The sequence below is a fragment of the Ammodytes marinus genome (genome assembly GCF_949987685.1).
Source record: "Ammodytes marinus genome assembly, chromosome: 8".
NCBI lineage: Eukaryota > Metazoa > Chordata > Actinopteri > Uranoscopiformes > Ammodytidae > Ammodytes > Ammodytes marinus.
Window position 1 is genome coordinate 25,751,037 of NC_137212.1, and position 136,481 is coordinate 25,887,517.

General features: G+C 41.2%; 7 protein-coding genes across 7 annotated transcripts in view; 2 read left to right on the forward strand and 5 right to left on the reverse strand.

Annotated features, from left to right (window-relative positions):
• The window catches only part of gfi1ab (growth factor independent 1A transcription repressor b), a gene marked incomplete at its 5' end in the record, with an annotated part of 4,699 nt that extends 2,714 nt beyond the window's left edge, over positions 1-1,985 (forward strand). Inside the window, 3 exons of the mRNA XM_080033048.1 lie at positions 199-336; positions 494-659; positions 1,103-1,985. Coding sequence (XP_079889174.1) covers positions 199-336; positions 494-659; positions 1,103-1,281 — 483 coding nt within the window. The 3' untranslated portion in view covers positions 1,282-1,985. The remainder of the gene's footprint in view (positions 1-198; positions 337-493; positions 660-1,102) is intronic.
• Positions 1,986-22,182: 20,197 nt separating this feature from the next.
• LOC307254471 (glomulin-like) lies at positions 22,183-31,233 on the forward strand (the record flags this gene model as incomplete). The annotated part of the gene is made up of 19 exons (XM_080032865.1): positions 22,183-22,221; positions 22,927-23,052; positions 23,200-23,325; positions 24,747-24,857; positions 24,930-25,038; positions 25,856-26,105; positions 26,447-26,537; positions 27,186-27,352; positions 27,436-27,489; positions 27,578-27,608; positions 27,714-27,803; positions 28,509-28,550; positions 28,657-28,730; positions 29,401-29,485; positions 29,612-29,721; positions 30,392-30,455; positions 30,547-30,682; positions 30,795-30,889; positions 31,138-31,233. The coding sequence occupies 19 exons, from the start codon at positions 22,183-22,185 to the stop codon at positions 31,231-31,233; spliced, it is 1,896 nt and encodes a 631-aa protein (XP_079888991.1).
• Positions 31,234-31,285: 52 nt separating this feature from the next.
• cUnh1orf146 (chromosome Un C1orf146 homolog) lies at positions 31,286-32,959 on the reverse strand. The gene is made up of 5 exons (XM_080032459.1): positions 32,768-32,959; positions 32,430-32,523; positions 31,968-32,139; positions 31,742-31,820; positions 31,286-31,629 (listed from the first exon to the last, which is right to left on the reverse strand). The coding sequence occupies exons 1-5, from the start codon at positions 32,831-32,833 to the stop codon at positions 31,522-31,524; spliced, it is 519 nt and encodes a 172-aa protein (XP_079888585.1). The 5' UTR covers positions 32,834-32,959; the 3' UTR covers positions 31,286-31,521.
• Positions 32,960-34,364: 1,405 nt separating this feature from the next.
• btbd8 (BTB domain containing 8) lies at positions 34,365-60,435 on the reverse strand. Its single transcript, XM_080032975.1, has 19 exons — positions 60,313-60,435; positions 59,592-59,711; positions 57,849-58,028; positions 56,391-56,521; positions 54,856-54,970; positions 53,316-53,405; positions 50,397-50,477; positions 50,189-50,285; positions 49,232-49,320; positions 47,908-48,010; positions 47,164-47,346; positions 46,677-46,835; positions 44,627-44,756; positions 43,619-43,680; positions 41,409-41,967; positions 40,746-40,833; positions 39,381-39,499; positions 37,405-39,300; positions 34,365-35,300 (listed from the first exon to the last, which is right to left on the reverse strand). The coding sequence occupies exons 2-19, from the start codon at positions 59,693-59,695 to the stop codon at positions 34,789-34,791; spliced, it is 4,698 nt and encodes a 1,565-aa protein (XP_079889101.1). The 5' UTR covers positions 59,696-59,711; positions 60,313-60,435; the 3' UTR covers positions 34,365-34,788.
• A 2,442-nt stretch (positions 60,436-62,877) lies between these two features.
• Positions 62,878-74,719, reverse strand: ephx4 (epoxide hydrolase 4; the record flags this gene model as incomplete). Its single annotated transcript, XM_080032436.1, has 7 exons — positions 62,878-63,118; positions 64,764-64,912; positions 65,684-65,787; positions 66,171-66,299; positions 69,389-69,546; positions 72,416-72,501; positions 74,477-74,719. The coding sequence occupies 7 exons, from the start codon at positions 74,717-74,719 to the stop codon at positions 62,878-62,880; spliced, it is 1,110 nt and encodes a 369-aa protein (XP_079888562.1).
• A 2,017-nt stretch (positions 74,720-76,736) lies between these two features.
• brdt (bromodomain, testis-specific) lies at positions 76,737-92,786 on the reverse strand (the record flags this gene model as incomplete). Its single annotated transcript, XM_080032866.1, has 18 exons — positions 76,737-76,802; positions 76,906-77,322; positions 82,968-83,074; positions 83,159-83,222; positions 83,713-83,783; positions 84,783-84,963; positions 85,066-85,115; positions 87,169-87,291; positions 87,378-87,488; positions 87,606-87,883; positions 87,993-88,174; positions 88,276-88,473; positions 90,571-90,699; positions 90,985-91,329; positions 91,599-91,720; positions 91,873-92,011; positions 92,295-92,432; positions 92,595-92,786. 18 exons carry the CDS (start codon positions 92,784-92,786, stop codon positions 76,737-76,739), a joined length of 2,913 nt encoding a protein of 970 aa, XP_079888992.1.
• Positions 92,787-99,558: 6,772 nt separating this feature from the next.
• LOC307254244 (heparan sulfate 2-O-sulfotransferase 1-like) lies at positions 99,559-114,749 on the reverse strand. The gene is made up of 7 exons (XM_080032540.1): positions 114,157-114,749; positions 104,568-104,824; positions 103,738-103,823; positions 103,161-103,299; positions 102,645-102,742; positions 101,721-101,878; positions 99,559-100,763 (listed from the first exon to the last, which is right to left on the reverse strand). Exons 1-7 carry the CDS (start codon positions 114,278-114,280, stop codon positions 100,537-100,539), a joined length of 1,089 nt encoding a protein of 362 aa, XP_079888666.1. The 5' UTR covers positions 114,281-114,749; the 3' UTR covers positions 99,559-100,536.
• Positions 114,750-136,481: the final 21,732 nt, after the last annotated feature.

Sequence of the window (136,481 nt, forward strand, 5' to 3'; positions counted from 1 at the left end):
AAAGAAACAATAAGATGAAAAAGCTTACAGGTTAGAGGGCAAACAGGAAAGCAGTAGGGCTGTACATTTCTCTGTGGCTGAGGCAAACCACTGTTTGTATATGCCAACACAACTTTATGGTAACGCCTATTAGCCTACCTGAAAATTTAGGCCTAAATATTTTCTAATTCCTTTTTTTTCTTCTCTTTTCTTGCGCAGGTGTTCTCTACTCCGCACGGTTTGGAGGTGCACGTCCGCAGATCGCACAGTGGCACCCGGCCATACGCGTGCGACATGTGCGGCAAAACGTTTGGCCACGCAGTCAGCCTGGAGCAACACAAAGCCGTACACTCTCAGGTGACTTCACACGTCTTTTTTGTGTTAAAACACCGCATCCTGCAATAGTTCACACCTGCATGCTTGTGCATCGTCTGCTCTTGTCGGTGCCATTCTCGGTCAAAGTTGGAGCGCGCTGACTAAACCCCGCTCCTCGTGTGCCGCCCTTTGTTTGCAGGAAAGAAGCTTCGACTGCAAAATCTGCGGTAAAAGTTTCAAGAGGTCGTCCACCCTGTCCACGCACCTGCTCATCCACTCGGACACGCGGCCTTACCCGTGCCAGTACTGCGGGAAGAGGTTCCACCAGAAGTCCGACATGAAGAAACACACGTTCATCCACACAGGTGAGCGAGCGGTGAAAGAAAATAAGGCGCATAGCCAAATTCAAAATGTCAACATATCCCTGTACATTTGAAGAAGACAACAGTGCCCAACGAGGTGTTAAAATATCCACAAAACACCTTGTGAGCAACCACATTCAATTGGCACATGAAGCTGCTGATGCTCTCCCGGCTGGACCAACATTAGGCCTACAGGCTACTTTAACAAACACATCTCTGTGATTTAAATGAAAGTCAATGGTGATACTGATGGAGATACTTTAATGACTTTAATTCATTATTTTTAACATCCACCATTTGAATAGCGTTCCTTAGGAGGTAAAGAAATTGCGCGCGACTATAGTTCCCCAATCTTGATGCGCACATGGATCTGGCTCATGTTAAATAATAAAAGGCGCTCGCAGACTAAAATGTTTTCTGTGTTGCTGATGCTGTTTTTTTTCCAGGTGAGAAGCCGCACAAGTGCCAGGTGTGCGGTAAAGCGTTCAGCCAGAGCTCCAACCTCATCACACACAGCCGGAAACACACCGGATACAAACCGTTCGGATGCGACCTGTGCGGCAAAGGCTTCCAGAGGAAGGTGGACCTGAGGCGGCACAAGGAGACGCAGCACGGACTCAAATGAAACAGAACAAATCAACGGCGATTATCAAGGCATCACGTCATTTGACGCTCTGTGACTCTGAATGAAATGCCCTTGGAAAAGAACAAGGACATGATGTGACAAAGACTTTATAGACTTTATAAATGGAGGACATTTCTTGAATGGAGATGAAATAGCCTATGTTTATATCTTTGTAAAAAAAAGGAATTTACGTGAAAGTGCATTGGAAATATATATATAATTATTTATTTTATAAAAATGGAAAAAGTTCAAACAACCACTTATTCTGACGGACAACACTAGTGATTTGACCATGCACTCTGTAGGCCTATAAACTGCAGGTTGTCCACAAACCAGAGATAAGCTGTAAACTGTTAAGAGAGGCGAAAGATGTGCTATAAGATGAGGCCTCCATCATGTGTTATACGTGGACTGATAGCAATCAGCTTCAGTGGGCGTGAAACCCAAAATATTTGCACTCACACACTTCAATAACCGGATCGACAGTAACTAACAGAGATGGAAATCTGCGCCTCTCCAAAGAACACAGGCATTTGTGTTTTCACTGTGGAGAAGACGTGCTGGCAAAACAGCGTCAGACTGTGTGATTTAATAAACACGAGGGTCACGCCTTTCTCACGAAGCTGGTAGCCTATCTTCCACATTCCCGTTTTGCACATTTTATTCTCTGAAATAGGCTAATTTTTTTATTTTATATAATTCCCCTCCCCCTCTGGCTTCATTTTTTTTCTAGATGGTTTTATTGAAATTAGCCTACTTAAATGCAATAAAATCTAAAAGTGGAATGATCTAAGATGAAGATGGTATTTTTTTCTTCTCACAATTTTAGGATATGGGACCAATCTCCTTGAATAAAATGTTCGGCAGCTTTATGTGACAATCTATTGTTCGTTAAATTCAGGTTTCATGACTGAAATGAGCGCAAAAGTCCGCAGAATGTCAGTCTATAGGCCACATACAGTGTCATTTATTATGCGCTATTTTATATGACAAGCCAAGTTGTTATTTTAGTAGGCCTAAACTTGTTTTACCCAACGGAAGAACAATACCATTAATGAGCTCTGTGTTTCTCCGAGTATATTGTAGGCCTATACAGACAGACAAAGGGCCAGGCGATCTCACCATCTTGCTGCCGTGATTGTGATTATTGCCCAGAGGCGCTCCTCCTATTTGTTTTGACCACTGTAGCCATGTGTTTACCTTAAACAGTCGGAGCAGATTTAACCGTTAACCAACTGTTTTTAACCCTCATGGCTGTTATTTTTAAAAAACGAGTTTTTGTCAGGAAGTTGGCAGACACAAGCAGCAGCTGTGATCCTCGGAGGGACTGGAGCTGGGACGGAGTTTTACAGAGTTTACCAGAATTCAGTCAGAAGTGATTTATTGACTTAAAGGTGCAGTCAGCGATTTTGGAGAATGTTTTTTTTTTGTCAGAACCACTTTTTGTCAAAATCAGTGAATATCTCGTCACGATCCACTACCTGTCCATACTGAAAATGTAGTGTTTATACTGCACAGCCTGTAGGCTCTGTACACTAGTATTAAACAAAGGGTATGAAAAGAAGGGGGTCCACCTGTTTACAGAGCCTAGGCTGTATTAACACAGGATTATTTTTCACAGTTAGAACGGGTAGCATATTGTGAGGAGATATTCACTGATGTTGGCGGAAAGTGATTTTGTCAACAAGCATTTTCCAGAATCGCTGACTCTACCTTTAATCTAAAGCAGCAGGATATCAGGGTGTAGGCCTGTGTTTGGAACCAGGCAATAACAACTCATATTTAGCCATTGATAAATTTAAAAAAGTAAGGAAGCGTTGTTGTAAATAAAGCAGGTGGGATAAGAATGAAGGAATCTCAAATCAAATGAATCAATATCAGAAAAGCATTTCAACACCAGATGCCATTATTTTCAGATAAAACCTCCACCATTTATACTGAATGCTTTTAGACTCAAGCCATACTCCATACTGAGTTCATAAGCAGCATCTCTGACCTGAACAGCTGTCAGGAGATCCTCCTACTGTCTCATCTTTTCTTTTACTTTAACAAGGCAAAAAAAGAGGAACAATCAGTAAGTCGTCTTCTCTCAACATTGATTGAAATCACTGACTCACAAGGATTTTCTATGCCTCACTTCCCTTAAAATGGTACAACATCCAGGCCTGCGAAAAACACTGAATATTTTAAAGCCCAAGATGAACAGAGTGAGGGAGAGAAGGAAAGAGGCCGGCTCATTTAAAGACAGACTTAATGCTGTGTGCACACTGGTGCATTTATTCTCTTCAAATGAAAATAAACTTCATGTTAAACCTCAAATTAGCATTATTAAAATGAGTTCAAGGCGAGACACTGCAGGTGAATAGGGGAACATTTTTGAACTTATAGATGTCATCACAGAACTTTGCCAGTTGATGAATTCAATTACATAAATTATTTTTTTAGAAATGTTTAAATAAATATGAAAATGTTGCAAGATCAAACTAAGTATGTGTACTTTTGTATCTATTTGAACACTAACAATCTAGATGTTGGATAAAGCCAGAGGTCAAATCTTTATTTCCTTTTTACAAGATGTACGAGTCCAAGGTTTTTCCAGGACAGATTTTTGGATACATTCCTTTTTTCTTTAAATCAAAAAATATTATGTACAGGTTTTAATTTTTTTTTTTTTGCATGTTTTTAAAAACAAATGGTCTCATAAATCATACAATTAACAACAGATGAACAAATCCTTCAGTAATCATCTTCTGAATAGTGCTAAGAATGATTATGGAAAGTTTAGTTGATGTCAGCGATTTAGGAGTTGAGATTTTTGGTTCAGAGTATTGAAAAAAATAAAACGAGTGTTGAGATAATGTCTGGTAAATATGGTTGTATAGGAGAAATATACAGACGCAAACAGACAAGGTTTAGTCAAATAAACACCTTTAATTTAAATGTTGCACCTTTTTATTTGTACTATGAATGAAGACATGTTATGGAAGCAAAATTGACCGCTGCTTGAAGAAATGATGTGTTTGCCTGCCGTGTGTATCGCCTTACAAAAATGACATTGCCATTTAAAAGAAACTCTGTCCAAATATGCAGGAAATGTGCAGTTTATGAGGGAAATGTAAAACGCTGCTCTCTGAAAAGGACACACACACACATACAACACACTGGGAGACTGAACCTCGTCTCAGGGGGATTTCCTCCTGTTGGAATGAGTTTAGCATTAAAGTGCCTTTAACACTCAGAGGGAGCCTCCAGCACACACTCAAGTGACTGGCAAAGGGGCTCAACCCAGGTGTGACAGCACTGCTTTGCCAAACAGGTAGACTTTGAACGCAACCTTTTGACACCAAACTTCTTTTCTCCGAAGCAACTGAACAGCGACCTGTTCTTATTTTTAAGAAACCTAATCACATGTGACTAGATATTTCTTCTCATATGTTACTGCATGCCTCCCTCTGAGAGACACTTCTCCAGCTCAATCTCAGAGAGAAGCTTTTCAAGCAAAAACCTTCAAAGGAGCCATTAGGCTGACCAGATTTACTCCAAGGGGCACGGCTGGATTCTTAAAGCATTGCCCCACTGCCCCGAGGCATATCAAATATGAATAGAAGACGGCTCAATCGATTGGACTGGAGCCCAGTAATCAGAGCATTGCAGTCCAAGGCTCAAATCTAGGTCCATAAGTAATCACAAAACCACACATGTATGCAGCCAGAGGTATGACTGGATTCATTTTTCCTGACAGACATAGTTGTGCCATTAGAAAGTTCAGAGTGTGGGTGTTGTGGTTTGGGATGATTTATTATTAATCTAAAATTAAACATGAATAATAAAAGAGTTTTTAGAGGCACTCTGTGGTGTTTGATTTTGATTTTTTTTTCATCAGACTTCTTCTGTTTAAATTCCCAATCTAGATTTAAAGGTGGAGTCAGTCATTCTGGAGAAGGCTTGTTGTCAAAATAAGGGAAAATCTCCTCATGCTCTGCTACATGTCCATACTGTATGCACGCTGGAAAAAAATCCACTGTTAATACACAGCCTAGGGTCTGTAAAAGGGCATGATGGGCCCCCTTTGTTTACAGAGCCTAGGCTGTGTATATTAACATATTAATTTGAGCTAACACGCAGTATGAACAGGTAGTGGGTCATGAGGAGATTTTCACTGATTTTGACATAAAGTGATTTTGACAACAAACATTCTTCAGAATCACTGACTTCCTTGGAACTTTACGGTTTGTGTTAATTCTTGCACAAAAGCAGTATTTTTTTAAACTACATCAGCTGTTGTTCCTGGGTGAGTGTACCCATGTAAAAGGCATAAAGAAAAACTATATAAAAATAGCATTCTATGCACGGATGGTCTCGTTTGCTGTACATGTCATTTATGATCATCAGAGGAAAAATTAGACTGTTTCAGAAATATTTTAAAGTTCCTCGTAGCACCTTTAATTATCAGATAGGCTGTGCAGAAGAGTTTGGATACAGAGTGGCAATGGGCAGATCCAATAGTTTTAAGTAAGTGAAATTACATTGCAATAATCAAAATGATAAAATCCCATATTATTGGGCTGGAACCGTTCCCAGCACTAGGGAATGTCTACACTATTAGTCAACCGCGATAATTTTTGCAATTTAAACTAGAAATAAATTGCTTCATGACGTAAATAATCCTGATTTCTAGATTTTAATTCTTGTCCACTGCTTGTTATACATCTCAATTTAAATAAAAACATCAAGGTCACACCTTTGCAGTGGACAATCATTTAAATCTAGAATCAGCAACATCTGGTGAATGGTCCGATTAGCATGTTGTACTTTTACTGAGAGAGAAGAAAGGGACTGCACCATGAAGAGAGAGAGAGAGAGCATACAGTATGTGATTATTTCCCTGAGGGTGAGCAAACCTGTTGTGTATATATTGTGATAATAATAAAGCGCTATTTGCTCTCATGCTCTGCTCAGCAGATTTCACACAGGTTTGACCAGTTACAGAGAGAGAGAGAGAAATAACACAGAGAGACACAGGATTCCTAACGGCAAGTTTGGTTAGAAAACGCACTGATTAATATGCTGGGGTAAAAGGAAAAAAAAATTATAGGAAGCGAAATAAAACTTGTCTTCATACATGACTTTATTGAGGAAACATTGTGCATGTGAGAGACATGTCCTGCTCACCTGTCCCCTCCTCCTCCTCAGTGGTAGACACGCTAACTAAAGCTGGGACAGATGAAGAGAGGCACGGCTCGCATAGGACACGGCTCTTTTGTTGCAGAGGCTTATTCATTATTCACCTGATGTGAAAAACAGACTGCAAAGCAACTGCACAGCTGTCATCGAGCAACAAGGCGTAGACACAAATTATTCATGACTGGGCAAAGAAAAGGCAGCAGAATGAGAGGAAAATAATAACAAGAGACATCAGCCAGGCACCTGACAGGCTGAACACGTGTGGGGAGAGCCGGCCTGCTTACAAGCTGCACCACACTTCACCCACAGCGCTTTAAAGCACTAGGAACACGACGCATGTTTGCAAATAACTTTTAGATGGCTGTTCTTTTTTACTTTCACATATTTGTTTTTATGTCATTAAGCAATTTATTTCATGTTTAAAGTTGCCAAAAATGATTGATACTATCTTGTATAGTTCAGTGCAGAGATGTTGGGGAAGGTTCCAGTCCCCATGAATCTAACAGGAAAAGCAACGCAACATGGAATCTGTAATATACATAACATTGAAATAAACAGACAGTCTTGGTTTTTTCATCTTAGCAGTATATAGCAAAGATCCAAAGGTTCTCGTTTAGATAATAACAATGAAATTTCCCTTGATTTAAAGGTCACATATTAGGTCACTTTTTCAGGTTCAAAATCGTAACTTGGGTTTCTACTAGAAACTGTTTTCATGTGCGCGGCCAAAAATAACTTTATATTTCTCACAGTGCCAGTTCTGAGTCTCCTCTCTTCAGCCGCTGTACGAAACGCTCCATTTTAGAGCTTGTTTCTTCAAGCCCCGCCTTCCAAAAAGCTCATTCTGCTCTGATTAGTGCTAATTTAAATTGGTAATGAGGCTTCTCACCTTCTGACGACATAAGGGGAGATACATCTGATTTGGGTTTTCAGAAAGGTGGAGGCGTCTCATACTTTGGGAGTCTCTAGACACACCGGGGATCCATATTAATGTTGAAAAACATGAAAAAGTGCATTTTGCATTATAGGTGACTTTTAATCAAAAGGCCTTAGACAGGCTACAGACTGAAGATATGGGATTATACTGGTTTCAGCTTCTCTGGCTGACACTGTGAGTTCATTTCAGAAATGATCTATAAATGTGATCGCTATAACTTTTAAAACACTCTTTGATCGTATAGGGTTTTCTTTACATGTGGCTTCCTCTGATCTTTGACATTTTTGTCCCCCAGGTTTTCAGCTTGTATTTTCTTGTGTAAAACCCTTTGTAATTTTTGTTTCGGAAAGTGCTATATAGATTAAGTTTATAATGATTACTAGTGGTATTAATAATAATGGTGTAATAACCTCTTTATACATTTACACAGGAATATTTTAAGCACAACATATTTCATTATTTCACATTCATGCAGGCTAATGCAGGTGTGTGTGTGCGTGCATGTGTGCCTATATTTGTTATTGTCTACTACAGGCTTGTTTATGATGGTATTTCTCAAGTTGTTTGTGCATGTGTGATTCCAAATCTGTGACCACACACACACACACAGCTTTCTACACTACCAATAGACCAATGGATATCCCTTACATGGGCCGATATGATGACGGGTCGGAGTACAATTCTTCATAAAACTTCCTGAAACAGTCATTTATTCTAACAGGGTCACAAAAACAGTATAAACACACACACACACACAAACATCAGAAAAAAGGTTGTGGCCAAAAGAGCGGTCAGTTTTCTTCCAGGCCGCCTTGAAAGCTTTCCATTAGCCAGGCTCTGTTCTGAGGGTCTGAGGCCCTGAACAGCATGAGTCCATGGAGGGGTGGGGGTCTAGGACGGGGACCACCGTTTTGATGAAAGGGGGGGGGGGCTGCTGTAGGGCTGCCCCCTCATTTAAAGACATGTTTATCCAGGTCATTTAGCATTACATATCAGTAGACAATTTGAATGTGAGCTGTCACTCAGGACAAACATGGCTGCTGTGGCCTGTGGCTTGTGACTGTCACAGTTCCCTGCTCTCTGCGTAGTTTTAACCATATCAGTTGATATTCTGTAAAATCTACAAAAACTTGTGTTAATTCCTTTGACTGCTTCTGCTCCTACCACGCTCCTGCCTCGGTGGCCTGATTTGGTCTCTTATCTGAAGTCATGTCTAATAACATATGAATGCTGAAGGTGACATTAAAAGGTTCCACTCTGGCTAAAAGCCTTGGTAACAATAGATCCTCTTCTCTTTGGGGGAAAGAAAACACACAGGAAACAAAAGAACACTTGACAGATAGCTTTGTAGCCTTTTAGTGTGTTGATGATATTCTTGTTCATTCGTAAAAGGTTTTGTCATCGCTGAAATTTTGATCGGTGGAGTTTAGAGCTGTGAGAATCATGAACAAATCCTGGCTTTCTAAACAGCTAATGGGAGAATAAGGCAGTGCAGTTTAAAGCTGAGGATTGACCCTCAATACTAAATGATGTCAGAGTAAAAAAAAAAGTCAGGTATCAGGGTTGGCACTAAATTTCTGCTCATATTTTCCATTTTTGCTTGCCTTATTATTTTACCAGAGAGGTTTTGATTCAAATCAAAACTTGAAAAATGTAATTGATTGTCATATACATACACTTGTATCTGGAAAGTCTAACATTTTGCAGAGTCAGTTATATTGTGGCTAACCCTCCAGCATGAGGACAAAGGAATTCTCCAGTGAAAAGAAGGCCGTCCCCAGAAATGACACAGAATTGACTTAAATACAAAAATATTGGTAACACTTTACAGTAAAGTTACATTAATTAACCTAATGATTGGTTAATGCTTAATAAGCATCAACTAAGCAATAAATAACCGTTAATAGCTGCTAAGTTAATGTTAAATACACATTGACTAAGGGGCACTTTACACGGCCACGCAAAACGGTGCATACGCAGAAAAATTTCTGCGGTTGCACTATATCATTTACAGGAAAACAGCAAACGCAAACGCAAACGCAGGCATGAACCGCAGATTTTTGAGATCACCTCCGAGGGAGGATTTTTTGGAAAACTTAACGGTTTTGGTTTCCTGTGAACACCGAAACCATTTCCCCTGATAACGCTGACGTCACGGCTCCACCCTCACACATGCGCATTGCGTTTGGATATAAATAGGCATGCGCCGTCTTTGTAGGTCCACGTGCGCCAGTTGGAAAACAACAACAACAATGGCGGATCACCGAGCTGTATTCGTTGTGCTCATGGACGTTGTGCTGTTGCTGATGCATTTGTTATCGTACCACCAATCGCTCCTACAAGCAAATAGGGAAAGAGTTGTGCTCTGCCTGTTTTTCTAGCTAAATAAACGTGTGTCACTTCTATATGCCAGGGACACGGCTCTACATTAAAAAAACACTATCAGCGTGCAGCGGTTAAGTTAGGCTACTGTTCAACAAAAGGAGCATTAAGGCTACGGCTTCACAGTAAAAGCATTTCACTGGCTAAACATTCATAGCATTTCGCTGGACACACGTGAGTTGACTTTTATTTTGAAGTACGCCTAACAGGAAAATATCCGCTCACGAAGCCCCTTCACTATCAGCAAGTCTGCTGTTTTTCCGAGTTCAATGCGGTGAAATAAGAGGACAGTCTTTTACAATATTTGTAACCCCAAGCTTACACCAACCGCTTTATGAACGTTAGTGGCATTAATTTTCGGTTACAGTAAGGTTGTATGCCTCAAATTGTACCGGAAGAGCTATCTACTAGGCTGTGTCACCGCTGACTATTGGCTTGGCATGGCTGCTACTTCAGCGATTTCGGCCCGTTTCCTCTGAAAACTTTGTGTACGGGTGAAGATGTCAGATAAATTGTGTCTGAACGGGTTTTTTTTTTTAAACCAAAAACGGGAAAACTCACGTTTTCACCGTGTAAAGTGCCCCTAAGCATTAACTAACCGTTATGCTAATTTGATGCTTAACTAAGCACCTAGTCACCATGGGGTCCAGGGCATTCAGCCGATCTGCCCCCCACCTCTGGAACACCCTCCCATCTGACATCCGTAACTCTGACACTCTCTCCACTTTTAAGTACCGTCTAAAAACACATCTTTTTAAACTGACATATTCAATCTAGTTTATTGTCTCCCACCCATTTCTCCCCACTTGTGTAAATAGTTTCAATGTATCTTGTTCTTGTGTTTTTTATGATTGTTGATTTTGTTTTTTAAACACTGCCCTGTAAGGTGACCTTGAGTGCTATGAAAGGCGTCCTCAAATAAAATGAATTATTATTATTATTATTAAGCTAAGCGGAGTTAATGCTTAACAAAGCATTGATTAACCATTAATAACTAAGCATTCACAGTTTAATAAGCTTTCCTTAACCTTTAATATCATTAAATAGCAATAACTAACAGTGAATTAATGTACCCTTATTTTAAAGTGTTACAAAAATACTATTGTCCTGGAATATCTATTCAATCAATAATTTCTGGCTGGTCGTAAGTGAGTTAACTCACCATGCCACATGCACTTTGACAGAGCTTAAGGCAAAATCATTCTTTTTTCAAGCACTGGTCAATTTGGGCAGTGGTCTGTTTTGCATGTGTTCTTTCATACTAGTATAAATAAAAGGTCCAAAATGTACATTTGTGTACTAAACCTTGTCTGTTTGCGTTTGTATATTTCTTACCTGCAGCGTCTAGCCTTGACAAACATGTATTTTGTATTTTTAATGAATATCAATCACTTTGTAGAGATCTGTTTTTACCTTGACTCAAATGATTTTATAGATGATGTACAGTCAAACCCACTGTTGTGTACCTTAAATGTTAATTAAGTAGTAGGATGTGTTATAACAGAGGAATGTTTAGTACCTCTGTCAAGCAAACACACAAAAGCTCTTTCAGCATATGTTATCTCTGCATAGAGCATATGATATGTGAGTGAGCATGGCAGCACTTTGTGATACAGTCCTCCCCTTTAACCAGGCCGCTGATTGCAGCTATGAATCTTTCTAAAATATTCATAAGATCCATTTCACAAAATGACCAAGCCATGCATGCGCCTGTATCCAAATAGCAAGGAGTGAGCGAGGCAAATGAAGATCCATAAGAGGAGCCCGCAGCCTCGGGAAAGGAGCACAAAATGACAAAGATTTATTCTCAGCCATGATCAAATATTTATGCTGAGGCATTCAAGTAAAGTTACTTTTTGTGTTCTGATTTAATGAATGATTTGAGCGGTGGCAGTGCTCGGAGGCACAGATGTTGGGTTTGTTGAAGCCTGCACTAATGCCCATTCAGGGGGCTGTGTGGTCATGTGTCAAACCCAGCAGGATCAAAGCAGAGTAATGCCATTGTGGGGATCACGGCGTACAGAGGAGAAGGATGCTAAGTACTTTCTCGGCCCCAGAGGTCTACACTGGGCCAGGGCTGAGGAAGATGAAGCCATAAAGGGGGTCAGCAGATAAATACTATATTAATATGCTGAAAAATCCTGCAGGGGAAAAAGTTGATTTTGAACATACATTTTAAATGATTCAGTGCTATTTCTTACCTCCATGAACAAACGGTTAAATTATGAAAATGAAAGGTGAGACTGAGTCATTAGCTCGCCTATCTTTAAAGCATATAATAACCCAAAGTCTCTTTTTATCACGTGCCAGGTATGTTGCCAATCACTCCATTAGAGACAATGACAAAGGCCCAGTCAAAGGAAATGGATCCCGGCAGTGCAGAGACTCTCCCATTCGCCCTCTGGCATCCTCTGAAACATTAATGAGCCCAAGCTGAATCTGATCTGCCCTTCTTCACTCACCCACTTACTAACCTTTTACTCACAACTCAAAAACACATTCAAAGGGTAAAAAAAAAAGGTAATAAGAGGAACAATAGGGCCTTTGAAACTGGTGCTCGGGCAATAATGAACAAATTACCAAACTAACAAATATTACATTTTGTAAAAAAATATATACCTTTGCCTTAAAGCCACTACAAGTAACTTTGTCCGTTGGCGGCCCCTTTGGACAAAAGTGGTAGTATTTTTACGACTCCAGCTGTCGTAAAGCTGTTTTCTAGCATGTGCCGGGCATGCGAGTGTCAAATGGTTAGGGCGCAATATAATGCATGTCCGTGTGTTGAAAGTGTGAGGGCACGGACTCTTTTCGGCTCCGTGAGAGTGGTTAGTGACACTGCATCAATTAATGCCAGTCAGTGCCAGACACACCTGATTGCAATGAGTTGACCCTCACGGAGCTGAAAGATTCTGTGTCCTCACAGAAAGCAAATGAACGAGAAACGGCAGTTAGTATGGATCACGATGAGGTAATGTGTTTATGTTGTTGTAAATAATGACTATTTCAGATTAATAATGGTTATCTGATGATGGTGAAGCAAAGTAAACTTTGTGTTAGTACCCCTCATTCATTTAGGAGTAAACACTGCAGTCTAGTTCGCTCCCGTGAAATTGTGTACACGTTGCTTGGCAACGTCCTCCTCCTGTCCGTATATCACTCTCCCTTCATTGCAATCTCTTTTTTTTCTTTGATGGTTCAGCCCCATTATCAGTCATTATGAAGACAAATAACTGTCTCAAACAAGGCTCCCGCTCGCCTTCCCTCACCTGGAGGGATAAGCTTCTCAAACTGAAAATGAAATCTGCGACCAATACGAATATGTGACCATAGAGCCTGCATGCGCAAATCAAAAATTGGACTGGGTGTGCGGCCAGACCAAATGCAGTAATAAAAACTATATAAAAACTTAATTCTTTGCACTGATTGTCTCGTTTGCTGTTAAAGGTCATTTATGATTATCAGAGGAAACATGAGGCTGTTTAAAATATATTTAAATGTTACTCGTAGTGGCTTTAATAACTAGTGGTGAAAGATAAGATTCCATATAGAGTTGATACATTGTGGTTCAAATGACCTGAAAGGAAGCAGTGAGTGTACAAGAAGTGCCAGGAGACATGTGTGGCAGGTGAAATAGAAATTTGAACACTCGAGTGAACACTTAAACGGATAAAGGAAAAAAAAGGCTAAAAGCCTCCATCACTTCCAACAAGACATTGGTACCCCAAACACAGTGTGTCAGCATCTTTAAACAGCGGAGAGAAGGGGAGATGACAGAATCGTTTTGACAGCCAGTTCACATGTAACATCTCCGATTCGTCCACCTTGGGGAGTTGCTGGGCAGCTTTACCTCTCTGCCGGGGGAAAGCCTGCCCCGTGTACTCCTAGCAGAGTGGGCCGGGCTGAGCGTGTGCATGGCCGCGCCACACGCCACTTATTGATCAGAGTCAGACAGGGTGTCAGTCTCTTCAGCTCACACATACAGCAGCAGTTATCTGTGTCTGTCAAGGCATCCGCTCTGTGCGTATTGATTGGGAACAACTCGACACAGGGAATTGTCATCAAAATGCCGTTTTACAAAAGGTTGAGCAGGCGGTAGTGAAGTCTAGTCGATGCAGTTCCCCCAGCGGTGCTTCCAAAAGCCAGACAGATGCTCAGGAAAGACTGAGGCGTCCAGGCCTTTGTCTCACCTGGGGAGCTTTCACCTCACAGCACACTGGCACATAAAGCAGCTTTAGGCCATGTTGAAAGATGTGAAAAAAGGCCGGACTACAAATGTTCACTAAACACGCTCACCCACGAAGCCCCTCCCTGCAATTGTTTGCTACAGGGGCAAAGCTTTTACAAAAAGGGGACCTAGGTCAAGAGATGTTCCCCTGTGAGGCCAGCTCTCCATTAGCTCTCAGTACACTGGGGGTATGACTCCCCCCCTCAATATATTCCACTACTAGCACCAGTTGGGAGATAGGAAAAGAAAGAAGACGAATGCCTACCATAGATCCACATGATTAGTAAACAGACTTTCTTCTAAAAACAAAAAAAATAGGAAAATGTAGCATGGGTTAAGATTTTTTTGTCATACTAAATATGACATTTGAAAAACTCAACAGTAATTCAGAGACCTATAGCTGATCTGTACCCCTGTAATTTGGAAATATTGTTTTAACAGCTAAAATTAAAAGTTACTTTGCAAATAAAAAATGATGACCAAAACACAAGTCAATTTTCCAACAATATAAAAAGTAATTTAATCAGACAACACAAGAATACGTATACTTTCTAACCATTCAAGTACGTTTTTCAGATTTTGAATGCAGTTTGAGTTTGTCTTGTAATGGGAGTATTTTTGTAGAGTGGTATTGCTACTACTTTTACTTTTTTATTTATTTTAATGTTCAGTTCTTCGTCTGCTATAGATACATACCACTAGGGGTGAATGAGGAAATAAGTTATTTGTGTGAAAATGAATCACGTTTAAAAAATATTTGAGATCTTTAAGATATAATAGTAAAGCAGCAATCACAAACGCAAATCTGGACCGTATAAAATAAATATCTTCAAATCAAATCTATCTGCTAATCTGAGATCAGTGCGGTCTGAGAGGCGCTCAGATAGAGCAGTGTTTAGAGCTGAGAGAAGACAACCCGAGGGAGAGGCCTTAAACATGGCAGTTTTCCTTGACAAGCACACAGCGGGGTCTGGGGAGGTTTGGGGCATCAGACAGGAGAGCATGCTGCAGTCTGCTGGAGGTCTCCCGGGGGGGGGAAGTCGACTGGATAAATAGTTCACTTAGAACCTCTTGCTCTCTAAGAGGCCACCAAGGAAATGTATGGGATGGAAAGAGGGAAAATAGAGAGGCTTTATGGCGCTCTCATAGGATTGCTGCCTGTTTGTACCGACTAGACCTAGTCCATAAATACTGCACTATCTGCTGCTGCACTGAAATGATACAGTCAAGTCTTGTTCATTCTTGCCTATTATTCCAATCAAGGAACAGGCCAATGTATTTTTGGTTCAATGGAAACATAACAACAACATGTAATACACCTCAAAGCTATATTCTCAATAACACCTACTGTCCCAAACTAAATCAAAAAATTTCTAAAAACTTCGATTCTATACACGTCTACCTCTGCACACCAGAGGTGTATACTACGAAGCGAGATTAAGGGCTGAGTGAGGTCTGTTGAGTCTAAAGCCAGAGTTTTCAGTATCACGAAAGGTGGCTCTCTTTTTGGCTAGATCACCGTGGTAACAGAGGCTGCACGGCTAACCTGCTCATACCAGTTTTTTTTTCCAGAGTTTGAGCTTAAATTCGGCTCTTAGAGCGCTGCCCTTTAAGGAAACTAGCCTACACATTTGGAAATCCCGCGGACCTGACAATATTGTCTGAGGAAACTGTTACATCTAAACTTATTGATCAGTAAGTTAATGAACGAAATGAAGCCGTGACATTTGGCTTACAGCAGAGTGAACTGTAACATTGCGCTGCGGCTTCTTACCACATGCATACAGTTAGGCTATTGATGCAGAAAATTTAAAATAGCCTACGCCTATAGCCTACTGTATGCAACGCCACTCTATGCTCTCACCTCAAAGGATTTTACCTGGCGATCTACACACACTGGCTCTTAATGAAGCGTTCTATAAAATCACAGGTTGCAACATTATTTCACTGTGGTCTTCTTTCTTTTCATCAGTAGCGATTACAGTTGGGACGTGACAGGTGCACAGCTGTCACAGTTCGGACATCGCTGCAGACTCGCAGGTTAAGCTTATCACAGTAGATTCATATTTGTCCGAAAAATACAGACTATGTTTTTTAATGTAGGCCTATTGGTATTTGTAAGATTCAAATAAAAGGCTAATAGTCTAAATCAAAATTGTATTCATTTTGATGTGGCCCAAAACTAAAGTGATTTTCCACATAGGCTATTCATTTGGGGACAGTGTCAGACTTAAATTACATTCTTAAGTGTGGGACTATAGGCGTAGTGCTATAAATATAGCAAAGTAGCCTATATATATTAGGCTAAATTGTATAATGTTTAAATCCGAGTTCAACGTTTCATTGTTTTATAATGTCACGTTACGCACACTGCGAGAACGATCGGCAAGATAAATAAATCATTTCCATGCTGGCAGCATTCCACTCTCTCCTTATTTTCAGTAAGAGTTTTTTTCGGCTCTCTGTTTTCTGCTGTAATAATTCAGACTGACAAACTCTTCCTCTTGAATGAAGTTGGCGACACACATTTTTTTTACTCAGCTGCTCGCAATCAGTCCGTTTGTGTAAAGTTAGCGGCACAAGATCAGTCCATTTTGTGCGGAAGCAGAGTCAAATGACGGGCCAAATGCCCCCTTTCATGGGGGCGCGCACAGACCCTAAAGTTAAAACCCTCGTTCAACATAAGAGGTTGATAACTGCCTTCGTGATACCAGTCAGCTCTGAGCGAGGGTATGTGTTATGTTGAACCAGATCAAGAAAAGAGAGCCAGGCTCTGTTGAGTTTGCTTCGTAGTATACCCCTCAGGTTACACAACTGTGTTGTTGTTGTTGTTGTTGCAGTCCAGCAAATTAAATATAAATGGCTATGTGATATCAGTGACCTGAGATACATGTTTGCCTCTGAACACTACAGTAGTGCCGAGCGCTACCCACATGCCTAGACAACACACGCACACGAACACACACGCGCAGTCTGTCCACCTGACCTGATGATTGTCCCAGGATATTCACTCATGGGAAATGGATACTTCAGTCCAAATAAATGTCCTCACTACCCTAAGATCATTTGCAGGAGTACAGCTGCAGATTGTGTTTCAGATTACACCCCGGAACACTGTATCTCCTGACACGATTATATAAAAAGGTATCAATATACGCCAATGGCCTACAATATACAGAATTAGCATGTGCTATTTAATTAGCCAAACCATACCATATTGAAGAGAAGATTCCGAGTCTGTATGAAAAAGAAAGTCAAATTATAGTAACACTGTTCACTCAGTCATCTAATTTTCCATTGCAAATATGTAGTGATAGAATGAAAAGTACATAGTGAGTACTATATCCCTTACATGCTACCCTATGCTTCAACTACTACATTTGTGATGAAATATTATACTTTTCTCTAAAGATATTTTTTGGGCATTTTCATGCTTTATTGATAGTGCAGAGAGACAGAGGTGAAATGGGGCAGAGAGGGGAGTGACATGCAGAGAACGACCGCGGGCGGGAATCGAAACCGGGAGCTAAGGGCGCCCCTGAAATATTATACTTTTAAGTCCACTTCATTTTACTTTTAGAGTTATAGTTACTGGTCACAGAGATTAAGATATTTCATAACTTTAAAGCCACTACGAGTAACATGGCACGTTGGCGTCCCCTTAGGACAAAAGCGGTAGTATTTTTACGACGCCCGCTGTCGCAAAGCTGTTTTCTAGCTCGTGCCAGGCGCGTGAGTGTGAACTGAGAAGGGAGCAATATAGTGCATGTCCGTGTGTTGAAAGTGTGAGGACTCTTTTCGGCTCCGTGAGAGTGGTTTTGACACTGCATGAACTAATGCCAGTCACTGCCACACGCACCTGATTGCAATGAGTTGATGCAGCAGTGTCACCTAACTACTCTCTCTCACGGAGCTGAAAGATTACGTGTCCGACTCCTCACAGAAAGCGAATGAACGATAGACGGCAGTTAGTATGGATCACGATGAGGTAATGTGTTTATGTTGTTGTAAATAATGACTATTTCAGATAATGGTTATTTGATGATGGTGAAGCAAAGCAAACTTTGTGTTAGTACCAACCGCTCATTAATTTAGGAGTAAACACTGCAGTCTAGTTTCGCTCTCGTGAAATTGTATACACGTTGCTTGGCAACGCCCTCGTCCCCCGTAGCTTATATCACTCTCCCTTTTAGCTTTTCTTCATTGCATTTTCTTTTTTTTCTTTGATGGTTCAGCCCCGTTATCAGTCATTATGACGACAAATAACTGTATCAAACAAGGCTCCCGCTCCCCTTCCCTCACCTGGAGGGATAGGCTTTTCAATTCACGTTGCTGCGCCACACTGAAATATGCGACCAATACGGATATGTGACCATAGAGCCTGCACGAGCGAACCGAAAATCGGACTGGGTGTGCGACCAGACCAAAAGCAGTAATAAAAACTATTTAAAAACGTCTTTCTTTGCACTGATGGTCTCGTTTGCTGTTAAAGGTAATTTATGATTATCAGAGGAAACATGAGGCTGTTTAAAAGATATTTAAATGTTACTCGTAGCTGCTTTAAGGCACCATTAATGCTATTGACACTGGTTCCTGGGTGCAGGAAGTATCAAACTAAATGCTGATGCGTATGGATACTCTAACCATTCAAAGGCCATAAATCCTTAAACAGTGAGTGACGAAGTCATACATGAACAAGTCTCAATTCACATGAGGCATTTCTGTGTTCATTTAGTTTTCCTCTGCGCTCTTCTCAATATTTTGAAGTGGGCGGGGCTATCACATAGGCTACTTCAGTGCACCAATCAGGATTTAACAGCATTCTAATGTGAATCTGATGATGTTGTGCTGTCAAATCTGATCAAACTACACCCACACAGTCCTGATGAAGCACATTTATACAGCAGTTAAAGCATTTCAACTCTTGATATACTGTTTTTTTTATAATTGAGTTTTGCTGAATTGGTCATGATTATCAACGTTACAGATATTTCAAATTTGAAGCCACCCTTTTAGAGGGTTTAACTTAATCTTTAACATAATACTCCTGGACTTTTACTCACATATTGTACATGTTGAACATGACTTTTACTTGTAACGGACTATACTTACATTATAGTATTTTCTGCTTTTACTTAAGTATATCATCGGAAGACTTTTTTACCACTGTCTATGTATCCATATGGTGTTGAATCCATGGGCTATTTCATGGATATGGCCCTCTAGACAAACAGTGCCCTCCTGAGTTGGAAAGTGATCACTGCTTTTAGTCACTCATTGACAATGGCATTTGGATTTCGATTCTTCGGACTGAATTATAAAACAAAACAGCAAATAAAGGAGCAAATACATCTCCAAATGTGGGGCAGTGATTTATAAATTGGAGCTGAATTTATGTTAACTTTTTTTCTAGAATTTTCTTTTTTTTAGTACCCGTCCTGTGACTCCTTTTGAATAAAAACGATTCACTTTATGCTGCAGTGGTTATTTAGATGGAAGACAAAATGGTTGCACACATTTGCTTTAGTAGTACAAAGTTAAATTGAGTGTTAAAGGTCATTCTTGGCCTGTTTCTTTTTAATTTTTTAACTCAACGATTTTTCCTGGAGCTTTCACAAGCCTTTCTCAGTCAAAAATTGTTTCAAGTTCAATGAGCAAAATTAACTTAAAAGTTGTCTCGTCTTAAAAAAAATTCCTTTTATAAAATATATTAGAGATAATCTACCTTGCCAATTGACAGCGTAGGAAGACATAGCTACAACATACTAATTGTTGACCGTCATTTCGTTTTGTATTTCCTGCACCCAGGAAGGACCCAGTGTCAAAGCAAAACCTCATCAGCCAGCAATTAGGAATGACAAAATCAGTGACAAACACACGAGTGATCCGCGGTCTGCCCTGTGTTTGCTCTGTGGGCTTTTGTGTGAGGCTTTCACCACACAGTAATACACAGAGCAAACTTAGAGCGGCAGATGTCTGCTAAATCCCACCGTTCAAACAGGCGTCTCTTTCTCTCTATTCACATCAAATCAGGACTTGAGCTGCTCACGAAGCTGGAGCAGGAAGTCAGTGATTGTACTTCTATTACATCACACACACGCACACGCTCAGATGATGGGAGCCTTTGAAGCCTTTGTGTGTTTACACAGAGGAGCAATATGCTGTCATTAAGCAATCATGGAAAAGGCATTCCTAATCCTTCTCTGTACAACAGGCACCATTTCATTATATAGAAAAGTCAAGAAGCACCCAGGTGGATTTATTTGTCTTACATACTGTCAAATCAGAATAAGGCTCAAACCAGGGGATGCTTATGTTGTGGATGCTAAACCAATATTTCATTAGGTATCAAATCTAATTCAGAGGAACAGCAGTGGTTTTGGTTGTGTTGAGTTATAACTACAAATCCTGTATACATCACATTATTATTGTACCTATTGCTAAATTATACTGCTGTAATTTACACTTTAACAGGTTTAAATGAACATTGTAAAACTAAAGTTGGACTTTATGGTAATGTAAATTGTATGTTGTGATGATGTTTGATTGTGCTGCGTCATAATAAGAGGTCAGGTTTTCTGATATTTAGTCTACATTCAATCCAATATGAATGGTGTGTACTACTAATTCTAATAGACAATATATTAGCAAAACACTTCTCAGGAGGACAGGCCAAAACAATAATTAACAGCACCTCAAACTTTAATGACCATGACATTTACTTATATTAACACCTCTAGTAAGAGAAAGTTAAAAAACGTTTTTTTTTAAATAAAATTCTGAAGGGTATGAGGGTAATTGGAGGACAGCATTTTATTCTGAGCTGGACATATAAACTAGTGAGTGTAAATATTTTAAGCCAGTCAAGGTTCCGCATAGTTGCCGTTATTTTTCTTTCATTTCTGCACAGAATAACAATACACTACTGGAGACTTGCTTGAAAAACACACCGGAAACAGAAAACATAATGTCATATTTTTTTGAAAATGTACGTTATATTTTCTTTTTAGTGTGGAAATAAATACCTTCTCACATCCATCTGCACATTGTAACTGCATTGCCACACAATGCTAACCTTAGTATGCCCTTTGAGAATAATAAAACATGACATTCACATGATGAACTAACAAAAACAAACATCCTTCAAGTCTATACAATTGGATTGAAATACCTGAGTTAAATGAGTTAAAACCAATAGCTGCTGGAAAAAAACACAATTCAACAATATCTAACATCTCAGTAAGTAAAGTGTACCTTAATTGGCCATCCTCCTTTTTCCTTTAAAGGTGGAGTGATTCTGGAGAATGCTTGTTGTCAAAATCAGTGAATATCTAGCCTGGGCTGTGCTGTACGGACAGGTAGCGGATTGTGAGGAGATATAATATCTCCTCACAATCCACTTTTTGTCAAAATCAGTGAATATCTCTGATTTTGAAACCAAGCTTTCTTCATATACCTGAGTCCAACTTTAAAGGCAAAGACAAGTTCATTTTAAGGTAAGAATGCTGTATTACAGAGTAACGGCTTAAGGGAAAGCTCTCAGCAAAATGATCATGACAAATGTTACAGCAACAAGTATTTCAAAGAGTGGATGTGTGCAGGGGGAGTTTTGGCCGCATAGCGTAGTAATATATTTGGGATACTTTTTTCCAAAGTGTGCCCACCTCTGCACTATTTATTTTACAGAACTGAAAGTGTTATTAGACCGGCTCCTTCCAGAGAGTTCCACATTTTGTGTAACCACACACACACACACACACACACACACACACACACACACACACACACACACACACACACACACACACACACACACACACACACACACACACACACACACACACACACACACACACACACACACACACACACACACACACACACACACACACACACACACACACACACACACACACACACACACACACACACACACACACACACGAGTGCTCTGGTTTAATCCTATTACATGTTGAGCACAAAGGGAGATAAGAGGTTTATGTTGGGGATCCTTACAGACCGAACCTCTCTCTCTCCCTGGAGACACCAGGAGAGCTGGGCATTTGGTGATTTAATAGTGCCGACGCTAGTTCTTAGAGCTGCCACACTGTCTATTGAATATAAAGACATATTGCTAATTGGATTGCCTGCGATGGCTGCTGGGACAGTGAAGATGAATGAAGATCAGGTGAATGACATCATCCAGAGATGGGTAAGTCAACAGCATTCTATCACTGAAATACATTTTAGCTGAGGCAGTCACACTCATGATGGCCTATCAAAATTATGCTTTAGGGAATGACCTGCAAGTGTAAGTGTGCGCACGAAAATGTATTAAATAACACACCTAGTTTGATGAACAAGTCTTCAGTACTGGTGAATGGGTCGGCCATTGTCGATTGTTATCAAAAGACAAAAAGGTGTTTGTTTCTAAAGGTGAGACACTGCAGGTCGATACGGGTACATATTTTTACATATCGATATCACCAGGAAGCTTTGCTTGTTGATTGAATACATTAAAAGTTATTTTATATGCTATCACAATTTCTTCAGAAATGTTAAATAAAAATGCAAATGTGGCGATATCTAACGTATCTTGCATGTACATTTGCATCTCTTTAAAAAACAAAAATATGTTTGATAAAGCCATAATTCATTTGTTATTATATTTATAAGACATATTAGAGTCCAAAGTTTTTAGAGAACAGATTTTGGACTTTTGCGACCTTTGGTTTATACTAGTATGAAAGAAGACATGTTATGGAAGCAAAATAGACAGAAATCTCAGAAATTGACCAGTGCTTAAAAAATTTTTTTTTTGCCTGCAATGTCTCAAATTAAGATGTATGCTGAGAGTGAAAAGCTGCTGCCATCTGGTGATAACTAACAGGTCTTCTGCCTCCCCTCCTGTGTTTAGCGAAATACTCCAGAAGAACATTTGAAGCCAGAGGACTACCAGCAGTTTCAGGCTTTCGGATCGGCTTGTCTCGCCGAGGGTGACGGGGCACGACTACTGACATTCCTTCAAGATGAAAAAAACAAGGTATTTTTACCAAGATCAACACAACTGACATCAGAGACGGACCTGCTCCTACACTCTCTCTTCTGACTAGTTGTATAGTAACACCTTTCATACAGATATGGAGTGACAGCAGATTGACAGTGTTAACCTGTCATACAGCACTAAAAGAACATAGGCCTACACAGTCGCTCCCACAGCCACAGAGCCACTGAAGCGAACAGCACTCCCCACTCTATGCTAAACATCAACACGCAGCAGCAAGCAGCCTGTGCCTGCTGGCCTCCTGACCTGGAGGTGTGGAGAGGGAAAGCAGCAGATATTCAGTCAGATTTCTCGCTCCACTGATAACCCTCCTCACTACGGCACACTCCTTCTAAGTGCCCTTGGTTCTCCCAGCGCTGCACGCTGTTGTGTAGTAGTGTACCTTTAGAAGCATGTGTCATTTCCTACTCCCTCCTCTTAACGGAGGCCAAAGTAAATCTCCAGGGTTTCAAATGATTGATTATCAAATGGGAAATCCCTGGCTTTGAACATGGACATAAAGAATCAAACTAGAACTGGGAGGGACAAGCAGGCAACACATCTATATATTGTATTGATAGTAATGGGATTGCAAGAATCTTTGGACAGCCCTCTCCACTTTTTAAATCAAGACATTTGAAATGTTTATCTAAAAAAAAACAGAACCAATAAAAAAATTAAGTTAGTCCATGATGTAGTATGTGTCAGACAAGCTTTTATAGTTCTGTCCGGCTGTCACTTTTCTTTGAGTGTGGTATTAACACCTTTAAAATGTCAAGTGCTAAAATAGAAAGTGTTGGTACACTTCTAATAGATACATTCTAATGAAATGCCCATTTAACCCAGAGGGTCTTTTAGTCAGAAACACCACTCCATCCGAATAGGTAGAATTATATACGGTAGTATACTGGTAAATCTATAGATGAATAATCACGTTCCAAATAATAAATGTGTAGTCAATTAATATCTACTTGGTTTATATGGAGCCTATCTTTCAAGGATATTCGTATTTCCTTTTGTGTACCATAATCCTTTAAAGGCAGCTTTTCGGGAATAATTAGATAGTTAAAGTGACACATAACACCAGCAGCATAACGTGGTGGTACATAGGAAGGAAACTAGTGTCACAACTACTCATATACACAATGAAGCGCTTCTGGTTACACTTGAAGGGGTAGTCATTCTGGATAAAGTTTGTTGTCAAAATCCCCTTTTTTCAAAATCAATGAATATCTCCTTACGATCTGCTACCTGTCCGTACTGTGTGTGCTCTAAAAAAATACAAGTGTTGATAACAGCCAAGACTCTGTAAACGTGCATGTTGCTAGCTACAGTGGGTGCCCTTTGTTACGAGATGCATTTCAGATGTGGCAAACTACTTTCTAATGATGCATCTTTTGTTTAGGTCCTATTAATTGTAGGCATTGGAATTCATAGCTTTGCAAAGATTTGCAGCTCTACCATCTTGGAGATGCCCAACCTTCCGCCCCGGCACTCACAAGCATGCTCGTATTTCATTGTTACGTGACACATTAAGCCACATTTTAGTAGTCTATCCGAGGTGTGAAAGTGCAATTGTTCTTTTGCATTCATCTGTTTTTGTAGCAACGCATGCAAAAAACAAAGAAAGGGACCTCCAAACGAGGTCTGTGTTTCTGTGGTGACTAATAATGAGTGCTTTCTCCTGCACACAGGGGATTGTGAAGCCTATGGGTTGTACTCTGATGGCACCTCTTGTAAACAAAGTGGTTCATCAAGACAAGAATATTGATCACTGCCAGGCTGCCATCACACATCTGACCAGGGTATGTACTAACAATTCATCTCTATAGTGAGACATGCTGTACATTAACTTGAATGTCTGTTCTACTTTCTAGACTTGCAGCCCAAGTGAACTGCTGCATAGCTTGCTTGAACTAATTGAAGACGTCAATCCAGGTGCCATTTCTAAAACCATCCTAGCCCTCGCTCCACATCTTCAAACAGGTAACACAACTCTTATTGCGATAACATCATTTCACATCCTCAACACACAGAGAGAGAAAAAAGCACAAAAATAACTGTCTATGACATCTGTAACATTTGCATAATGTATGAAAAGAGTTGATACCCCTTTATAATGCTTTACTTAATACCTAACAATGTAATTTATTTTACTTGCTAATTATATCCACAACATGTACACAAAAATCATTGGCCGACAATTAACAATTGTGACATTTGAAACTGTAAAGTAACACTTATCGAATTCAAAATTCACAACATTGTATTAAAGCAACATCTCTTAATGCAGCGCAGAATTACATTAAAGAGCTATACACCTTTGAAAAAGGTTTTATTCCCTGATATTACTTGTTAATGTGGTTTAATTTTCTACTAAAGTTCCCATTGTATTCGATGGAGGAGTGTTGGTTAATTGGCACATACTGATTGATATAAATGGAGTTGAAAAAAGCATACAAACACCTGTCAGTACAAAGCAATGAAACGCAAGAGCACTACGAACCGCAGCCTCCAAAATGATCACAATGTTGGACCAATTTATCTATGAAGCAGTTTTGGCAATAACTGTGCATTAAGACCTTTGTGAAGGGGAGGAATATTTGTAGGTTTGTTGTAGTACACTGCACTAGTTTTAGCTATAGGAGTAGCTAAATGATTGTAAAATGACAAATGAATGTTAAGTTTTACTACTACTAGATGTATTCATGGATGCTAGTTTACTTGTGCCTAAGAACATGGTGTTGGCTCCCTCTGCTGTACATTCATGTGAACTAACAACAGGACATTGTGTGTTGTACAGTGCTCCTCTGCCTGGATGAGAGAAAGGCAGCGTTTGTGGGTGTGGCTCTGTCTGCCCTACAGAAGCAGCTGTCCCGGCTGCCTGTACCGTACACCCAGCAGCAGCTAGCGGAGGATGAGTACGGCCTGTGTCGATGCTGTGAAGCCCTGGCTGTGTTTGCTAAGCCTTTCATAGAGGAAGTGAAAAGGAAGAATGGAAACTATGTCACTTCCTCTGAGGATGCAGAGCTAAGGATTGAGCTGCTCAAGTTGTACGTTTTTGTCTCCGTTTGGTTTGGTTGAAAAGGCACAGTGGGGATATTATTAGTTAAAATGTTTCACTTGATTTCTAGTTTTTCCCATTGCCATCTTTAAGTGTCAATCTTTGTTCATATATATTTTGTATTTTTTCTTGGCGGGGACGGTAAACAGGACAATAATAATGTTAGAGTGTGGGTTTAGTTCCAGTTTTCTTTCAGTGTTGAACTTGTTAAGCAAAATGCACTTTTTCATGGTATTTCAACATTTACATTTAGTTAGATAATAATATTGTTTGAGTAGAAGCACTAATAACAGAACACAGTATAAAAGGCTTTGTTCTGGTTATTTGCAGCTGCATGAGGAGCTTAAGGGAGCCTTTACTAGAGGCTGAACTGAACCGTGAAAGAAAAACTTCACTGTGGCTCTTCGCAACAGAGATAATGGTAAGAGCACAATCTCCCCTCCTAAAACCTATTGATGAGACAGCAGTCCATAATCAACGGTTTCATGTTTCAATGAGATTTCATTACTTAAAGAGGACCTATGATACTTTTCGACTTTTATGACCTATAAACGTTGTTATAATGATTTATAGTCATGTTTAACCATACTAGAGTTTCAAATAATTACGTACATGCATTTCGACGTATTCCCTGCTGACCGTCTGGGGTGGCTATGCAGAGCACTAAACACTATGGCAGCCGGTCGAGCCGAACTCGTTCAAATTTCCGGATTGTTTCTGTCACGCTCGGGTCGTTTCTGTCATGTTTCCATGTATGGTAATGCTGCCGCTCAGGCAAGCTCCGGCTGCATGCCCCCAGCTTCCTGAAAATTTCCCGCTGCTGGAAGGAAGGTAACCAATCACAACGGAGTGGGGTTTGCAGCAGGGGGGGAGGGGCGGAGAAGCTCAAAGCAGTGTGTAGAGAGAGACTGCTGTGCTCGCTAGGGTAAGAGGAAGAGTGTCCCGAAAATCTATATAGTTTTTTGTGATGTGATTTGTGTCAGGTTGCTCTATAGCAGTTTTTAACAAGAAATGAAGACCAGAAAAGTAGTATAATAGGATCTCTTTAAACAATGTTGCTGTGCCTCAGGTCATGCTGCCTGCAATCCAGGAGTCTATGTCAGAGCTCCTGTTCTTCAGCTCCCAGAGGAAAGACCCCCAGACGGACTACAGTCACACCCAAGAGGCCAAAGCGTGTCTGGCTTATCTACTGTTTGTCCAGCTCGTCTCCATAGACAGCTTTCCTGCAGTATTCAGGTTAAATGAAAAAGTCAAGATGGGAGACAGTGCTCACTGTTACTGTTCTATGACAAATAACTTACATTCTACCACTTTTTCAGCCCTGTGTTTGTTCTTCAGTGTAACATGGAATACATCAATCAATTACTTAGTAGGTATGCTGTCAGTACAATTTGACTACCTGATTTATAATTCTTGCTTTAAATGGGATAATTTCTAAGTGTAATATTGTTCCTTTGGCAGCAAAAAGGAATCACACTTGATCAAAGGACTGGTAAGGCCACATCAATATGCAGAAAAAGTACTTTAGAGATGAGACTATGAAAGCAGAAAACTGAAGTAATTCTTCTTATTTTCTCATATTCTCATTTGGACTCAGGCACTGTATGAAACAAGCTTGGAGAATGTGGCAGACAACAGCCTTCCAGTGAGTCTACTGGATCTGAAGAGCTTCTACAGTGTACCACATGTAAGAGGAGCATGCCATCATTCTCACTTTGTTTTGGTATTTTGATAGTCTTAAAAGGTTGTAAAATGGTGAGGTTTTCCCATTATCATAAATAGAGCAAAATTCACCTGCATCATGAACAACTAAATCACTTAAAAGGTGGAGTCAGCGATTCTGGAGAATGCTTGTGTTTAAATCACCTTTTGTCATAATCAGGGAATATTCCCTCACGGTCCGCTGAAAAAACAACAACCATTGTTGATACACACAACATGTTTACATACCAGTTTACAGAGCCTATGCTATGAATTAACACAGACATTTTTTTTCTGCAAGCACACACACACACACACACACACACACACACACACACACACACACACACACACACACAGTAGAGACAGTTAGCAGATTCCGAGGAGATATTCACTCATTTTGAAAAAAAGGGAGTTTTACGACAAGCAATCTCCAGAATCACTGACTCTACCTTTAACATCTGAATTGCTCTTTGAGGTTGTGAGAATTGTGATCAAAACTGAACCCTAGATTGATTGATAGAATTGTTTTAATTAAGTGGAGAGCAACAACAAAACATCTCTACTGGCAATACCAGAACTATTCTATAGTTATTGAGACCAAAACGCCACTAAATGCTGTTGGCCAGGCAGCATTGTCATGTATGAACTATTAACCAATCAGTGACTTGTGGTGTGCTGAAATTCACAGAACCTGCGTCAAGTCCTCACTGACTGCCCAATGCAACATTTGGTGAGTACACACACAGTCAGCCATATTGATGAAAGGAATGTATTCTAAAAACGGTGATACCGTGAAACACATGAAGTTTATTTCCGTGTGATCCCTGCTTCTTCAGAGACAATCAGGACTCCAGGTTTTCCAGCTCTTCATCAATAAATTAGATGTTGAAGCGAAGCACAAGTTCTTCAGGTGAGACAATCATCAGAGAATTAAGAGAATGGGTGTCAGCAGTAAAGATACAGTAAAATATACAGTTTATACTCTAATATACTTGTAGGGTGCATGTTTTAATGAACATTTGCTTAGATTTCCGTTTTAAAAATAAAATCAAGGGGGCGCCCTTAGCTCAGTTGGTAGGGCGTCCCCCCCATGGGCCTCGGCCAGCAGCGGACCCGGGTTTGATTCCAGCCCGCGGTCGTTCTCTGCATGTCACTCCCCTCTCTGCCCCATTTCAACTCTGTCTCTACACTATCAATAAAAGCATAAAAATGCCCAGAAAATATCTTTAAAAAAATTAAATTAAATAAACTCTCAAATGTATTTATAATCTACTGTATATTGATGTTTATAGATGATCTACGACGTCATAATGAACAATCACATTTATATCTTTTTTTAAACACATTTTGAATTCCTTTTTTTTAAACTGCAGCTTTTGTTTTCCACCCATGTAATGCTGTGAACCATATATTCAATCCAATGCATACACATATTAAACTTTTCATTAAAATACCACAGTTATGTTCAACATGGCCGTTCATATATCCTCATTTAACTGATTATATTCTATTTTTCTCTGTGATGTTGTTGAAGTATTTTACTGATCTAAAGTAATTTTTTCCATTCCATTCCTGTTCAGGTGCATGTTAAAAACCAGCAACCATGCAGGAGTGGAAAGTTACATTGTAAAGAACATCAGGAATCAAGTAGAATTTTCTATGGAGGTGAGATAAAAGGATATTTTAAGCGTAACATTACCATGTTTTATAAGAATGTTGAAGCTCCTGCCTCTGTTGACATAAGTCTTAATGGCTATTTGAAGGTGTCAATCTATGATAACTCTCCTCCAGCCTGGTCATGCCAATACATGGTTCCTGGGAGAGGAGTTTCTCTCATTACTGCGACTGGTGTTATGTTTGCCACAAGGTCCTGAGACCGATTTGCTCAACGGTATGGACAAGTAAGTAACATGAACAATGCTTTAATGTACAGACAAGCACGCTCACTTGTTACTTTCGAGTCTACATTAGGCCTAATTATTACAGGTCTTCCACTCGGAGCCTGATCAGCCAACTCTTTAGGGTGTTATAAAACGCAGGTTAAGATATATCTTTTCACCCATTGTTTCTGTGCTTGAATAATGTAGAGAACTTTTCACTGGCTTACTTTTATTGCCTGTATGACACCGATGTATTTATTTTGTATTGTTTTTATCATACTCATGTGTCCTTTGGCACGTTGTAACCTAGCTTTTGAAAGGTGCTGCATAAATAAAATTGTACTTACTTACTGACTATTTAATATCTTCCACAAACAAATGTTTGCCAGCCTGGTAGCCAGAAGGTCTGGGAGAAGTATTTTAGTGTGACTATCTGAGACACACATTCTGGATAACCAAACTATGTAAAATGTCTATAAAACTGTATCTAAGACTGAATTGAAGGCTGCGTTTCATTCAATATGGATTTTGTTGTAGATTTAAATGCGAAAATCTATCCGAAATAACCTCAGATGTAGTAAAGTGAACAACCTTTATGGTTACAGCTACCATCATCCATCTGTAAATGTGACAGCTGGGACACTTGACCCAGACTGAGCCGTTAAGAAATGCACTGTCTTTGTTTCTCCAGGATCATGGAGAGTCTGAATCTCCTACGCTATCTCCTCATCAGAGACAAAGACCTGAGGCCAACTGTAAGTCGCTCTAACTCAACACATTCACTGCTCTTCTGCCAGCCAGCCTGGTTAAAGATAGTAACCTATCATCTACCTCTTTTACCTTCAGGCAGCTGTTTGGGAGGAGCTGTGCACCATCAAAGACCAATACCTAAAAATGCTTGGCGTGTGTATCAGCATATCAAGAGCCTATTATTCAGCCCAGCTAAAGGCACTGAGGGAGGATCACAAGCTCAAAGCAAAAGGTAAGCATTAGCTGCTGGTGAGCTGTGTAACAAAATCACATTGAAATAACCTTGTACAAATAGCCGTACTAGAGTCTGTATTCTAACACTGAGAACCATCTCTATTTCACAGAAGCCAGAGATGCTGCTAGATCCAGCACATCAGTCAAAAGGATAACAGTGAAACATCAGAAAGAGTCTGAAATGTCCCCAGAGGTTGAGCACCAGGTACACACACTCTCTCATTGGTTATCATTAAGATTTGGGTCCTGTAGGGCCAGTGAGCTGACTATAGCCTTACTTTCTTGGCAGTGCTAATTCATATTTCTATTGTATTACATTTTTTACTATTATTGTCATGTATGTTCATTTGCTGTCTATTTGAATGAGAAGCTTGTCATGCATATCATTTTATGACTGCATTTTCTTGTAGGAAAGGTTCCATACAAATAGTGTATTATTATCGTGTGCTACAGGTGTTGCAGAGTGCCTTGGTGACATTTGACCTGATGGAGAGTCTTATCTTCCGTATCGAAGAGATCACAGAGGAAAAGCTCAAGATCCCAAACTAAACAGAGGCCGCATGTGCTCAGGTGTTATTATACATCATTGGGATAATGTTCTTAACGGTTTGATTTTATTTGCCCCGTTTTTGACTTATTTAACAAGAAACAACAATGCATTGAACCTGTGATTTTTTCTATGTCAAAGTTGTAAAAAAAATTGTACTAACAGAACAAACTGTGCTAATATAATGAAAGACATCTTTTACCTTTGTTTTTCCATATTCAACAAAGTAAGGACTGTAGCATTAAATAAAGCAACAGTTTGTGAAAACGTGTTGGTTCACCTTCTGAACTTTATAGAATGTCTCTTAGCATCTCCCACACAGGACTGCTTTCAATGACGTGAGCCCGAGCCAGAGACATCCGGTCTTGGATGCCATCTATATGGGGCTTACTGGTGGCCTGCAGACAAATGGGCTGGGGCTTATTTCAAACGACCAAAAGGGAACCAACCAATGTCTTGTTTATCATCCAAAATGACCAAATAACTTGTGTGCACTGCATCCATCTTTACCTTGGCAATTGTCAACATTCCTTTGGCAATGTCAGCGTTGCTTCGCACAGGCAGGATCCTGAGATTGCTGCCAAAAAATCTGAAAAGAAAAAAAGACTTCCTCAGTTACTTTTAAGATATGACACATTCTATGCAATCACAATGTTTATGTAGTCTATCAATACAAGGGTGTAACATTCTTCCAAATGACAACTTAATGAAGTGACTGAATTCTTTTAGGGCCTACCTGTGTTGAATCACCGACAAGATATTCAATTCCCTTTTCCCATTAAAGGGGGCATACAGAAGTAGAAAGCTGTTCCGGTGAACTTGCACAAATGTCTCTATCCTTTCAATCAGTCCAGATTCTTCCAAAGGCACAGGGAGGTCTTGAGGGTCGAGCAACAGAAATGCAGTACCTAAGCAATAAAGTTACAAATGTAGCAATTATTGATCATTATTATTACCTAATATACAGGTTAGCTCACAATGTCATAATGTGTTTGTTGTGAAGCTAGGTTTGGGATTATAAATATTGTATTCTGTATTTTCAAATTCAGGTAAGAACCCAGAAGATTACTATAATACGACTGACAACAGTCAGACTGGGTTTTAAAACATATTCCTTTTCTAGAAAGCACTACAGGGCTTGTGTTAAAGGGTTATGATAAAAAAAAAAAATAATGGAAGAAAAATACAGCCGTTTCACCTGACAGTGGAAAAATAAAGGCTCCAGACTCAACACAGTCTGAAAATCTGATTCGGTGCTGCTGCGCGAGGAGCATCCTGCTCGCCTCATGCTCCTGGTGAGAGGGAGGGCGAGGGGGGAATACACTTTACAAATTGTTTAAAATGCAGACTTAAGTTAAATGAATAGGCCCTATACCCAAGTATTTTTCCAAACACCATTTTAATAGCGCACGCGTTGAGTTTTGTTTTTGTTGTTATGCGCCAACACCTAGCTAGCAAGCTCATATTCTTCACTTTATTCAACGACCATCCGAAATCAAACTCAAAATGTTTGACAATTCAATAGTTAATCCTTACCTGGAGTGATGTACTGACTATTATTGTTGTTTTCCACCGAGGAGTCGATTCTTTGTAGGTCGCCATTACCTGGTTCTCGCTGAAAGCCAAATAAATAGTGTCGTTGACTCGTTCTGATAGTGAATCACCAACTTTTCTGTTCAGCTCGATGGTAGTTGTCCTCGCGGACGCTGTCCATGCGCACGAGACGGTCCGGTAGTCTATGGCTGTGTCTTGATTCAGAGACCACGCACTTGGTAGGACGCAGTCTCGCGGTCTATGAAGGCTATAGCCTATGAAGGCCGATTTTAAGGCCGGTTTTAAGGCCAAAGAGCCTTGTTAAACGAGACGGTCTCCGCAGGTCTCCGTTTACGAGCATTTCCGGTTTACGTAACAAGCCGTTACCTTGCGTGACGACTCGCCGCTCCTGTGCTGCCTAGCGACCCTGATTGCTGCCAACGGAGACAGCCCTGTCAACGGAGGAAAAAAGAAAAATAAGTTGTCTACCAGACGAAAAGAAAAAAAAGTACAAGAAAAAAAGAAAGGAAGATAAAAGTTAAGAAGATGGAGCAACACGTTGCTGTTTTGTTATTTTTTATTTTATTTTATGCAATCTCTGAAAAAAACGCAATGAATCTTGGGATATGTTGGGCCACGAAGGATACATCTGATGCAGCCTTCAAAACTGCTTCAAAACCGTGAAACGAAGGCTGCATTTCACGACCGCATATGAGGAGCCTTGCAAGGAGCCTTGCAAATGGGACAGCCTTTGCGCGCCGCTATGACGCAATCGGTCTTCAAATGCAGCCTACGAGGCCGGTTCCAAGACCGCAACCCCTGAATCAAGACACAGGCCGTGAATACTGCACGTGCTGCCTCATTACCTTCCTAACAGGATGGCAGAAATAATGCTTTATATTCTGAATACCTGGACACTTTAGACAGAAAAATACCTATTTGATAAATCTGATTATTAAATTGACCAAATTCAATATTCATATATGTAGGCCTAATTACTAAATGTACAGTACACCTTGTGTTGTTGCTTTTATCGGGTAGAGTTCAAACAATACATTCAACTACTCAATTCAAGATTCTACAAAAGAGAAAAAGGTTCAGCAATTGCTTGTGTTTTGTAAATTGTCGTTACTAAGTCTTTATCTCTCCTTTAACATTAATTTCTGTGTAAAAAATGTAGCCTATAGGCCGGCCTATTCCTAATTGTAGGCTATTTGGAATTTAACTTTTTTACGTAATTAATAGACATAAATACTATTTTGTAAATGCTCTGTACACGCACGACCTTGTGTCAATAAAGACGATAAAAAAACTCAGCACAGGTGTAAGTCTTAACTCTAGCGCAGTGCTAGCCTGGCTCCGCGCGACCGCCTACCTACTTCCGCCCAAATTTAATTTTCCCTTCAGTACAAATGAAATGAAGTATGGTCTGGTAGCACCAAGCTAGCGCAGTGCAGGCCAAACCTGCGAACATATGTTAACACTATTTTCACTTGTGCTTTTCATGCAAGTCATGTCAAAAAGTCAACCCAGGGTACAGTCAATTTAAACAAATCCTTCTACGTGTTGACAGTAATGAACACTTTAATTTTTTCCCCATAAACACACATTTTTATTTTCAATTACATTAAATGCAAGCCAATAGGCCAATATTATTTTTCTTTAAGAAACTTCAGTCAACCATATCATCAGAAGACTTAAACGAGAGAGAAATGATCTTTTCCTTACTCCATTCTTTTCTAGAGCTTTGAAGCAACATCAATTACACAGTCAAACATACAAAAAATATCAGCATGCATAAAAGCCCATTCGTGTCAACAAACAGTCCAGAGGGGCATAAGGGGGAATGCAAATACAACGCTGCAAAGTCCAGAGTTCTGCAGAGTGCAAAATAAAAAGAGAGAGAGAGACTTCATAAATGATAAATTAGAATAAATTAAGACAGACTTGATATAAAGACGTCCAAAGTGGGTGGAGAAGGTTTAGTCAACTGTCCGGCAGGCTCTATCATCTCCTCTGTGCAGTCAGTGATGTGTCTCCAGTTCCACGATGGTCCACTCCCCCTGTGGAGAGGCAGCGTCCTCTGGGGAGAAGCTGGTCACTGTGATGCTGGTGGAGGAGTCCTCTATGGGAGAGATGAGCTCCGCCCAGCGTTTGAATGTCTCCTTCTCTGGCGACAGGAAGGCCTGCGCGTCCAGGCAGTCGCGGGACAGGGACAGTGTCTGCTTGATAAGGTACTGGGCCAGGTTGAGCTCCTCGGGCACTGGGTTTATGACGCCCAGGGTGGACTCTTGGTCTGAGAGGAGATGCCTGAGCAGGCTCCAGTCCCGCTCGGCAAACTCACTGCTTTTGTCAGCGACGTCCCTTCTTATTAGCTTGTCTTCCCGTGAGTTTAGTCTAACATTCGTGTCCGTGTCCGAGCAGCAGTAGTGCTCAAAGGCTTCTCCCACGTCCATCTCGTAAATGGGAGAGAGGGCTTTGGATGGCCGGCGGTCATGTTTGCAGCTCTGATCCAATCTGTCACAACCATTGTCCCCTAAAAACAATTGACAATACTGCAAAATGACAAACTGATATACTTCTTCTACGGTTCTTTTTCTTTTCTTTTTTTAATTTCAGATGCTAGTCTCTGCCTACTACAATAACACACTGATAACTGAAGGTTTACCCTTAATGCCACTGTGTCCTTTTTAACGACATCCCATGGTGAACTTAGGTGAGGACAGCACAGTGCCCAATCACTGACAATTGATGCGATTGATTTTTTAACATCATGGTTGTATTAATTTTTTTTAATTCACCAATTAATATAAAGAGGTATGTCAAGGGAGTACAGTTGCCTTAAAGATAATGCACAGAGGAACGCTTTTCGGAATGCATCTCTTTATCCACCTACTCAAACAAAGTAAGCCATGCATTGCCAGCACCAGTGAACTTTGCATTGGTCAGTAAGTAACAGTGATGTATTGAGATTTTACGTGCAGGTCTTTCAACGGGCAGACCTAAATGAACAGACTTAAATACTGTCACAAAAACATAAAAATGCAAGCAAGAGTGCTTTACTTAGCAGCACAAAAGATGGCACACCATCAGGTTTCTTTTGACATTCGTTGTTGTATGTTTAACAGTTTTTCTATGTTTGACAATTATCAGAACGATGGAGTAACTGATCACTGTTTTGAAAACAAAATATTGGACATGTTTGCATGGTGACAGGCGCTCAGTAATGGTGCGGTAGGATTTCTTTCTCTGGATATGATAGTGAAAAAGAGAGACATGGCAGAACCAACCGTGACGGCTGCTCTAGAGAAACATCACATACTTTACAGAGGAAGCTACCGACACTACAAAATGACTAAACAAAAGCTTATAAACAACAAAACACTTTTCTCAAAAAAGGTGGACGTCTATGTATCTAGACACAACAAGTCAAGACAAAAGGTAATGGATAATGGGGGGAAAATATACATAAAAATGATGGATGGTAAAGCTGAATAACACTGAAATTGTAATAGAAGCATGCATGTGTGCAGTGCAAAAATAAAACATAAGAAAAAAATCAGGAAAAGGTACATTCTCAAATAGAAATCAATGTAAACAGCAAGGAGATGCAAGGGAAAGGTTTCCCAGTATAACACTCTTTTCTGAGAAGCAGTGGCAGTTTAGTTTTGTCTATTTTACACAAACATTTTCTAAGTGACCTTAATGTCAGGTTATCATCACTCTGTGGAAATCTTTAATAAAAAAAATCTGAACTTCTTTGCACTTTACCTGAACACAAATTTTAAGAAGGTGATACGTATAGAATTTTAACATCGACATTTTTGTTTTAAAGGAATTGTGTAATGTTAGCCTGATTACTGTAAATGGAGAGACCATCACTGAGATGCACGTTATCTCAGAAACGGTATACCCGTAATAGTAATCATACCAACAAACCACAATTAACTCGGCAATGATACATTGATGTCAAAAGGCTATATTTAGCACGTTCCAACTATGTCAAATTATCTATGGCTTAAAAAGGCCAACAACTGTTCCACTGCATAAAATAAATGACAAAAATAATGAAAAAATCTTTTTTTTTATGTACATAAAAGTGCATTGGAATAACTATGTCACAGGCCTTGTCACAAGGCAGATTCTTTTTTTTTTTTTAGAAATACAATTCTATGATCCTTCTTAGTGAAGACTACACTGCTTTCCCCTTTATCATTATTGTGTAAACTGAGTTACCAAGGCCTAAATGCCTCTGACTAAAGGGAGTTCAGTTGTTTAAAATGTACATTTCATCTTTAAAAAGGATATTGATGTTGCAAATTCAAATTTACAACAGCTACACAATCAATGGGTTGAAATGAGAGGAAGCTTAGAGCTATGAAAATAGGATGACCACTGATTTTCATTTGAATTTGAACTTGTATTTTTAACTAGTTAGTAAACTAGTATACTCAATGATATCCTTTTTCTGAAAGAGGGATAGGTATGTGTTGGATGTAGGTAAGGTCTTGGAATCAGAGCAGAGGATAATGAATCTTGCAGGGATACACTTCTGTATAACTTAACCTAGGGAGTTTAGGGAGAAGAGGTGGGTTTTGGGGTTGGGGGGGTCTAAGAAGGGTCCGTAGATCATACATTACCTGCTGGAGATTGGGCAACATGTACAGGAGAGTCCCCTGTCAGCTGAGGCTCATTTAAGTCTAGATGTAAATCAGCTTTCTTGCTTTCTGAGGGATTGCTGTGATTTTTGCGCGGCCCTCCGTTGTACTGTTCGGTGTGCCGCAGATCCAGGTGGCATGGACGCTCCTGAGGAGGGAGGTCTCTGGAGTCAGCATCCAGGAGAGGCCCACTGGACTTCACTGCATCAGCCTGGATGTGGTTCCTCTCCTCAGGCATGGCCTGCTGGATCTCTGTAAGGAACACTGAGGATTTCTCTTCCTTTTGGTCACCGAGGTCGTTGTGCTTGGTAGCTGCGTTTTCAGTATGGCATGGCGGGTGGTTCTCTTGGTCACTGGAATGGGTACAATCAGACTGAGGAGCTTTGGAGTCGGGTTCAAAGACCTCACACGGAGTGACAGAGTCGCCGGGCTGTCCAGGTGGAGTTTGAACTCCACACTCTTCTGATCCTAACTCCTCACACTCGTCCACAGAGAGCAGCACCGAGCGCCGGAAGTTAGAAGAGGACTGGTAGTCGGGCTGGTCGTTCTCCTGCTCCGCCGCGTCATCATCGAAGGCCAGGTTGACGATGCCTTCAAAGTGTGGAGAGGCTTCGGTGGGCGGGGGCGGAGCTCGACCCGCTGGAAGCACTTCAACTTCAGACTTCTCATCTTCTGTGGCCTCCTCTTCCTCCTCCTCCTCCTCTTCCTCCTCTGAAGAGAAGAGCTGGTGGTCTGGGACGCTCTGAACCGTCACAGTGGCCTCAGCCTCTGAGTGCTGCTCCTCTACAGGGACCTGGTCCCTTTGGAGCCACGAGCGAGGACGCCTTCTCACTCCCTCCTCTTCGCTGGTGGTCTCTGCTTCCCTCCCGCGCATTCTCACCTCCACTCTCAAGCCCGCGCCGCCTTCGAGCATCTTCAACTCTTCCGGCGTGCTGGTGTCGCTGCTGCTGCGGCCCAAGAAGTCGTGGCAGCGCATGGTGCCGCACTTGGAAACCCCTCGGTCGTTGTTGGAGCAGCAGTCGTCGTCTTGCGAGCCGCCCGCGTCGTAGTCCTCTGAGCGGGGCTTGATGTCGTCAGAAGACGTGGTGTGTGTGCTGCCGGTCTCAGAGCCGGGGCTGGCCTGGTGCTGGTGGTGGGGGCCACTCCAAGAGTCTTCTAATGGAGTGCCGGTGCTTCCCATGCTACAGGGGGTGTCCACGGGGCGTTCAGTGTCTCTGGGAGAATTTGGGGAGCTGACGTCGTGGACTTTGACTGACGACTGTTTGAACTTGACATGTGCTATGTTGTTAGCTGCTATAGCACAATGAGTGTTTTCCGATGGTTTTTTAGCCTTCTGGACACTCTTCTTTGGGCTTGATTCTAGCTGAATGCTTGGTGAGTCCCCTCTGTCCTGGCCTGTCTGCTGTACACTGTGTGCTGCAGGCTGGTCAGACATCACAACCTCTGTACTATCTTTATGCACTGCAACATCGGAAGTGTTTTCACACGGAGCCAGCTCAGTTTTACAATCTACATTTTTACCATTAGCTGCCTCTTTTCCTTTAGCTCCCGGCGCTTTCTTGGAGGCAGAAGCAGCGGAGGATTTGGAAGTTCCTCCAGATTTTGGAGAAGCTTTCTCCATTGATAATTCAGTAGCACTTTTTGGCTTTGGTCCTGACTTGGCAGTGACTACAGAGGATTGCTTGGAGGGGGTGGAAGAGGCTTTTGCTGGTTTAGCGCTGGTTTTAGCTGAGGCTCCAGTCGCTGCAACAGCTTTTGTGATCTTCTTCTTAGGAGCTTCGCTAGATGCTCTGTCTGGTGCGGAGGATCTCAAGCCATCCTTGCCGTCTTCTTTCCTGGGGGAAGCTGGCTTTTTCATAGAGGATCCATGCTTGGAGGCTAAACCAAAGACAATACAGAACATAAACACATTGCCACAGCATACTGACAGACAATGGAATCCGCTTTGAATGTCTCACCATGGTGGTCGAGTGTGCCTCTCCCCTTGGTGTCTGCTCTTCCTGCGGTCACTCCACCGAATGCTTTCTCTGCTGCACCACTTCTGCCACTTTCTCTCACACTTGACCTATTGGTAGGACTGGGTGAGGAAGAATGATTGGTCAAATAGACAGCAACCCATAAAACAAGTGAGCACTAATGGTCTAAAAAAAGACAATGTTATGCACGTTGTGTTTTTTGCCAAAATACAAAAATTAGTATTCAAAAAAAGTAAGTTCAGTCCACTCAACAGCTAAATTCTCGAAAAATACTTAACATGTGCAAAGGAGAGAAAGAAGAGCTGCAGGGAAGGTAAATCATGACTTAATAATTATTACCAGTGGGGGGCAGTACAATTTTTTTCACAATTGAGCTGATTATCAATGCAAATATTTTCAAGTTGTTACTTGTGTCCTTGTGAATGATCTGGTTTTATTTTATTTTTATTAGTAACAAAAGAGAGCACATTTCTAACAGTTTGAGATTTGCAATGTGCTCAATGTTTATATGGAATATCTGGCCCACTATTCAAAAGAATGTCAAGTTAAAAAAAATACATTTGTACAAATGGTTACATTCCTCACCCTTTAGGTTAGAGGGGGTTCAATGTCACTGCTTTACTATGCCACAAACTCTAATTCTTTACAAAGGAAGCCGTTTCAAACATGCAACAACAATATGTTTGATTAAGCTATCAGCTATGTGTGTAGGCTAACGTACTGTACATGGTTGCTTTCCAGGGAGATAATTAAATATGAATGTGATTCCAGGACAGATGGAGGTTGGATGATGCCAATTGTAAAAAAAAAAAAAAAGGGATATTTTTAACAGCTTTGAAGCACAGATTAGAGGCTTGTCAGAGAACTCTTCACATCTGCTTTTATCCTCCTGACAGCCACATCTGGCCTAAATAAACAAGCAGGTGATACTGTGAAGCAGCACTCTTATTTTCACTTTGCATTGGAACATGCCATCTCAGGTGTGTTGGTTTTGTTTACTGTATCAATGTTTAACTAATGGGTTTGCATTAAGGTCATATAACTTGGTCTGCTTGTGTTAAAAAATTGCAGTGTGGCTGCGTGGCACGTAAATGGAGACTTAGTCAGGCTAAATTCAAGTTAAAACCTCAGCTGTACAAGCTGCATTTGAACCCAATACAAACATTCAATGTAGTCGGTTTGGTTAATTTTTTCTAGTTTCAATATACAGTTGTAAAAATGCTCTTGTGTTCATGTTGACTTCTAAACAGGAAATTATGAACAAACACTCAAAGCTTTTAGATGAAGCTTTTATCTTGAATAGATGAGTGATGAGAGAGCACAATGATAAGCATCATGATGACTCACCTGCTGGTCTTTGTTGTATCTGATCTGTGAGGAGGTTTTGTCAGTGGGGATTTGTTCACCGCTTTAGCCTGGTTTTTAGCCTTTGCACCTGAAACATAGAAACCGGTTTTGAGTCATATGAACGTCAATTCAAATCAGGTATAAACTAAATCATCTTCAGTGTAGCAGGGATGAATAGTATGGTAGGTTATGTGCAGATGTTAAGTACGGCACTTTCAGAGATGCATGCTGCGCTTTTACAAACAGGATGGACAGCTGAGGCACACTTTAGCTGCTGAGGCTAATATCAAACAGGATTAACCACAAAGGCTCAAAGTGATCAGTCCCAGCCCCCCTGTGTGACAGATGTATAGGGCTTTGACCTCTGCTGTTTGTACACCGATACCAGCAGGCATCCAAGGACAGCCCTGTGTGCTTTGTTTCCTGATAAATCTACATTCATACATGAGTCTGCAGTTGTCTTCCTAAAAAAATCCCTCTTGGCCTTGGTACAACAGTCATCATACTAATTAGTCCGCGGGGCCTTTCATATCTCAGTGACAGCAACATGCCTGGAGCTGACTTTCTGACACTTCAGCTCGGGCCACAGCCACGTCCTACATTGTAATTGGTGTGAGTGACGATGATGAAATGTAAAGAAGTCAATAGAGAGAGTGTGTGAACCTGGGACGGAGTGTGTGTCGTTGCGAGGGCTGCTGGCGCTGTTCTCTGGCGAGGCGCTGCCTGATGTGGATGAGGCGCTGGGCTGAGCCTGGCCGTCAGCCTTTCCCGCTAAGCTCTTCTGAGCCTTCATTACCGCTGTCTGGCCGCTAGATGCAGTGCAGCCGGGGGGAGAGGTTTTAGGCCGTGCCCCTGGGTTTGGCTTCTTGTCTTGCTCTTTGGCCCCGGGAGGAGAGCTCCTGGGACCGTTAGCACTGGCTCCATGATCCCGCCTCGCCCCTGCCGCAGCTCCAGTGCCATTGACCACCGGTGCTACAGCTGATGATGATGATGCGCTCTTTGCCTTTGCTGCTACGCTCCGTTCCCCTGCTTTCTTCACACTCTTAGCTTTGGGTGTGTGGCTGTCTCCTCCGGTCTTGCTAGCTGTCCCCAGTCCGTCAGACTTCATGGCGGATGCAGCAGCGCCGCTACGCGAGGAAGACGTTGTGTTTTCAGACACTCTCTGGCTGCGCTGCACAGGAGGACTCTCAGGAACAGATGAAGGGCATTTCACAACCCGCGACTGCAGGGAACAAAACAAACACACGTTAGTCATGTTGCTTTGAGCTTGGATTGATCAGAAAATAACCACAGTGAAGTCAGATGAAAATGAACGATATTAGAGCAGATTACCACAAGGCACTGGAGCACACCAACAGAAAAGATGCTGTCTGTTATAGAAAAATCACTTTCACACACACACACACACACACACACTTCTCAGTTACCCCTTTTCCACTGACGCAGAATCGAGGCCGGTTCAGAGCCGGTGCCCAATCAGGAAACAGTTCTTTGGTTTTCCAACACCAGAGAAAAGACAGAAAAGCTGGTTCCAGAGTAACACCAGTTTTGAGTTTACGGACCAACCGGACCAATTAATACTTCATGCCCGCCATATCTAAAACCATTGCTACTACGAGGCGTAATCAAAACATAATTCACCAACGCAACAATCACAATGACGAACGCAAGTACTCTGAATAGGTCGTGTTTGGTTAACAAAGCAAAGCCAAGGGAACACGTGTAAAAAATATGAAGTATTCCGTTTCCTGTTGTTAGGGTAAGCCTGGAGAGCGCCGACATTGGACAACATACACAGACATCATAACGTGGTTCTCTTGGCGGTGGAAAAACAAACTGGTGTTTCAGAGGTTCCCAAGATGAACCAGCTGTGAACCGGCTCTTGCAGCAGAAAAGGGCTAAGTATGGCAGCGTTTATAAGCTGGTGTCGCCCCCTAACACAGCTCAAAAAGCACCAAAGAAATGTTTCAGTTGTTGATTCTGCTGCCAAGAAAACCTGGACATACAGCAGAAGGTATAAAATCCATGAGGGACCACCGAAGGCTTACTTCATGTTGATGCATCAACAGTGTTGTTGTCATTACACAGGGCGGCATAAGTTACGCACTATAGCTTTAATATATACAAAGACATCTTCATGTCTAACCTTTTTTATTGGTTATTATCTTAAATACAATTCTACCACACTGTCAAATACAGCAGGTAACCTCAATAGCTATGCTATCTATTGAGAGCTCTATAACCAAAGGCCTACCACTTATTATAATTTTTTTAAAGTCAAACAGTTCATTTCTTTTAAGTTATTCATCAGATGTTAGTTGGAAAAAGAACTTGTGCCCCTTTCGTTATACTTGTACATGTTATGAACTTCTTTAAATCGACTGAACAAACTGGGACACTCAAAATTGCCCTTGACTTTACAATAACATCAGTGAATTGCATCTTGCAGTTTAAAAAAAAATGAGCACAGAAAAGCCTAGAGACAGGCAGTGTTCCTGGTTTAACTGCATCACAGTTCTCCCTGAGAGATTTCTAGGAGCTCCACTGCTTTTTAACTACTCATGCCCAACATCTCAGCAATCCCTCCCTGGATTCCCCCCAGCCAGGCTTATCTTAGCTATACATCTGTTAAGAGAGGCCCTGATGCTAATTTTTATACTGCATTTTTCTTACTGTGAGGGAGGGGCATTTAGGACATATGGCAGTTGACGGCCACTCACTGTAACCACTGTCAGGGATTACTCAAATCTACATGGACTTCTCTGAGCTAAAACAGCCTCATTCACATCAACAGTTAAAAGGACAACGTCAGCATTCTGATCAGCAAACTGAAATAAAAGAACAAATGTTAATGCACCATTGCATGAAATTACCTGTGAGCTAGTGAATACGGGTTTTCTAGCAAGTCTTCGATTGTCTCCTTTGTCGATAGCCTCTGTCAAAACAACAGAAAAAGGAAGAGCAAGTCAATCAATAGCCAGTTGTTTATTTTTCCTGCAAACTAATTATTCAAATCAATGCAGAAGTGAGCCGAAGAGGCTGCAACCACGCTGCCAAGGTCCTTCATTACATGAGCTAGAAATAAGCATTCTTTTCATTAGAACATTCTTATCTACACACCCTTTGTTTACCGTTTGACCACTAGGAAACAAACATTAATCAATGGATGGATCAGTCAACCATGTCTGGCAAAGACTGTTCCAAGGATAGCACACAGTCATTTATTTTCTATACTTTTAAATACAATTTCGGAACTGAATTATTTGCTTTATTTCATCAAAATCAAATGAGTTGAAATGTGCTCTATTCACTTAAGTCACGTTTGAATGCGAGACCTGGAATCTGGTTTCACTGGCAAGAAATGTTCAGTAACAGACCCACACTGATACCAGCCAAATGAATAATGCATGCAGTGCATTTCAACACATTACTAGCTCAGCAGTGCAGCATAAATAATATTTGTATTTGGCGGAAGCTTCTTATCATATGCAGACCAACATAGACAGGACTTCTGCCTTACACTACCACCCATTAAAACAAGCATGGCTGGTGCATTTATCATCATAGCATCCACTCATCTGCACAAGACGACATTAAAAAAGATAGCTAACATTAAGCAAAAAATGCATTAGCTAAACAATAAATGGGTGTGTAATGGCCAGGCAGCTGTGTCGAAAGAAGCAGTATGGTGTTATATCGGGCAACAGCATATGGTCCAGCAAGGGCTACGGTTCATCTTTAATGATGCAGAGCCACTGCTACAGCGCTAGGCGAGAAAAAAAACACATCCACAACCACAACCACACAAATGCGTGCGCACACACACACACCGCAGCGTGAATATCCTACGTGTGACTATAAATAAGGATTTCCTTCCTTACCAGCCAATATCCTGTCTTTGTGTTTGTCGGACAGGGACTCCCATCCCTGCGTGTGGCGCACGGCGTAAAAGGTCTGAAGCAGGAAAGTCCAGAGCCGGCCGCGGAGCGTGCAAACCTCCTGCCTGAAGGGCTGGAGGAGAGAGACAGAAGAATGGAAAGGGGTGCGCTACCGCACAAGCCAATCAGCAGCTGCTTGAAGAACCTTTCGCCATGGCAACACATACCCCTCCCTCCCTCTGTCTGTCCTTCCCTCCCCCTCCGTCTCTGTTGCAGAATCCACTTGAGCTCCCTTCAGCATAAACCAGTGATGTCAGAGGCTGATGCCCATACTCCTGTCTCCACGCCTGATTATGAAAACAGGGCTGGAAAGCTAGGGAGGAGCTAACTGTAGCTCCTCTGCTGCACTGACCACACATCCCTCACAGAGGCAGATTAGTAAAGGCCACTGGCACACGTCACAGCCTCCCTCAGCCTAATCCATTCTGCCATACTGTACTGTATTTACTGAGGGGTTTAACATAAACAGCCTGGTCACTTTCCCCTGGACGCCATGTCATATGCTGTACCTGCCTGATCACATAATAGATTTTGTTAGTCCGTCATTTCTTAGCGGAATATAGACTATTGACTGATTTGATATTAAATTGTCTTCAATGATATTTATTATTTTTCATCACTTTTTTAAGATCATCTTGTTGAAATGGGGCAAAGAGGGGAGGAAATGCAGAGAACCGACCACTGATCGGATTCGAACCGGGTCTGCTGCGATGAGGCCTGAGTCTCTAACCACAACACCACGAGTGTGGAAACGCAAGACAGATCTAGCGTTACCATGCTGACCCGTACCGTGCCGATCCGGACTGCACCGCAAACACACAGGTAGCAGATCCTGAGGAGATATCCACTGATTAACACCAAATGTAAGAAGAAGAAGACTCAGTCAGAGTAAGTTAGAATAATTAAGTTAAAAGACTAAATAAAATCATGGCTTATTTCAATAACGCATTAAAAGTTGAACACAAATCTTTTGTGGCCCTTCTAATGGCAGACAGTGTGGCAGAAGTGACTAAACTTGTAGAATTTCTTTTAAAATTCCTCATCTGAAAAACAATAATGCACCTACTCGCAGTATATACTAGTGTTGAAGCATATTTTAGATGCAGAGCGTAAGAATTTATGGCTGAAAGTCAAGGAAATCTATTATTATAGCTTATTATTATAGGGCTATAAATCTATTATAGCAATTTATAGTCATTATAAAAACCCTTTTCCACCCTTTCATAACAAAGCCTGGCAGCAACAGACCTTGTCGTAGTAGTCTCTTTAGAATTTAAACAGACTTCTAAGAAAGGTCAGGCCACTTCATTCAGAGATTCAGATAGTTTTGGTGAGTCAATAAGATGATTCCAGTGACACTAAACTGTGCTGATTTTGATTTATTTTCTCTCTCTAGGGACTGATGCAATGCTCATCCAAGAAATACATGGCAATGGCAAAAGCTGGTAATGGGACATTGATTTTATGATTGATTTAAGGTTTTGTCAAACTTACTTTGTTTTAAAAAAAAACACCATTGCAGTTGTTTGGTTCACGTTCAGGATCACGTGTTTTTGCATTGTTTTCACTGCCCTTAATGAACAAGACTAAACTGCACTTCATAAGCCCCTTTTCACACATGCAGCCTTTCCACGTAATGTGCCGGCATTTTGTCGTAGAATGAAAGCCGGAGAGTCGATCAAGCTTCTTCTTCTCGGTGTTGACTTTGACAGCGTAGATGTTACTAGGCGTATTTCTGGCCCCCGCTGGACATCTAGCCCAACTCATTACTGGAAACCACGTCATGTGAACAAGCATGACATAAGAATGTTCTGGGATGGAGCTGCATGTGTGAATAGTCAAAATATCTAGTGGTAAATGTATTCTCCGTCATTTACTGGGGGATCTATGTGTGAAAGGGTGCTATAGATTAGTGTGAGCATAGCCTCGGTCCACAGTACGATGTTATTCAAAGACAGAGGGGTTTAGTTCAGCCATTTTGCTTGGGATTCACCTCTTGTTGCGTTTGCCCACCCTCCTCGTCCATGTGGTCTCCTCCACACAGATGGAAGACAGCAGAGAACAGATCACAGCAGTTGTCCACGGTCACACCTTCTTTGATGGCCGAACACAGCTTCTTCAACAACGTGGGCTCTCGGGTAATCTCTTCCCTCTGTAGGTGGATGGATGGATGGATAGATGGATAGATAGATAGAGAGATAGATAGGGACATCCCCCTACCCCTGTCAAGTTAAAACTGTATAAAAAAAACTTAAAGAATGATATCAAACTTTGCAACAAGAAAAAAATAAAAACTTAGTGTAAACAAATAAAATTCAAATGAAACCTTGCAAAAAATAGACATAAAAGCCAAGTGTAAAAATACTGTATTTTTGTGTGTAACAGACACTGAGAAAAGCCATAGAAACCAATTATGCAAAAAAATATGTATCAAGTTAATTACGTCAGCACCACCACCACCACCACCACCACTGCCTTACCCTGCAGAGGTCCTGGAAGGCCTGTGTGTGGATGACTCTGGGCAGATGCTGAACAATGACACCCAGGCTCTCCTCCTGGAGCTCCGTGGCCAGACTCCTGACCTGCTGAGCCCACTTGACTTCTGGGAGACTGCCCATCAGCTGCTCGCTGCCACAGAGCACGGTCACCGCGTTCTGCACAGTCTGAAATGGAGAGACATCTATCAAGGTAAAAGACACTCTCTCTGCTAGGCCAATAAAACAAAATGAAGTGGAACCAACACAATCCTTTATAATAAAAAAGAAGCGCTTTCATTTCTGCCACCGGCGGTCGGGACCTATCGATCAGTGGAGGTAAGTCCACAAATTCTGGAATGGGTTTTTTGTGCCAGCTCTGAAATCTCTCAACACCCTGCGACCACACCACAGTGAACAATACAGTGTGTGTTCATCTGTCTCTTGCTTTACTCCCAGAATGCACTCCACAGCGTTTAGGAGTGACGAAAGACAGACTCCCAGATACAATGGTCAATTACTAAGAGCCAGATCACTCACGATATATGTCTACATCCACGTCATATTCCCCCTAAATTAGTTTGTGTTTAATAACTGATAATTTAATAAAAAGGTCGTCTTTGATTAGATCATGTTTGAATTTCCTTCCTGTGAGAAAGCAAAACAAAGACTGGAGAACGGGTTGATGTTATTTGAGTCATTACATAAATACACAGTAGAGCTGATGGCTGGGAGGAGAGAGGGACTCACCATGGTTTCAGTTACAGCCGTGAGACAGGCTCTGTGGAGCTCGGGAGACAAGAGGGAAAAGTTTCTCTCGCACCACGTCTTCACATAATGTTCAGCAACCCACCTGGAAATACAAGGTGCAAGAGGAAAGGCTGGATGAATGGCTGTGGGCTCATTATAAAAGAAGACAGTACATGTTCTGGGGCTATTTTGACACATTCTCCCAATCAGTCAGAAAAGTCAGCAAGGCCTTTTCTACTGTGTTTCTGCAGTGAAATCATTAGGGACCGGACAATCCGATGTCAAGCTTGTTTTGAAATAAGTTACTGGGCTTGTTGACACATCAACTAATGTTTGTTAGAAAATGTTTTTAACTTCAATTGACTTTTGCCTTGATCGAGTTTCGAACCCCGCTCCTCTGCATTGCAGTCGATGGTATTAACCACGACCATATCTGGGCATGAGGAGTGTTTAAATACCCTGTCTCCAGCTTCTTTCTCCTTTTTTTTGGACTGAAGGAGCCATATTCCATTCTATTTTTAGAATGTGCTGCGGGCCAGACTTTGGACACCCCTGCTTTATAACATTACACAGTAATACAATACAATTTATAATCATTATGATATCGGGTTTAGTATCGGTGTCGGGACGATGTCAAAAACCCAGACATGGTCAATGGATGGGAAGTGAATAATAGTGGATGAGTGCATCTCTTGTAATGGTGTGGAGTGTCAGGCTGTGAGGCTGAGCAGTGTTAGCCAGAGCTTGACTTAAAGGGAACAATACAATGAGTGAGGATGAGAAGGTCAGTGATGCGCTGCATAACTGGCTGAGTCAGCAGAGACAACATGGCAGGTCCTTATCCGTACACCTCTTCAAATAAGAACTTCTTTTAACATTTATCTACAAAAGTATATTCATACTCCACATTTTGTCATGTAACAACCACACATGTAAATGTATTTTACTGGGATTTTATGTGATGGACAAACACAAAAAGACACATAATTGTGAAGTGGAAGGAAAATGAAACACGGTTTCTTTACAAATAAAAAGTGTGGCGTGGAAAAGTATTCAGCCCCCCAGAGTCAATACTTTGTAGAACCACCTTTTGCTGCAATTACAGCTGCAAGTATTTTGGCGTATGTCTCTACCAGCTTCGCACAACTAGAGACTTTGGTTACTTAATAACACAGAAGTACCAACTCAAATACTTGTTTCCTAGCAACGGGATGCTGATTTAACTTGCAGTGGCAAGAATGGGCGACAGGTATGGAATGTGTTGTACAGTGTTTTCCAAAAGCTTATCTACATGATAGATTTGAATAGTTTAAAGGACACTCACCTCTTACACAGCACGTGCAGGTTTTGAAGGTTTAAGGCGTGTGTGAGGGACAGACACTCCAGAACTGTTCTCTGAACCCCGTCAACGGACTGCAAATGCATGAGGGAAAAAACAGAAAGAAGGCATTTATATTCATGGGGAGAAAAAATGACATAGCAAGTGACAAGCACATGGTAAAATGGGAATCAAAAAAAGCACCAAAACCAACAAGTGTTAAAGCCAGAGGAATAAAGACAGGATTTTGCTCTTGGTGTTTTCAGCTGTAACACTCCACTAACAAGGCACCACTACACTGAAGTGATCTGAATATCATTAGTGCAAAAATGTATAATTTAGAGTGCTTGCTATGTAAATTATATAAAGCACTCTATTAACAGGTGAGGAATCAGCCTTTCTAATTTTAGATGGGCTGAACGTATTGTTATTTGTATTACTATTATTCTGATACTTGTTCCAGCACCTAAACTGAAGGAATATACCAATACCAGGTATTGATCCAATACCAGCGCTATCTTTTACCAAATTTAAAGCGATGATAAAACTGATTCTGCAGCCTGACAATTTTTGTTTCACTGACAAAATAAAACAGTAAAATGATGGCGGCGCGGATACATGATTCACTTAATATGTTTGGAATTAACAGGGACAGAGAATCCATCATTTTATTTTAAGATTTTTTTTTGGCATTTTCTGCTTTATTAGACAGCTTTGGAGGGACAGAGATGAAATGGGGCATAGAGAAGTATGACATGCAGGGAACAACCACGAGCCAGATTCGAACCCGTGGTCTGCTGTGAAGAGGACTGAGCCTCTATGGGCGGGCGCTGTAACCACTACACCACGAGAGCCCAGTGTATCCGTCATTTCAATAAGACTGGAAGTAACCTGATCTTGCTTCACAATCAAGTCCTTCCTTTAAGGTATTCATAAGATTGTCCTTGTACATACGTAGCTGACCTTGGGGAAGAAGCGGCAGTAGTCTCTGGTCAGAACCATCTCCACAACATCTTTAAGCCCCTCCAAACCCAACATGTCTGCCGCCAACACCACCTGACTGTGGGAACAGGAGACACACACACACACATACAGGTCAGGTTGTTTTTTGGCTCAGGTCAGGTTGTTTTTTTTGCAATGTTGGACACATGGTCACATACTGTAACAATACCTAGCATTGGCTCCAGGAGGCAGGTCCACAATGGCCCCGTACATGAACTGGAGCAGGATCTCCATCTCATCTGGCCGTAAGCTGAAACAGAATAAACTCTTTTACAAGACATGTTGACCACACACAGAATCACAATTAATATTCTCGGTGTGAATCCAGGCACAAAGTGTAGATGCTCTTTTCTCACTGTTTTGTTGTGGTGTAACGGAGGAGTATTAGGGCCATGGGAGAGAAGTCTTAATTATTTCATTATTGATTTGAGAAAAAAATGGGAAGGTCAGAATTAGGGGTGTGAACGTTTACAAAAATGTCTTAACGGTTAAACGAAAATATTTTTTCGTGTACACAGTTAAACATGACGTCATGCAGACTATTTTTTATCATCCCCAAATAGTTAGTGTTATTTATGATGTTAAATTAATGACTTTTACACGTGTACACGTGAACACCCCTAGTCAGAATACATTTGCAATACAATGTTGAGAATTAACTCGACAGTTCAAGACTGGATAGACTGGTAAAGTTGTAAAGATCTTGACATATTCAAACTTCCAGAATGAAAACCTCATAAGCAAAACGTTATTGAAACACAAACGATGCATCTTTGCGATCATTTTGACGCAGACAATGGGCCACAACAGCATTTTGACTGAAAGCAGACGTCCTTTAAGCTCCACTAATAAATGCACTAAACTGTATCAGTGAGTGAAGGGATGGAATATTTAACCTCTTCGAGATTACATTTTGTAGATGGTCCCTATGCTCTCACAGGCCGCTACACATGGAGAGCAATGTTATTTTTAGAGCTAAGAGAACGTCTGCTTTCGGTGAAAATGTTTTGGTTGTAGCCAATTGTCTGCCTTATGACGATTGCAAGGATGCATCGTTTGTTTTAATAATTTTTACCTATGAGTCATTGATCCCTGAAGTTCCAATCTTTCAATTTATGTCCAACTTAACCCGCATTATTGAAATGCCAAATTTATTCTCAACATTGTATTTAGTCTTTTATCTCGACATAGACCTTTTTCTCAAAGTGCATAATGGGGAAAAAAACGTCTAATTTTTGTCCCCCTGTTCCGTGGCCCTATTACTCTTGCTTATAAGGAGAAGCACAACCCGACTGTGAGGCTGTAAACCTAACCCACATAGCATGCAGCACTGGGTCTATGTGACTGCAGCCCTAGGGCCACCACTCCACAGGTTTACCCCTGGCACGTCAATGTAGCCGCTCTCCATTCGGACAGCAGTGTCTTCCCCCGTTAGCTTCAGATCAGTTAGCCTAGCGCTGGGAGCAGTGACACGGTCTCTCCCTGGAGCAAAACATGGGGCTTTAGTTTGCCTCAGCTGCTCTGAGGAGAGAGACTGTGTGTGGGAGTGAGGGGGTGTGCGTGGTGGTGGTGGAGGGATCTCTTCAGCCAGCCAGTCAATGCAAAGACATTTATGTGGCTCGCTAGCGGAAAGATTGCAACCTTGATTGTAGGGGCCGCTGCACGATTCATGCAAAAATGCGAATCACAATTTTTCTCCCTAAGAATTGAGATCACGATTCTCTCATACCTATTTTTGTTTCATTTATTGCACTCTTAATACTATCCTAAACATAATATTTAAGTGCTTGACTCAAACTTAAACGTATCTTCTAAAATAAAATAAATAACTAAAGTTTCTTTCCACTATTATTTTAGAGCACTTAAATGCTGCTGCACATACAACAAAAGAAAAATGTAAAGTTAAAGCTTTAGAAGAAAAACATTTAATTAAAATAAAACCTAGCACTCAATCCATTTTGGACAACCAATCACTGTGATTTAAAGAACACCCATTATGCTTTTTCATCTTTTCTGACCAATAAATGTTGTTATAATGTTTTATTGTCATGTTAAACGATCCTAAAGTCTTAAATCACGACGTACATGAATTTAGATGTACAGTGTATTCCCTGCCGACCGTCTGGGGTGGCAGTGCACAGCGCTCAACACTAGGGACACCGGTCGCGTGAGGTGAACAAAGCTAATGTACGGTAATGATGCTACATGCTCAGGCCCGCCAAACCGAGGGGGGCGAGGGGGTAGGAGAAAGAAGAAGCCGAGTGTTAACAGAGAATGCAGAAAGCGCCCAGATGAAAGGAAGAGTTTCCCCACAATCTACATAGTTTTTTGCGAGGCGATTCATGTCAGGCTGCTCTATAGGAGTCATTAATAAAAAATGAAGACCAGAAAAGTAGTATAATAGCAGATCATTAAGGTTCTCAGATCTCAATTTAGAACAAGCCTAGAGGATCAACAATGTGGGGCTTATATTAGGAAAAAATAACAACATGGAAAATATATTTTGTTCTGAATTAAAGTTAGAATGCAGTGAGTGACGTCAATTCATAGGGGCCTATGAGCAAGTGAATCATCATCATTCAGAAATTAGATCTCATGGATATTTGAATCAAGATCTTGATTGTTTTTCTGATTAAATAGCCTTACTCGCTTGGTAGAAATCTGAGTAAGCCATTTAAGATTCCCCTGGCAGTGGGTGGCTCTGTGTGTGTGTGTGTGTGTGTGTCTCTCTGTGTCTGTGTGAGTGTGTGTGTGTGTGTGTGTGTGTGTGTGTGTGTGTGTGTGTGTGTGTCTGTCTATGTGAGAGTGTGTGTGTGTGTGTGTGTGTGTGTGTGTGTGTTGTGGTATGTGGATGTTAAATCAAGGCATTGTGAGTGAAACCCCATACTGTACACAGAACCACCGAGGCATGAATAATGAATGTGCCTAGGCAGGATAAACAGCTGTATTGTTGTGGAATGAGATGTAGCATTGTTTGAGCATGTGGTGGAGGTGTATATATCTGATCCACCTAGATGAAAAAGTTAGACGCACCAGTGCAACCAATGCAAAAGTAAGTCTGGAGCCCTGAATATACAGCCATACTTACCCTTGCAGAGTGATGCACTGTCTTGAGCTCTCCATCCAGCTTCCGCTCAGCATGGCACGGAAGTACTGGGAGCGAGCACACAGGATTGCCCTAGAAAACCCAGTAAAATCAGGCAGTGGCATATCAGATCAACAGCCACCATTTTAATATTGCACATGTCATCCGGCAGGGCCTGGGAGTCATTTAAGTGGCTTTGAAGTGACAAGCGCAAACCAAAAAAATAATATAATGTTCAGTAGTCTCAAACAGAGTTGTTATTCTCCCCTGGCCTCCAAAGATTGTTTCATCTGTCAATAGCGATATTCTTGAATCACACACGAAAAATGCTGAAAAACCAACAATGAATTGATCCTGTAATAAGTATTGTGTGTGTAACCCAAATCCTGATATGTACCTCATCCCTCTGTTAGAAAGCTATTAAAAACACACCTATGAGTCACATTGTTGCACTTGAACACGATGACGCACTTTCAGTCCATCGCCCTGTACTGTACTGCAGTCAGAAATACTTCATCATATGTGAGTTTGTTTTGTGTGTGACTGTGTATTGAATAAGGCAAGGCAAGTTTATTTACATAGCACAATTCAGACACATGTCCATTGAAAGTGCTTTACAGGGGCAAGATTAAAATACATAATACATATAAGAAAAGCGAATGAATAAAACATTTAAAAGCGAATGAATAGAAATAGAACAGTAGAGTACCCTCTTTTAAAAAGGGAAATGGGATTTCAGGAGATGTGAAACCTAGTTTAGGCAGCTGCAGTGAGAGCTGCAGTGGTTACACACACCATCCCATCCTCTTCTCTATATGACAGGCTGTGTCTGGCTGCTCCCCTGAGCCTGGGCTGAGAGAAACCTGTCTCCATGGTTACCGGCCAAATGCTACTACCTCTGCATCACTAAATGACCTCCCCACCACCGCCTGACACTGGCCTGAGTCAACAGCAGACCACCAAAGTGTTTACCGTGTGGTGAAACCCGGGTCTGCTGGGGGGAGGGGAGCGAGAGGGGGGCGCCCTTACCCACTGCACCACGGGCGCCCCTTATACAGCTTCTTAAAAAGGAAAATTTCAGCATTTTCTAGATAGGTTAAACTTTTTCAAGAACCGAAAATCTTTAATGCTTATGATTTTGTACATTATAATTTATTATAGAATAAGTACTTCATTGAATACAAAGAGGTGGGTCCTGTACAGTAATATTGTCTGACTCTGGGGCCGATTTTGAGTCACTGGGTCACCTAACCCTGTAAGAAAAACTTATAATAACTCAAAATGAGAGTGCTACAATTAATCCCAATTTATTAAGTATAAGTATAATATTGGTGTTCTCCCTAAGTCATTCTGGTCAATATGGAGAAAATCCAGAAATATGTCCAGTAATGTATTCAGATTTTCAAGCTCATTTCAAACCTTGAAAATAAAAACATTTCAAATCAAGCATTTTCCAAACTTTCCAGTCTCCATGTGAACCCTGTTAAATGTGCTTCATGGATTGCAGATGTGCGGATAAGGAGTCTGGGATAACCATGTGTACCTGTGGCAGGAGAAGAGCTGCTCTGCTACCTGGATGGTGATGTCACACTGCTCTCCTCTCTGGTACAGATCCAGCAGGTCAGCTCCCAGGCCCGACGCCGACTCCACAACACTGTCTGATGGACAAGAGAAAGGCTGTTTATGTTTGAACAAGTATAACATATGTACTGTATGTGTGTGCTTGCGTGCATGTGTGTGTCTGTGTGTTTAAAGGCATACTAGCTTATTCTGGAGAATTTTTGTTGACAAATCCCTTTTTGTCAAAATCAGTGAATATCTCCTCACAATCTGCTACCAGTCCGTATTGTGTGTACACAGCCTAAGCTCTGTAAACTGGTATGTCAACAAGGGGGATGTGAACAAAGCCTGCCAGGTCTTTATCTGCATCGGCCGATATCTGCACTCATGAAAAATGATAATAATGTGATACTAATCAGTGTTGCTTCCGTGGAGCAATGTAAGCGCTTTTTACATGTTTAACCTTTAGCTTGTTTTTTTTCTATTGTTATGATTACAGCTGGACAGAAATCCAGAAGTCCCTTAAGGCAATATTTTACAGAGCCAACACCAGGGAAGGACAAGTGTAATAGACAATGCAAATTTTTTATTTTCAAATATTTTTCATTTCAATAAATGTTCAAATAAGATCAATTTAGATTCTTATTTGTTATTAACCATACCATCTATGGATAATGCACAGCCTAGGCTCTGTAAACTGGCATGTTGCTAGCTACGATGGGCCCCCTTTGTTAACATAGGCTTTTTTTAGGGCTTTCAAATTAACGCGTTAATTTCGATTAATAAATCACAGAAAAATTAATGCGATTAAAAAAATTAACGCAGATTAATCGCACTTCTATAATGCCCGGTTTGACCCGGTGCAAAAGTGGTGCGCAGCTGCACCTGTAGCTTGCAGACACGGCCCGCACGGGTAAAAGGGATTAATTTAGATGAATTAATCACAGAGCCTGTAATTAATTAAATTATTTTTTTTTAATTGCTTGACAGCCCTACTTTTTTTACATACCCGTTTACGGAGCCTAGGCTAGGCGAGTATTAACACCCACATTTTTTTCAGAGCACACAAAGCACGGATAGGTAGCAGATTGTGAGGAGATATTCACTGATCTAAAAAAAAAGAAGGGATTTTGACAACAAGCATTCTCCAGAATCGCAGACTCCATCTTTAAATTGTTTTACTTTATCAGAAGCAAAAAAACAACGTGATATCGACATTACATATCTGCCATCAGCCGACCTGCTCTCTAAATAACGGTATCGGCACCCACATCAGTCTTCAACGAGTAAAAATGTAAAAAAAAAAATAGGTTGGAGATCATCCAACCTAATAACACTCTCATTATATGTAGCATGGCCCTGCTTTCATTAGCAGTAATGACAGTTACTGTCATCCAAATGTGTTTAGCTCTTTAGTGGATTATGGCTGTTGTGAAGAGAGGGTAAGGGAGGGGACAGTTGAAACGGTCACATGACCTACAATAAACCCTGTGTGGATAACCCTGTTGGTGTGTTTACCTGAGTCAGTGGGAGAAGCATGGAGGTCTGCCAGGTGTGGAGCAGACACAGGGTTTTCTGGCACAGAGCCCTCCACCACGTCTGGGATGATTTCAGCCAAGCGCATGCTCTGCTCTGCTGTGTACACTCGCCTGCAGAGGGCACAAGGTTAATTCAAACTAACACACACACACACACACACACACACACACACACACACACACACACACACACACACACACACACACACACACACACACACACACACACACACACACACACACACACACACACACACACACACACACACACACACACACACACACACACCCTCATGAGATGCACTGTGTTTTTACTTGGGCAATACACTTTTTCTACACGGAGTGTTGAAACAGAGGCAAGTCTTTCTCTTCAGTGTATTGTTGTTAAAATCCATCTCAAAAGGTCATGCTCTTTTGTAACAGATTATACATATATTACCATTTCATAGCATTAGCTGCTAATGCAATAAAACAAGGAGGGCTCTTTCTCTATTCTTGATCATAAATAGCTAATGAGACAAAAACACAGATCAAAGACTTATGCACTCTCAGAAACCCGCCACACTGCAACGCCCGATGTAAACTGCTACTGCAAATTAATACAAATACTCATACAGTTTGGAATATGTCTATTTCAACACTAACACATGAATACAATATGATGCAGCATTTATTCTTAAAGTGCTGCAACATTTTGCAACATTCCTCGAAACAAACATAGAATAAAGATGTTGTCGTTGGCACCCCCTGCTGTCAGAGAGTGTGTGTAACTATAACATTTAAAGGTACATTTCAAAATGATTGGACAACTTCTCTCCCACACATGAAATTTCAAATAATCACTGCATTTAAAAAAAATACTAAATAGCTCTTGAACGTCCCCCTGACATGGCATTGTTCTCTTGTCCCATCTTCTTGATGATCAGCTTGCATGTCAAATATAACAGAACTTACTGAAATGTGTCTCTTCATATAATAGCAACAACAATTTGTGTGATCAAGATATTTGAAATAATGGTATTGAAGTTATGTCCTTCAACACGCATGCAACCTTTACAGAAACCTATTTAGCCTGGCAGAGGACGAGGAAAAAAGTCACACTATACAATACAGGTAAAATATCAAGCTGTTTGCTGGCACCATGGGTAGAATAAAAGGAAGTCCTCTCATCTGTTTATTTTCCAATCTTTTCCGTCCTGATTGAGTGTGTCAGTTATTCATGCTATCAGAATGAGACAAAGTGTCCATGTGCAGCTTGTTGAACTAGTTGTCCTTCTAAATCGTTCAGAACAAAGGACTTAGTAATAAGATGGTGCTTAACACATTTTTTATAGAAGATTAAGGCTTCATGTGAAAGTATTGAGTGTTTCACCTGAATTCCCCAAAACAAGTCTAATATGCCATGATGAACAGATTAGCACACATTATCCCAGCCTACCTGAGTAACTCTTTGAGCGCACACAGCTCATAGCCAGGCACATGGATGATGGAGGGCTCTTTGTGTGTCTGTCCCCGGAGAAGGTGTGGAGCTCTGGCCAACAGTACGGCTCTGTGTGCTGGGAGTGACCCAGAGCCAGCATACAGAGAGACATCTGCCTCCAGCTCCTCCTGCAGCAACCTGAAGGCAAAAAACACAACAACTCAAACACACATAAAATAACTGTCAACTAACTGATGTATTGAGTAAAAAATACAACAGCCTATTTGGTTGTTGGCGCCACATTGACAAAATGTTTATAATAAAAAGGCACACTTTGCAACATTTACATTTTTTCGAAGTCAGACGCGTCAAGATTTGCGTTCCAAATATACTCGCATTTTTGTGTCGTTTATCGGCGACGTGTCCGGTGTACAAAGGCCTCACGAGGTCACATATTTTTTTTTTTTAACATACGGATCCCTGGTGTGACTAGAGACTCCCAACCTATGAGAAAAAAACAACCCTCTCTCGTTTTCTCCCACCTCCACAAAAATGGAGCGTTTCAGACAGAGGCTGAATAGAGGAGATTCAGCAATGGCACTGTGAGAAAGAAAAAATTGTAGACACTACAACATGAAAACCAAACCCAAATTATAATTTTTGAAAAGGAAAAATTAGCCTAATATGTGACCTTATTAAGTGTGCATTTAAAAGCTTGCATAGAAAAAACAAAATGCAGCCTATACGACCAGCTGAGTCTCAAAGATTCATCTCGTGTCCTACTTTTTCCCCCTTCAGAATAACACAGGCACAGTCCTGAGGCAGTCCATTTCTTTATTACCCATCATTCCCTCTTCATCCCTCCTCCATGACTGATCTGGGTGACCCACAAATCCCTCAGCTTAAGCCCCATTAGGCGCTATGATACGCTGGTACCATGTTCATTACTGGAACTCTCGGATCAAACGTGACCAATTTGATGAGCCAACTCGTGCAAAAACAAGCGTCTTATCCCACGGTCAACTTAAAACCCAATGAAGCGCTCAAAATCCTTCTTTGTGGTGAGCTTCCTTCCAGTCATCAGTGAAGTTTACTGTCACTTTGTTTATTCTCTATCTCATGATGCAACAAAAGGTCTGTCATACTGTAAATTGGAGGTTGGTGAGTCGATTTGTCCGTGTCAAAAAAATAAATAAAAATAGAATAAATAGACCTGAAAATGCAATGATTTACTAATAGCTACTTGCTAGTAGCAAAAAGGGCTGTATGTGTAGGTAGTCTTGTAAAATGAAAATAAATAAATATATTCTATATAGGAGGTTAGTGGTTATAGGGTGGCCGAGGTACCGACATTCTAAAAATGTTTTATATAGAACACTTATCTTCATTTGCAATAAGCCCACACAAATATTACTAAATGACAAATGAAGAATCAAAAATCATGTGTCAAACACAATTGTCAAAAATCTTTGACATAACAGCAATGATCCTGATTTGCCCGGATCCAGCAGGTGTGTCTTTCTACCTGTTCACTGTTACTGACTGGGTGATGCAAGACCATTCAAGTGCCTTTCAAAGATCAATGTACAGGAAACAAGATAAGGTCACATGATCTAGAAGAACCCCCCCCCCCCCCCCCCCCCACACCTGACAGCCCTGTATTGCTTTGTCTGCAGTCTGAAAAATATAAAAGCACGAAGACATGTCTTTGGTATTGATCTGCCAATGATTAGCATTGGCCTCTGTTGTCACATGTCTTACCCGCTAAGGTCTGCACACAGAGCGGCTGATAAACATCTCCTCAGCTCCTCCTTGCACTTGCGCTCTTTGGCCTGGAACTCCCTGGCTGCCTCTGTGGTGATCATGGCTTATGAAGGCTCTCTAAAGACACAGACAAGACAAAGGACTTTGAATAGGTTAAGCAGCTCTATGGGGTAAAACCCAGGAGCATGTAGGGAGAATATTTGCCAAGGCCCAGTAAGACAGTCCTTAAAAAAATGACATTTGACAACCATTACCAGCTATTACTGTGCTACACAATCAGATAAACAATAGATATATTGGTACATAGTTCAGAAATACAATACGCTTTAATATGTTTTAATTATATGATGGCAACTTGACATGGTTCCCTTGGTGACTTGACATGTTTAACAGCATTGTAACACTGAGAGGCGCTGTTTTACCAATTTGAAAAACGTCAATGTATTAATTAATTCATTAAAATGGGTTAACCTTGTCAGCCCGATTTCTTAACTGTTATGTGACCAAGTAAATGGTTGAATCGTGCTTTTAAAAGGACAAACATCAGTTCAAATGATGGAAGAACTGCTGCCCTTAGGTCCTCGGAGGCAATACAACCAAGAATATCCAGTTTCTCTCAAAAAAAAATATAAGTTTCATTCATTTAAAAAAAGCCATTCAAATTAAAATACACCCAGCCTCATGAACACACACACACACACACACACACATGACATACCTGTGTCCTCACATGTGTTGACCCTGTCTCTGCTGGACACGGTCTGTGCCCTAAGCTAAATAACACTACTCTCATCTGCCTGTCGCGGCTAGCATGCTAGCGTTAGCCAGCATGAGCTCATCGTTAGTAGCTTAAATGAGTTATCTACTGGAACCGTATGGTGAAAGATATAGACCTGCAGCGATAAACGGAGCATATATTGTGTCTGTTAGTACGAGGTTCGTTAACGAGAATAAGTTGACACCATCCACTATTGGGCTGCTGACCCACTGACCGATGTTGTTGACATCACCGCTGCATGCTCTCCGCCACCCACTAGGCACGCTTTGTAAAAGGAGTGGACCAGTGGGACCAGTCTGCTGCCGCGCCTGCGCAGTGAAGATAGGTGCCGTGCCCTCAAATGATGCCTTCAGGTACTTCGACCACCGCCGAAATCCTAAAGAAACCTTCAAAACAAACACTTTTGGTTTGGTAATAATGGGAAGGTAATGTGATATAGGCGCCATCTGGTGGAGGAGGTCCTATCTCATAGAGGACCGGCTCACACTCGAGACAAAAAAATAATAACCATGGCTAATCTGTTTCCCAAAGCTGAAGTAAATTGCTTGTTTACTAATTTTCCTGATCTGTGTTCACACAACAGGTTAAAAGTTGTATCAGTTTCTTGGCAGAACAAATCATCCTGCAGCTTCTTACAAACAGGGCCACGTAGAACAATGGTATTGAAAATAACTTATCAACTAGGCAAATCGTTTCACATCTGAAACAGATCATTGAATAGAAGCATTGATTTGGCCATTATAATTTTGTCACATGAAAAAAAAAGTAGGACTATGACAACTAAATCTTACAGAGTGAGAATAGCCACCTAAAAAGTAGCCTAAATCCTGATAGGCTTATCTTTAAGTACATGCTGTAACACAAACTGATGCTTTAGCCTCATTACTTTCTATTCAATTGAAATAAAACACATATTTTATTAAAAATAAAATAGCCCTAATTATAAAAATAAAAAGGAAATCATCTGTGTTACATTGATATATTTCTTTTCAATAAAAAAGTCATAGAAATACTGACAGTATATCTGACTGCCCACTGTCTCTTCTGCATCATTACTCCTCCAGTGACGTCAGTGCGAATGTCACTGCAGATATGTGAATCAGCTTTAGAGTCAGTAAAATGAAATATGAAAAATCTGTAGAGCGATCTACTGCTGAGCAACTTCATGCAATAGAAGGACAACTGTATAGGGTGAAGGTACTGCTCGTATATTTTTAATGGTTAGAAAATACGGCTAAATAAATATTACTGTATTGGCCTGAAGATTTAAATGAAAAAATCCTTTAGATGGTTCTTGCTGATTTGAAACAAACAATAATCATGCATTGTCCTAAAATGTTCTCATCTTTAAATAGCCCAACAGGGAATGTGTGTGTGTGTGTGTGTGTGTGTGTGTGTGTGTGTGTGTGTGTGTGGGTGTGTGTGTGTGTGTGTGTGTGTGTGTGTGTGTGTTCGCATGTGACATGCGTGTGTGTGTGCATGCATGCGTGTGTGTGTGTGTGTGTTAGTGTACGTGTTTGTATGAAGTAAAAATATGAACCTAGAAAATGATCAAAACTGTTTGTGGAACCAAAATAACCAACATCAACTGCTGTGTCACTCAGCTCATGTGCTATATTTAACAGCACATCCATTACTATTTCAGGTGCTTTTCATCTCTTCTGTGTAAAGAGCCTGGAGCACATTGGGGGGCATGAGGCACATTTTATAGCTTCAAACACGCCACTGTTATTATAATCTTCAAGCAGGCTGGACATTTTCAGATTGACACTTAGTTTATTTATAAAATCAAACGGTATAGACCTGGCTCAGTGAATTTTGCAAAATGCAGTGTGTAGGAATAGATACAAAATAGTACAATAGTCAACCATCACCGACATTTCTATACATGAATATCAAGATAAGCACATTCTCTTCCTTTCGAGCGCGTACGTCTGAGGACAAGAAAGGAAGAAAAGAAAACTCCTGTTGACAACACTACCTGATAAAGGGAAATAGGAGAGTGATGGCTCCCGTAGTGGACTGTGCCCAAAGCAGAGTGGAGCGACCCGGTGAAACATATACAAGTAATAGCAGATAACAACACCACGTCCCAGTCTCTCAGGACACACCGCGAGAAGTTAAAAGGCACCACACACACACACACACACACACACACAATACAAGTCACACGGAGACTTTGCCACACATTTGTAATGCTGTAACTGACAAAACTTTTTAAGGCGGATGTCGTGTGCAAAAAAACATCTTGTACTGTACATGTGTCACACGTGCTGCTGCCCAGTGTCATCTCCAGTGAAGTGTGCTTTGATTCTTTATCCTTTACTGCCGAAAGTCTTCTTAAAAAAATATCTGAAAATGTGTAAGATTTAAAGAATGATTGCGTTATCACTATGTCGCTTGGTAATCACAGGCATTTTCCAGGTGTGGCAAGTGAGAGGGGGGGTCGAGGGGGAGGGGAGGGGTTTGGCTTGGGGGGGATGGTATAGGCCTGGCTGTAGGTGTTTAGTTCCTGTAGCCTTTGCGTCCCTCTCCCTCCTTGAGGAAGGTCCATATGAGGGTGTTGACTATATCAGGCTGGTCCTGCTGGAGCCAGTGGCTGGCCCCGGAGATGATGTTGAGGCGGAAGTGGTTGCGGATGTAAAGGCGACACGTCTCGGCCATCTCCTGCTCCATGAAGGCGTCTCTCTCCCCCCACAGCAGCAGCACTGGAGAGCGCACATGGGTCTGGCTCAGAGGAAGGGAGCTGTGGGAGAGGGAAGAGGGAAAACGCCAACAGTTTTTGTCGTATGAGAGATTTGAACAAAGGTCAAATGTACCTTAAAGGTGCAGTGTGAGGTAATGTGTATTTTGGAGTCATATTTTGACTTTAAAATTATGACCTTTATTTATTCTCCATTGATTTTTTGGCTTATGGTGGAGTAAAGGCATTGGTAACATTTGATGGCAGCGTGCCATTCAAAGTCTTGTGTTACAGTGGTAGAAGCAGGCTGCTAACAAGGTCTGTTTGAAAAATCTGTTTCTATCGGCCTTTATTTGATCAGCATTTCAAGATATATCAACTTTTCCACGTTGAATTAAAGACACCGCTGAGGTATTTTATTGTGATTTATTTAGAGACGGGTGCTAATTTGATTAATCATTAGCGCTAGTGTGAGAAATGTATCTTCAGAATGATCTCTCTATGGATATTTCACATTATGAATATAATGTTGCTTTATGTCTCGCTCAAAATGTGCTGGGGAAGACTCAAGCAACCACTCTGGACAGAATAAGTGGATATATATATAAAATGGATGGATGGATGGATGGATGGATGAATGTTGCTGTGTGTTTATGTATCTGTATCCCTTGTGCTTATGTTCTGTATGTGCTTTCAGAGAGTCTAATTGGGCATGGGTCAGTGACATTTTCTTTTATGTAAGCATATAAAAAGCTATTCTGAGATAACTCATTTGCTTGGCAGATGGCACGCTCAGCCATGCATGTACAGTTCAGGTCAAAAATGCATGCACTGATATTTACTTTGATCTGATTTGTGCCGATCAGTCTTGGTCAGCTACTCAGTCTAAGAATAAGAATGAGTGTGAATGTAAAAATAAATATTTGAGAGCATTGTGGCCCCGACAGAAGTTTTTGCCTTTTCAGAGCTGTGATAGACAGATGGCTCTTAATTTAGCACAACAATAAAAAGTAACAGAAGTACCAAAAATATCTGTTGTTAATACACAGCTTATGCTCTGTAAACTAAACAGGTATAGAATCAAAGTGACTTGGACCAACCCAACGTAGCTAGCAACAATGCTATCAATTTTGGCTTAGATTTTATCGGTGCAAAATCACAGGTAGCATGTATTTTTATAAGGCTAGTAGTAGAAGCAGGTGTGAAAGGTGTTCAGGCAGATAACTGCTGTGATTGGTTTAAAAAAACTAATCGTGTCATAAGAACCAGAGCAGATCATTGGAGATATCCACTGATTTTGACAAAAAGCGATTTTGCCAACAAGCTTTGTCCAGAATCGCTGACTCCACCTTTAAAATGACTGTTTTACACTGTGCAGTGCAACAGTGTAATGGTTTTCTATATGGCAGCATTATACCTGGTCCAGCTGCTATTTTATAATGCTTCTCTAATATGATGCACTGATATTAAATTACACAACAACAACAGTATCTAAAACTTTTACTTGAGTGACACTTTCAGAGCATAATGGATATAGGCTACATTATATTTTATATTGAAACAATTGTACTTTTGACTTAAGTAGAGGATTGGAATACTTTTTCCACCTTTGCTTTTTCTAAATAAATAAAAAAATGTCAAAGTCAAAGTCAAATGTCAGTAAGATCTTTGACACAATTAATTTTTTGTGGAGTGAACTATTGCCCACCTGAAGACATTCCTGTAATAGTTGAGTGCTCCAGTCAGAGCTCCGGGTTGAGACAGTGCATACAGATAAGCCTCCAGGTCCTCTGCAGTCAGCCAGCGGCCTTTCCTTCCTATCCCTGTGTTGCGGCTGGTGAACAAGGCCTTCAGAGCCTACACAGCACAACAGTGGACAGTGGGTTAAATGCATGTTATTGGTATAACGCTATCTGTGAAACATTTACATAAGGCAATCAATGTTAATGTAATATGTATCAGTGTGCTGACTTACTGCTGCACTTACATGCTGTGCTTGGCTTTTGAAAACTCTCAACACAGGCATAAAGGGACATTATCTACTTACGTATATTGACACTTACACAAAACACTTGTACATTAGTATTTCAAATTACCCTGCAAAAGCTTAATCAATACAAGAAATCATCTTGATTCAAGAAAATTTAATTAATTTGTTCAGCATTATTGAATTAGCATTAAGCATTATGAAGAATTATATAATGTGCTTATTTGCTCTCTTAGGAATACATAAATAGATCAATATAAAAGAGCCAAAGTGTGACTGGTTTTGGTTTTAGTATTTTTTTCTTCGTGTTCATAAAACTGATGATTAAGTTTCAATATCATAAATCATATAACTGAATTTCAATGGCAGATTTAGAAGTTTAGAACAACATTTTTACATTGTGGCCTTTTTTTGGACAGCGTTCCCTTAACCTGCTTACCATTTGATTTGGTAATAATCTTTAATTTCACATTTTCAACAGGATTACTTGATCCTTTTGTTGACTAAAGCTAACCTCTTGGGTTATTATGTGTTGCACTCGAATAGTGACACTGTAATAACATGCAACGTACAACAATGCACACACACAAACAAACGCATACACACAGATGACCTTGAAGCCCACACACATAACAGAGCACCTTGAAATCATTGATGGAGAGCATGAGCTCAGGGAAGCGGGGCAGCTGGAAGAAGAAGAAATGACTGGATTTCAGTAGCTGGCTGGGGTGACGTAGAGCGTAATCTGGAGGAGAGAGAGAGAGAGAGAGAGAGAAAGAGAGAGAAAAAGACAGAGACAGATTGTAATTAAAGGCCAATATTGCACCCGCTGCAGGGGGGCGTGGACGTGATCATTCTCAACCACTTTGCCTCTCTGTTTGCACCGGTTCAACCAGCTGTTCCACCGTCACATTAGCCTCCTGTAATGAGCTTCTTCCCCTTTAGGCAGAGGAGGATTCACCAGATGGACCTGAAGTGATAATACTTCCTAATGAATAATAATAATAATCATGGTAATAATCTAAGGGCCAAACCAGAATCTTGAAGAAAATTGGTGTTTTTTGTCCTCCACAGCATACATAATACTATGCGAGGGCCCATTCATTTTAACATAGAGAAAAAACCCACCTGTGAACACAGAAGGATGGGGAGAGTTGAGAACGATGAGTTTTGTCACCATCTCCGGGTAGTGGATGGCACACAGCCACGCAACGGTCCCACCCCAATCGTGGCCAACCAGGACACATCTGTTGTATCCTTGGAAGAAAAAAACAAACAAATGAATTTAAGACAGCTGCCTTGTTATTGTGGAGGTCGAAGACAGGGCACTCTGTCAATTGTTGAAATAAGATGGATGTTCACGCTGTATTAAAAGCATGTCAATGCCTGTAAATCGATACCGTCATCACTCCTTTATTGCCGGACCCCCTCCCTCCCTCTGAAGACATCTACAGTCTATCAAATTGATGAATTCCATGAAATACATGCCAAATGCAGATAAAGGGGTCAGGGCATTCGTCTGAGGGGATTCAGATCACATTACAAGCTAAATCCCTTTACCTCTGCTGGCACCATTTGCATCCACTGGTATGAATCATGCTAGCAAGGCTCATCACAAAACTGATATCACACACACTTAAAATTCAGACTGTCATATAGCTCAGTCTGGGAGCCACGTTTGGAAAAGTATGGATGTGTCTTTGCATTTGCTGTGAGCACTAACACTTGTCACCATTATGAGATAAAGGGCAATGTACGTACGTATACTTGCCATTCATGGTTAGAGGTCAAGTCTCTGATTGGCTGTATTAATGTTAACATCACTCTGTGGGCCAATCACAGATCAGAGAACTAGCAATTAAGAAATTGCACAATAGGGGCGCTCCGTAGCGTAGTGGGTAGAGCGCCTAACATATAGGCTCAGTCCTTGTCGCAGTGGTCGTGGGTTCGAATCCGATCCTTGGACCTTTACTGCATGTCATCCCCCCTCTATCTCCCCATTTAATCTCAGTCTCTCTGCACTATCAATAAAGCATTGAAAAAGCCACAAAAGGGGCGCCCTTAGCTCAGTAGGTATGGCGTGTGTGTGTGTGTGTGTGTGTGTGTGTGTGTGTGTGTGTGTGTGTGTGTGTGTCGGGCCGGGCCCAGCGTTCTCTGCATGTCACTCCCCTCTCTGTCCCATTTCACCTGTCTCTTCACACTGTCAATAAAGCATGAAAGATGCCCGAAAATATCTTTACAAAAAGAAAGCCACAAAAAAAAAGAATCTTAAAAAAAGAATAAAGAAATTGCATAATTGATTGATTGATTGATTGTCTTTATTTCGAACATGCAATAAAAAAAATAGATGAATAAATAACAAACAAACAAAAGCAAAACAAAGAAATAGAATTAAAAAAAGCAAAAGAAAAACAGACATGCTCGAAAGGGGGTAGGAGGAAGTAAAAAACGTATCTAGTCCTACCCCTTAACAGATCAATTTTGCTTGGATAGATTATGTTATTAGCATGTCAGTATAATAAAAAGCTATAATAATGCATATATACATGAGTACCGAATCATTTTGTGCATATATATATATATACATACACATACATACATACACACACACATATACATATATATAATAAACAATCATATATATATATACTATAAACTATTTATATTACATTATAAATACCCATACATGTATATTGTAAGTTACTATACATATATAAATATTACAAATATAAATACAAATACCATGTATTCTACAAAACTACAGTCTACATATGTCCATGTTATAAAGGCTTTTCTAAATTTCTGTACTTTGTGAAGATGATGTCTTTATATCTGTTTTTGAACTGTCTTATGTTTTGGCTTTTCTGTACTTCCACACTTAACTTATTCCACAATTTTACTCCCTAGATGCTGATACAGAAGCTCTTTTTTGTTGTGTGTGTGTGGTGGACCTTGAAGTTCAGCTGTCCCCTTAACTTATAACGTCCCTCCCTTTCAGAAAACATTGCCTGTATGTTTTTTGGTAGCATATAATTTCTGGCTTTGAAGATTATTTGGGCAGTTTTGAATTCAACCAGATCAGGAAATTTGAGAGTTTTGGACTGTATGAATAGTTGATTAGTATGTTCATGATAATTTACATTATGGATTATTCTAATGGCTCGCTTCTGAAGAATATACAATGGTTGTAAAGAGCTTTTGTATGTGTTTCCCCAGATTTCTGAACAGTAATACAAATATGGTAATATTAATGAGTTATAAAGAATATGGAGTGATTTATTATTCAGGAAGTGCTTAGCTTTGGACAGGACTGAAATGCTTCTTGATAGTTTGGTTTGTATGTGTTTTATATGAGGTTTCCAGCAAATTCTGTCGTCAATGATTACCCCCAGAAATTTGTTTTCATATACCCTTTCTAAGTTTACACCCTCTATTTGTACCTCAATGTTTTCTGATTTTTTACAGTTTCCAAATATCATAATTTTAGTTTTATTTAGGTTTAGAGATAACTTATTTCTGTCAAACCATTTTTTTAGTTTGCTAATCTCTGCGGTCAATGTGGACAGAAGTTGCTGCAAATTTTCCCCAGAAACCAGTATATTTGTGTCATCCGCAAAAAGTATAAATTTTAGAGATTTCGATACATTGCAAATATCATTGATGTACAAGTTAATAGGTCATTAGAGAATCTAAAGTGTCTGAAAAACCGGCAGATGATCATTATAGTGCATGCTGGTTGTGTGACGGCCTCGGGCTAGCTTCCTGCTAAGTGTTAGCATTGCAAAGTGTCAGCAGGCTGTGGGCTCTGTGGGGCCATGTACCTTGTTCAGTAAAAGAATGACTCACACAGGAGGTTTGTCATGCCATGCTGAGGGGCTTGCAGTTTATATTTGACTCGCAGACACAAGTCATAACAGTGTCCACTTCTTGGAGATATTTGAAGATTGGGATGGTAGGATTTCCTAGGAAAGGTAACCAGTAATCATGAGGTCTCTGGTTGGATCCCCGGCACCGGAAGGGCTTATTTATTTGTAATAACTAGTGGTGGCTGCTATTACATTTACGGTGTCCAACATCTCTACCATTGTGTCCTTTAGCAAGACACTTAACCCCAAACTGCTCCAGGGGCACCGCAATATAGCTGACCCTGCGTGAGGACCCCCTCTGGAATTGCATGTGTGTGGTGTATGAGGAAATGTGGGAGGGGTTAGCGGAAAGACACATTTCAATAACCTTGTGTGACTTACCATGTGTCAATCTGCATGTGTTGATTGCCAATAAAGACTTATCTTAACTTAACTTAAGAGTGTAAGACATACAGTGCAGTTGTGCTGTGTCCCCCTCACCCAAATACTCCACAATGTCCTTGACGTCTGTGACCAGGGAATCAAAGCGGTAGCTGTCTGTGGAGAGCGGCAGGTCAGACTCCCCGTAGCCCCGCATGTCGATGGCCACCACACGGTACTCACTCTTAAACTCACGTAACTGGTAGCGCCAGGAGAACCTGAGACGCAAACACAAACACATGCAAAACATGAGAGAGAGAGAGAGAGAGAGAGAGAGAGAGTCCTGCACAGCAAGCTTTACAGCCTTATATAATTTTCAAGAAGTGGTCGGGGTATTTACTGTAGTGTTGAACCACATTAATGCTAGGGAACTTGCAAGAATAAGTTGTCAAAAGCATTGCAGCAGAAGTGGAGGTACCCTGACATTTAAAGTCAAGCCCCCAAAACCCCTTATTCACATACCCCTTAATGCATTTCAATAGTGTCTGTCATTCCTCCCTGCCTGATAAATCTGCATATACTTACAACTCCGATTCATTTTTTTCAGACTTTATAAATCTCCCTTCAGAGACACAATAATAGTCTACAATGAGACTAATGAGACCAGCCTGGTTCACATTAGTGTTTCTCTCTCCCGCAGATCAGTCAGGCCTTTCTCCAATCTCCATCCAATCAGGGCCCTGCATTCAGACCTAACGTTCATCCCTTATAGTGGAAGGCAGCTTCTAGCTCAATCTAGCCTCATCATGAGACCAGCCATATCTCACGAGCTTATTCGTCGATCCATGTTGACGTCAACGACTACACGAACCAATCAGGGGGCTGCATCCACTAATGGACGGAAAGTTGGGAGGACCCGGTCTGGCTTCCACTAACGGACAGGACAGGGGCTGGGCTCCTCCCCACCAGAGATTGGAGAAAGGCCAAACTGAGCTGTGGGAGCGATAACAAACGTAAAGCCTATACAAGATCAAGGCTTGTCTCACCAAGCAGACAGAAACACCTGCAGTGCCCCTTTTAGTTACAAACTAAAGTCAGTCATTTAGTTTTGAAGCTAACTCTCAACTTTCTCTCCAGCTGAGTGAAGGTCAACTCATTAGAACAGAAACTGTTTCAGATTCTAATCCGCCCAGTGATCACGTGCGCTTGAATGACTTCCTAATTAAAGATCTTGTCGTCTGTGGAGGCTCTTCACACACACACACCCACACGCACGCACGCACACACACACACACACACACACACACACACACACACACACACGCACACACACACACACACACACTAACACACCCGTACACCCTCCTCTGCTGAGAGGATGCAGAGCCCTGACTGTGATCCTGATGAGTCAGTATTAGATCACAGCAGTCAAACCCCTCACATCTTGGAATACAGATGAGTTTTAAAGCAAAGAAAGCCTTCCGCCATCACGATGACACTCTGACACACACACACACACACGCACACACACACACACACACACACACTCTCCATTCTCATTTTTTTAAGAGGGAATTAGTAGATTTTAAGAAAGCGTGAAGAGTTCTTTTCCAGCCATCTCCACTTCTCGGCACAGTTGATCATTCCTCTGTTAAGAATATGACAAGTGAAGCAGAAAAAGAGTCCCCTCTGCCGTTAATGAATCCCTGTCCTGTCAGCAGCTTAGATAGTACGATAGAGAGATATGGACAAGGCTTACAGCTCTCCACACATCCTCTTTGGCCCCAATCCAGGAGCCACGGCAAATACCATCTTTCATTTCATGTCAAGAGGATGAGATCTTGAATGTTTTGGACCAGGGAATGAGGACTCCTCGCTGGCAAGGATTTGCTTTTTGCACTGCAGAAATTCTAAAAACTTACCAAATATGTATGCTGGCCAGATTTTTTGTCAAAATATCTTATCATGACAGTATACGTATAAGACACAATCACAGGCAACATTTCAGTGAGATACAGGGATTTGTAAGTTCAATATGCTTGAATTGAAAATGAGGATTACAAGGCTGGCTTACTGTGACACAAAAGCTCCTATTATTAGTAACACATGCTCAATATGAGTATTTCTAGCTCACTTCAAGATATACTGTATCTCATCTCAAAATGCCAAAATATCAATTAACAATCTTATTTCAAGTAGGTGGTGTGGAAGAAGTTTTTTGGTTGAAGAAAACTTCACTATAGTCCAAAATGAAAACAAAACTTTACTTTGTTTCAAAAGACAATATACAGATGATTATGGTCAGCATTCATGCATGGAGAGAAGACCATAGCATCCTGCTCAGAGCAATGCCAGGTTCTAGACTGAGTTGTATACACAAAATGAGCTGCTTTATACACAATGGTTGACATGGTCAGATAGGTAGAATAACAAAGGAACAATCAAGTTTGGTTCTTGATGACATCAATGCTAATCTGAATCTGGGGGCTTCCAGGATGGCCCACACCTAGGGTATCAGCCCAATCAGACTGATTTAATCACAATAGAAACTCCAGACGGGATACTTCAGTAGTTAAGATGAGACTTCATACAATGATCAAATAATGAATGTAGAGATAAGAGTAGAATTAAACTACTCAACATAAAATTGGCTTCCACAGAGGGTATCTTAAACCTACATACATATTCAAAGTAAAATACACCTTGTTTTGCTTGTTTATTTTTTGGAAGTGGGCATTTTTTTCTACAGTGAGCGCCCTGGGAGCCAGAGCGCAGAGATTTAACTGGAACATTGGAGCAAAATCAATTCTCATAGTCGGGGGAAATATGAGAGGGGTGGCCGATGTAACAAACATAACCTTACAGTGGGGTTGTCTTCTACTGCCGACTGCAGTGAAGCTAAATGTGTTAAAGCAACTGAACTGCCCCCCCCCCCCCCCCCCGCTCCCCCATTCATCACTTCCAGGACAATGACACAGACTTACTTCATTTCCTGGAGATTTGCCCTAACCACAACCACTAGGTCCCCACAATATCACTGTGTAAACATAAAAAATCCCCACAACATGAGTACCAGCCCACACAAGTACACACACACCCACGCATGGTCGCACTCACACACACACACAGTTTTCCCCTTTGACCTACCAGAACTCAGGGAAGCCGTGTAGGAACAACATCAGGGGCTTTCCTCTCTCTCCAGCAGCCACATAGTGAAACCTAAGGCCGGACTCCTGTGGACGGAAGACTATTAGCATTACCGAGTGTAGCCGCAGGGAAATGTATGTTAACAATTATATCAGTAAAACAATACAGGAATAACTCATACATGAGAGTCAGTGTATCACAGGCTTACAATATCATTATTATTGGACGAGTCACCCTCTTGGGAATATAGTTTCGTAAACGTAAAGACGCCCTCCAGAAATGTTTGCAGATTATAAAATATTGCCTTGAATGATAAGAGGTATACAACTTTAAATAACTAGCTCAAAATTAACTTCACTCTCTAAAAAAGCTATTTGTCTAAATCCCTAGGGAAAAGTCCATTTGCTGCTGTACTGTATGTGTGCTTGTTTAAAGTTACATTTCAAACTGCGTGTGTTGTCACAAAAGCCAGCTTGTGCATCCAACCTAGTGTAAATCTGAGAGATGGAAGATGTAGGCCTACACAGAGAAACGTTCCCCTGATCACAGCTTTCCAGTATCACACTCTGGGTCTTGCAGCACAGTCGACCAACTCAAGTCAAGTCACAGTAAAAGCAAAGCACAGTTTGGAGGAGAAAGGGGGACTTACAATTACTATTGAGATTGTTCTTGTCTTCGCGTTGAAACAGTGCTGCTTTGACTAAGCCTGTTTTGTATGCTAATGTCTGGGCAGCTAAAGTTAGGATGAAATTGCAGGTGAAGGTGATTTTGAGTCCCTTTACCTATAATATCATAAAGCACATAACACACTGTACTCTGACTTATTGTAGACTATGTTTATTTGCTCTGAGACTGGCTTTATCAACGGCCTAAGTTACCATTTTCTAAATCATAAATTCCAAGGAGTCAGCTGTTGACGTATACTGTACTGTCTCGGCATGCAGTGAAAAGGAGACATTTATTTCCTTTCTTCTCTTCACATATGACTATGCCTTTTCTTATTTCATTATATTCAAACACACACACACGTATCTCTCTTAGTTCCATCTGCATCAGGATCCCAGCCTATCAATGGTAGACTAGATCTAAGTTATTGCTCTAACAAAGCCTATTGTTTAGGACTAATAGACCTAATAACCACAAGAGAGATGGGAAAATGTTCCTGCAAGAGAACAAGTGATTGGCTCGTTATAACTATAGTCAGTAGCAGAGTTAAGTACACTGTACAAATGAACAGCTATGGGACGTCCTTGGAGTTGCTTGAATAGGGCAGGCTAAGTCAATTTTCAACCGTTCTTTGTTTTTTCTACTTTACCACATTCTAAAAGGAAATGTTGTACTTTTTGGTGCGACACATTTATCCTACAGCAAAAGTTAGTATGATGCAGTTATTTATGTTAAACAGCCTAACACATATAGCCCATAGTTGTTAAAAACGGCTTTCCCAAAGCAAGCTCATTAAAATGCGTTTTGTTTGCCAATGAATCCATAGTCCAGTGATATAATATAGCCTACAATCATTATATAACAGTGGCTTCGGAATGTTGAGTGCTTTCGATACTTTAAATAGCATAGATTATGCTCATGATATGACTACTCTAATTGTTTACTGGTAAATGTGCATAGCATGGTCATTAAAGGCCTACCTGACTAATTTATATGAATCATTCTTCCGCTGACAGGAGGCTTAGGTGGGTAGGCTATTTTTGGACAGACATGCCTGGGTATTTAATGACATAATGTTTTAACACAGGTTGTTAGTTAGAGGCTGTAGAGCCGTGCATGGGGCGGGGGAGCTGTTCTTTCAGCACCACCTGCGCTCAGCTCCCGGCCACGCACGACCCACCAGAACACCTCTACAAAAAATGATAAACAGATCAGGCCTGTTTGTCTTTTCACGACGCGAGACGGCAAGAAAAGGTGTTGGAGCATTTCACATCTGAACATCCTATAGCATGCGAGAGGCGCATTCACACACAATGGGCTTTTACCCCATGTACAGGGACCAGCAGCACCTTTCATGTCCAAGTGCATGTGTGTGTGTGTGTGACTGTGTCTTACCTTGATCCTAACATAACAGTGGGTTCCCAAGGACGTGTCATTCAGACAAGCCGGGGGAGTTTCACGAATCGCCCACTGGAAGGTTGTTGTCGGCCTTAAGACGATGTTCCACCAAAGTTTCAGCAGCGCTACGGTGGTGCAAAGAGCACAATAACCGTAGATCAACGACCAATAGCCCAACACTCTGATTTTCAGCGCAAGTCTGATGAGAAACAATAGCAAGTTGTGGAGCACTCTCGCCATCTTTACATTGCCGCAGGAAATCGATCCAGATCAAGTTCCCTTTTGATTTCTTTCTGTCAATCGGTCCTCTCTGTCTAAACACTGCCCTGACAATGCCGTTGTTTCGTTCCCAGCGCTGCATACGCACAGCACGACTGTCTGAATAAGGGAGGATCCCAACAAGCGGCGGCTGAATGGGACGGAGGGAAGTGCATCACGTCAGATGTTCACGCTTGCGTGTGACACTGGTTGTTTAGAAGGAGACAGTGTTGTTGTTGACCATACAAGAAAAGTCCTAAACCAAGCAAACAGTAAGCCACTCCGATGCAGTGCTTAATAAAGGCTGATTTCAGCACAGAGCTAAGAGGCGCTGTACGGCGGAGAGGTCTGCAAATCACTGCAAAGCACCGGGGCGTCACGCCGCTGTTATGGCAACGACAGATTTCAGCATGCACGTGTTTGAAGAAATGAATCCACTTTTCATTAATCAATGAAATATTTCTAGTTGATCTCTCGTCCACTTATACAGTAAGTGGCTGTTACGACATTTAAACAGGAGGTATAGCCTGTGACTGGTGTTTTCAACAGACACAGCCAAGCAGTTTATCTTGTTTAAAAAAAAATAAAAAGACAACTCTAGACAAGACCCCCCACTGAATTTTCTTTGTTTTGGTTTCTTCCCCATCGGGACGTTTCTGGGCGTCAACCAACAGGCAGCGAGGGAATGAAATCTATGTTGTCAAGTGCCACCGGCTCTATCATGGCATTACCACTAGTAGGTGCCAAAGCCAATTTTTTCATAAATAATTGGCTACAGATAGTGTCTTAATAGTAGCCCTATTTTGTGTGTGTGTGGGAGAATCAGTCTGGACTATCTCCAATCTCCAGCCCCTGATTGGTTCTTGTTGTCTTTCATGTCAACATGGATTGATAAATAGCCTAAGCTTGTGAGATATGGCTGGTCACATGAGGCTAGATTGACATCCACATGACTGATCTCCTCCCAGAGAGATTGGAGAAGGCCCCGACTGATCTGTGGAAGACAATGAACACAACATCATGGGCACTTCTGTGATGGGTCATCTGGATAATATCTGTATCAACAGGATTGCTGTAGTCTGCCCTACACTGCCATTGGAACTGGATGAAGTGAAGCAGATCGCTTAGTGAAAATAGCTTTATTACTTTGAGTAGAAAAAAAAGGAATTATTTATTTTTGCATATACAAACTGTAACGTACAGAAAATATCAATAATCTCCCAAAACAACTTTGAAAAAAAAAAGAAAACAGAACTGTATGAAGAACAAAGTGCAGTGCATGTTCAAAAAACACAATGTGCAGCATTTTTTTTTTTCAAGTAATCAGAAAATAAGGAACTGAGATTATTAATGTCAATTTCACATCGGGTACTTTAGTGAGGACCTACCAGTCTTTGTTTCAGGGTTTTAAAATGACTTATGTGCAAGGATGTTTTCTAGAGGAAAGAAAAGACATGCATGTATAACACATACATATAAAACTGTTTTTCTGTCTATATCTAGTCTATTTGTGAGTGAGGATAAACTGAAACATGGTAAGGGTTCATCAGATGGGATAATTCAACAGAGGAACAAAACAACACTGCACATTTCGGCAAACAAGACAACAAGGTGGCACTTCAACTACAGTATATGGAGGCATTTATAGCTTGACAGTGAGCTGTGAGGTCCCATCCACGTGAAAAGAACAGAAAAACCTGCATTTTTAAGAGTCGATTCAGGTCTGAATATAAACAGTGCTTCACCCTAATCATTTTAAATGCGTCATTGCAGACATTCACCAATCTTTTCCAAATACAATTTAAGGGCAAGACCCATTTATATTATTATTATTATTTTTCACAGTTAACATTGACTTTTTTTTCTTTTCTTCTCAAGAACATACATTAGAGTGAAGTGAAGTTTTTTTCTTTTGTGGCCGAGAAATAAGCATGAGCTCAAATTGATCACACAGTCTATCGCAGAGGGCTATCTTTTCCAAGTAAATCCCAGGGGCTTTTCAATCCAGGTTCAGCTCAAATGTAGTCATAATGTCTTGTTGCATAGTCATGTCAATACCAGACATCTAGGAAAAAAAAGAGAAGAACAGACCACAGAACAGTTGTTAAAAAATGATATTTTACCAAAACCAACCATATCAAACTAATATAAGGATGCAGGCCACTCACAGCCTCTCGCCTCCTGCGTTCTTGCTCCTTTTTGCGGGCCATCTCTCTGTGGTTATCCACCGAGGACTGTGGTGTGAGAGGAGGTTGTGTTTCCATGGGAGAATGGGGCGGCTCTAGAGCTTTGGGAGTGTCTATGGTAGCGTCTGTGCTAGGGCTCTTGGGTGAATCAGGAACCTCTTTAAAAGGTTGTGGAGGATTGGTTTCTGCTTTACATGGGCCCGGTGGTAAGGTAGAAGGAGTCTCTCTCTCTTTGCCACCCTCCTCCTGTTTCTTCTTCAGTGCTTTTTCACGTTCTTCCTTTTCCATGGCAGCCTTACGGAACTGCTGGAAGCTCTCCTTGGAGGACTTGATTGCAGTTTGAGTGACCGACTGCCTCACCAGTCTCGCCCAAGACTCTGCATTTTTCAGAACAATGTCCTAAACAAAGAATGTCCATGTTTATGTGCAATCCATCTCAAATGTAGAAGGAGTTGGCCTCAACTAGGATCAACTTTAAAGCAGCTTTCATTGATTTTTGGTCCCTGAAGGGCAGAAAACCACCAAAATAGCATTTATTTGTGATAGAGGATGCCCTCTGGTGGTGGAAAGAAACTACAAATTGTTCAAAATAAATAACTGTATAGTTAATTTGAAATTATATATTTCACAATACAATAAATGCGTGGGGGTGAGTTTGTTATTAAATAATGATTCCTTCTAAGTTAATAATTAAGAAGAAAAGAGATGAGAATAAAGACATGTAGCAGCGTTTTGGAATGTTTATGTAACTGAATTAGCAGCTGCTATATGAGCATAATGAATGAGTTTGATCCCCATTGGTCAACACAGGTTTTGACAGGACACCTGACTGACGGATGTATGTTCCTGTCCCCGCCGGAGAAAGGCGAGGGGGCTTTCCAAAACTGCACCGTGTTTTAAGACCCTTCACAGCAAGTGACAGAGTGTGTAGGGATCGGTTTTGTAATGGGGCCTAACTCCTCATCACTGTGTTCTCCCCAGCCTCTGTATGCTGTAGTCTGGTAGAACCCCCGCCCTGGCTCTCCTTGCTGATTGGTTAAGGGGCCGTCCCTACATCTTGGCGTGGCGGTGTGGCGTCTCCGGCGGCGCCTGCATTTCAACTTCCTCCTTTGCAAAGAACTGCTTTTACCAAGACAGCGAAGAAAAGACCAAGGACTCGAGCTAGAGTTCTTTCGGTCTTTTTTAGTTACCGCTAAAAAAAATTGGCGGCGCATGCACAAGGAGGGAGGGGTTGAAGTGTTTGGGTTCAAATTCTCACTTGAAATCTCTTGCTTGTTCTTTTCTTCAAAGTTACCAACTGTAGCTTTACATTTTATTTACTTTCTGTAGTAAATATTAAAACATTTAAATATTGACAGTGTACAACCAGGAATCTCAAAGATAAATGTAAGACTTTATTATGCCTTTTTAATGCCATTTAACATTAAATGTAATGCCAACGTCACAGCCATACTGGCAAAAGTAGGACTGATACAATGGAAAACCTGTACACATTTTAAGGTCATTTTAATAAAGAACATTATAAATTCACATTCATACGAACATTGATATAATAACTTTGTAAAGTGTGAGTAAACTCAACAAAATAAAAATGTTACCCTGCGTTCCAAATCGCATACTCTTTTTTTCTACATACTACATCTGACCATAAAAAGAATCTAGTTAACATGCAGTGGGCACATAATTGGGACACACTTTTACTTATTGCATCATAACATTGCGCCTTGATCTTGCTTTTATGTCTGTCGCATCCCCAGTTGTTTTCATACAGAGGTTCCATCGATGTGACCTCACTTCTGGTGCGCACTGGATGTTGATTTCAACACTAAAAATCTCAGCTGTATGTAGTAGACATCCATTACTACCATACTAAATAAAAGAAAGTAAGGGTATTGGAACGCAGACCTAGTGATTAAATCAGCACGCTATTGTGTCGATTCTGACCCACAATCCAGTGCCCACCGGAAGTGACGCCACATCAACGGCGCCTCCAAGTGTAAACAACCAGGGATGTGACGGATATATTAACAAGAGGCAAATTCAAAGGCACAATGTTATGATGAAATAAAGAAAGTTAAAGTATGTGTGCCTAATGCAAGCCAACTATATTCTTTTTTTGATTAGAACTAGTATTTAATATTAATATTTCCTGAGCCACTGCGCATGCACACCACACAAGTGTGAGTTGTTAAAGTGATGACAAAAGGGCAGAGAGCAGCAAACCCATATGACCTGCACTGGCTTTGTGTCTGTTTACGTTTTAGTATGAGAGCTGAATTCCAATACAGCACTTTTTTTTCACTTTTGTACACCTTATACTGGTATTGTGCTAATGTTTTATTTGTTACCAGAAATGAAGGCACCTGGTTCTTATGTGTTATTATTGTTCAAAGATGTCATGTGAGAAAGAAAGAAATACTGTACATGATTTAAATACATTACATTTAATACAGCACTGTCAATTTAGTAGTGTGCTGATGTTATGTTACAATTTCCAAGAGGAGAGAGTTATACCATGGCTGTTTGTTCATAAGGGATGAAATTAAATAAATAATTATTAATTTTTTTTTGTGTATTTCTACTTGATTCTGAATCGATATCAAAGCATTTCAATCAATATCGAATCGTGACCTAATGAATCGAAATCGAATCGTGAGATTCTTGACAATACCCAGCCCTAGTTGTAGTCTAGGTTGATGCACACTAAAAAGGAACTAAATTCACACCACTATAATATTGTGCTTACTGCTAGTGTCTGATTTATTGTACATCAAACATGAAGATATATTTCAATTAAGATTGACTTTACTTCCATCAAGGAGAAACGACTCTCAGACCCTGTTTCCACCTGGGATTAACATCTGACTTTTTGAATCTGGTTACAAGTGGCCAGCTCTCAGTCCGTGTGTTCCCACTTGTATTTTCAAATGTGACTTCTTTGTCTACTTGTGATCCGATTCCATTTACCCGCGCTGTATTTAAATCAACACGCATCATTTCCGTTTGCATTGCTGTTTTTAACCGGTGGGGTTCAAACAAGTAAACATACAGGGCTGTACAGTGCCACAGTTTTGATCGCATTTGCTATTAAAATGTATTACGTGCGAAGATAATTACAAGTCTAGGTTGACGAGATATGCTACTGTCTCATTTAGACAAGGAGGAGCGATGCACAACACTGCTTAGAGGGCTCTACATTAACACTCGCCAAATGCGGGAAATATCATAGATAGTATATCAAAGTAAAAACTCTTAGGCGAGTAAGGTATTACGCCTCTTTGGCTGGTGAAAGATGTGTGTTTGCCGGGCGGCTTTTCTAACGTCTGCTACACTCTTGTCACCACCACCAGTAGCCTACACGGCTTTCTGTATGCAGTTAAGATACTGCATATGCGAACAGAATATTTCCTGTGCGCCTTCACATTAAACGCCTGTTACTAGCCAAACGCGAGTTGACTTTTATTCTTAAAGGGACACTGTAACATTTTAAGTCATTTATTAGCTAAAATCAATATCCTCATTCATAAATATGTCCTCATTGGTGTAAAATCACCTCTGCCAATAATCTGAATTATCCTCCTGAGCGGAGAATTACAAATATTAATATTACATTTTGTACATTGAGCAGGCAAGTCTTATGGAGGAATCCATGTTGGTTGGAATGTCATCAGGTGCATTGTTTAAAATTTAGAATTGTTCTTGTCCTTGAAGGCCACTGTAGCTTCTGTTATTATTCAAAAGGGGTGGGGTTACCCAGGGAGTGTTGCATTCTAGAACTTTCTAGAACTTTCTTGATGATGTCACATTACACAGTGTCCCTTTAAGCAGATAAGAACAGGAAGTCGTTGCCTTGCAGCTCTCCAGTCAATAGCAGCGATTTCCGTGTTTTCAGATTTACGCAGTGAAATGAAAACAGAGGACAGAATGCTTGTCATTTGCAATACTGGCGGATGCAACTAACGTTCATGAGGCTTCTATAAAAGCTGCATTTTCAACGTATTTCCGCTCAGGCAGGGGGCGGCAGTTGAGTAGGAGGTCCCTAATGTGGATAAAAACCACATTGGTGTTCCCACTACCAAATGAATGCAGACACAACGGACGTAAACCACCTCCGAATGTGGTTTTTGTGATCCGATCTCAATGCGTCTTGAGAGTGTTTTCACCTGTAGTTAGAGCTTTATTCATGTGATCCGATTACAAAAGTCAGATGTTAATGCCAAGTGGAAACGGGGTCTAAGAGAAGCGATAGTTCTAGATATCAGGATAACACCTCTGGACATTGAGTCGGCTCATTGTTTCACTCGTGCACCGGCAGACTGGAATGACATCTATCACCTATTACTTTCAATTTATCTTTATCGTTGCTGATCAGTGATCTCCAAGGACACCAAGTCATTATTTAGCTGGCTGGTCATCTTGTTTGGGCTACTTGAAGATATAAAATGAAACAGTATTTAAAAAAAAAAATCTGATCGGCAAAAACCTCAGAATTTGAATTGACCGTCAGTCAACTGACAGCAGTAGTTTGCACCCAGAAAGGGGCGTAGTTATGACGTAGAGGGCTTCATAGCCCTCATGTATTCTCTGTAAGCTGTTATATGATCCATGACGTCATCAAACTCTGCTTTTGGTTATTGTTTTTCGGTCAAACCCCAACCCTGGCAGCGGAAGGGTTAGGGTATTGTGCGTTTAAATTGAGAAATCAGCCTACGTTTGAATTTTTTTCTTGAAAACCAAGCAAGTAGAATCATATCATATTCGCATTTATTTATATCGCAATTGCAGCGGCACTATTGGCACCAGGCCTGACAACTCTTCCTGGGGAAACCCTGGATAGATATATATATATATATATATATATATATATATATATATATATACACACATAGTAAATAGGGCTGTCAAACGATTATAATTTTTAATCAGATTAATCACAGGATTCTGTGGATTAATCACGATTAATTTTACCATTCGAAATATGCCCGAAAAATTCGAATTTTCTCTGTATATTGTTGTATGAACGGAAAGATAAAGGACAGAAGGTGGATATATACATTTAAAATTAGTATTTTTATTAATTGAAAATCCAAATGATGGTTTTAATACTGAAAATAAATTTAAATCAAACTAAAATATATACCTACCTACCACACCATAATTCAATTTGTCTGTCTCTTTACTATGTCTTTGGGCAAATATAGGCTATATAATGGCATTTATTTGGTGAATCTATAGGTTGTGCATTCTTGAATACAACTTGATTACAGTGCGCGGTGGGGGTGTGTGTGTGTGTGTGTGTGTGTGTGCACAAACACGTCCTAGGGACTGTTCATTTGTGCCAGGAAGCCGGCGTTATGTTGATGTCTACTCACACACACCTCTGAAAACTGCAGACGTTTGTGTCCTCGCGGGCTCTGAACAGAGCGGACAATGTTTCTCCTCCTGTTGCCCCCGACATCAACTGTCACCCGCGGCAGTTGATTTTATATACTATCAATGCCCCCGACACAGACGTGACCGTTAGCTGATTAAAACACGGCAAGGGCTAACGTGCTGCTATGTTTGGCTGCGCGCAGCTACTGATCCTGGGTCAGCCACAACGTTAGATGACTGTTGTACAGAGCCGGTGGGATGCACGGGGCGGATCATTCTGCACATGCGTTAATTGCGATTAAAAAATGTTATTTAATTAATTTTGACAGCCCTAATAGTAAACAATTTTTTTATGACGTTAAAAAAATCGAAGACCTTTGTGAAGGAAATGCAATACCTTGTCGACTTCAATAGTTTAAAGGCTTTACTTTGAGAACATTAAATTCAATGCTTGTATAATGCTTGTAAAACCCGCTGGTTCCCTGATTTTAGAAATGAACAGTAGTAGTGATTGCTCCATACTGTATTGCCTTGATGTGTGTCAGCTGATTAAAGTAAAACTAATCCTTGTTGGTGCAACACTGTCCTGATCTGCAGAGTGTTCCTTAAACAATTGGGGAAGAGATCTTGACCATTTTCAGTAATAGTAAACTCAATTAAACAATTCAAACCTTTTTGGGAATGTGTGGTTTTTCCTCTTCAGTTGATTTACTTGCTGTGTTGGTGTAAGGCACATTGGTCACCTGACTCTCAGGAAAATCCTCAGGGCCTCTGAAATCTGGCAGAATCATTTAATATAAATAAGTTTACTAATACTAAGTATTAGCCATTTAAAAAATGCTGATGTCAAAGTTAGACTTACTAGACTTGGTCTCATCTTTGGATAGCAGCGGGCTGTCTGTCAGAGGGGACAGCACTGGGCCTGGCTGAAATGGAAGATTTAGTTTTTATTATTTAGATTAATTATGTCTGGAAAGCTCAACACAGTGCAGTCTGCATTTCAGAATACCATGCAGTATGATGATGCTATGCACCATCATATACTAGACGTACAAATATCCCTGATACATTGTCAGATAACATGGTATGGCAAACTGCTACTAATCTGATGGTCCAAATTGTTAAACCAGTTAAAATAAGACCAACCCTTTTCATTAAGACCATCTACAATGATCTGTGCACTGTTTATTTTATTCCTTCCTGAATCTTATTTTATCAAATTGGAAGTGTGATGAGATGTTTTTGATAGTCTAGAGTACAGCCAGGAAAGGCCTTCAGAGTAGACTACTAAAACACAGGTAATTTCAGATTGATGTCTAGAAGCTATTGCAAGTATGTCACACGTTTTGAAAAGTTGTATTTTAACAATCAAAGCCAACAATGTTTGGTTAAGTTTTATGGTTGCATCAACTGTACCTCAAACCTGGCAGCAGCCCAGTCCAGCAGCACTCCTGGAGACGCCATGGGCGATAAAAGGGCAGACAAATCTGACAAACAGGAAATGACAAATATTGATCGTCAGCACATCATAAGAATCTACTGTTTACCATTAACATTCACCAAGAGCTGGTGCACAATAACACTATCTGTAGGCAGAAAGAAGTAGCATGAGACGGAGTGTTTCACTACTTTCCTGATCAGCCCTACCACAACAGAGTGAAAGAAGTTTTCACTACCTGAACTTGCTGAGGACACTGAGCATATGGGACAGTTAAAAGTCATATATTATGCTCATCTTCAGGTAAAAATAGTCATTTGTGTTTCTACTAGAAAGTTATATATTTCTTACAGTGCCATTGCTGAATCTGCTCTTTTTCAGCCCCTGTCTGAAACACTCTGTTTTAGAGCCTGTCTCTTTAAGCCCCACCCTGCTCTGATTGACCCTGAATCTACCTACCAGTTAGATTCAGGGGTATCTGGGTCTAAGGCTTATAACAGGAGGAGGAGTGCTAAGTGAGGTTGGTAATGAGGGAGCATGGCTTTGCCCCTTATGACATCATAAGGGGAGAGAACAGGTTATCAGAAAGGCAGAGGTAGAGAAAGCGAGAGGGTTGTTTTTCTCATACTTTGGGAGTCTCTAATCACATCGGGAACCCATTTTAACAACAACGTAATAGGTGACCTTTAAAGGGGAAGGGGCAGCTGTGGTGAACAGGTGGTGGTAGAGGAAGGCTCATTGGACATCATTGTACTTCATACTTCTGAGCCAATAGCAGGAGGAATAGGGAATCTCATTGAGAAATTAGGTCTCACAGGGACTTCAAAAGTTCGGAAAGATTGGGCCGATAATGCAAAAATTAAAATGATTAGTGCAAGGTCATTTTAAACTGTCAAAAATTAAAGGAATTAAGTTGAGGCATAGAGTCTTCAAGTTTAAAAATGCCATCACATTTTATACCAACAGATCACGATCCCTTAGGTCAAATTAACGTTAAAATCTTATTTCTCCCCAGTTGACAGGCAAAACAGAGAAACGTAAGCAGTACCTGGAGGTGATAAAGTCAGCTCATCACATGTTTGGTTCGTATCGTGTTGCGTTGGCTGACTTTTGCTTTCTGCTACAGTGGACTGCGCGGCATGAGGAGGCGGACTAGTCTTGACCGAGGCTTCCGTCAAGTCTTTGGCCGCAGATATCTGCTTAATGCTGGCAGCCCAGGTCACCTTTGTCTTAAGAAGAAATGACATTTTTTAGATTTCATTGTCACCAGCAAGGATAGCTTACCATGAATCACTTGATTTTTCAGGAAGCAAAATACTGAATGTATTTACCTTCGTCTTTAACTTTTGGCCTTTATTTTTCTGCCTCTTTGGTTTTGGAACTGAAAGAAATGCACATGAATAATTAACAGTCTTATCAAGACAGGCGTCAGACCTTTTCTAAACACAAATGAACATTTATAAGTTAAACAGACTTACTTAAGACTTTGATATTAGACTTTTATTCTAAAAGGTTGCCATTGATTTAACAACACTTTTTTTAGTTTTAAACATTTAGAAATATTTGTTGAAAGAATCAAGTGGCAGGAGGAGAGCTTATGGTATCCTTCACCGTAAGCTCTCCTGCCACTCCTATCCTTCAAAGCACCGGAGCTCATGGAAGTGAATAAGGTTGACAGAGGGGAGGAAGAGTTATGACCAAAAGAACTGGCATAAATAATCCACAACCAGGCACAAGGTTTGATTCATTGTGCAGGATACCCAATAAATTAAATGCCTTTTTACATTTTTGAAACCAACTTTAAAGTGCCTGGATCTGGATTATTTATGCCATTTCTTTGGTCATAACTCTTGCCTCCCTCAGTCATTTACAATATTTATCTGAACCTCTTAATCTATTAATCATTTTGTTCTCAGTACACCACTCATCTGCTTCACACACGTCGACAAACCAACTCCACCAAAACAATGCGTCCGATTAGCTTGTTTTTAATGCAGTTTCGTGAATGGCATACATTTAATTGAAGTACACAAAATGTTTAAGAAGCATTTCTTCCCTCTTTGTTTGAACAGGTCAACCGTTTCTATGTGCAGAGCAATAAGTGTATCTGGAAACTGAGCAAAAAAATAAATACATTGGTGTTTCATACTGGATTATGTCGACAGGTCTTTACACCTAAGTAAAAAGGTTTGCCATCGTTTTGCCTGCTGCACAGAAAGTACGTTTTCTGAAGCCCAGTTGAGACCAAAGATTCGCCTTGCAACGAGACGCAACTGCTCGCAACCGCTCGCAACCGCTCGCAACGAGCTGGCCTGGACGTTCTAAAACTGGACCGTGCGATTTGACATGTTGAATCTTCTGCGACGCCTTGCAACGCGCTGCAACGAGCAGTTCACACTGCTGCGATTTCTCCCCGTGACGTTCTAAAGCCGTCTCGTCGAAAGCAGTTGCAAGGTGAATCTTTGGTCTGAACTGGGCTTTACGAAGTGGTTGGAGAAAAGATAGAACAAACTTTACATTCTGCAAATACTGAGGTACAACTTAAGGTGGTTTCACATTTTTTCTGGTTGTTGCTGATCTGCAGGGGTCACTTTTGACCACATCCATCGGTAATGCAGAGTATAATAATTTACCCTTCAGTTTTTGCTTTGACTTATCAGTGCCATTGATGTTGGCACTGATAAGTCAGTGTTTCACACCTAAATTGTTTGGTTCCAGCTTTACTGCGGTTCGTTTGTGCAGGTGAGAACACAGCATTCATACTCTGGTGCACACCAAAAAAGGACCAAACAAGCGTACCGAGACATTGTTGAAGGTGGTCTCAGTACGCTTCCAAACCAACTCTGGTGCGGACTGTTTGCGCACTGACTTTCAACTGCAGAAAGCAGCTACGCTATGCATTATGGGATGAAGAAGACAATCTACTTCCTGTAGTTTTCCCCCGTGAAAATGCTGACCAATTGTAAAGTAGTTCAAGAACTACGTTATTGCTCCGCCCCAGACACATCTGACCAACGAGTGACAAGAACGTTCTCGGGTTGCCTATGCCGCTGTTCTTTGGTTCACTTCACCAACGGATTCAGACAAATGGAAACGGTGTGAAAGGACCAATCAATTATTCTCACATCTGCTGGGAAGAAAGTTAGCAAACTATCAGGTGAGAAACGGCCCTTAGTCTCAGATCTCATTGGATAGATGTGTTCCCTCATCATGACAGTTCATTAAAAGTGTGTGTGAAATAAACAAAGAGCAAACACCTGATGAATGTGCAAAAATATAAAAATAGTTAATATCTGTGTGCAGCAAAGAGAAATATGGTTTAAAAAGTAGAGGCACCCGGGTGAATTGTGCTCATAGCTGTCTGATTCTAAAGGAGAGAAGGGAAGGATAAAAGAGTTGGGTGAGGGCAGAGTGCTAGGGGGAGAGCAGCTAACCTGATTCAGAGTCACTGCTATCAGAAGGGCTAGAAGGACCAGTGCTGCTGCCAGAGCTGGAAGAGGAGGTGCTGCTGGCACTGAGCGTGAAGGTGGGGTCTACAGAGCCTACCACTTTAGCTGCTGAAAACAAAACAATAAAAAGGGTTGAAGCTCAATGCCTCATGTGTGGAAGCATAACCAAGATGATTACATTGGATTTCCTTTACCTAGTGGCTTTTTCTTAATCGAGTTCTGCTCTTTACTGAGTAGCGGAGGTTTCCCAGCATCCTTTGGTTTGGCAGTCTGTATTCCTACGGCGGGCTTAAGCTGCTTCTTTTCTGTTGGAGAAAAGAGATAATAAAACTCCATGGCATTGCAAAGATTTAGTAAACGCTTTCAATTTACGGATTCCGTCGAATAAAATAGATAAAAAGACAGAACTGAAGTGAACTTACTGCTTGCGTTTTTGTTGCATTTCCTCAGACATGCTGCGACAAACCTCTGCAGGGCTCTCAGTGTGGAAGGCTTGAGCATTTCAAAGTCCACCTCAATCTCCTCCAGAGTGGAGTCTCGCAGACAGGACTCCCTGGCATGAATGATGGTCACCAACTTGCCCAGCTTGTCCCCCGGCAGCTTGTCGATGTCCATTTTCAGCTGCTTCTTCTCCTGGTAGGTCACTGGTATTGGCGACGCCTCGTCTTCACATTTCAAAGGTGCTCCGTGCATATTGTGTCTGTTGCCACGCCAAGACATGCATACAAAAACAAATACACGTTCAACATTACTTGTTCAAAGTAAAGAACATACAAACTATATTAAAAGATCAAGCCTGGTTAACTCACAAAATGGAGCTCTTTCTGTTGGCCATCTTTTCTACAATAGATTTGTATTGCATGGATTTGTGCTTTAACCTGGCGATATCCTTTTCTTTGGACCTTTTCTCCTTTTTCAACCTGTCTTTCTTCTTTGGTTTCATCAGGGGCTCTTTGGTAAGTCTCTTCAGTTGATCACTGACAGCTTTCAACTGAGAAGCCAGCCATTAATGAGACAGTTAGGGTAAAATGCACTGAAGAGAATTAACTTCTCAAAGCCATTTTGCACGGTTACTGGCATGTATATACCAACCCGTTCCTCTAGATTGGCAAGCTGCGAGGCCACCTCTTCTGCTGAGCTCTCTGCCTCCGACGAGCTTTCACTGGCAGAACTGGCTGAGGTGGACACACTCCCAACTCTGCATCCTTTCCCTTGGTCAACTCGCTGAGGAGTGAGGGAACCACACTGGGATTCTTGTGGAACCTTCAGATATCGGGCCTCAAAAACCTCCTGTTGACAGAAACACAAATGTGTAATTTAAAAAAAAAAAAAAGTAGTAGTAATACTGAACCTTGTTTAACCTTAACCCAATCTGTTAAGGTATCCCAACTGTAATATGCTCTGAAATACTGAAACTGATCCATTCTGCACAGCATTGCAACCAATCCAACAAATAAACAGTGACCTAATTCATCCATATTCACATAGGTCAAGCAAAAATGTCAATACCCACAAAAATCTGTCAAATAAGTAAGTCAGTAATTTAGCAACCTGTCACTGGTGCATGAGAAAGCTTGTTGATATTTGAACCGAGCACCGAAACAAATCCTCAAGCACGGTACACTTCCTTGGCCCCTACAGCACGGGGCTGATGCTCCTGTACGATCACAAGCATAATAGACAGCGGTCCTACCCCCAGTTTATCTGCAACTATTCACCTCGAGAAATGAAATTAAAAGTGGTTTTACGTTTTTGCTGGTCTGATGAGGAGGTGGATCGCTTGCTGCAGATTTGGCCGGATGAAAATATTTTTTGAAAAACGGCGTAACTGGGCCTTGTGTGAGTGTGCACTAAAATGACTTAAGTTATAGCACAGTATATTCTTTTGAGATAGGCCTACGTTAGGCTGTGTGTGCATGGTGCATCTGTATTGTGAAAATATCAGAATGTAGCTTTGTATTAATGCATCGCTGCTGCTACATACACTTATCACTACCAATAGAAATAGAAAGTCTATTATATTTTCCTTCTTGAATCAATCCCGTTAATACAATTTGGAGTTTATACCACTAGCAGCACTCAAGAGAACTGTTTTGTTGGTGTTTCTTGCATGTGATACAGTTTGTCAGATGGTTTCACAGTATCTCATTAATAGTAGTCGCGGATGGCAACGTGCCAACAAAGGCAAGAAAGAAAGAGCCTGCCAGCAAGGTCACCTGGATGTAAAAACGATATGCTGTGTCTGCAGTGTGCTTGTGTTTGATAAAAAAGTAGTACACACTTAAAGCCACTACGAGTAAGTCGGCACGTTGGCGACACCTTTGAACAAAAGCGGTAGTATTATTACGACGCCAGCTGTCGTGAAGCTGTTTTCTAGCTCGTGCAGGGCGTTCAGATTCAAATAATCAGGAAGCAATATGGTGCGTGTCCGTGTGTTGAAAGCAAAGTGTGAGGGCACCGGACTCTTTTCGGCTCCATGAGTCTATGGGTGACACAGCATCAACTAATGCCAGTAAGTGCTAAACACACCTGATTGCAATGAGTTGATGCATTGTCACCTCTCACGGAGCTGAACGAGTCCGTGTCCCCACACAAAGCGAATGAACGAGAGATGGCAGTTAGTTAGAATGGATCACGATGAGGTAATGTGTTTATGTTGTAAACAATGACTATTTCAGATGAATAATGGTCATCTGATGATGCTGGTGAGGCAAAGTAAACTTTGTTTTAGTAGGCTACCGCTCATTCATTTAGGAGTAAACACTGCAGTCTACCATGCAGTCTACGTTCGCTGCGTGAAATTGTGTATACGTTGCTTGGCAACGCCCTCCCGCCCGACTATCACTCTCCCTTTTCGCTTTTCTTCATTGCATTTTCTTTTTTTTCTTTTATGGTTCAGCCCCGTTATCAGTCATTATGACGACAAACAACTGTCTCAAACAAGGCTCCCGCTCCCCTTCCCTCACCTGGAGGGATAGGCTTCTCAAATCGCGTAACTGCGCCACACTGAAATCTGTGACCAATACGGATATGTGACCATAGAGCATGCACGCGTGAACCGAAAATCGGACTGGGTGTACGACCAGATCAAATGCAGTAATAAAAACTATATAAAAACGTCTTTCTTTGCACTGATGGTCTCGTTTGCTGTTAAAGGTAATTTATGATTATGAGAGGAAACATGAGGCTGTTTAAAAGATATTTAAAAGTTACTCGTTGCCGCTTTAACATATTAATTAGGCCTTAAATATATATATACACACACACACACACACACTTTAGGTAGAAAGTAGTTAAATGACAAACAACTGTTTACAAAAAACTCAACAGGGTCGGCTCTTTTAAAATGTGGCTAATCAAACAGAATCATAAAACAGAGATCTATACCTGCAGTTTTCTGGCCATGTAGACCACCTCATGTGAAGGTGGATTGTATTTGTAACAGTTGGAGAACATCAGTCGGACATCAGCAGCGAAGTCCTTTGCACTGGCATACTCTCGTTGGTCCATTTTTCTCTGAGGAAATAACACTGTCAGGAACACTGAACGTGAAGATAATATTATCCCTGCGTTCCAATAACCCATACTATTGAGTATGCCAGAAAAAATGAATAAGGATGTCCCGATACATCCATGTCAAATTAAGTATGCCATAAATACCAGGATGCATTAATACATCCAATTGCATTTTGAAGTATGGAAACCAGCATGATTTAGTATGTAGTATAGTAAACAGGAAAAGTATGTGGTTTGGAACGCAGGGTATATTTTGCGATTAAATCAGCATCGTGTTCTTCTTACCTTGATGGTGCCCAGGTCCATAGGCTGCTTGATGACGTCGTGGTAGTCGTGCAGGCCCAAGCCCACTGAATCGACGGGGGTGTAAAAGGGCCACGCGTAGGCATAGTGTCTCTTGGCCAGCAGCTCCTTCAGGATGTCATTGCTGGTCCTGAGCTGCTCAGACAGTCTGACCTTCTTGCCCTCGGTGTGAGGCAGGTCTTTCTTAGGAGGCTTGATGGGCCTTCCGCTGCCCCTCCTGGAGAGGAAGGAACACGGGGCAGAGCGCTCGGAGGCCGGGGACGCCTCGCTGCTGGTCATCACCACTGAGGGGGCGGGCTCTGCTTTCCTCTTAAAACCTTTTTTAAGCTGAAGATTTACAAAGGAATTTAGTAGTCGTTTAGCATTTTGACATTTTCAAAAGTGTGGTTCAAGATTACAAACAAGCGATGGCATATGAATTGGGGCATTAACCATTATTACCATTATATTGGAAATCAATTTTAACAAGCCAAGCATCAGAACCTAAATTGTGACTTTGTCTCCAGTCAGTGTCACAATCTAGCCATGTAAGACAGTTTATTTCATGATTTAAAGTCTATATGTAAATGTCGCATGCAAACCAGTGGCATACTTACTGGTGCATCAAGTTGTGCAGGGAACTGGATGGGTGGGATGAATTTAGGCACATCAGTAGGAATGACTGTCAATGTCTGCTGGAGAATAACTTCTGACACAAGGGATCTCTGCTTTATTACACCTGCATGACAGGAGGCAAAGTAAACCCATGCACAACAACTGTTTAACATTGGTAAAATAAGGCAGACCAATCGCAGTATGGACCAACAATCCAAAGGTAAATTATTGGCAATATTGGAACACGTCTTGAGGGACCGCTGATGTTCATGATACCTGCAGGGGTCTTTCTCCCTTTGACTGGTTCCTTTGTAGAGATTGCTTTAACTTCACACTCTTCCTTGGGCATGTCGGACACTTTCTGCAAAAAAAGCTTCTCCAGGGACTGCGCCATAAAAACAATGTCATCTCCAGGCTGTGGAAATAATTTGTATATATAATAATATTGTTTATTTTAAATCCCTCAAGGTAGCATGCAAAAAGTCACGATGATTATGTATATGGATTTTTGCAATATATGGATAAGAGTACATTATTCCAGTTCAGACTCACTTTTGCATTACAAAACTTTTTCACAGCCAATATCGTTATATTATCACATTAATATGAACTCTGCTGTTGTATGTATGTTACATGTTGTATGTACGTACATGTACTTGTTGATGGGTTATACAGCAAAACAAATAGAATTCTCTTACCCGATTGTACACGTAGCAGTTGGTGAACATTGTGTTGAAGTCTTGAATACACTCAAGGGCTCTGCAGTAATATTTGTTCTGGAGTCGCTTCTTAATAGTGCCCAGATCCATAGGATCTTTAATAATTGTATAATAATCCTGAAAGACAACAAAGACACTGGCATTAATACACCTAAATATTTCCTTCCCAGACCAAAGTCTAAGAGAACTACTGAAGACAAACATCATAATGGCATCTCAAAAATAGCACATGTAAGAGTTGTGTGACTGTGGGGCTACAGTTACAGTTGGACTACTTACTGGGAGACGCAATGCCACTGCATCAACTGGCTGGCGAAAAGGCCAGGAGAAGTTATTGCTCCATAAAGCTTTGATCACCACTTTGTCCAGATACAGGAGCTGATTGGTCACACAGCCAGGAGACTTGGGCTTTAGGAACTCTGGTGGAGGGGGATTTCCACTCACAGTGGGACAGGGTTTCACAGCAGACATTGTGTTGTCCAAAGGCCATGAAGGGGGAAGTCTGGAGTACTGTGATGATCCGTAGTGCTCATCACAAGATTTCCTACACAAGGAATTCAGAGCAGATTGCATGGCTTCAGTAAAAATTAATAATTAATACGTCAATGCAGAAACCCATTCTGCCTACATTTCTTACATCTGACACTAAACACCCAGTGCCTACATTACCCACGATGCAACCTCAGACAATTCAGTATGACAAATTGGATGGGTTATGATAGAAGCAGCTAACAGTCTCAAAGCACTAACTTCAAGCAGAAAAAAGGAGCTACAGCATTTGATAGGTTGAATTCTTTGTAACTCACAGCCCTACATTTTAGTGTAGTCTCCAGCCCTGATAAATGCTGTTTGAAGTTGTGGCACTTCCTGTGGAGCCACAAAAGGCTTGATACAACTGCCTTCATTTATGAAATGCTGTCATGTCTCTGATGTGTCAATTAGTGGGTTGTTATTCATTCATAGTCTGTTTGCTTTGGTAAGAAGGAACATTCATTATCCTGCCCACAACATGTGCATTTAAAGTCTGGAAATATTCAATATTTTCTTATTGGCAGCCAATCCCAAGAAAAGACCAAAACCAACAATTGACTGTTGCTAATAAACTTTCAACAAGACACCATGAATTTAAATAAAGGTGGATTCAGCAATTCTGAAGAAACGCTTGATGTAAAAATCAGTGAAAATCTCCTCATGATCCGCTACCTGTCTTATGTGTGCTAGAAGAAGAAGAAGAAAAGATTTACTGCAGTTTAAATGAAACAGTGCCAAGCTATTTTACAAAATTAACCAACATTTAAAAATAAAGAGTTTTATTTGTGACAGATTTATTTTACTTTGGTAACACAGACAATGTAGTGACATCAGAAACTTGATGGTTTTGGTATTTTACTGGGATTGTTGACAAAAAAAACACTGGTGTATCCTCCATTACAGGTACACATTACACAAAGGCTAAAATTATTTTTAAATAATTTTTATTTAAATCTGAACAAAGTTTTTTGTTGACACGCTTTGCTTTAATTATGTCTGGGGCACATAATTGTATTCAAGTAAGACGAAAGTGGATGCTGAAGAGAGGAGTCTTTTCTGCTTCTCATGGGTAATACTGCCACCTATAGTATCTTACAAACTGTTTTATTCAGCATTTGAGCTCTGCCAAAAATTAGATCAATCATGGATCCATGTTTCGAACCAATACATTCAGAATTTGAAAAGATAATTTACTAAAAGTAACAAAGAATATGCCATGGCCTACTAACACCGATACAGTAATACACAATTATTTAAAAAAAGTATATAATAGAATTCCCACCACAAAGTCTTGAAAAGATTGTCATACAAACAAATAGTTTTCATTTGAAACCCAACCCAAATAAATATACATGGCAAGATCTATAACTGAATTCCATTTTATTAAGACGACAAACAAAGGCAATGGTTTCATACATGAACAAATCCAGTAAAGTCCGGTGCATCATATTTTTGTCCTTGGATTGGGTGCTTGTAAGTGCAAAGTCATATCAAGTATGAGCCACAGTTTAGTGGCTAAATGTTGAGCTCCTCCTACAGCTTGCCGTCACGGTGATGACTTTCACTCAATTGTAAGATTGGTAATCAATCATGCCTATTTGACAATTCCATACAGCTAGCATTGTTCTGACAAAGCTTTGTTATCTTTGTGGACATATAAAGCTGAAACAATTGTATGTCAAATAATACACAAAAGCATTCACACTCAAAGTATTTTAATTATAAAGTTCTTTAAGTCATTCAGTAAAGTTGAGTAAAATTGCCATGCAAGTACTGCTTCAACTTTCATTAAAACTAGTGTTTAAGCATTTCATATCCAAGTAAAGAGAAACTTTCTTTTGGGCCATGTAAAACAGTTGTGAAATCACTAGATTAAATAGTTGAATGAAAGATAATGTAAACAAATGTAAAAGATCAATCGTATAAGCAAGTGATAAGTAATACTGGGCGCTTTATAAATTAAATTGACAAGCATAAAAAAACAAAATGTCAAAAAACAATGTCAATGCAACATTTTTCTTTTGTAAACAGGGAGACATGCACATTTTTTTTTTTTTTTTAATCTGCCTGACAAACATATCTACAGATTGTAAGTACCGGTAACATATAGCAAATAAATAAGAGACGTATTCAACTATTATTTGAAGTCAATATATACCAACCATTTCAACCATAAAGATTGCGGTTGCAAAATTTAAGTTTGCCTGTTTTTTGGCCATCGGTCATCTTGTTTGGTACACTTGAATATTGCTTCCACAAAATATTTGTTGCAGTCAAAGGGGTAGGCTTCAGCAGACTCTAAACAATACAAAATAACCCATTAGAAGTACTAGGACTTAGTAGACACAATGATTGTTATGAAAAATATTATCTGGGGGTTCTGTAGTACTTGAGCACTGTGGGTGGTGCAAAAGGCAAATAAAGTGTAAAGAGGGGCAGATCTGCTATTACATACGACATCCACGCCAAAATTATGAAAACGTTCCGTTTTCTAAAATAAGGCTGTCTTTAAAAAACGTACCCTGCTTTCTATTCAACCATCACACATTGTGTGAGCGGTGGCATTTAGATATGTTAGAGATTCACCAAAGACAGTCAGTGAACGTTACATGCCATGTGGATGTGAACCATAAATTCACCTGATTCCGAGTTCAAGAAAATATAGTTGATTAATAAATAAATAAATAGGGATACATACTAGTATTTCAAACCTTTAGCTAATTGTCAACTATAATGAACGCTTGTGAAACACTCAGTCATAAGAGAATGGTATTCATTTAAACCAATATAAGGCTTGTTTTTTTCAAATGATACGTATCGTTGTGAACAGGCGGCATGGCTGCATGCTGCACTGTTGACAGAGCAAACGCCAACACGTGAAGCCATCACCACGCCCACCGGTTCATTTAAGTCATAGCTAACGCATAGCCAACTTCCATGTCGTTCAGAGGGCATCTTGCAAAATGGGACGGGAACGAAGCTAGTCGTACAGAGTTTATTTTCAGTTTCTATCCGACGAATTGTTTAAATGACGCAATGGAACCTACGCAGTCACACTGGCTAGAATTAGCAGTTCCAAAAGAAAAATGCTAACGTTGCCAGGTGCATTTAACCACTTCAGCCTGCTCGTTAGCAACCTGCCAGTCGGCACTGCAATTACTCGTTATTACCAGCTTCCCTTCCTTTGTACAACTTGTTCAATCTACCAAAAAAGGGTCGCTGTGTTTAAAAACATGCAAGAGTCACTTCACGCATAGTACTTAGCAGCATAGCTAATGCTAACGTGTAGCACCTGTCATGATGCGGTTGCGTTAACGATATGGGCTCCTTCCTTGTCAACTTATGCCAGCTTCCCTTCCCCACATATTTCAGTCGTAAGTCTAGAAACACAAGTAACCTTAATAGAGATTTAAGTTTGGAAAACATGGCAATGAGTAAGCAGTACAGTGCTAGCATTACCTTACGCGATACCACGGGGAGGTCTTGCGTTCAACTCTTCAGTGGCAAACGTCTCTACGGCAACCGCCTCAAATTTATAGCCCTCTGTTCGAGCCCCTGGAACTGATTGGTCAGAACTCTACCTGCACGTGTTCCAGACCGCTTCTCTGCAGAGAAAGGCGCTGTTAACGGTTACATTATGCACTGCAAAAACACCCTGTGCCCCCTGAAAATATGTAGATACCCTGGTTTTTAAAGCATTAGGTCAAATAAAAAAAATAAAAAATTGTTTAGATCTTCCAAACAAAATGGCGAGTGGCATGGTAGCATCTTGGATTAGCGATCATCAAGAATAGCCTACCGACCGACCAGTGCGGTCACGAAACCTCCTGTGAATAATGGCACTCGTTTGAATTTCCGTGGGTAAAAGAATGGGTCTTCGCCATGGTCTTCGCTGCGGACCGCGGGAAGGGGCGGGGTCGGAAATCAGTCACCGCCCTCAGTTGTTCTGACTGGATGGCTCTTCACTGGCTGTAGGCCTGCCCTACTCTGGCCCTACTCCACTAGCCTGCCCTGGAAATCCAGACCCACAGCTGGCAAATTTAAATTTGCAGTGTCAGGTTTGGTTTTATTATATACTATCTATGGTCTGGGGCCGTATTCACAAAACATTTTATCTTAGCGCTAAGAGTACTCCTAAGGAGCACTAAAAGTTCTTAGTAAGGAGTAATTTCTTAAAACCTATTCACAAAGCTGATAAGACCAACTTTTACTAAGGAATGGGAGGGACTCCTTGGCTAAGACTAGAGGGCGGTGTTGACCCTGTTGCTATGGATGATGTCATGTTCATACCTTCTATGCCCACAGTGATTGGCTGAGAGGGAATGAGAGCTAAGAGTGAATTTATGATGGAAACACTGTGGGAGATATCCATATCGTGTCGCTGTATTAAAGTAAAGAGTTTTTATATACAATTAATGACAAGTGACACTGATTTAACATGAAACCAAGATACTGCAGGGTTTCCCACACATTTGTTCACAATTAACCTACAATAGCGCCACATAGGTCTATTCATTTTAAATTTTACAATGATTTGAATCGGAAAAATATCCTCATTGAACAGCTGCACGCCATGCACTCTCACTGTATTTCTCTCAATGGCGGACTATGCAGCAATAGTCAGACAGCAACAAACCAGGAAATTCACAATTTAGAAACAACAGCCGGCGAAATCGTAAAGAACATGCGGAAGGAAAAAGGCGAGACGCGCAACTATACAGTAGCGGATCTGTGGAACGGAGGAGATGCTGCGAAGCGCCACATATAGGCCTATTCTAGTAGGAAATTAAACCCAAACGTGACACCAACAGTAACTTTCAGTGCATCATAAACCCAAAGCAACTGGAGGAAAATGAACTTAATAAATATTTTTTTATAACAATATAATAAATATAAATGTGTCTATACTTTCTAAATATAGCTTTACTAAGATCATTAAACCCTTACAGCTATTAAAGGTACCTTTTATAAAGCTCACTAGCATTACATATCTCCAAAACACCATCAAATGGTTGTCTGTGATTTACTCTTAGTGACTTAGGAGACTCCTAGCTTTTCATAGATTTAGGAGCTAGTTTTAGCGCTAAAATGCTTTGTGAATTACACTTATCTTAAAAAGTTAGGAGTCCTAAAATTAGGAGTGAAACGCCCCTTATTTTTGAGAGTTACTCCTAAATCAGCACGTTAGGACCTACTCTTAGCCTTAAAATGTTTTGTGAATACGGCCCCAGGTCTGGATTTCCAGGGTAGCCTACTACTGGAAAGTAAACCAAATCAAAGTTACGTGGGGAGAGAAGACCATGGAGAAGAGCATGGATATCCAGACCTGCCACTGGCTAATTTAAATTTGCTCAGCTGTTGGTCTGGATTCCCTCGAGTACAAATAAAGGTTAAATGAAGCAAATAAATGATGCAAGAACAATCTTTTAACCATGCAGATATAATTTCCTTTCTAGAATGAAGGCCCACTGCTGGTAATAAGACAGCTGCAGAAGACACAATTCTTCTGTGCTCTGTTGCACCATGTCTGAAATGTTCAGCACCATCTTCTGTTCATTTGCATAATGTTTGATTATGATGACATGATATGATAATTGTTGCAAATCAGTGTTTATGAAAATACATATTCATCCAGCAAAATGCACGTAGGGCCGAGTAATGTTTTATTAACTTCCCTTCTTCGTCTATTACATCAATAATGAAATATATAATTGAGTTATCAAGAAGGTTGTGGTTCAGCTGTACATAAGATATGTTTTAAGTAATGACCATCTATGAAATCTGCCATAACTGCAGTGTTTGAACAGGAATGATAATATTCACCCAGCACAGTCAAACACTCACAGTCAAAAACGGCAACATCCAGGCAGGGTGTATCAAGCAAAAAGACACCCTGGAGAATAAAATAATGTAGGAACCAGGGATTTTGGAGCTCGACCATCTTTATATAGTCGATAAGCTTGATCGTTAAAGGTTCAGTAAGCGGAATGGTCAGTTTAGCTAACTTCTTGTCAGTGACTGCATTAGTTTTAGTTTAGTTTTATTTGATTAGGACAGTGCATATTAATCAACATGTCAGCAAAGCATCAATGTAAATATGCCGGAGTTAGCATAAATGCTAATTCGCATCCGTAGTCCTAAGGCAAGTCATCAGCAGTCCCCTCCCTCGTCACCACACGCAGCATCATCTCAGATCCATAAGTGTGATAAAACATGATGAAAACCATCAAAACAGACATTGGGAAGGATTTTTACCTGCTCTGCCATTGTAGGCGCATACACATTCACTCATCTGTCGCTCTTCACGTGCACCGGCAGTGAGACGGGTGCCGGTTTGTAGCGTTCTCTCTTCTGATTGGTTATTAGTAGTGGGATCCCTGAAAAGTTTATTTGCCGATAACATGCACTTCGAGTGACTGAAAGATTGGCTTTATGAAACGTGCACACTATATACGTGATCACTGTATGAATAAAGAGCGATTTAATACTTATATTAACATAAATAAATCGCTTACTTCACCTTTAATATGGACTAAAAGCCTCTGCTGCTATAGTTTAGACTAATGTGTGTCAGTAAACAAGCAGGAACTCTTTTTAGGATCCCAAACTTTATGTAAGTGCAAGTCAAAATAGTTGGAGTACCACAACAAAACGTATTCAAAATGTAAGTTAAACATTAAAACTGCCTGAGTATCAGTGTTTCAAGCTGTTTTTCCAGTAAGAGACACATACTCTCATTAGATAATGTGGAGCTTATTTATTCATGGTTAGGTTGTGTTAATGATGTAAGTCTTAAACAAAAACTGCAGTTCATTAGCTTTCATGGGAAAAAGAGAAAACTTGATTGTGCGATCAATGAAAAATGAATGCCAAAAAGGACATGTCCTAAAAGGTTGTAATAAAGGCACTAACAGTTTGACCAGTCTGGCCCGGTCCCCTCCTAATAGAAATGAGTCATAGCTCTTGTAAACCCAGCACTCACCACATTCAATTCATTGGTTAGTAGGACCTTTCTCCTGCTCCAGCTGTGCTTCCCTTTTAAACAAGGCTAAATCAGCAGCTATCAGATATAATAAAGATGCATAGCACTATCTCTGTGATAAAATGTTGATATCATGTGTCAAACATGTCGAAAAATTTAGAACATCTCAGTGGGATAAAAAAATACTAGTCACGCACCGAAGGGTGCAATGGTCCAATCCATTTTCTTTTTGCCACCATTTGGTCCACAAACATGTCCCACTGCATATGATAACAGTATGTACAAAATGCTCCTCTGATTGTTTTTTTTTTTGCAAGTCTTATCTTCTGTAACTTTGTCAACAAGAATATGTGCACCGACAACAGCGTTCTGAAAAAAGCAAACGTATATCATGAATGGAACGCCGGTTACGTCTGGGTTTTTGAAATGGATCACAATCAGAAGCTGCTCACAGTTAATCCATGTTCAGTCCTCTAAACAGCTGCACCAGCAATACAAAAATAGACAAATTCCTGGTTAAAATTCCCCTTTACTGGCTATAGGGGATTTTCCATACTGTAAACACAGGGTCAAGATTGCAGCCCCCCCCCCCACCCCACCCCACCCCAAAATAAAGCATTACAGAATTCACCAGCGTCACTGGGTGAACTGGTTTGCCTTTTTTCTTCCCAGTGTATATGACTCCAGAGTCCCCTTTGCATTGCACCTTTAGTTGACCTTTGGGTAGATCTTTTCATAGAAGAAACTCTGAGGCAGGATGTAAAGTTCTCCATCCTTCTCCCTGACGGCATGGGCACGCACAAACTGAAACTGTTCCAGGGCAAACTCGTAAAACTCATTCTCCATTTTCCAGATGTCGGACTGCTGCAGCATGGTGATTGTCTCTTTGGCGGGGGGCTTCTTCTCAGTGGTCTTTCGCAGATGGGACTTCTTTCCTGGAGGAACATAAGAAGGTTTAAGGAGTCTGCTAGTCTAGACAAGACAGGGGTGTCTACACATTGGTGAGCAGAACAAGCTCATTGATATATATACACCGTAAACTCTGGTGTATAAGATGCACTTAAAATAAAAGAATTATTCTAGGGTGCGTCCTCTATACCGGTGCAACCAATAAACCAGTAAGAATTGCAGATGTATTTTATTGTGCTATGGTTTTATACTCAACAGATAGCGCTACAATCGAGCTAAAAGCTTTGTCACAGACATGTGCCGCCATTACCAGTGTGTGCCATAATATGCCCCCCCCCCTCCAGGGCCACCAGAAAGGACCTTTGCTGCGCCATGGGGCCAAAGCGTAGGAGCCAAACACGCTAATTTAGCGACTGGAGGAAACAGTTCTCGTTTCCTCCAATTTGATCTCTTAGCTCGGGCTTTCTGACTGCCATGTATTTTGTAGTTTTCAGTTGACTTGTCTCCTTCACAAACCTTTTTGGGTTATTATATCCACACAGCTGGTGACAGACCAATGCTCTCTGTGTGATGACGCACACTTCCCGAGCTGATTTGTTTGTCTGATCGACACGAATCACGTAGGTGGTCGATTTTGTTTTCAGAAACGGCAGATTTCGCCAAAACCCATGCATTCACCACGAAACAGACTGTGTCTTATACAGCAGATTTAATTTTACAGTAAATGCTTGATGCTCACTAAACACACACACACACACACACACACACACACACACACACACACACACACACACACACACACACACACACACACACACACACACACACACACACACACACACACACACACACACACACACACACACACACACACACACACACACACACACACACACACACACACAGCAAACAAATACATTCAATTCAAGCAGAATGTTGGAGTAGCGGGGTTGACTGTGTGTGGCTATGTGTTGTGTTGGTACCTGTTCTGTAGAGCTCAGTGGCCCCCTTGAAGAAGCGTGGCAGCATTGCCTCCAGGATCATGACAAAGTCCTCCAGCTCCTCAGTCACTCCCACCAGCAGGTATTCATTCACCAGGTTGGACTTGGCCTGTTCCAGGGCCCATCGACTGCCCACATTCCTACACACGAGAAAAGAACATCACATATTAAGAGATACATTTAAGCTCAATAAGTTGGTGTTTCTGACGTAACTGCCCTCAGGTAAACTTCACTAATTTGATTCTGATGCTGAATTCTTAAAAAGAGTTTCACTCAATGAACAATATATATCTATAGCTATATATATTATATATATATATATTATTATTTTATTTTTTTTACGTAATTCTTGATAATCAATATTGATTTACCTCGTCTGGATCATGCTTTAACTGTCTAAATTACTGCTGCGCTGAACATCATGCTCTGTATACAAAGGCACATCTGATACATTCCATTCACAATGGATGAAGACTCAATCTCCCATGATCCCGTGGCAACATCATGTTGTCATCAAACTCCGTCTTTTGTTATTGTTTTCACTCAACTCCTTTGTCACATCACAGTCTGTGTACAGGTCTTGGGCATCACTACTGCTTATGGGGGAAAAAGGTTGTTTAAAGTGACTAGAGGCCGGAGTCATTCAAACGATGCAACAAAAAAAAAAGATACGCGGTGATGTCTCTTCTCCCACAAAACTATCTTTGGCCCAAAGCTAATATAAAGATATAGAGGTTTGACATCAACAGCCTCCTATTTAAACTTTGACTGGCTGCAGCTTGTTGGGACAGACTCTGTCGATTGTGGAAGTTCTTTTTAAAACGGTGGGCCTATTGCCGTCTGAAAACTGCGAACAGTTCCACAGATTGTGTTGAGCTTTGTGATGAAGCAGCATGCCACACTCACCAGCACTCTGAATGGTGGCCGCAGAAGAAAGGGATCTGCAGCCAGAGTTTCTCCGGAGCGCAGTCGGAGCCTCCGGAGGACACACACTCATCGAAGGTCTGGAAAAAGATAACAGGACACGCTTTGCTTGACAAACAGTAAAGTGCCTTGAAAAACAAAAGATTTGACAGAGCACTATGCTGGAAAAAAATTTGGATCCTCCCAACACTGGCAATGTGTGGATTAAAGAGCTGTCAAGCTGTATCTGACTGGAAAGATTGACTTATATTGCTAAGGGCAAGCAGAGGGACTTTGTGGAGCTCTGGGAGCCATACATGACTATTAGGACGGATGAGAACATGGGATAAATTTGCTTTTTATTTCCCCCTTCGGTTTCTTGTTTATTTTTTGTTTAAATATATTTTTTGTATGTCCCTGTTGTGATGGTGCAGGTGTTTGTTTGTGTGTGTTGTATAAAAAGACAATAAATATATTGTGAAAAAAAAAAAGATTTGACAGGAGCAGCAAAATTCACACCTTTTTGTCCCCTTGTTTCCTGCGTCGCAGCGTGGGTCTGTAGTCGTCTCCAAAGCGTAGGAAGTAGTAGTAGGACACTAGGCGCTCGATGGGGTCCCGCACCACATTGATGTACATGGGCTTACCCTTCGCTCCATATCTAACACAGAAAGAAAGCACTTCAAATATCTGATTTGCATTGAACAGACACTTGAAGACTACTTCTTAAGTCCACCACACACCAGACGAAGGAGCTGTCACATTGCTGCACTAAATGAATAGTGTCTATTGCACTAAAGGATCAGATTTGATATCAGTAAATGGGCGTCAGCATCAGGTAGAAGCTAGACTGTGTGTTAACAGGGCCTCTCTCTCTCTCTCTCGCTCTCTCTATGACGAACAATTACACCATTAGAATAATTACCTGCGATCAGTGAAATGATAGTGTCAGGGGAGATAAGGATAACAATGCTATTAATCAACACTTAAAGCAACACGTTAGCAATCAGTCCATGACCTGCCTTTATCTGCGCCCCTGCTATCTGTTTGTAACTGATCTGGGTGTTAATGCCTTTTACAGGAAATGAAGGGGCTTTACTTTGAGAAGTCCAGATAAGCTACGTGGCCGTGGTAGAACCCCGGCTTCATCTCTCTCCACGAGGTCACATTCCTGACAAAGCACACCTGTAGCCAAAGACAATGAATGGAGAGTCATTAAGAAGCAGCACGCGCACAGAGACACACAAGCACAGAAAAAAACACAGCAACACGAAAGAAGAAAAACTAGGAGAGAGAAGTCAAAGTAGCTCACTTTGCTGTAGTCTCATGAATTTGTATTTCGGCTCTAAAGAAATAGAACTCCCATTTGTTTTCTCAATGCTCTTACCCTATGGAGGTAATGCGCATGTTAAAATAAGGAACCTTTGGCACTTAAATGAAAAAAATACTGTAACAAAAGACAATGAATGTGTTAATAGCCCACAGTAGCTCAGGTCTATCAATTTTGGATCTTTGTATGCATTGATAAGTCCCTGATGAATTTGTAAGGGTTACGATGGCACAGGGCACAGCTGATTTGGAACGGAACAACAGCCGTTTGCTTCCACGGGGAAAAGTAAGGAACTCCGACTTACTTTACCATTTAAAAGTTATTAAAATCATCAAGTAACGCAGCTTACTCTCTCGAGCCACAAGTTTCGGTTTCACAGAGCACATTGGGATTATTAACGTTGCTTTTTTGACGGTGTCTTTTTTTAAGAAATTATTATTCGAACACTCGCCCGGAAAAACTAACGAGTATTCGAAGCCTGTTAACAATGGTATTCGGGACAGCCCTAGTCATTTCATGCTTTGTATGTGCATCCCTATTATGGTTTGCACTATACTGCGTATGAATACAGTACAACAACAAGCACAACAGTCTCTGACCTGGTCTTGTATGGACATGACCGGGTTGTTTTTGGTGGTGTTGATGTGTAGAACGTGGAAGTGGTTCTTGGCACACAGGTCGTAGGCGATGTTAGTGAAGGAGGTGCTGGCTGTCTTGGGCACTCTGTTGTAGATGATGACCTGGTCTTCTCCTGCTGCCAGTGCTGCTGCTGCTGCTGCTGCTGCTACCCCGCGCCCAGCCTCTGCACTGTGACGCTGCTCCACTTCAGACACCTCATGCCTGGCTATGGTACGCTCTGTTTAAAAAGACAAGGAAGAAAAACATGATGTGATGTTACCATACAGAATATGAGGGTCAAACTTTGGGTTTTTTCACTGTTTATTATATCCCAGCATTCATTTTTGTTTGGGAGTAGTAGCCGCCTGTCCCTTTCCTTTGATCTAACTAAAGTCAATATTTTGATTAGATAGCACTGATACTCCCCTCTTCATGATCACACAGGTTTGTATATTCTTTCCCTTGGTATATTTTTTGGGTGGCTTTTTTAGCCTTTTATTGATGGATGAGAGGCTGAAAGGAGTCATAGAGAAAGAGAGGGAGGAATGACATGCAAAAAAGGTCACTGGCTAGATTCTGTCAAAAGGCAGAGCAAACCCACGCTTTATTGACAGAGAGACAGAGATGAAATGGGGCAGAGTGTATAGAAAATTTGATAGAAATAATCTGTTGATCCCCTGATTATATACAAAACTGATTCTGTAGAAACACAACGTTAATTAAATGGATCATAAAATGACATGCAGGGGAGGCGCTCGTGGTGTAGTGGTTAAATACAGTAATGGTAAATGGACTCCACTTATATAGCGCTTTCCCATGGTTTATTCACAGACCCAAAGCGCTTTACATTGTTTTGTACGCATTCACCCAATCACACACACACACATTCATACACCGATAGCAGCAGCTACCATGCAGGGTGCAAGCTAACCATCAGGAGCAGTTTAGGGTTCAGGGACATTTGACATGTGGCGGGGAGACAGGGGATCGAACCACCGAAACTGCACTCCAGTGGATGACCTCCCTACACACTTTGCCACAACTGCCTAGTAATGCAATCTCTGCAACACTCAGCATTGCTCAACTACAACAAGGCAACTGCTGAGATACAAAATGAGACATGTTTCTATCTAGCTGGTGCATACTGCTCACGGGTACTACTGTACAGAATGCTTGCTGCTGACATTAGCTGAGTAGACACTTATTGCTGCCATGTTCCTGAGTTTAACATTTTGAAATGATTCAGGTCAAGTGCCTCTAATGCTCCAATCGGGTGGCAGGATCATAAGACACCAGCCAGCAGTCGACCGCTGAGCTTCATTTAAGGGGAGAAGAAAACACTCAAACTCACACTTAAAAAAAATTATGCCTTAAAAATGAAGTCCACTGAAAGCCATTCCTGACAGAGTATTTCCTAAATGATACAGCTGGTGTCAGTCACCCTCTAGGATTCCAAGTGAAAAAGAAAATCCGGAGTGAATATTTTGGTTGAAGTCTTAAACCCCCTGCAATACAGAGAGCTTATTCGGCTATGCCTGTTTGGACTTGCTGCGTATTGTTCAAGCTTGAAAAGGGAGAGCACAGTTTTTATGCATTGGATTTTTTCAATGGATTTTGCAGGATAGAGCAAATATTTTGGCCAGAAAATACATTCTATACGTTTTCACATGAAATCATTTGCTTTTCTTACTTCACTGCTTGGTGGGTTTGGTAAAATGTTGCCGCATAACAAACTTTATTTTTTATTAGAGAGCGCCACCCCATTATTCAATTGACTGGTTTGATTGGAATTGTAATGTTTAACAATTCAAGCACATTTGGTCTTCTTTGGTGCTTTTATTCATTTAAAAAGGGGCAATTTGCTTAAACTGATGATGAGGGTGCACTTAATTAAAAGAGAAGTAGCCTAACACGTGTAATGCTTGAATATATAAATCTCTTTCTGCTATCTGAACTAGTCAAACATAAATGAATAACTTGATGACAACCATCATGACATCCCCCGATATGTGTCCTGCTAAAGTCCGTTTACACACAAATAGATAGGACCCTCTGTCTCTATAAACATTATATAGCAGCCTATGATGCACTACTGTCTCCATAGACAGCAGTCTACATGTTCAAACAGCGCCACCATCCCATTGACTGTGTGTTGTGGCTGTAAATGGTACTGCAGCCAATCCCCTGTGCAGTTGTAATGAGAGTTCCATTCTGTGTGATGAGAGGTGAAATTAAAAAATAACAGAATGATCCAAAATCTGATGGCTCATGTTTCCAGCCGACAAAACAAATAAACAGTAGTGAAATGACAGCTGTGGATAGGAGACATATGTTTAGGCTCATCAGACACCTCACCAATCAGCAAAAGAAATTATAAAAGGGACTATTTTATGGATATGCAATAACAATACTTAATAAATCCATATTTCACGGCAGTAGCTTCTACCCATAATGCAATGGGGCAGTCTCGGGCGTAGGAAAAACCCAATAATTTGAAAAGTACAGCCATTTACAACGTGAAAAGTGTGTCTGGCAAGTGAGTGAGAGAGGGAGTGTGTGTGAGAAGTGAAAATGAGCAGTGAACACACGTTGGCACCCTGGGTGAGACGAGGTGCACCACGGAGCTCATTAAATACACCATGGATTACTTATTTTTCACTAGGCAGTAGATTTGGCTTGGTGCTCGGGTGACCGCGATCGGGGATTTAGCATAGGATTTCATCGACCATCATCACGGCCGGAGTTCGGTGAAATCGTGACGTCTGCGACTCTGGTGTTACGGTGTCTGTGCTCTCAAGGAGTTTAGCGATGAGTCCCATTGACTGCAACCGTGACATGGCCGGAGTTCATGATATGTCGCTGCCGCTTTTTGGGATGATTAATAGACTATTCACTATGAAACACTGACAGTTAGATGTGTGTAGTCTATACTAGGCCTATGTCCTCCATCCTGGCATTGAAATTAGGCATATAGCCTATGGTTTAACAATGTAGGCTGAACACTTCAAAAGGTTGACATTATCTTTCATAGTGCTTTTTTTAAAGGAAAAAAAACGCCTATGATTCATTCGGGAAGAAGGCAAGGAGAGATATTTCGTCCCTAACCATTTCAGCCCATATCATTGAATAGGCTATTACAAGACAATGCTTCCTAAAAAATCCCCCTACATATGTGGCGTGGTGAAATTGGTTTCATATTCGACATTCGTCTATTTTCCGGGGTTGTAACTGTAATAGCGTCACGAAAACAACACAAATTTCCTCCAGAATGGTATTATTATGTACAGAAGACTAAGACTGACATTTCACAGGCTCGACCAACTCACCAAAATCAGCGAGTCTCGCGAAAGATCAAAGAAACCGCGCCGAATATAGTGTTTAGTGCCACACGGCAGCGGACTGCTTAGGGACCGTCGCAAAAGTGCAACGTCTTTTTTCTATTCTTAATAACTCACTGGAAATTCATCCTATCAACACCAAACCACTTCTGTTGTGTTTATGAACTCATTTTGTAGTTACCACAACCCTTTGTTTTAAAGAAAAGCCTTTGATTTTTTTTTAAAAGGGAAAATTATTCAGTGTGTATATTGCATGGATATTTAAGGCAATTTTTTCAATAGCTCACAGTTTTTTATAGCTATCAACACCAAACCAACTCTGATGTGTTCAAGAACTCACTGTGGAGTTCCCACAGCCCTTAATTTTCAAGAAAAAACTTTTAATTTTTTTTTGAAAGGCAAAATAAGTCACATCATATATTTAATCCATATTTAAGGCTCTTTTTTTCAATAGCTCACTGGTCTTTATAGCTATCAACACCAAACCAACTCTGGTGTGTTCATGGACTCACTGTGGAGTTCCCACAGCCCTTAATTTTCAAGAAAAAACTTTTAATTTTTTTTTGAAAGGCAAAATAAGTCACATCATATATTTAATCCATATTTAAGGCTCTTTTTTCAATAGCTCACTGGTTGTTATAGCTATCAACACCAAACCAACTCTGGTGTGTTCATGGACTCACTGTGGAGTTCCCACAGCCCTTAATTTTCAAGAAAAAACTTTTAAAAAAAAGTTAAAGGCAAAAGGAGTCCGATCATATATTTAATTTCTGGAGGCCGGCCTCGGCCAGGAAGAGGACGATGGAACCCTCCTGGAGGCCGGCAGAGGCGAAGGCAACAAACCCCTCCTGGAGGCCGGCGGCGACGACCCACAGGTAGCCGGCATCGGCGAAGGCCCACAGGTAGCCGGCATTGACGAGGACGGACCTCCGCAGGAGACCGGCGAAGGCAGAACCACTCAGGCGGCCGGCCACGGTGAAGGCAGGCCCCCGGAGGAAGGCAGGGCAGAGGGCGGTCCCCCTCAGCTCAGGAGCGAAGGGCGGTCCCCCTCAGACAGGAGCGACGGGCGGTCCCCCTCAGACAGGAACAGGGGGCAAGATCCCTCGAGCAGGGGGTAAGACCTCTCAGGCAGGAACAGGGGGCTGGGCCCCTTGAGCAGGGGGCGAGACCCCTCAGGCAGTAACAGGGGGCTGGGCCCCTCGGGCAGGAGCGAAGGGCGGTCCCCCTCGGGCAGGAGCGAAGGATGGTCCCCCTCGGGCAGGAGCAGGGGGCGATCCCCCTCAGGAAGGCGAAGCGGCCGGTCCCCCTCTGGAAGGCGAAGACAGCAAGCCTCCCCTGGCAGGCCCGGAGGGTGGGCCCCCTCACGATAACGTGGAGTGGGCTCAGGAACTAGACAGTGCTAGCGTGCTAGTGGCTAGCGTGCTGGGGCAGGTGTCTAGCGTGCTGGTTGCTGGGGCCCGGGACCTGAAGCTTGTTGCTGGAAGCCTGGGGCTGGAGCTTGTTGCTGGAAGCCTGGGGCTGGAGCTTTCTGCTGGAAGCCTGGGGCTGGAGCTTGCTGCTGGAGCTTGTTGCTGGAGGCCGGAGGCTGAAGCTTGCTGCTGGAGGCCGGAGACAACTCGGGAGCTGGAGAGCATTGTGGAAACTGCTGGTAATCCAAACTCACCACCCCCACTCTGATAGTCCTTAAGGCAGGAGGAGGCTGGTAGCTGGGGCCCGGGGGCTGTGGCTGGAAGCAGGAAACCGGAGGCAGTGGCTGGAGGCTGGAGCGTGGAGGCTTGGGACGGTCGCAAAAGTCCGGTGGCAGTGGCATGTAGCTCTCAGGCCAAAAAACGGTGGGGTTGAGAAGCTCGACTGCCCACTCGGGTAAGGCGTCCTCCAACTCGGGCTTAGCAGCGACAGTCTTGTATGTACGCCCCAGCACATGCCCCTGCTCCTTCCTACTGGGAATTGTAGTGGGAAATATTGCATATGATATATATATCTCTGGACTCAGATGTTAGAATGCTTACTTGGCCATTGTTTGTATGGACTTATGGGTGTGGTTGAGAGTATCGCATGGACAGCCACGCCTATGGTTAATTTATGCACAATTACTCTGTCTGTTCTATTGTCCTATGCTAAACTCCTCCTATGGTTAAGTTATGTACAATTAGTCTGTCTGCCTGCCTGAAGCAATGTGCTTAAATATCCCTCTCTCCTACGAAACGGGGTTCACTCTTGCAAACACATTCCCTGTGTTTTGGATTAGTGGCCTCTCCGCGGAGATCCTTGCTGTATGATTAAATAAAATCTAATGCTACTATTAACGTATCACTATTGCTTAACTTTCTCATTACAGAATGTTCTCCCAGCCGTCCATGGCACTGATAATAAAAAATAGCATGTCCTCCAACTCACGGCAAAAAAGAGTGTCTGCTGGGTCCAATTTTGGTCTGTGCATTCTGTTATGGTGAGGTAGGCAGGCAGGCAAGTAGGACCCAAACGCAGACGTTAAAAAGAAAAAAGGTAATTTATTGCTCCACAAAAAATACAAAAAAAACTCGGACGGCCAAAAGGCAAAGGGCAAAAAGGCAAAAGACAGGTAACATGGGTAACACAGAAGACGAGACTCACCAACACGCAACAGGACAAACCATAACATTTTATGATGTATTGTTGTATATTTTAATGAATGTGTGCAAATGAAATAAAGTCAATTAACACACAATAAGTGGTTTGGTGCTGAAATGTTGAAATACAAGTGAGTCATTAAAAAATAAACACCTTAAGTAAGAATCAAATTTACAAAAATAAAAGCCTTACATATGAATGCAAAATATGCACTGACTACTGATGCCTTACATTTTTTTAAAGGTTTTTCTTGAAAATAAAGGGCTGTGGGAACTCCACAATGAGTTAATGAACACATCAAATGTGGTTTGGTGTTGATATCTATAATTACCAGTGAGCTATTACAAAATAAAGGCCTTAAAGATGAATGCAATATACAGTATGCACTGACTACTTATGCATTTAAAATAATTGAAATGTTTTATTTTAAATAAAAGGTTGTGGGAACTCTACAATGACTTTGTGAACACATCAGAAGCAGTTTGGTGTTGATATCTACTAAAACAAGGGAGCTATTACAAAAATAAAAGCCTATATATGAACCCAATATACGCACTGACTACTTTTACCTTTAAAAAAAATTGAAAAGGTTTTTCTTGAAAATAAAGGGTGGGAACTCCACAGTGAGTTCATGAACACATCAGAGTTGGTTTGGTGTCGATAACTATAAAAACCAGTGAGCTATTGAAAAAAGAGCCTTAAATATGGATTAAATATATGATCTGACTTCTTTTGCCTTTCAAAAAAAAATAAAGTTTTTTCTTGAAAATTAAGGGCTGTGGGAACTCCACAGTGAGTCCATAAACACACCAGAGTTGGTTTGGTGTTGATAGCTATAACAACCAGTGAGCTATTGAAAAAAAAGAGCCTTAAATATGGATTAAATATATGATGTGACTTATTTTGCCTTTCAAAAAAAAATTAAAAGGTTTTTCTTGAAAATTAAGGGCTGTGGGAACTCCACAGTGAGTTCATGAACACACCAGAGTTGGTTTGGTGTTGATAGCTATAACAACCAGTGAGCTATTGAAAAAAAAGAGCCTTAAATATGGATTAAATATATGATCTGACTTCTTTTGCCTTTCAAAACATTTTTAAAGTTTTTTCTTGAAAATTAAGGGCTGTGGGAACTCCACAGTGAGTCCATGAATACACCAGAGTTGGTTTGGTGTTGATAGCTATAACAACCAGTGAGCTATTGAAAAAAAGAGCCTTAAATATGGATTAAATATATGATCTGACTTCTTTTGCCTTTCAAAACATTTTTAAAGTTTTTTCTTGAAAATTAAGGGCTGTGGGAACTCCACAGTGAGTCCATAAACACACCAGAGTTGGTTTGGTGTTGATAGCTATAACAACCAGTGAGCTATTGAAAAAAGAGCCTTAAATATGGATTAAATATATGATGTGACTTATTTTGCCTTTCAAAAAAAAATTAAAAGTTTTTTCTTGAAAATTAAGGGCTGTGGGAACTCCACAGTGAGTCCATGAATACACCAGAGTTGGTTTGGTGTTGATAGCTATAACAACCAGTGAGCTATTGAAAAAAAGAGCCTTAAATATGGATTAAATATATGATCTGACTTCTTTTGCCTTTCAAAACATTTTTAAAGTTTTTTCTTGAAAATTAAGGGCTGTGGGAACTCCACAGTGAGTCCATAAACACACCAGAGTTGGTTTGGTGTTGATAGCTATAACAACCAGTGAGCTATTGAAAAAAGAGCCTTAAATATGGATTAAATATATGATGTGACTTATTTTGCCTTTCAAAAAAAAATTAAAAGTTTTTTCTTGAAAATTAAGGGCTGTGGGAACTCCACAGTGAGTCCATGAATACACCAGAGTTGGTTTGGTGTTGATAGCTATAACAACCAGTGAGCTATTGAAAAAAAGAGCCTTAAATATGGATTAAATATATGATCTGACTTCTTTTGCCTTTCAAAACATTTTTAAAGTTTTTTCTTGAAAATTAAGGGCTGTGGGAACTCCACAGTGAGTCCATAAACACACCAGAGTTGGTTTGGTGTTGATAGCTATAACAACCAGTGAGCTATTGAAAAAAAGAGCCTTAAATATGGATTAAATATATGATGTGACTTATTTTGCCTTTCAAAAAAAAATTAAAAGTTTTTTCTTGAAAATTAAGGGCTGTGGGAACTCCACAGTGAGTCCATGAACACACCAGAGTTGGTTTGGTGTTGATAGCTATAACAACCAGTGAGCTATTGAAAAAAAAGAGCCTTAAATATGGATTAAATATATGATGTGACTTATTTTGCCTTTCAAAAAAAAATTAAAAGTTTTTTCTTGAAAATTAAGGGCTGTGGGAACTCCACAGTGAGTCCATGAACACACCAGAGTTGGTTTGGTGTTGATAGCTATAAAGACCAGTGAGCTATTGAAAAAAAGAGCCTTAAATATGGATTAAATATATGATGTGACTTATTTTGCCTTTCAAAAAAAAATTAAAAGTTTTTTCTTGAAAATTAAGGGCTGTGGGAACTCCACAGTGAGTTCTTGAACACATCAGAGTTGGTTTGGTGTTGATAGCTATAAAAAACTGTGAGCTATTGAAAAAATTGCCTTAAATATCCATGCAATATACACACTGAATAATTTTCCCTTTTAAAAAAAAATCAAAGGCTTTTCTTTAAAACAAAGGGTTGTGGTAACTACAAAATGAGTTCATAAACACAACAGAAGTGGTTTGGTGTTGATAGGATGAATTTCCAGTGAGTTATTAAGAATAGAAAAAAGACGTTGCACTTTTGCGACGGTCCCTAAGCAGTCCGCTGCCGTGTGGCACTAAACACTATATTCGGCGCGGTTTCTTTGATCTTTCGCGAGACTCGCTGATTTTGGTGAGTTGGTCGAGCCTGTGAAATGTCAGTCTTAGTCTTCTGTACATAATAATACCATTCTGGAGGAAATTTGTGTTGTTTTCGTGACGCTATTACAGTTACAACCCCGGAAAATAGACGAATGTCGAATATGAAACCAATCTCACCCCGGTTACATATGTCCCGCTGAAGGAAATTCACGAACACATAGGACCCTATCTCTACAAATAGGCTAATAAATCTGGTAGGCCTACTCAGGCTAATTATCAGTATCTAATAATTCTGACACCCTTTCCACGTTCAAGTCCCATCTCAAAACACATCTTTTAATCATTGTCTATCGCCCATTCAACCCCACCTGTGTTAATTGTTCAAATGTGTCTTGTTCAGGGGCCTGTTGCAACTAAGATAAGGGATTAACCTAGGATATTTCGGTTATCCTGGCTTGCGTTATGATCCGGTTGCATAAAAGCGGAGGAACATTAAAAAATTACCATCATGGAGATTTAGTTACGTTAACGTAAAGGATAAACTTATTCTGTGGCCTGATTGGCTCAGTCAGCTGTCACTCCGATCTGAAATCAAGGTGTTTAACAGTTATTCCATGAACGCTCTTTCTTGAAGCCTATGGTCCAAACCTTGACACTAAATGGAAAACTCTTTTACCACCAACATTTTCGTCCAGAATATTAGTTTAAAGACTCAAACAGTACGTTGCAACACGATGATGATGATGCATTTATCAGTGCTTCCACAGATCCCCACCTTCGCTTTGGTCTTACCTAGTTTTGCTCTAGACTCCTCCAGTTGCTGGATCTGGTTCTCAATGAAGAGCATCGCCACTCCGAATGCCAACACAGCCAAAAGCTGCAACTTGGGCGCCATCATGAATCGTAATAGTCCCATTAAACCGCTTATGATAGGTCGATGGATCAAACAGACAGCTCAAATCATCCCAGGGAGACAGCTATACAGTGAAGCGGCTCAGGTCCACTGCTGTGGAACTACTAGCATATCTGTTTACCAACACATACAATATAGAGGCTACATGAACGTCGCTCTCGTTAGCTGTTTAGCACCATTATGGGCTGTTCTACACTGTTAATTGGTCGTTAGCCAAAGAAACTAACAATAGCTAGCCTCTGCGCTAACTATCATTATGAAGCCACGTAGCTACGTTAAAGCTCATGCTCATACCGTCATCTATTAGATAAAGACGGTAGGTTAGTCATTCCGCATTTTTAATACGGGCTTGCTTTCCTTTAACCTTGCCGACATCACGTACAATCCGAAGCGCCATCTGTTTAAATGAAAGAAAAGAAACTTGACTCCAAAACTACAGAGTTGTTCGAGTGTATTTGTGTGTGTGTGTTGTTGAGGCTTCTTCTTCTTCTTCGTCCTCAGGGCGGTTGGCAAACCAACTCGTTGCATTACCGCCACCAACTGGAGTGTCAACAAGAGATGAATGCAGAAAAGAAAAGATAAAAACAAAAAACAAAACAAACGTGTCCTCCGAAGCTGAGGTAACACCATACGAGGTAACACCATGAGTAACACAAACTGTTTCAAAAATAAAAGCATGCCATTAAACCATATAGCCTACAAAAATTAAACACACTATAAAACCATGCATGCAACAATAGGCTACCTATATAATTGTATATAGGCTACTATCTATGAACAATAGCCTACACAATACATCAATACACACAATACATCAAAAATTAAGCCCTGTGAAACAAATAGACAAGGTTTAATCAAATAAACACCAACATTTTTCTTGAGCCATTTTGGTCAGTAGGTAAGTTCAAACAGTCAGTGGTGGTAGGCAGTGTAGGATGCAGAGGAGCAGTGTAGTGTTGAACATAGAACACTTGGGTATAGGTTGAAAAGCAGCTGGACTTCAATGGCATTCTGACTGCAGAGATTGGATGACACGTTCAAGCACACACCACCAAAGAGCAAGATGTTGTGGTCTGGCCTTAATCTGCTGAATGAAACAAAAAAGGGTCTGAGACATTTCACTTTATGTCTAATGAATCTAGAATAAATGGAACGTTCACCTGTTGAATTAAATTACAGAAAAAAAAGCGTGTCCATGATATTCTAATAATATGAGATGCACCTTTGTAATACGTCCATGGCATGGAGTCAAGGGGGCAAGTGGTTGGGCAGTGGGAGTTAACTAGGGGTAATACCTTGTTTGGAATCAAGTGAAATGAGGTTAGAATAGAAGATGAAGAGGTGGATGTAGGACAGCCGACCGGGAAAAATGAGGAACAAATGTCAACTATCTTCTTGACAAGAAGAAGTTTAAGTTGCTCTGTAGAAGGGAGGAGGTGGGGTGGAGGGGGCAAGGAGGGGTTGAGAAGATAGAAAATAGTCTTGTGGGATTGGAGAATAGAGATTGAATTTTAGATTGAAGAGAAAAAAGCTTTGGGCTGTAGATAAGGAGGAGAACAGATTAGTGGAAAGAAGAGGTCTCCTAGGGTGGTTCTGTCAGCACACGCTGGTCAAACAAACCATCAAGGCGTGTGGGGTCAGAATAGCCTGCTACAAGGTGAGAGGAGAAGGGACAGCTGAAGGGACAGAGCTGATCGGACACCCATAGTTCCATACTATTTAGTATGCCAGGAAAATAATTAGGATGTCCCAAAACATGCAGTATGCCAAAAATACCTAGATGCCCCACTAACTCCAATAGCATTTAGCAGTATTCGTCTTTATTCTTGACATTTCTCAACATAATGAAAAAAAAATCTTCCTTTTCTGATTTTTTTTTACTCCCATGGTCCTAATACTCTTGTGTACTTTAGTATGTGTAGTAAAAAGTAAAAGTACGTGATTTGGAACGCAGGGTGTGTGTAGAAGAGAGCTTTGAGAGTAGGAAAGGATTGAGTGGTCAGATATGCAGTATGAAGAGGAGTTGCAGAGAGGTTAATGTTAATGCAGTGTTGGTTACCTGCTTTGTGAGTTGGGGGGTGGGGGGGAACCAAAGATAGTGGAGGAAATGAGAATGATTGTTGTTCAATAGGAGGAAATCCCCCAGGAGGACCTGTTAAACAGCGTTTACTTTAAGCCTTTCATGCATGGTGTCCTCGTCTGTGCACACTCAATTTAAACTCAATTTTCAGTTGGTTTATTAAGGTTATTTTTTCAATAGATTGATGGATATATTATAAGAGAAGTACACATTCTCGGGCCTAAGTCCTACAGATTTTGACCTGAGGGGGTTATTATGAATGTGTGCAGCAGATTTCATGGCCATCCATCCAACCAAGTTTTTTTTTTTTACACATCTCAAACTCCAAACCACAAACATCCACCTCACGATGGCGCTAGAGGGTAATTGGGACTCTATCACCAAAGTCAATTAATATCTGTATTCATCTATTCAGTTTTATCCTGCAACCATGAGACGGCCTGTTGGGGAGGGGATTGGTAGCGAAACGCCCTTATAGCTATGTAGTGCTTCAAATGGGTCACACTCCAAACACATTGCATCATGCCCATGTCTCAACAATAGGTCATTAGGTTGTTTGCATATTTAATTCATTTACTGATTATTTTCACAATCAAGCAATCATTTTTTATACAATGTCTGCAAATATATATATAAAAAAGGCCTGTCCCACTTCCCTTAAAGCACTTGATGAGGTCTTCATATAGTTTGTTTTGTTGACCGAACAATCTTCAAAGATGTTCAGATTACAGTGATAATATAAAATTAAACATAACATCGTCACTTGAACAAGCTTGAGCTGCTAGAAAGATTAAATAAATGATACAGTTATAATCAAAACATTTGTCAATTACATTTCTGTCCATTGATAGACTAATTGGTTGTTTGTAATAGAGTCTTTAATAATAGGTATAAGCAGGCTGTGAACCCAAACGGATATTATTCCATGGGCTACGTTTTCGGACTTAACAAAACTGCTCCAGGAAGGTTACCAGGGTAAATGTATTTATTTTATTTTATTTTATTTTAATTATTTTAATTTATTGAATTGTCAGTTTATATGAGATTGTCATTTTGGAATGTTCATGCTTTTATCCCCCTGCTATTTAAAGTTGGATAGATCTAGCTAGGATATTTTATTTCATACAGTAGGCTAACATGGAGATAATGACTATTCCCCACATGTGGACAAGCAGGCTTGTTTTTTCTACTCTTTGTGAGTCTCTCGCAGTGATTTACATGAGTTAAACCCACTCACTCTTTCTCGTCTTTTGGCTCCATAATTACAGTATAATTGCCTCGCTATATCTTACTCAATGGGGAGCACTTAACCACTGAGAGCGTGAAATAACCGACTGGGAACGGATGATCTGCTGAAGTCAGCGCTATTACCACCGACTCCAGCATGGTCTCTGATGGGAGAATAGACAGTGTGTCTGCAGGGAGAAGCAGTAGCACGCTCCACCAGTCCACACACAGCCTGCTCCTGTGTCCACACACACACACACACACACACACACACACACACACACACACACACACACACACACACACACACACACACACACACACACACACACACACACACACACACACACACACACACACACACACACACACACACACACACACACACACACACACACACACACACACACACACACACACACACACACACACACACACACACACACACACACACACACACACACACACAAAGGCCCCAACCCATATAGCCTACCAAGCTCTGTGGCCGTGGACACAAGGAGAGGCCACCCCGTCTCAGAAAATAGAACTCAATTAACAGTTTAGCTGCGGGCATATTGGAACATTGTTTCATTAACGAGATGAATACAGTCTGATAATTACTTCATCTCATCGTCAGAAAGAAATGCTCCACTCTCTATTGATTCCGGCTGATGAGCTTGAAGGTTAATTAGGAACACAATTAAAAAAAAATTAAAAAAAAGTCCACCCAGCTTTGTTGCCGTGGGGAAACTGTTTTTAAAGACTGTGATTTAAAAAAAAAATCTATTCTACAGAATGTTGGTTTATTTTCCAGCTAAATAGCCTGCATCTCTCGTAACCTTGACTCCAGCCTGTTTGTTTCAAGTTTGCAGTTTTGGCATCAGTTTACCGGCTGGCTGTTCCACTCTTAGCCACCAGAGGGAGCCGTGGTCCTTCTTAAATCATCCACAGAACAGCATGGGCGCTCGGACAGACTGAAACGGTTCACCAAGCCCCCCCATTAGTGCACCTGCGCAAAGCCAAATGGAACAAACTAATAGTGCATTACCATTAACAATACAAATTACACCATTAGGCACACTTGGCTCTCAGGCTCTGTGATAGCTATAAATAGTTTCACTTGGTCTTGGACAATTTGTGCTGCTGTACCTGCATAATGACAGCAGCACTCAAATGAATTTCAGGGTGTGCAAATGGAGCCCCCATATTGCCTTGTGTTGTGAAAAGGGGACATTTTGGACTTTTTTTGACATGCCACTTCCTGCAGAAGCACCTTTGCAAGAGGAATAGATCAGCGGGGGGGGGGGGGGGGGGGGGGGGGAGGGAGGGTCAGCAGCCCTAACATAAGTAAAATGTCTCCATTACAACCAATCCAGAACACTTGATCCTGTTATTGCTAAAGCCGTTCTCATTGAAACTTACTGCTACACTCCAAATGGGCCACTCTTGGTTTGGTTTTGGAGCCCTTTTTTCTGTGAACCATAGGAGACCCAACACAGTGTTTTTTTTTGTTTGCCGCTAGCTGACCTCAAAGTGGTTTCACTACTCACTGCTCCATAAAACAAACAGAGCAGAGCAGAGGCAGCTTGACCGCCCCTCACTGGGACTGTGGACGGGACCCTTCAAGCGCTTGGCCAAAGGGGAACCATTATGTGGACCACTTTTTGCGCCGTGTTTTTATGTAAATGCCCACACGCTGAAAGAGAAGGGGCGAAATGAAGTCAGCATGGCAGAGGCACGGGGCCAAGAAAACTTTAAAGTGTTCCTGATATTTCTGTTTTACTGGAGCCCATGGTGCAGGTGACGGATTGCGGTTGATTGAGGGGAGAAAAACGATGGAAGCACCACCATCATAAAGCATTGCCAGATTCTACCATTAATGCTTTCTTGCCTTGTAGTCTCTTACACATTGACGATGTGAAAAGGATAGTTAAGCATGACTCAAGAGGCTCCTGCCATTAAAGCGAGCATGCAGCTTTGTGTGTTCGGCCCCAGTTAGTGCCTCTCATGTTTGAGCGTTACACCAGAGTCACAGAACTGAGCATCCATTTTTCTCCAAAACGCTGTGATGTTCAAAATTATAATTTGGCTCTCGACTAGAAAACTGTTTTCATGGTGTAGTGTCCAAAAAAAACCCTTTCTATTTCTCACAGTGCCATCCTCTTCTCAGCCTCCGTCTGAAACGCTACGTTTTAGAGCCTGTCTCTTTTAAACCCCGCCTCCCAAAAAGCTCAGTCTGCTCTGATTGGCCTTGAAACTAATTGCCAGTTGTTTACTTTAGGTTGGTAATGAGGGGGCGTGGCTTCTTCCCGTATGACGTCATAAGGGGAGGAAAATCTTATTGTGGTTTTTGAACACAGGTTTTCGGAAGGGTGGAGAAAGAGAGATAGGAAGTCTTTGGGAGTCTCTGGTCACACCTGGGACCCATTATAAGGTAAAAAAAGAAAGAAAAATCATGCAGCTTTTTCACAAGTACTACTTTGTCATTTGCAATGGCCTCCATCATTTCAAGTGTTAATCATAAAGAAAAATCTCAACCGCCATCTATCAAACAGTTGGTCAAATTGAGTAAATAATTCAGTCTGGACCATTGTGGTGGAACAACAGCAAACGGATCGAGGTTTCTATCCCAAGAGCCGCTTGCATCGCCAACAACAGAAATCTCAAAGCACTTCACCTGAGCACTTACACATACATACTGCTTGCTGCTAGGCACATACAAGATACAAGAATGTACAGCACTTTTAATGAAGATACACTTCTTCAATTAAACAGAGCATGGCCTTCCATCCTTTACATATATTTAGGAGTACATGATGTAATACATAATGGACAATATGAGTCTGTGAGCACAAGAGAGGTAGGTTGACCCCGTAGAGGAAGCTCTCTGATACTCTTAATTAGATTGCTGTATTGTAGTTTGACCTTGGTGGAAGACACTCTACACTACTCTGTCTCCCTCTCTGTCTTTCTCTCTTTGCTCTGGGCTGTGTGTGCCGGCAGACTGAGAGCACATAGTGGTGCATGGGCATTATTATTTTTTTCTTTCTCCTGGAGGGTAGGAGAGAAAATGCAATCAGCAATTCAATCGTGGCCATTGTGTAGCAGTGCTGATGAGCTTTGCAGAGTAGATAATGGATTAAATTATTTATCCCCCCCTCTCTCTCTACTCCTCACTCCTCCTCAGTGCTTATTGTTGCCTCCTCTTTGTGCGGCTACAGCGGTACACAGACGTAGGTTGAAGGCCTAGATCACTTGCTGCCTTTCATAGATCTAATTTTTCTAATTAGCGCTTGAATGCAGAACCTTCTCCCCCCCTCCCACCCCCCCATGCCTACGCCCAAACACTCATTGTCAGTGACGTCGGGTGAGTTGAGCATGTGAACCTCGCAGCGTCCAATTCAACTACAGAGAATACCACTGAGCCACCACTTTGCCCTCCCTCCTCCTCACTCTCTCCCTTCTTATTGAAACACAAAATGATCTTGATAATAACCTAATCAAGGACAGTTTTCTTCAAATGAATGCTATTAAGACTGCAGCAGCTGTGCGTAAGGCCTGGCTGATCCGGGATCAGGAACACTGTGACCAAAATATCATTCCTCTAAGTGTTTTCAATTATACAGAGGCCTTATGGAGGGAGGGAAAAAAGGAGGAAAGCTGCCGGATCTAGATTATCTACAAATTGAAACATGGGCAATCTATGCATGATATTGATTTGTATGGAGGCCATCGAGCCAGGAGCTCAGTGTGTTGTATGAGAGAGAGAGAGAGGTATCCAAGGCTCTGCATTCATGTTGCTGCAGCAGCTTGTCAATCAGTCGTTGTTATCAGTAGTTCTTCCTGTAATGTGCTACTGATTGTCTCAGGTGTAGCATAAGACAGCAAAGAAGAAGTATTAGCTATGCAACAAGAAAATAATAAAAAAGTAGGCTTATAGTGCACTGTAAATACATATGCGTTGTTCAATAAAAAAGATAAAGTGACCCAGTAGCTGAAATATACAGAGCCCCAGATGGGACAGAGATCCAGCAAAAGTTAACCCTTTATTTTTTCATAACCTACGTTTCTCCATTGTGACACTTGAAAAGTTTCAGCTTGTAGTTGGCAAAAGAATAAGAAATGTAACTTAATTGGCGACTAAGTGGTCAAACATAAACAAAGGCTTGAAAATGAATCAATTTTAAAGTACTGTATTTCAAGATTATTTGCTTTACTGATTGATGGAAAAGTAAAACATTAATCTTCATGTTGGTTTTAACATACCATTTTAATTATTTAAATAACAGTATCATTTATTGATGTATTTGTGACCTTCTGTCAGCTTCAGGACTCTACTCAAATAGATTTAAGGTTAGAAATCTTGTTCAACATTGTTTGCCAGTATCATACATTTATCTGCATAATCTTGTTCCAACTCTCTATTGCAGCAGTATGGTGTTTACACTGGGTGAATAATGGAATATGAACCAAAGGCTTTGTGTTTTTCATGGCTCCATCAAATAGAAATATTCTCACTCTCACATAGTCCATTATTCTAGACACATCTCCCCAAAATTCAGACAGAAAGATTTTGTATTTTTTGGAAAGATTGGGATCTCCAGATAATAAAACAAGGTTACGTAGGTTTGAACAATATTTGGTCTTCAAAGCAGTTTTCAATGACTGGGCCACAGTCGATCGGTACGGTTAAATAGACAGAATTGATCAAGTTTAGGTTTTTGGTCCTTTGACTAACATGTACTGTGATGTTAATCTCTCTAGGTCGTCCTCAGACGAGCCCTCCATCGTTGCTTCCAGTCATCCCGATTCTCCATACATCTGGCCAGTTCATTGGTACTTTGCGCTCCTGCATCCTTCTTGAGGACATCCACGTATGTTAGTGTAGGACGTCCTCGAGACCGATGCCCATGGTTTGGTTCCCATAGTACCAGTTTGCTGGCTGGCAGCTCTTGGTGTCTTTGGCAGTGTCCTGCCAGTCTCATTCTCCTGGAAGCTACTTTCTCGCTAACCCTTGGTAATCCTACATACAGGTTACTGTTAGTAACATGTGTGCTCTTGCTGATGTTTAGTACTGCACGCAGCATTCTGGTGTAGCACCCGTCTAGAGACTTCTGCAAGGTTGGCTTCAGGGACCAGCATTCATGCCGTAGAGGAGAACAGACTCTAACGTTGCAAAGAAGAAGCTGAGTTTGATTTGACGGGGGAGGTTGGAGTTCCATACACAGGTCATGCCGTTCAGGGCCCTCCATGCGAGTGCCTTCCTCACCTTTAGGTCCTGCTCGGTTGAGTTGACCCATGAGGCCAGATACTTGAAGTCCTCGACTTCCTTCAGCACAGTGCCACCAGTTGTTGTCAGCGGTTGATGCTCCGGGTGAGATGTTGTAGGTGATGACCTCTGTTTTCTTGGCGTTTAGCCTAATGCTTACCTTGGCACACTCCAGCTCCACTCTGTTCAGGAGTTCCTGTGCTTGCTCCACATTGTTGGAAAGCAGGCTGATGTCATCCGCGTAGTCCAGGTCTGTCAGGACAATTGCAGGGTGTCGCTTTGACCTCCTTGGGGTTAGGGTGAAGCCGAGGTCCTGCTCCCGCCCACTAATGGCTTTTCTGAGCGCGTAATCTAGGACTATGATGAAGAGGAAGGGGGATATCTTTTTAATGTTTATTTATTTATTTGTCAAAAAATTTAATTTGTTGTCATCAAATCCCATGTACAGTCTGTCCCTGGGAAAGAACTGGACGACCATGTTATTGGCTCTCAGCCTGAGCCCATTGTCTCCTACTGAAGAGGCAAATCCTTAAAAGCAGCTCACAAACATATATTTCTATCTTTAGAAAAAGGCTTTCCTAGAACAGCAAAACAGCTGGGCAGCACTGTAGATTGTAGCAAATATGAGTCAAACAGAAGTAAAAGAGTGCATTCTCTGGGGACTATTTTCAGCTGTGGATTATTCCACATTTAGTGAGCCAGAGAAAAGTATACAGCAGCAGGATGGCAGTATGTGGGATTGACTTAAAAATAAAGCTACAGTGTGTTCATCATGGTAAGGAGAGAACCGCCTCTTAAACGTATTGATGTAGTAAAATTGTTTTTGTACAACAATGGAGCTGTATGGCAGAGTAGGATCAATCCACTGTTGCCTTTGGTCGCTTCATGGGGGCCGTTTCATGTTGACAATAGGAACATTTAGAATACCACCAGATGTATCATTCACACTCACTCCCAAATACCTTTCCACAGGAAAAAGGACGTGTGTGTACGTGTGTGTGTGTGTGTGTGTGTGTGTGTGTGTGTGTGAGCCACAAAGAGAACCAGGAGAGATGGGGAAACTATTCATTAATAAGCCAAATACAGTCGCATCAAACGTGGTCCAGTAACATGTTTTAATCAAAGTTTAAGTCAAGCTGTTGGAGACTATGACATACTGTCATTAGCAGTCTCACTACCAGTAGTAGAACAATATTGTTGCATTGATGTCATTTGTCTCAGTGAGAATGCAAACAAGCCAATTCATTTTTCCACTGTTGACGACATCAGGCAGAGCTAGCTCTTCTTCCATTACAGTTAATGCAGGCCCATTTGAAGTGTGGACAGATGATGCAACTGCTGTGGTCACATCCCCCCCTCCAAAAAAAAGTGCCACCAGTGTCTTGACATGCAGACCAGGAGTGATGCAGACTCTGTGTCTACAAACACTGCCTATTATTCTTGTTGTGGCCGGTTGGAGGCTTACAGCATGTACTGTAAAAGTTCCACAGCAATGTGGCCTGCTTGTGTTACATACTTTGGTGGGCCGCCTCCCTGACAACTGGCAACAAAGGATCCATTGAGTGGAGGGAGCGACGAGGGGGCTTTGATGGGTAATCTGCATGCGTTTGTAGAGGGAAACTGGAGCTGGGGTTAAAGGAAACAGGTGCAACTAATTACAATATCCCCCAGTTCTCGTTTTTACTCTGGATTTCCTTTTGCTTTTTTTCTCTCCACTTTTCTTCATTTCATTTTTTCGTTATCACCCCTTATTGCGAAATCTTTGACTGGACCAGAAGTCCCCTAATGAGACTCTGCTATACACACACGCGCTGCAATAACAGCGAGCGTGCAGCTTGGTTCACTTCTCCATCACAGGTCAGACATCAAAGTGGAGAGATGGAATCTACCAGGGCGCTACACAGGAAGACATTTTAATTCAATATTTCACACTGCACGTGTGACGGCTTTGTTCTTTGCACGTCATCATCAACACGCTTTCTTCCAGCCTTTGATAAAGTCAAATAAGTATGACATAGGCCTCCTACTAAATGCTTTGAAGGTATAGACCTTTCTACATGCGGTAATCACTCACACATATAATCGCGGTGTAACAGGTACCTTAACATTTTTTTCTTTAATCTACAGTGTTCACTAATAGCACTCGACATTGCTTGCGCCATACAAAATCAATCAGAAGTTGTTTTAACTTGAACTTTACAGAAATGCCGTATGTTATTTTTAAATATCACAAGTATCAAAACATAGGGATAGGCAAATTAATATAACAGAAGCACCCCCTCATTCTTGATAGACTGCCCTTACTGTTTTTCACTTTGCACCTTGAGAGGGCACAGTTGAAATGGCGAATGGCCCCGCCTGGTTCATCCTACTAAAAACCGAAAATGTAGGCTAATGAAAGCCATGCACATATAATGGAAGACAGTCGATGACAAACACATAAATACCATTTTTAAAGTATTGTTTTTACATTTTATACAAACCATAGGCCTATGCACTGTAACGTACTGTGACGTTCATTAGGGAAGGAAAAACAAAAATGAAACAACTCGTATCACAGTTATGATGCCACACCGCTGTTATGATATATAACCGATGTGGCGGTATTGGGGTTAATGTCACAGCCCTTTCGACTACTCCTCAGCACAACCTGGTCTCTCTTTTTCAAAGTGCATGAATTCTGAGTGAACAACTGTGTGCTTGCAGGCCCAGTCTACAATGCATAATAATGGACATTTAAGAGGCTTCTAAAGCACCGGGCAGGCACTAAGTATTACACTCTACGGATGTGATTTCCAATATTTTGAGTATCAGGCTCTATTTCTAACAGAGCTTACCGATACATTAGAGGTCATTCTGTGCAGATGCACCAGATATAAATTCAAAACATGACCCATGTCAGACCTTTTGCATCCAAATGTCTCCCTTTTTTCCATTTTCCTCAGAGCTTGATTGCAGAGGCCACTGGCCAAATCCATACAGATAAATCAGAAAAATAAGCTGCTCAATACATAATACATTATGTGTTTGGCTTTCCCTTTGGTATTTTAAAAGCATAAGCAGATTCTTTTTTTGAGGAGTTACAGGCTGATGTTAAATTTGGCAGCATATACCGTAGGAGGGATTTCCATGTTGACATTAAAACTGACACAAATTGACCATTTATGAGATAGCTTGGCACCTGGAACTGTGCAAGTTTTGGGTCCACATGAAGTGATGTGCTAGCCTATTCCTACCAGACCATTGTACTTCATTTCATTTGTACAGAAGGTCTGGAATCGCTCAATTGACAAAAGTTAACTCTCTTGAACTTGAAGGCGGGTGTCTGTTGAAGTTTAAAACTATTGGATCTGCCCAGTGCCACTCTGGATCGGCCAACCAATCGAATAACGTTTGGTCATGACGTATATCATGCGACAGCTTCTCAGCCACTCACTCTGTTCACTGATTGGACAGCCAAAACTCTGTCTGAGAAAATCCGCAAATATACTGCGGACCCAGACTGACTACTGATAGGAAATTAAAAATTGAGTGGAAGTAGGTAGGCGGGCGATGCCAGGCTAGTGATGTGCATACTCTAGGGCTGTACAATTAGAGCACTAATGGACACTTAAAGGCTTTGTTCCTCTATTGTTCGCTGCAAATGTTAGCATGTCTGGCTAACTAGCTCACCACTTACAGTAGACAGGCTCTCAGGAGCAAGGAAAACATTTTTTAACTAAAAGGCACTACATTGGCCATGCGGTGGAGCACACATATTTGCATGGTTCATTTATGGTGAAACAGCTCCAAACCCTTTTCTAGCCTGCATAGCAGCCTGCATGGCACTGCATAGCGTGCTATTTAAGAGCACCCATTAGTGCACTGCACCACAAGTGGTTGACTTTCTAATTATTATTAGCTAACTAACTAACTAACTAACTAACTAACTAACTAACTAACTAACTAACTAACTAACTAACTAACTAACACCACGCTTTTGATGGTGTCAGCATTGGATAGAAAAAGCCCCCTAAAAGACTGGGACATTCACTTTGTAGGCTAGTATTTCACCTCTGCCTGGGCCTAGCCATTCCTGTTGCTACTATATCAAACCTGGGTGTAACGTTAGCAGCTTTGTCCTGATTGTTACCCTATGATAGTGTTACGTTTCCCAGACACATCTGTTAGTTTTCATCCTCAAAGTCTTATCTCATGAAAAGCTCAAAGTAAAATAATAGTTTGAAGATGGGCAATCAAGCAAGCATTTCATAACCTCGATGTCCTATATGGCTTGCTTGCTTCATCTAGGTTTTTCTGTAAGGCCTCCAAACTGTAGCCCCTTTTACACAGAGATTGCGGCATATTGACGGAACAACATCACTCCAAAATGCCGGCTTTGCTTGCTTCTGTGTTATTTACACAGAACCAAGCAACGCCGGCCTGCTGGCGCATCAGTAGCCCCTTTTACAGCGTTCCGGAATGAAAGAGGTGCTTGTAAACAGCGTCAGGTGTGACGTAAACATTTAGCGCCGCGCCGGTCAGCTGCTTTACAACAACAACACTGGCCGGTGAATTGAGAGCAGATGAGTGCTGGAGCTTGCAGTAAGAGAGCCGTATTTTACTGTCCCCACGATGTGCCAGTTGATCTCGCTACGCGCTGAGTCCAACATCACTGGGACTGTTAACCAAACTGACAAAATCAATCCGCTTCACCTCTGTGTGTGTGTGTGTGTGTGTGTGTGACAGGTTGGCTGTGAGCGAGTCTCTTTGTGAGGGCAGAGATCTGCCAATCAGACATAAACATACACATACACACAGTGTGTGAAGTCACGTTACTGTAGGCAGAAATAAAGTGTGGATATACGCTCAGACTTAGGATAATAATAGCGGCGGCGATCCGGTCGCAGCCTGGCTTAGCCTAGCCTAGCTTTCCCATTGTACAACTTCTCCTGGGCAGAAATAGACTCATACACTCTGCAAAATGAAGCGCGGGGGTTTGGATTGAGCAACGGACCTTATGATCAGCTAGATTATACGCCGTTCCTTTTATTTGGTGATTATAGGCCGCCGTGATTAATGTTAAACACACGTCCTTCAACTGCTAACATGGTCGCATGTTTAGAACGTAGGCTATGGAACGTCAAACGCCCCCCTGTTCCGCAACAACAAGCTGGAGCATTTAAACAGAGAGGCGGAACTGATTGTGTCGGGAATCTTACTACCCCCCGAGGTAGTAAAATTCCCGGAACAATCTCTTGCACCTTTCTTCCCTCGTTCCGCAACGGTCGCATTTATACAGCAGGGCGGAGGGCCGAAATTCCGGCATATTCCCGGCTTTCACTGGCTGTGTAAAAGGGGCTTGCGTCTTCATGTCATAAAGGCATCTAAGTGATTGTAATCTAGAACACTTTTTGTCAAAATCAGCTAATATCTACTCTCCATCCTCTACCTGTCCGTAGTGTGTGCTCACTGAAAAAAAGTCAGGTGTTTACACACAGCCAAGGCTCCACTAACATTGATCTATGAAGCCTGGTTCAGAGCCAGCAGCTGGACATGTTTAACTGCGGCCACAACGTAGTGGATACACATTTCGGGGAACAACCCGGCCATTCGCTCCGAGCGTCAAATGCTTCGGTTATAAACATCGCACAGCCAGACCAAACTACAGCTAGTAGTATGGTCTGGTACCAAGCTATATCCTTTTGAGTATAGGGGGGAACTGGGCTGGCCCGTTTTCATTTCTTTAAACCAATCACAATCTTCTTGGGCGGCGCTAAGCCCAGGAAGCCGCAAGTAGTCCTTTCAAAATAGTGCAATTTGGTAGCCTGGTCCAACCAGACCATCATACTTCATTTCATTTGTACAGAAAGTCTGGAACTGCTCTATGGCAAGGCAAGGCAAGTTTATTTATATAGCACAATTCAAACACAAGGCCACTCAAAGTGCTTTACAGGGGCAAGATTAAAATACATAAAACACATTAGAAGACATTTAAAAGCGAATGAAAAGAAGTAAAACATTTAAATTAAATAAAAAGTACAGGTTAAAATGGAAACAGAAAAGTCTTCAGACTCGATTTAAAAGAACTGAGGGTTGCAGCAGACCTCAAGTTTTCTGGGAGTTTGTTCCAGATATTTGGTGCATACAAACTAAAAGCTGCTTCTCCTTGTTTAGTCCTAACTCTTGGGACTGTAAGTAAACCTGTCCCAGACGACCAAAGGGCTCTGGACGGTTCATAACGTATCAGCAGATCAGTAATGTATTTTGGCGCTAAACCATTTAGTGCTTTATAAACCAACATCAGTATTTTGAAATAAATTCTTTGAGTGACAAGAAGCCAGTGTAAAGACCTCAGAACTGGGGTAATGTGATCCACTTTTTTGGTTCTAGTGAGGACTCGAGCAGCAGCGTTCTGAATTAGCTGAAGCTGTCTGATAGATTTTTTTGGAAGGCCTGCAAGGACACTGTTACAGTAGTCAAGTCTACTAAAGATAAATGCATAGACAAGTTTTTCTAAATCTTGCTGAGACATAAGTCCTTTAATTCTTGATATGTTTTTAAGGTGGTAGTATGCTGACTTATTAATTGATTTAATGTGTTTCTTGAAATTCAAGTCGGAGTCAATGACAACACCAAGATTTCTGGCTTGGTGTGTGGTTTCTAGCATAACAGATGTAAGCTGTGCGCTGACTTTTAATTGTTCATCTTTGGCACCAAAGACAATTACTTCAGTTTTGTCGTTGTTTAATTGAAGGAAATTTAGGCACATCCAATCATTGATTTGTTCAATGCACTTACTCACTGCTTGTATCGGACTGTAGTCTCCTGGTGATATTGTTATGTAAATTTGTGTGTCGTCTGCATAATTATGGTAGCATAATTTGTTTTTATTCATAATCTGAGCTAGTGGGAGCATGTAGATGTTAAACAGAAGAGGCCCAAGAATGGAACCTTGGGGGACCCCGCATTCAATATGTGTCCGCTCAGATGTGAAATTGCCTATTGACACATAGTACTCTCTGTCCTTTAAGTAGGATTCAAACCAGTTTAGTACAGTTCCAGAGAGTCCAACCCAGTTTGCTAGTCGATCTAGTAATATGCTGTGGTCAACTGTGTCAAAAGCGGCACTGAGATCCAGTAAAACTAAAACAGAACTTTTGCCACTGTCTGTGTTTAAGTGGATGTCATTGAGGACCTTATGGGCAAACGTTCACTCACTTGGAGGCGGGTTTCTGTTGAAGTTTAAAACGATTGGATCTGCCCAGTGCCACTCTGGATCAGCCAACCAATCGCATAACGTTTGGTCGTGACGTTTGTCATGTGCCGGCTTCTGACGGTGCGTTCCAGTTATACTGGGAACTCGGAAATTTCCGACTTCACCACATATTGTCTATGGATCTACCGGTACCTGGCAACGGTAACTTGCTAGAGCCTAACGTTTAGTTATTTGGATGAGAAAGGTTGTAGGCTTCCATACTTTCCCGAGCAGATGCACTGGAACACAGACAGGTCGGAACTCGGAACTACCAAGTCGGACATTTCCAAGTTCCGGGTATCAAAGAGCACCTATTATGGTTTTTCAACTTTTATGACCTTAACGTTGGTATAATGATTTATAGTCATGTTTAACCATACTAAAGTGTCAAATGATGACTTACATGCATTTAGACGTATTCCCTTCTGACCGTCTGGGGTGGCTCTGCAGAGCGCTAAACACTAGGAACACCGGTCGCGATTCACTTGTTCAAATTTCCGGGATTTATCTTCGTAGGTCAATCCGGATTTTCCATGTATGGTAATGCTGCAACGTGCTCAGGCACATTCCTGCCATGCCCCAAAAATCTGGACGAGCAGGAACAAATGAATGCACCGCAGCCCCAGACTGACTCCTGAAGTGAAATGAAAATTGAGCGGAAGTAGTTAGGCGGGCGGTGCCAGGCTAGCAATTTGGTGCCGGCCATGGACCTATTATAAAAGATGCCGACCAACACCGTTAATGACAAGCCGTGTGTGTACAGCAACATTATGAGCTGGATACTATCAAACCGTATCAAACACACGTACGCACTTTCTGATGCCTCCCGTTCTGGGCGGAGCATTAACGGTAGGCTTCCTGCAGGAAAGAGGAAGGGGAGGAGTTTGACGCTGGTATCTAGCAGGAGCGCTATACAAGTTGTCGATATCTGGTTAGCCAGACTAGTATAAACATAAACAAACGTTCTCTGGAGATGCTTAGTATGCCTTTAAAGGTCACCATGCCAGTGTGACTCAAATGCAAGCTGGTGAAAACTGAATATGCTTTCACTACAGACTACACACACCCTAGGCTACAGAGCCTCTCAAGAATCGCTGACTACACTCTTAATAGGAATACTTAAGAGTACATATTTATTCATATTTCTCTCACGGCAATACATGCATTGAAAACTTTCATGGAGATAAAATTACATTGAACATTATATAAAAGTGAGGTTGGCCTACAGTATATGTATGTCTCGCTTAGCCAGACCAAACTACAGCTAGTAGAAGAGGAAGGGAAAGGGGAGGAGTTTGGCAACATTAGCGCGATCCCTGTTGTCTACATCCGGTTAGCCTGACTAGTAATTATTAACCCTCAATTTACCTACTGAGGTCATTTTGACCCCAGAGGTAAACACCTTGTCATATTTCACCGGTATTTTATTCTATCTTTCCAATTGTTCATGACTTTGTCAACCAATCTGTTCCTCATCACTAAATATTATTGTTTTCAGATTAGATTCTTATACCTGCTTTTAAAAAAATACAAATGTACTGGGCTCATTTTGACCCCCAGTCATTTCCTCCTGTGTATTTTAATAAATGCCTCAAATGCAGTCAAAGCCATTTAATAAGACGAGGGGCTGAACTCTTGGTGCGCTTCCTCTTGCGCAGGTTGAAGAGCTCATACTGTGATTAACTTTACCTCTAACAATGAGTCATTAGAATCTTGGCTGATACAGAAAGGTGACTCCATAATGAGAAAGAGCTGTTATTGTATGATTTAGAATCCATTCAATTCACATTAAGACCATTCAAAGCCTGCTATCTAACAACAGCACATTCCAAAGTCTATGTTTCATGCGGGGTGCAATATCTTTTCCTTGCGCTGCCACACCTCCAGGACAGATTAGCCCCCGTCTGTGTGTGTGTGTGCGTGCGTGCGTGCGTGCGTGCGTGTGTGTGCGCGAGGGAGGGAGGGAAGGAAAACAATCTAACAAAAACATTATTAGTTCATTATGAATGAGGGCCACATCTGCAACTAATACATGGCCAGGTGGGATTTGTAAAAGAGAGTACAGTGTGGAGTTTGTTCCACTAATGCATTATAAACACTGCGGGACCATGTGGCCTTTGAGGTTATAGTTACACTGAAGATGGCGCTTGATGTTCAGATGCTCAGATATAATGTTTCTCACATGGGTCAACATTTTTCAATTAAACAATCCGGGGATGGAAACGAAGCGGTGCCCCCTTGGTTTTTGATTTTACGCGGACCCACTTTTTTATTTCAGTTCTTTGGTCTCACTTTGTCCGCTTTTCACAGGATTACACTACTCTGATAACCCCCTTTTCACGTGTGCTTGCGATGTCCATTTGGCTAATGGATAAATGCATTAATTAAACCAGGCATAAAGACAAAAGAGTGACCACGGCTAAAAATAAAAACTCCCGATGAATGTTTTATCCTGCAAAAAAAAAAAACATACATCTACAAAGCAATCAGGAAACCTATTCATTTGCAACTACAATGAAGTCACGTGCAAGGGGCAGTTTATTTTAGTCTCAAAATTCATCAAAATTTTCATTTTAGCTTTTTTGGTTTTCCCTGTCAACTATTTGACTGGGAAAGGTGGAGGGGTAGAAGGCCATTTTCCCAGGCTGCTCAAGCCCCAGATTTTTTTTGGGCTTGAAAGAGAAGCACCGCAATGAGAGAAAAGGGACATCAAAATTGGCCTCTTGTCATCGGGCCCCGGTATGATCCCCCATTTTGCCTTTCTCCGGGCGATCCGTCAGCAGGCCGTGATCAAAAAGGGATACGTCTTCGCGCATTCCCCCCTCCTGTCTCCCAGAGATGAGTGTCCCTCACTGTCCCACTGCAATCACTTCCTGTGAGCCAGGAAGACCCCCCCACCCACCCCACCCCGCCAAAACAAAGGCCTGCCTCTATCCTCCCCGACCAGGTCGAAGGCAGAAGAAGAAATACAACACATATTTAGGAGATTATCTGGCATCTCCTGTTTCGCCAAAAATGAAAGGAAGAATTGTTTCAGCCCGCACTGAGTTGAAAACATGTGACACGGTGAAATGGTTTGGTGCCGTTACTCTCTTGTCTGAGAGGGGGGGGGGGGGTGGGGGGGTATGTCTTTTGGCATGAGCGGTACACACAAGGATGCTGTTCAGACGACTGGTATTAGGACAGGATGGGATCAGAGGGCAACATGCTGTTTGGGGATATAAAGAAGATGCAATGTGGGATGGTCTTATTTCCAACAAGTCAGGACAATAATAAGCTGATGTTATTGCCCTCATTAACTCTCAATTCTCAAACACACATATTTTTTTCTTACCAAGGCCGCAGTAGCCTTAAAGTGGGACAGAAGTAGGTTTGTATTGGTTGGACTCTGCATACCACACCAGCTGGGAAAAGCTTGGTGCGGAAAATAAATTAGTCATGTTTTCACCTCCAAAAACAACCACTTTGCTCCCATTTGTTCCACTCGCGCTGCCCAAAGACCAAACACTAGATGTGTGCAAATATAAGAGCAAGAAAAAGAACAAGCACGCCTTATTACAACTTTTCCCCACCACACACGTAAAAACATCAGCGGCCTCGGGGACAGTTGCCATGCCTGTGTTTACTTTGGGGAAGAACCTAAAATTGGAGTTTCCTTATTTTTTGTAAGTCACAAAGTAGCAACACAATCCCTTATAATAGACATATTTCCCAGTGTGCATTGGTTGGGGTCTAATACGTCAGTTCTCTTAGTGATGATAACACTGGTCTTAAAAACGTATTTGTTGAGATTTCACAACTGACATGACAGCATCACTAAAATAGGTCTAAGAGGGTCAGACAGACAGTCAGGTTGAAACAAGGCGGGTGAGTACAATATTTTTTTGGTGAGCTGATTGAATCTGCACAGATGTGGATCAATCAGTTCTTTTCATGGGGAAAATGCATGCGTGGCATTAAGCTGAAAAAATACAATCAAACTAACCGAAACAAAATATACAACTACACAGGTCTTTTTGTATGTTAATTGTTAATAATTATCTCACATAGTGGTGATCCATTCACTTTATACTCATTCTCAATAGTAGGCTATTTGTGAATGGCAACTGCATATACAAGACCCTTTCAAGTGTGTGAAATTGTTGAACATAAAATTGGAAAATGGTAAATGTATTTTCAGTCAGTGACCCAAGATGTCCATGCCAGGTCTTTTTTTGATGTACTATAGAGAAAATGTTGAACATTGGAAATCATGTTCATAGAGGGGAAACGTGACAATGTTAAACCAAGTAAAGCTGCTGCACATATTTTCATTGCGTGCTTCTGGGGGGAAGAATTGGGGCCGACCTACGCGGTGGCTCCATTGAGGTAATATGTTTATTTTCTATAATGAAAAGCTTTCACTCAGTGCTATTCATTAAGAGTCTCATGATAGAATTGATTTTTGTGAGTCGGACGTGGCAGACATGAGGTCTCCTTTTGTCCACTCAACACGCACTGATGGGGTTATTGACCTCAGTGAAAAAATAACCGCACATACGAAAGGCTTACAGTACATACAGTGCTGTTTGGATTATAATGGGAGTTCACAGAAGACACAGAGAAAGGTGTTATGGGTAATGGAAAGTCACTCCTTACATTTACATTTGTATTGTATGTTGTTGGTATACAATATTTATGTACAGACTAAATTTGCGTTTTTTATTTTCATTTGCGGTGATTGTATGAAAGGGAAATACAGCACTTTAAACTCCCCTCAATGTATTCGACAAGATGCAGCAAGAGGCCAGTAGTTTCTCTGCAGGATGGATTTGAGAGAAATAGTGCAACATTTTGAGACACACAATTGATTTGCTCGGAAAAAAAAGTTAGATGACAAGGGTTGACACCACTCCTGTCTTTTAATGGTTAAAACGAATGACTTATCAGCACAAGTCTGTCTGCTCCTCTGTATTATTGTTTTTGCCTCAATTACATCTAGTGCATGCCCAGCTCACACATCTCTGGTACACATTCACACACCACAGAAGAGTATGTTTTTTTGTTTTTTTTTCTTCCACTTATTGATTTTCCTTTTAGACGTATTCATCTGGCCTCACTTATCCCCCCACGTCAGAAATCACACAGAAAAATAGAAAAAGTCTCTCAGAGGCTAATTGCACTTTCTGACACGTCGTCTGATTTCTTTCCGCCTACAAATCCCATGGAGCGGTTTGTTTTTTTGACGTGACACAAAACATAATAGTCCCAGGTTCCCCAGAGGATGTTGTCCCCTCTATCTGAGGAGAGAGAAAGAGAGAGAGAGAGAGAGAGAGAGAGAGAGAGAGAGAGGGAGAGAGAGAGAGAGAGAGAGAGAGCTATAGCAGGGTTGAATGTACACTTGTTATCTGTCTTTTTCATCACAGGCCTAACCTATGCTGGTATATACTAAATGAGGCTGGGGCAGTAGAGCTTTGCCATGGTAAATAGGGTGTCTGATTGAAAGATTGGCCCCACCTGACCGTGACTGTCTATAGGTATAGGCCTCATCCACAGGACGCAGGCAACCAAACCGAAAGCTCAGCCAGCAGCATCCACTTCACTGCAAAACATTCCAAAATCTTACCATGTATATTGGTCTGATTTCTAGTCAAAATATCTCATTCCACTTGAGACACAATCAATAAGCAACATTTCACTGAGATATAGGGATTTGTAAGTTCAATACGCTTGAATTGAAAATGAGGATTACAAGGCTGGCTTAATGTGACACAAAAGCCCCTCCTATAACTAGTAACAAATGCTCAATATGAGTATTTCTAGCTCACTTAAAATCCCATCTTAAAAATGTTAAAATATCACTTTACAGTCTTATTCGGAGTAAGTGATCATCTTGTATCTAGAGCAGTGCCACTAATGTATAACTTGAAATAAGTTTGATTAAGTGAAGAGAATGCCATGGACCAGTCTGGTGGGTAGAATACTGCATTTGAGCATTACAGGCTTAATATGACACATACAACACTTCATAATACTAGTCAAATATAACTTAATATTTGTTTTCCAATGTTAACAAGGACATTTTCAGTTCCAGATAATAAAAAAAAAACATATTACAAGTGGAATACATACAGTACACATTTCTTGTTTTTTAAATTCTGAAGCGTCATTTTTTTCCAGTGTTCCTACTCTGTCGACCCCCGAATAGCCTGGGACGGGACCCGTGTCTGAGGAGATAGCTTTCCCGAGCGCTGTGACCGGACCCCGATAGAGGAAGAAGATTTATCTCTGGGTAATTACCCTCATGTGCACAATGAATAAAATGAGAGACAGCTCCATAATCTAAGGTCTGGCAAGCCGGAAGATTACACAAGCCACTCGTATGATTCGCCAAGACTAATATGCAAAAGAT

What these genes read in the sequence shown, in the direction of transcription:
- cUnh1orf146 (XM_080032459.1), bottom strand. Translation starts at nt 32,833, where the DNA reads ATGGCGACCTACAAAGAATCGACTCCTCGGTGGAAAACAACAATAATA. An exon ending in TAGTCAGTACATCACTCCAG is followed by an intron (nt 32,524 to 32,767) that starts GTAAGGATTAAC and finishes CCCTCTCACCAG; the next exon opens with GAGCATGAGGCGAGCAGGAT. An exon ending in CTTTATTTTTCCACTGTCAG is followed by an intron (nt 32,140 to 32,429) that starts GTGAAACGGCTG and finishes TTTATTGCTTAG; the next exon opens with GTACTGCATTTCTGTTGCTC.
- btbd8 (XM_080032975.1), bottom strand. Translation starts at nt 59,695, where the DNA reads ATGATCACCACAGAGGCAGCCAGGGAGTTCCAGGCCAAAGAGCGCAAG. An exon ending in GCGCTCAAAGAGTTACTCAG is followed by an intron (nt 56,522 to 57,848) that starts GTAGGCTGGGAT and finishes TGCCCTCTGCAG; the next exon opens with GCGAGTGTACACAGCAGAGC. An exon ending in ACTGCCGCTTCTTCCCCAAG is followed by an intron (nt 49,321 to 50,188) that starts GTCAGCTACGTA and finishes ATGCATTTGCAG; the next exon opens with TCCGTTGACGGGGTTCAGAG.
- LOC307254244 (XM_080032540.1), bottom strand. Translation starts at nt 114,280, where the DNA reads ATGGGACTATTACGATTCATGATGGCGCCCAAGTTGCAGCTTTTGGCT. An exon ending in GGAAACAAGGGGACAAAAAG is followed by an intron (nt 102,743 to 103,160) that starts GTGTGAATTTTG and finishes ATCTTTTTCCAG; the next exon opens with ACCTTCGATGAGTGTGTGTC. An exon ending in CACTGAGCTCTACAGAACAG is followed by an intron (nt 100,764 to 101,720) that starts GTACCAACACAA and finishes ATGTTCCTCCAG; the next exon opens with GAAAGAAGTCCCATCTGCGA.